At 39.9% G+C, this 144,179-nt stretch overlaps 3 protein-coding genes across 6 annotated transcripts; 1 reads left to right on the top strand and 2 right to left on the bottom strand.

Annotated features, from left to right (window-relative positions):
- Nucleotides 1–48,409: 48,409 nt before the first annotated feature.
- wdr3 (WD repeat domain 3) lies at nt 48,410–69,585 on the bottom strand. 2 transcript variants are annotated; one of them, XM_078262519.1, is made up of 27 exons: nt 69,502–69,585; nt 67,697–67,898; nt 67,392–67,601; nt 66,991–67,109; nt 66,160–66,238; nt 64,215–64,310; nt 63,465–63,566; nt 63,157–63,258; nt 60,967–61,067; nt 60,680–60,784; nt 59,540–59,770; nt 59,356–59,449; nt 59,091–59,192; nt 58,867–58,949; nt 57,905–58,043; nt 57,741–57,797; nt 56,574–56,674; nt 55,916–56,027; nt 54,493–54,627; nt 54,314–54,364; nt 53,764–53,829; nt 53,187–53,279; nt 52,941–52,991; nt 52,754–52,797; nt 52,513–52,641; nt 48,883–48,976; nt 48,410–48,746 (listed from the first exon to the last, which is right to left on the bottom strand). In XM_078262519.1, exons 2-27 carry the CDS (start codon nt 67,868–67,870, stop codon nt 48,591–48,593), a joined length of 2,826 nt encoding a protein of 941 aa, XP_078118645.1. In that variant the 5' UTR covers nt 67,871–67,898; nt 69,502–69,585; the 3' UTR covers nt 48,410–48,590. The 2 variants fall into 2 exon arrangements, with proteins under 2 accessions (XP_078118645.1, XP_078118646.1); XM_078262520.1 differs by having other exon boundaries at nt 67,697–67,938; nt 69,502–69,577.
- A 1,612-nt stretch (nt 69,586–71,197) lies between these two features.
- On the top strand, nt 71,198–109,343 carry gdap2 (ganglioside induced differentiation associated protein 2). Of its 2 annotated transcripts, XM_078262521.1 has the most exons (15): nt 71,198–71,436; nt 74,367–74,595; nt 80,782–80,921; nt 81,868–82,021; nt 82,881–82,969; nt 83,691–83,767; nt 84,502–84,661; nt 86,257–86,349; nt 86,875–87,025; nt 87,664–87,740; nt 89,242–89,318; nt 89,735–89,874; nt 100,509–100,563; nt 101,900–102,043; nt 106,834–109,343. In XM_078262521.1, the coding sequence occupies exons 2-15, from the start codon at nt 74,414–74,416 to the stop codon at nt 106,873–106,875; spliced, it is 1,581 nt and encodes a 526-aa protein (XP_078118647.1). In that variant the 5' UTR covers nt 71,198–71,436; nt 74,367–74,413; the 3' UTR covers nt 106,876–109,343. The 2 variants fall into 2 exon arrangements, with proteins under 2 accessions (XP_078118647.1, XP_078118649.1); XM_078262523.1 differs by lacking the exon at nt 86,257–86,349.
- Nucleotides 109,344–130,038: 20,695 nt separating this feature from the next.
- tent5c (terminal nucleotidyltransferase 5C) lies at nt 130,039–136,526 on the bottom strand. 2 transcript variants are annotated; one of them, XM_078262525.1, is made up of 3 exons: nt 136,369–136,526; nt 132,985–135,567; nt 130,039–131,418 (listed from the first exon to the last, which is right to left on the bottom strand). In XM_078262525.1, exon 2 carries the CDS (start codon nt 135,543–135,545, stop codon nt 134,394–134,396), a length of 1,152 nt encoding a protein of 383 aa, XP_078118651.1. In that variant the 5' UTR covers nt 135,546–135,567; nt 136,369–136,526; the 3' UTR covers nt 130,039–131,418; nt 132,985–134,393. The 2 variants fall into 2 exon arrangements, with proteins under 2 accessions (XP_078118651.1, XP_078118650.1); XM_078262524.1 differs by having other exon boundaries at nt 132,848–135,567.
- Between the last annotated feature and the right edge of the window lie 7,653 nt (nt 136,527–144,179).

The raw sequence follows: 144,179 nt of genomic DNA on the forward strand, positions 1-144,179 counted from the left end.
TTGCTCCTCACCTCTCTACTCCACTCATCTCCTTTCCTTTCCTCTGCTTTCCATACCTTGCCTCTTTTCTCCTGCTTTCTTTCGCTTTACTCCTTTATCTTTTTCTTTCCTTTACAACACTTTTTCCCCTCTCATCCTTTCCTTTCTTTCCCTCCCTTTCCGTTCTCTCTACTACACGTGTCCTTTCCTTACCTCTCCTCTTTTACTATATCTAGTTTCCTTTTATTTCCTCTCCTTCTCTTTGATTTCCTTTACACTATTTTTCTCCCCTCTCATTTTCACTACTTTCTTCCATCCTGCTCCACTCAGCTCTTTTCTGCTCCCCGTCTTCCCTTTCCTCTGATTTCCTCACTTTTCGTTCTTTTCCTTTTCCTCTCCTCCTGCCTCTCCTTTTTGGTTTCACTCTTTAGTGAAGTTTGCTGCTATCACCTGCAGAATCACCTCTCCTCCTCCGACCCCCACCCCACCCCTTTAGTTTTGAATTACACCAGATGTGGAGCCTCGCTGTTTGGAAGACTGATTGATTTTAGGCCTCACCGCAACCCAGCTGTTGTATTTGTAAGCCGCAAATGAGGCTCCCGTACTTACCTCTTGTAGTATCTAGCAAAGATTTCTGCCTCCACCCCAATACAATGATGGTGAGTGGACTTTCATTGGTGGTGCTCACGTCATTGTAAATGTGCAAAGTGACATTTTGAAAGTATTTTGACAAAAAGAAATAGTCCCTATGATACCACTACGGGTACAAATATTTCTTGTAACTTGGATGAACTGACCCTTTAAACTCAACCTATTGCGTAGAATGCAGTGGCCGCAGCAGAAACACATGGAACATTTTTCTTTGTCGACCAGAGCCCTTCACTGAGTTGCCTTCAAAAAAAAGAGGGGCTTCTGAGTGGAGCTGGGTCATAACTATGATGGATCACCCCCCTGTGTATGTGTGTGTCTACATGTAAAGTGTGTAGTGTTTGTGTCTCGTCTACTACTACGGAAGTATGTGTGTCACTCCTGTGTACTCCTGTCATACTTGTGTGCATATAATGCTGTGTTTGTGTGTGTGTGTGTGTGTGTGTGTGTGTGTGTGTGTGTGTGTGTGTGTGTGTGTATGTCAGTGTATCCCAGCCTGAATGTTTCACTGTGTTTTTTTGTCCGTGAAAGACACAAAGACTGCACGTAGACGAGTGTATAAGTGCATGTGTGCCCGTCATTTGTGTCTCCATCAGTGTGCGAGTACATGTGTTTCTATGCAGAAGCCTGTGTGTGTAAGCACAAACACGTGTGCCAATTCATATGTCTATGTGTGTGCACATGTGGAAAAGTGTTGGTGTGCCTGCCTGTTGGTGTGTTATAGTTCAAATCAGCATGTGTTTTTGCTGTGTGCTCTTTTATCTTCGTGAGGACCAGTTTGAGTTTTCATCCTGTGAGGACATTTCTAGAAAGTGAGGACATTTTGGTAAGAGTTGAGGTTAAGCATAGTTGTTATGGTTAAGGTAGAATAGTTAGAAGCTAGGTAATCCATAAAAAAACAAGGGTTCTCACAAGTAAAGAAACAACAACATGTGTGACTATACATAATATGTACTATTATGTGCAGGAATTCTTGTCAATGTGTTTCCACAACTCTGTATATGCATGTGCGTGTGCTCTGTGTTACACATTAACACACACACTTCAGCGTGCGTGAATGTGAGCGGCCGTCTCCAGGGCCGGGCCATAACAGTGATGGATTGGCCGTGTGTGGAGGCCGTTATTATTTGTTATGTGAGCGGGTGTGTGTGACTGGGTCGAGGGGGCCATACACCTGCTGCGCGTCCAGAGAGCCCCTGCAAGCTCGGAGAACAGCTGGACGCATTGATTTAGCTGCTCGCTCTGCAGCCTGCAGGAACAAATCAAGCAACAGCTAATAAAACCGACCTTTATGATGGCTGCTCCATTTGCCCTCCAAAACAACTGGCTACATCATGTGTTTTTCTAACGCCCGCCGCCACACAAAATTAAATCCCGGGCTAAGGTGTCGCTTCTGGATGCTGTGGAGCTCATGGCTTAATGTCTGGCTTTAATGCAGCGGGGGTAATCAATGTTGCATGGTGTATGTGTCTGTTTTCATGCACAACCTCTTGCTTTAATTGAAAGTCTATATATCTGTGTGTGAGTTGTTTAGTCAGTTTTTGATGTTTGCTCGAACATGTGTGTATGGTTTTAAGCATGTTTGCCTTCACACCTTGATTAGTTAATGCGATCAATACTTTTTGATTATACGTTAGCTCAGAGCGAAATACTGCAGCAGGGCAAATGAGATGTGTGTGTGTTTGTGTTTGTAAGATAGAGAAAGTGTGTGTGTGTGTGTGTGTGTGTGTGTGTGTGTGTGTGTATGCTTACATGTGTGTTTTTTGGTGGGTGCAGAGTGTATTTTGTATGAGTCAGCCCTGTTAAGGCCGTTCCATAAAGAGCGGTGGATTCAGCTGTGCTGTGTGTCTCTGTGCTGGCAGATGATACAGTGGCTCTATTGTATGAGTCTATTATGAAGCTTTTATCCCGCCCGCTGAGCCAGTGGATACAGAGAAACAGATTAACTAAGCTTCTGCACTATGTTTTCCACACATCCATACAACCAGATACATGTGTGACTGTAATTATGGTTCTCTGAAGATGCACATGCATGAACATCTCTGCGGGGCTATGCAGAGAAGGATGTTATTGGTAATCGAAAGTCACAGAGGATTACACGGTATTTTGCTGATTGGTTGATCCAACTGTTGGGTGGTGGGTTTGACAAGGAAAAGAATAATAACGTCTCAACATGCGTACATCTATAAAAGAAACACCCATGAGAACGTCTCATGACACCTGTTCAGATTTGCTTCCGTGCAGCCCAGAGAATTTTCCAGCCTTAAGTCTTATCTCGCAACTAGGGCTGGGTATCGTTTAAACATTTTTGGTACCGATACTAATACCAAGTTCCTAAACGATACTTTTTTCGATACCAATTTAATGAAACAAAAAGAAATTACGGCACAAATCTTTTTATTTGTTTTTCTGCTCCTACTACGTGAGCCCTGTCTCTGTGTAACGAGGCATTTTTCGATACTCGATACTTCAAAGGCAATTCGGTCTGTGTCTAAAAAGTATTGAATTTGGTACTCACAACTAATCAGTGAAGTGCTCCTCCCTCTTTACACACATGCATTTATCAGTCTTTATTGGGATAAAAAAATAATAATGTTAATGTACCTTGCTTACTTAAGTTTTATGTTAAGTTTAAGTTATTTATTTGTTTTCATATTTGACACAATTTGGCTTTTACAATTCCAGAGAAGAAGTTGTTGGCAGTGGAAATCTTAGATCTCAGGTTACCTCCAACAATGCTCATTTAAACGTTTATAATCACACAAGTAAAACATGAAAATCTAAGATATAGAATAGTGCAGAAGTAAAATATATAGGGATAAAATATAACATATAATATATTTGTGGTAGACAATAATGTATAAACTGTAATGGAAACCGGGATATAGTAAATGTGTATTCGCAATGAAAAGTAAAATATATATATATATATATATATATATATATACATAGATGTAAACATGTGTAAAACAGTAAGCAAAAGTATATAAAGGTAAAGTGACAGTATAAAGTATAAAGGTGAAAAATTAGGATAAGATTAAATGAAAGTAATGTGACAACATATGAATCCACTGCAAGTATCACAAACATCACGGGAAATAAAAAATGTACATCCCCCTGGGATTGTTACACATACACAATTTCCAAGGGTAACTTTTGCATGAAAAATACTCCCCACCCGCCAACATAGCAGTTCTGAATCTGTCTTTCAGGTTATAGTCAGTAATATGTGAATGTGAATCTGAATCTTGCGGCAGGTGACAGCCGCTGCAGTCTGTGAGCTGTGATGCTTTCAGGAGAGGGTATTGAGCAGACAGGGTGCTGCGTGGTCATCACTGCCGAAACACACATAAGAGGTGACACGGCGTCACCCCAGCAGCTGTAATAAACAACTACCGTGTGATGCCGTGATGCCTGTGACATTGTTAAATGGACAGAGCGTTGGTGAGTGACACCACTTAGTGTCACGCTGGGAAGCCGATAAAAACAGACAGGCTTTATTGTGCAGCGAGCTGAGCCCGTCAGCTTGTTGTTGATGTGAGAGTCTTATATCCTCCACTTCTGCTATAAATACATCCCAATAATAGATTTACAAGTCAACGAGAAGCAGTCAGAGATCAGAGGAAAGTTGAATCTCACATACAGGACAATGATCAGTTACAAAGGAAATATTTACTGCTGTTATTCAGCATCGTATGGCCTCGCTAACATTTGTAGTCAGCAGTAATAAAAATCTGATTTAATAATTGAAGCAAAATGGAGAAGCTGAAAGATTGTCTTTGACATGGTAGTTGCACCCACTTCTGAGCTCTGCGATATCTATTTCAGGAATCCTGCCGGCCAAGCCGAGACTGTAAAAAACCAAAGCTGGACTTCAGATGTTAAAGCCATCAGCTGCGTGTGTGTATGTGCATGTGAACATGCAGTAGATGAGCTTGTACCAGATGCCTGCAGTGCTTGCAGTCCATAGCTAAACCATGGAACTTCACCATTCCATCATCTTCATTCACCCGTGTGAAAAAAAAATCCCTGGCCGGTGTCAGAGATGGAAAAAGATGTGATGAGCCTCTCTGCTCACTGTGGCCCGTCCTTCACAAGGATGTGATTTCCTTGTTAAAAAAAAACACTGGCACTCTTTTATTCTTACAGAGGTCCTCAGGAACCTGGGATCTGTGTGGGACCAGAAGGAACTGCAGCCCCATCGGGGTTGTCTTTCCCTGTAGAAGCCATCCCCATCTTTAAAAACACGTTTTCTTACTTACCTCTGATCAGGCCAAGCAGATCAGAGGTTTTGAGATATCTGTCGCAGATTTCTGCTGCCCCTCCAATACACTGGAGGTAAAAGAAATTTAGTTTGTGGTGCTCACAGTATTGAAAAAAATTACTAGGGCTGCAACTAACGATTCTTTTCATAGTCGATTCATCTGGTGATTATTTTCTCCATTAATGGTTTAGTCGTTTGCTCTTTAAAATGTCAGAAAATGGTGAAAAATGTCGATCAGTTTTTTCCAAAGCCCAAGATATGATGTCCTCAATTGTCTTGTTTTGTCCACAACTCAAAAATAACCAGTTTCATTTCATAGAGAGTTTAATTTTCACTAGAAAATATTCAGATTTTAAAAGCTGCAATCTGAGAAATGTTTTTTTTTTTTTTTTATTTAAAAAATGACAAGCCGATTACAGTAACCGATTATCAAAATAGTTGCCGATTAATTTAATTGTTGACAACTAATCGATTAATCGATTAATCTTTGCAGCACTAACAATTACTATTAATATAAGGTAGCCATCCACGGATGAAGTTAAGCTTAAGGATTCACTGTGCCACATTTTAACATTAAAACATGATGTATACATATATGAATATGTCAACAATTATTATTTTAATAGCTTAGTATTGTATGCACCATAAAAAAGTATGTGTTAAGGCTCTAGGCCGCCCGCCACGTTATTGTAGGCCCAGTTTAATATGCAACTCAATTTTATACAACTTTATATTGGCCTAAAAAGCGTTGAAGACCCCTGTCCTAGTGTTTTGGGAGTTTAAAAATGTCTGAAGCCTCTTCCACGTTAAACGCAGGCTCTCCCTGCATGCAGCAGGTCAGGTCCGTTTGTCCTGTAGAGTCATTAACCGACAGGTCAAAGTCAGACATATAACCTCTCTGATATCCACGCTTTATGTTGTTCACCTTTGACCCCTGGGCCTCTGAGGTCAGATGGACCACACACCTCTTGCAGCAGGTGAGTATGAACTGTGGAATCTCATAATGTTTATAAGTCTGGAGGCAGGTGGCGCTAAAGAGAGCGATGGTCATCACTCTGCTATGTCAACCATTATTTTCTGCACCTGTTCGTCACCATATGATATAATAATGATAATATTACTTTATTTTTCTGGATTTCATGTTGATAAGGCGGCTTACCCTTACTGCACATATTATGACGACTTTTATGATGTGTTGTACAACTGGCAGTGTGCAATGTAGTTGCATGCAGTCTGTGTCTGTGTACTTTATGCATGTGTGTATGTATGTATGTATGCACTATGTTGTGTTGAGTTCTTTAAACAGCAGATATTGTTTGTTTGTCCAAGACGAATTTCCTTCGGGATAATAAAATCTATCTTATCTTATCTTATGATAAAAAAGAAACAGTTAGACATAGATATCAGAATCGTAATCAAAAGTCTCGCCAACAATCGAACAAATTCATTTTCTCTGGGAACTTTCCGTACATTTCGAGGCCATGTGGATTCTAAGTAGCTATCGAGTTAACACTGTTTCCATGAGAACACAGTGGTTATGTAGGTGCTATTTACACACACAGCGAGACGTCGCTGATAGTTGGACATTTACGCTCTTGAGCAAGGCTTCGGTGGACGGCGGGTGATTCATACCCAGTGCCCACTGCTCCCAGGGAACAGGACCTAAATTATGTGAAGGGGAAAAGAGCTGCCAGACTGAAAATTAAGGAGGAAAAAACTTTTCAACGTGAATTATTCACTGGACACGACTCGAGGGCCTCAGACGTCCCTTTACAGTCTGACTCCCAGCTTCAGAATGCATCTCCCTCGCTGCTCTGTTTTTTCGCCTGCGTCGCAGAACCGTCTACTAGCGCAATGCCGTTCGATCCTGTCACCTTACTTGTTTTATTATCACTCCTGAGATGTCAGCACAGACCTCTCTTTGTCACCTACCAAAGTTACTCTGAATTCTCATCATGGCTGTTTCTGTGGAGGCGTATACAAGCTGCCGGATGGTGGAAATGACATTTGCTCCTCGCAGAAGTCTGGCAGGGAAGGCGAGAGCTGCCATTTGGCAAAGCCATCAGGAGCACTTTACGCATCTGACCTTCACGTGTCTACATGCAGTAAATATAACCCCAGGCCTTTGTGGTTGATCGCTGAGAACTCTGACTTCCAGAGGGAGAAACCGGGAGAGGAGAGCGTGAGAGACAGCTGAGGAAAGAGAGAGGTTTAGCTGGGAAACATTTTGTGTAAAAAAAAAGAAAACGGTCATCTTAGCATTAATCACACAGCGGGGCTACAATGTTTGCGTCCACCTTTAGTGAAATTCACAATATTTTCCCAAACTAAATTCTGGTAATGGCTTTCATCACTTCTGTGTTCACAGAAAATGTCCTGGCCTGTATTGCAACTGGAATGTTTTCATGCAACCTACATTATATACAAATCAACAATATTCCAGGAGTTTAAACCACTCAGATACACTCATATTAAAGCTGGCACTGGATATAAATGCCCCGATAAGTAACAATTTAAAGACTTGGCTCACCCAAATAAAAAAAACGTATTTTCTCACTTCCTGATAGTTTTGGTTTCATTTGGATTAGAGGTATCTATATCTGAGATTTTTGCCTCCAGTACAGTAGAGGTGAATAGAATTTGGTCTGTGTTGCTCGCAGCATAGAAAAATTGCATTTACAAAATTAAACAGCAACATTTCTTTCCTCTGGATAACCCACTGACCTCACCATGAACGGCTTTTCCTCAAACTACTTTCTGATATAGTCTGTATAGAAACTGTAGATGTTGCTGCTGAACAGAGGGTTGCCCTCTCGTCAAAACAAAGAACTGTGTTTAACTTAACATACAATAGATAAAGTTACATTTTCATGCAAAGTGCATACAAATGTATGCATTACCTTGACATTCAGAAAGCCACATCCTGAATCAGTGATATTCCATTTTTGGTTAAATTCTCTTCCTGCATCCACACATACTCACTCCCTCTGCTGTAACTCTTTCTTGTTGCATCCATGTCTAGTCATTGCAATGCAATTTATTGAACTTGTCTCACATGCTGCATGAGTGCTGTTCTAATAAACCACATTTAATACCTCAGCCTGTTCATTCGTTCAAAAAGCTACGAAAAGTTAAGCACTGTAATTCGTAAGCATTCCACATATTTTTTGCTTAGGAGACCGTTTTGGGCTTTAGCGGAAAGGGGGGAGGGACTGAGAAGTTGTCGATGTTCAAATTTTTTGGCTAACTCCTAGATCTTCACAATCCTAGCTACAGCACCTTTAATGCAGTGTTTCTCTAATGGGGGTACTAGTGCCCCTAGGGTTACTTTGGAGAACTGCAGGGGGTATGTGAGATTCTTTTCTGCATAATTCCTAAAATAATTTTACTATATTAGCGAATTAAATTAGTGATGGATTCTAAACATTTGATTTGTAGGCTAGCATTTAAGGGTTTTTCAGTTAAAAGGTTGTTGTTTAATTGTTGGTAATTGTTGGGTCTCTGTAAATATAGTGTGGTCTAGACTTACTCTGTCTGTAAAGTGTCCTTCTCTTATGATTTGACACTATAAATACATTTGAATAGTTTAGCCTGAACAGGGTGTATTGTACCTCTTTATATAGGCTTTTTTTTCTTTACTACCAAAAATGTTTTGTTCGGGGGGGGGGGGTGCCTTAATGCATCATCACCAAGCCTTAAACAAAGCTGACCAATACAGTTGTTTCTTACGGACAGATAATGAAGTATTGCTTGACAAAACAATGTATATTTGCAGTGATGCAAGTAATGCAGTAGTGGTTTGGTAGTGCAGCAAATAAACAAAGCTAAATGCATGCAAGTTGTGAATTTATATATGTTACTCTTTAAACATGTATGTGTGCACATACATTTGTGTGTGTGTGTGTGTGTGTGTGTGTGCGTGCGTGTGTGCGTGCGTGCGTGCGTGCGTGCGTGCGTGCGTGTGTGGTGAGCCAAGTTCCTGTCCGGGTCCGTGTCACCCTCAGATTGAAGCTCCAGAGCTGAAACTTTCCCTCAACAGCACATCTGGAGTCCAGCAGCGACGCTCTGTCAGAGTCCAGCAGACCACCTCCTTTCCACAGCTCGCACTCTGCTGCTCCTCAGCTCACATCATCTAACTTCCAGCTACTCAGTCACAGTGTAGCTGTGTATTACAATTTGATTATAAACTTCTGCAGGCCCATTTAAGGGCTGTCATGGCCGAACCAAAGTTTGAGTTAAGGTGTATGGCATGGCTGAAAGGTTTGTCTTAATGGATAACGATTCATTAAAGAGGAACCTCTAAATCCCTTAATGATTAATTGAATTGATCCTTAAAGTCATACACTGTACCATTGTACCTTTAGTCATGCATTTGTATAGCTTTATCACACCTTAAATTATTAATTAGGTTATGTTTTTGAAAAAGGCTGCTTTCAGCTTTTCAAATTAAGGAACACATTTAGGAATCTATACCAAGATAGCATTCAGGGGTGATCTAAGGTTTGATTAATGGTATTTTAAGAGATTATTTCTTTTCACAATAAAGTAAATAATCGCTAAAGTGGCAACCCAATTAGATTTCTTTTTCTGGTGACATCTGGTGTTTCGGCACTCACGCACACCTCCCCTGGGTTATCAGTGCTCATGCTAATTACACAGTTCTTCCTCTGTTTATATCAGCTTTGAAAAACACATCACTTCCTGTGTTCCTGAGGAAGTGCAACAAGACACAGAACAGGAAATGTAAAAGCTTCCATTAGAGACAGAGAAGCAAATTGGAAAGTTATCCAGTCTATGGAGGGTAAAATAGTAAAAACATTGTTTTTTGTTTCTTGTCAGAATGTAAAAATGACTTCACGTCAACATGTTCTTTCTTTCTCTCTCGTGTTTGACGAGGCCCAGAGCTTCAGCTTGTAATGGGTTTCAAACTCTTTGACCTTTGCCCCAGGAAGCATGCGTTGGTGTCGCTCGCATTTAAACGCACAGACTGACAGAAAACAAACGTCAGTGTCAATGAAAATGTAAATCATTTGAACTTGGTGAAAGCTCTCGGTGCCCCGGGGAGCAGCAGGGGGATACACTGCAATAACAGCAGACAGAGAAAGCTGCCATTCACAACGATTTTCAAAACCCCACAAACGCTTGTCCCTTTGACCTTGTCGCTTCCGGCTTATCACTGCACTGTCAATGAACAGATGTAATTGGACAATACATTTCTCTTTAATATTGGCCCTATATATGCATAATTATACTGATAAAGGGCCAATATTTGATAAAAAAAAAAAACAGTGTTTCCTCCTTGTAGAGTAAATATTATTTCATAGACTTGATTCAGTTCTCCTTTCTCGTATAATTACTCCAGTTGTCAATTGAAACCTTTAACCTTAATTGAATTTGTAAGCATGAATACATAAGTATGCATCAGTAAATTGCTATTTTTATGAATATTTTGGAGAATTTAATGCATTTTTGGCATTTGTCTTAAAGACATTAAACATATTTGAGCTTGACATTTTTCACCTTGAAAACAGCAGCTGTCTCAAAAATCTCCACTCAAGTTCCACTTACTGTTCTGTAGTTTTTGACCGGGTAACACAGTCTTCATTGGCAAATGAGCTGTAATGAGACTAGATGTTCATCATTATTCTGAGCATTTTTAAGGCTTCTCTCAGCCTAAAAAGTTGAGCTTTAACCTGGACTTTCAAGTCAACCCAGATGACAAATACTAATAATTAGAACAATTGTTTTTTCATTGGTATAAACAAATATTACAGTGAAACAATATACCAGCCTCCATTGGTCTCCATCAGCGTGTATTTCTCACTTGACATTATGAGCTGCCATCATGTTGGATTTGTGGATTGAAAACATCTAGATTACACGTTTAGGATGCTTTAAAATAATTCATAGTGAGCAGGTTATTGATATTTAAAATGTAACCTGATTTATGTTTGTGCTTCTGTTACTTGAGAGCACTTTCAACATTTGTGGATCATAAGATTTTCTATTTATTTATTGCGAACCATATAAGATTTGGGTTTCAGTTACTTGAAATGTGTCCGTTGTGTCAAATAGAGTCCAGTGGCTTTTAAATCCTCCATAGAGAGTAAATTGTGTGTGTGTGTGTGTGTGTGTGTGTGTGTGTGTGTGTGTGTGTGTGTGTGTGTGTGTGTGTGTGTGTGTGTGTGTGTCTAGACTGAACAGATAGTGTTACACAGTGAATCTGTGGCTGAAGAGCTGGTGGACGGATTGCTATAAATTGACTTGCCATGCTGACATGCTGCTCTCTTTGAGGTCTCTTTTTACAGCATAAACGCTCCATCAGTCAGCACAGACAGTTCACCATAGATGGAGCAGATCCTAGTGTAATCTCTCCCCAGGCACAACGGTACTTACATCAGATCCTGTGCATGGGGAAATGCCACTGAACCTTTTGGTACAGGTTGTTGCTCATGTGTTTGCTGACTGCACATTGTTTGATCAGCACTTCACGGCCCTTCCTACTACACAAACTAACTGAGTTTAACTTCAGTGTGCAGACCCAGGCATGTGTTATTGGGTGTTATAGATGGATGTGACTTGGTCAATCTGGGCCTTCTGTGCCCCAGTTGTGCAAGTATCTCAGCATCCTCATTCATATTTTAAAGGTGCAGTAGGTAAGACTAAAACTAACTTTCTGTCATATTTGCTGAAACTGACCCTATGTTCCAGTAGAACTACATGAAGCAGGTACTTGAAAAAACCCTGGCTCCTCTGGCACCACCTACAGCCTGTAGTGTGATTTGCAAAATTCCACCGGTCCAGTGTTAATTTCGTTGACGAAGACTATGACGAAAAATATTCGTCAACGAACCTTTTTCCCGGACGAAAACTAAATAAAAACTAAATAAAAAGTCAGATATGATGACGAAGACTGTGACGAAATATAACAGACACTTTAGTCAACAAATAAAAATAGACGAAAATGTTAGGGAGGGACGAATGGAGAAGCGATCCAATCAGAACCGCTCTTTTTTGTGGGACAAGTTGGGAAGAAATCCAATCAGAGCGAATCTTTGAGGGTAGGTTGATTTATGCGGAAGCCTACATCACCTTTAAGACACTAAAAATCATATCCAGCATGAATAAACATCAAAAAACATGAAAAGTCAGACGTTAATACAGAAGTACAGAGTCATTACTATGGAGATGATACACTTTCTCGTCTAGTCACATTGGTGTAAACTGGCACGTTGCAGACCGGCACATGGCAATAGTTGCAAGTTTCAACTCATCTGGTCGCGGAGCTTTAGAGTCCACCACTGCTACGAGCCTTTAGTGGTTTTCATAGCAGAAACACCCCAGCTACTGAAGTCTATCAACTGGACTGTTTAGCCTGCCTCTGAGAGACATTTGTATAACTGCAACATCAGTTTATCCCTTGTAATCTGTAAAAGGAGACACATTTCAAATCATGCATCGACAGCATTCATCTGTAAAAGCCTTTTTCTTTGTTGTTGCTGCCAGTAAGAGATCAGATGGAGAGAAAGAGTCGAGAGAAATAAAGCCGAGAGCTCTGGGAGCTTACACGTAAACAAAATGGTCCAATGACCCTCTCCCCGTCACCCTTTGTCCCCCAACTCATCTCCCTTGCACCCTGTGTCATCCTAAATTTAGTTTGGGTATTTGGGGCAACCATCCCTACCCACTCCCCTCCCCCCCCCTCCCTCGACCTCCCTCTCTCCTGGCATTTAGGCTCAATTTATCTTTGTCAGGGATGGCGTGGTGATCCGTCTGGGCGCAGACATCTCATGGTGAGACGTAAATGTTCTGATAAGCTGTGAACAATGTCGTTTCACGTTAATGATCCCGGTCAGAAACATGATGTATAAACCCCAACAAACACACAGATATGCACATGCTTACACACACATTTGGCGTTGAACAAATGCTGCCATTGTCCCTGTTCTGGCACTATTAAACTATTAAAAATATTCCAACAACTAATTATTATTTTGAAACTGGATTTGGCAGAACTACAGCCATTTAATAAATGTGTTAAACAAGAGACTGGACTGTTGGTCAGTCAATAACAAATGTGTTCATAATATATAATCGCTAATAACGCTTTAGCACGCAGTTGCTAATATGAACTGGCAAGTTTACTTATGCTAAACAGTAACTCGTAACTTTCCAGAACTGATGGATGTGATTCAGAGTTGTCATTGTTCATTAATCTTATTCACACACAAGTTTTGAGACTAGTCACACTGTAGAGGGACTGAGCTATGTGGGCGTGAGGGAGCTGTGTACGCAGATCAATAAGGAGATAGAGAGAATGTCAGATAAAGCCAAGTGTTTTCAGAAGCAAAGTAATGAATTAGTTAATCTGCAAGTATCTTTAAAAGAAATCCATATAGTAACAATGTGTGATTATGTGATTTTGATGTTTTTATATGGAGCACATATTCTGCCATAATTAATCTTTTGGAACCCAAAACTATGCATGAAATGCATGATGGTTGCTTTTTGTTCTGTGCCTGAAAGGTGAACATTTGGGAGATGCAAGAGTGATGAATTCCCATTTATCATCTTCTACCCTTCTGGAAAGTTTTGGTGAGCAGTGACATGATTTTTGTGCAAGTACAGTGTGTTCACACTCTTTGTACACTTCCATGAGGATTTTGTGTGTGTGTGTGTGTGTGTGTGTGTGTGTGTGTGTGTGTGTGTGTGTGTGTGTGTGTGTGTGTGTGTGTGTGTGTGTGTGTGGCCAGGCTGGGTTTGTTTGGCCAGCTGTTTGGAGGGAAAGCCTGATCCCAAGTGACCTTGTGTTTCTCCAGCTGCTCTCGGATCAGAACAACCAGCTCTCTCTGCCAGGAGACCCGCAGGACGGGCCCAAACCCTGTTTACCCTGCTTTTTCTGGTTTTCTTTTTTAGGATTATTATTGTTGGTATCGGTAGTAGTTGGACTGGTACAAAGAATGACCCCTTTTAGAGAGAAATGTGGGAACATTGAACTCGATAGATGTAAAATGGGTGAAAAATGGCCCTACAAAACAGTCCCATAGTGATAGAAATCCTGCTTATCTGTCCATTGCATTTCATGGGAACCTGTTCCTGATTTGTGCTGCTACAAGCCACCTAACTAACTCTGGTAAATGTAACATAACTGAGTTGATCAGTGAGTCAGTGATGGGAATTAGATAGAAAACCTCCAATGATCTGACAGAACCATCATCTGCAGGCTTTAGCAGTTAGATTAGGAGTGTCAAACTCAATTTCACTAAGGGAAAATGCGAATCACATCAAGGGCCAGATGTGGAGTTTATTGACATGCTTTTATTTAATCGAAAAAGTCAAATATCTTTGACTGTATTATTGCATGTCTCATATAGTCTTCTCACTTAGAGTTTGGACCACATGAAGTCCCAAAAAAGTCAGCCATCATAGAAAAAAGCACCCAAAAGGTCAAATAAATTGAGAGAAACGTCGGAAAAAAGTGACAAAAATTTCGGAAAAAGCGACAAAAACTAGGTGGGCCAAAATGTATTGTGAACCTTAATTGATATGCAGGCCGGAACAAAATCTGCGAGGCCAGTTTGACACGTGAAATGTTAAATGATCCAGTATCTTTGCAGTATAAAACATGGCTTTGAAGTCGGCCAATCAGTCAATCAGCATGGTAAAGGTAAATTATATTTGACATTTAAATAAATAATGGCAGTATGAACTTCAGTACAAAATGGAAATATTGCTGAAATTAATCTTTTGTTGTATTGTAAAAAGCTGCGTCTAACAACAATTATTTTAACAGTGGACTTTGGTGCAGATGGAGATGCCTACAGTATTAAAGTAATGCTTGTCCTAATTTATTACTACAGTACACACTTTTTCAAACTGTTTCCAAGTGTCTGTAATCACAAAGGCAGATGAGCACAAATGACTTCACCTTGAATGTAAAAAAATAATAATAATAATAATGGAAAAAATATGGAAAACTTCCAAACAGACATTATTGCAAACAGACTTTCTATCAACTTCTGTCATTAGCCCACATAAAGAGTTTGTGTGACAGAAGTGCACCAGAGTCAACAGATGTGGCATTAGATGCTGGTTCTCCACTATAATTAGACTAAATTAAACTAGCAAGCAATACTCATATGAAAAGTACAGTTAAACTTAGGGACAGTTCATTTCACATAACTTCCTGAGACCAGACTGTGGTCAATCTTGATTAAACTTGCACCTTATGCAAGGTGCATATTATTTGTGCGATAAAAATACGGTACATATTCTCAGAAAAAAACATGTCTGTCTGAAACGATAGAAAAACATCACTAGGCAAAAATATTAAAGGTTAAATTGAGGAGTGTTTGTAGATGCAGTGTAAGTTCAGTGTAGTTTCAGATAAGCAGGTAATCCTTGTAGTGTGATAAACATCCTAAATGTTGTTAACCATCATCTTCGAGGCTACAGAGTTACAGGAAATGAAGACCAGAAACAGGATTCTCCAGGGGAGAGAAACGAGCCGAGACCGTGGATCAGCTAGGTGGTGAAACCTGTCGGCTTCACACTCGCACTGTCAAACGCACATGTGCGCACACACACACACACACAGAACTTAACACAGACACACACACATGCACATATGAACTCATACATACACACATGCACACACAAAACACTGTCAGGGTGTACTCACATTCTCATGCCGCATATAAGCACACACATTCTTGTAGACACATGCACACACACACACACACACACACACACACAAAGCCTGTTGTAATGAGAACATTATCATACATCCGCCATGTCTCATGCTGTTCACAGTAGGTATTTATAGTGTTGTTCACCGCTAGTTCACACAAGACTTTGATGTGTGTGTGTGTGTGTGTGTGTGTGTGTGTGTGTGTGTGTGTGTGTGTGTGTGTGTGTGTGTGCACCAATTAAAATGGCAGAAGAGCCATGACTGGATGTCAGGTGGAATTTGGCGCATGACCATGCTGAACCCCAGCAGGTTCCCCAAACACACCAGTTTGTGCTAAAGAGACAGATATAGAAAAATACGGGGTGTTGAATCAATTTTTCATTTAAAATTGTGTTTAACATTGATTTATTGTACATTTAAATCATGTGTTTTAAATCACAATAAACACATTTGTATTTGGGCTATTATCTAAATCTATACTAATATAAATTCCATTCATTACTTCATAAATTAATAAAAATAGTGGAGTTGTTAGTTGCATAGTTTCTGCTTTAGTCATTATGTTGTTATTTAACAGGGATAGTGTACATTTAAAAAAAATTTGAAAAAATCTAATTAACTAAATTAAATTAACCATAATCTGTTTTTTGTAAATGTGGGAGACAAATGTTTACCATATTCCCTAAATAAATATAACAAAGCCAATAACATGTTACTTGTTAAATGGCTTAATAACAATGTTAAATGAAAATAGAAAAATAAACACAAAGGAACTGTTATATTCAACAAAATGTTCATTTCTATTAATCTATTAATAAGATCTTTAAGAATCAACATATTTCCATGTGTTTTATAAATAACATAGCCCATATTTCACGATAATTTATTATAATATTTTACATTTACTCATCTATTTACCATAATCAGAAAAAGAAATTTCTTCAATGAAGTAATGATACAGTGCAGTTAATAAACAGGTCATTTGTCAGGCAGAAAGATAGATAGACAGCTAGTCCTCGACATTTCCAGTAATCCCTCGTCTGTTCCCGGCTCTTGTTTACAGATGTCTCTCTCTCTGCTGCTTTAAGTCGCTGATGTTTAAAAGTGTCCGGACGGCCTTTTCACAGCTTTCAACTGCCGCTGAGGCTTCCAGCTCAGCTGGTCGCACATGTCTGTCAGCACCGCTATTACCATCCTCTGTGCGTGTGTGTGCGTGTGTGTGGAGGGGGACCCGGGCCTGTAACCTTGAAACTAATGCTGAACATTATACTCAAGACCTTCCCACATGCACATACACACAAGCACAAAAGTTAGCTAACTCATATTCTCAGCCAGAGGCTATTGACCCTTTTACTGGTTTTACATTGCAAACACATGTTAAAATCTTTGCATTCAGTGTGTATATGTGACGTTTTTAAATGAGTTCTGTCTTAAAACTTCACTGAAGCCCAGTTGAGCTCAGCGTGCAGGACATTTGTCAGAACGAGGATAATTGACAAGCTCTTTAGAGTTTTGCAGTTCACATAAGAAAGTTTTCTGCCATCTCAAAGGATTACATTGGGAAGATTAAAACGTTTCTTTCGTATTTAAACCCTAATATTCTAGGCTAAAGTGGAAAATCATTTCTGCACTGGCCTCTATTGCTACTGCCCTTCTGACCCCACCGAGTAAGACAGTTCATGGGTGTTCTGTTGAACACTACAGTGCATTATGATGTGTTGTACTTCACACAGTGTGGACAGACCATGAAGAAACTGATAGACAGCAGCACAAGCTGGATACACTCTGGTTTTCATCCCGTGTGTAGTTTCCTGTACTCTTAAAGCTAGCTGCCTCTCTAAACTTTTGGTTTGGTCATGTCAGGTCAAGTAGCAGTAATAGAAGTACATTTTGGAGGAACACATTCAGTTAATAAAGTACATAAAGAGAAATATATTTAAATATGTAACTTCGTAAACATGGACAAAAAAAAAAATCACAAAATGTTTCTGCTTTTTAAAAAGACTATTGCATGAAACCCTATTTAACAGAACACACTGGTTGGTGAAATAGAGCATAACAGTGGCCGCCCCCTTTTTGAACGGCTGTGGTTCCAGAAGTGATTTTCCCCATTTAATATTTCCATTGATCTTTCAGAAAATGCTTATATAAAGAGTTTTAAGCCTGGGACCAAGCCAACCAGCTCCGAGATGAATCGTGACCATAAAACATTTGATTGGGCGCCAGAAAACCTTTTGAAAATGTAAAGAAATGCAAAGGTACAAGACATAAACGATCATAGACTTGAATTTTAGCAGCTCACTTGCTGTTCCCGGGTTAGCAGGTGCGGTAAACATTTCCATTGTGACAGCGCGCTCCACCAATCAGACACTCCGCCGTAGAGTAGTGTAGTACTTCTCCATGACATTGCAAATAAAACATGTTTTTCCTAAAACAAGGTTGATTTCATACAGACTTGTAGCTTCTGCAGGGGCATGAACCATCGTTTCACAATCTTGTAACTTATGGTAAGCCTACCTTGGATGGTTCAGCCATTATGGCGAATAATCAAAATCCTTATGGAGAAAATGAATGGGATTTTTATTTTCGGAACCACACTGTTAAGCTCTATGGACTAGCTACAAAAGCTCTCATAAGTATTGTATTTCACCGAAAGAGATGCCAATTAAAAAGGGTAGGGGGTACTGTCATTTGTCCTTTTTTGGATGCTCTGTTAATGCATTTTCTATAGGTAACACTCCTTAATAATATTCAGTTGATGACAGAGAGCAGAAGGTTACTTATTTAACAAAGAAGGTAACGATAATTCATCCTCCATTATGCTGTCTTCTTTTAGCGGTCTTACTTCCTGAAACATCGACATCCTGTGTGGAGAAATTCATACAGCCCTTTTATTTCGGAGATGCCAAAGATGTTTATATGCAAATCCGTATCCTCTCAAGGGAAAAGTGTTTGAGCTGAAGTGCCGCAGTGCTAAAGTGAAGAGGCTCAGTGGCCATGACAATGTGCTAATGCTACAATGGGTCTCTAACGAGTGAGAGCCAGCGCTAATTTCCCTGTTTGACAAAAGGACTCTGTGATCCTTGGCTGTCAGTGGTTTGCTGCACTAGCAGGTGTGTGTGTGTGTGTGTGTGTGTGTGTGTGTGTGTGTGTGTGTGTGTGTGTGTGTATGTGACAGAGAGACCAGACTCAAACACTGTTACTGAAACAGCAAAATGGGATTTTGTAGCATTCTGTGTGTGTGTGTGTGTGTGTGTGTGTGTGTGTGTGTTAAAATATGCAAGTTTGACTGAAAGTGTGTTGGTTCCCGTGCTGCATGTAAGCGATTGCTGAGGTTGTGGGGTCGGTGGTTGCGGCGGCGGCCTGCTGGGGGTTATTGGCCGCAGGTCACAGAGCAGACAGGTTGAGCGACAGATCATTTACATCTCCCAGCATGCTCGGTGTGTTCCTGTCACAGGAAGTGCCACTGGTGCTGACCGCTCACAGCGAAAAGCCCTGATGAAGACGAGCTGTCAGCGTCCACCTGACATGCAGGACACCCACAGCAGCAAAACATTGGCTGGCAATAGAACGCTGAAGTGGAAGCAGAACTTCCGGCCAAAGAAAACCTAATTCAAAATCACACTGACACCTGTAATAATGCAAATTACTAAAAGTCAAGCTCTACAACACAACCAGGCTCAAGACTAAGACAAGGATCATAATTAATTTGACAAGCATGTCTTTCCTTTCCTTTATTTCTTTTATTTATTATTCAAAGGGTTCAAATTCTAACAGCAAGTGCTGCAGTAATTTTATTTTGAAAGACAATAATATTTTAGTTTTTTTCTGAATGTTCTTCAGAGTTTTTATTTATTCATGGATGATTATAACAAAAGCAGGAATAGAAGAGAGCAGGTGAGACATGCTGAGGGTATAATGTCTCTGCTAATGTAAATCTCATTGGGGTAAAGTAGAGTGAGACACTAACCACAGGTTTAGAGTTTGGCTTGGGATTAGTAGGATGCTTGCATTGCACTCATGTTCCCACCGGTACCATTTCCTACTGAGGAAAACCACGCTAAAAATGTACGCAGCCATGATAATGCAAGGAACTCGGGATAAAAGTATTCACCAAATGCCACATGTGAGAAGAAGAGACAGGCGCTATGTGAGGAGATGCAGGAGGTTGATGAGTGATTGGACAAGTGGAAAAAGTGAGGAAGGGGAACGAAGAAGAGAGTGAAAAAAGGGAAGGAGGACGGTGACAACTCTGACAGCTTCAGGCCTCGTCCACTCCTTCAGCCTCCGGGATAAATTTAAATCTGATGATTGGATGTGCTGTTCCAGACCTGTCACTTCTATAGACTGCATTTTTTTTCTGTGTCTGTACATATATAACCATCCTTTCCCTGTCAGAGCGCATGCGTTCTGAAACCCCTTTCACACCAAAACAACTAAAGTACAGACGGTTGTTTGAATTGGCCGAGGCAGGTGATCCAACAAGCCATCCCAGATTACACCAGTCCACATCTTGAATTTCAATATGTTTAATGACAAACTTAAATTCCACTGTAGAGTACTACAGTTGGAGACCCAGATTTTAATGTATCCATCCAACTATTTTCTTAAACTCCTAAACACTTAATAGTACCTGGAGGAGACCCTCACAGACCACAGCAACAGTCCATTAACCACCTGGAATATTGGATATATTCAGGTATTCTTCGGTTCTGTTGACTTTATTTGATTTTATTCTTTTCTCACTTATTAAATAAAAAACTCCAGCCTAGGGTTCACCTACGCCTCCGGCCTGCCGAGCAAGCTCCTCCTCACCATCTCCTCCCCACATAGCTCTACATTTTGAATTGTTTCGTAAGCCTTGAGCTAGCTCCCATGTTCATGAACCAATTTAATGGAAATTGACATATTAACTGGGCAACTTTGGTTGGCTTGCTGTGCAGTCAAAATTTTGGGCGGACATCATCACGCGGACTAGACGCCAACATTTTCTTCGGGAGTCCTGTAAGTCACGGGATTTGAGTTCATCCAGGTCTGAAGTAGCATGGCGAACAGAGAGATAGGCATCCTTTAATGTTGTTTATACCATGGTCCAGTGTGTTTTTGTGGTTACACTTTACTTGAAGGTATCTACATAAGAGTGACATGACACTGTCATGAACGTGTCATAAACATTATAAACAAGTCATAAACGTTTATGACATAACGCTTTTGTCATGACATGTTAGGGTTAGAGTTAGGGTTCATGTGTCATGACAGTGTCATGGGTTCATGACAGTGTCATGTCACTCTTATGTATATACTTTCAAGTAAAGTGTTACCGTTTTTGTCCTTGGTGGGACACTTGATATGATGTCTGTATTTTGGAGTGCGATACGTTTGTAATCTGGTCAGCCAGGTGTTGTAACGCACTTGTTCTCTAAGAGATTTTGACTATACCTCTCCAAATCTCGATGATTTTGTCCTCTATTTGTCCACTATTGTGTCTTGTTTTCTTTTTTCCTAAGCAAAAATACCATTTGTATGATATTTAACTCTTACTAATGTTAATGTCAACACTGACAATACTGCAGTTAGTTTGAATACAAATTACATTTAATTTCAGAGTAAATATGACAGTAAACGTGCAGTAAAACACAAAGTGACAGTCTCATGGACTTTATCTTGACTCTGCCCTCTATGTCCCCCTCTGCTGTCGACATCTCAAGTCGTACATAAATCACACAGTGTATACAGCCACGCAAACTCCCTGGGGTGACAGGCTGGCATCGGTTTCTGTCTATCAACCCTTCTGTCTGTTCTCCATAGTTGTCTCTTTGCATTTCTCCCTCTGTCTCCTCTCACTCTCTCTGTCTGTCTTACTCCTGTTCACATGTACACAAATGCTAAGTGGGTGTTTGAGTGTCTTGAGGACTTGTGAGCTTAATGACTGGATCGCACACCTGCCTGCCAGTTCATTCATGATGAAGAAAATACAGGGAGAGATTTCAACATTTGCTTTGTTGGTTCTTAACCAATTGTTATACTGCTCTTAGCATGTGTCTAGTGTTAACGCCATCTGTTGTTGCAAGTTATTTCCCAGCCACCTTGCAAGACTAGAGCATGCTGGGATGGTAACACACGAGACGAGTAAAGATTTAGCTTGGCACAGGACTGGACAAGCTAATGAAGTGGGACACTTTGTTTCTCTGGGGAGGGATCATAGCTTCGTCTGCATCAAGTTCTGCTTCCTCTTGTTTCTCAAGTTAGTGCCTTCGGTTGCTTTCGGAGGCCATGCTTTAAATATCTTATATGCCACATTTGATAAAGCAATGAAATAAGAACTTTGAAATGCAGCTTACATTTCGTGGATGGTAATGTGAGCAGTGCCATAATTATTAGGCTAGATTACTGGACTGGATTAGGAGACTATAGTTAGATAGTTCATTATTGACCTTGAAAATAGTAGTTTGAATGATTTTGACTCAATGTCTACTTGCTGTATTTTTCCAGAGGCTTTTCGCCATATTTCATGGTCTTCATTAGTGAAATTTGCTCAAACTCCAACTATTGTTTTCCGGATATTTTACTAATAAGTTTCGTATATTTTCGTGAAATGCAGTTGACATCTCTCGGAGAAGTTAGTAAATAGACCTTGAGTCAAGATTATTCTTGTCAAACTAGTTTAGATTAGAATTATCTTTAAGCAACTAAACACAGTACTGTAGTTGTGTGTTGCACAGACTTAAAATCAGGTACGCAATTTAGGCACTTCATTACATTCAGTCAAATGTGAAAGAAAATGGTACTTTAGTTTGCGTTAGTAGTTTGTGTCTAACAGTATCCACATTTCATGGATAAGATGTATTCATTTTTGTGCATTGGAGATTGCATTTTAGGGATAGGTTTACATTGTTTCAAGTGGGATCTTCAAACAATACTTGTAGAGTTAATGGTGGCTGTTGTCATTCCTCCTGTCCTGAAGAGATGTGGTTATGAAGCAATTTCAATGCGTTGGGGGATACAATTCACATTTCTTTTGTGCATCCCAAAGTACAGAAAAAGCTAACGTTAAGCTTTGGCGGTCTGTGTTAGACCAAAATCAATTTAGTATCTTTAAATGATTTTAATACAAAATTCCTACTTTGACTGCATTTCCTTGCTGGGCTGCAGTGGAGGGACACTTGATTTGTAGACCTCAGACTGCTGAAGCCTCATATTATCTGAACTTTAGAATGTATTTTTGCACAGATAGACTGTAGATTTTGTCAACTATCACTTACATAGAAATGCTTGTAGTAAGGGATCTGTTCAGAGCCAGCGTGAACAATTACAGCCGGCAATAACTTTTATAGTGTTAGAGACAAACTTGAAAACTGTGAATCTATGTCTTTTTATCTTGTGAAAGAAACGAAGACACAGCCATAAAAAGAGATGAAATAAGGCGATACAACTTGTTTACGGAACCAGTAGTTTTTAGTTAGGAAAACACAATGCATACAATATGTCTGAGATTTGAACTTGTAATTGGCACCAGCAAGACTGGGTCTGTCAGGATGGCCTGGATGTTGTAATTCTGATACTGGCTCTTTTGGTGGTCAGTGTTACATTTTATCAGGAGGATCAAAATGCCTAGCAGTTCCCTGAATAATACCCTTTTTCCTCCTTTTTTATTTTCTGTAACTTCTGGGACAACTGTTTACACATGGATCCCATAAGTAGGTACTATCAGAGGAGGAGTGGAATAAAGGCATGCGATTATTCAGAGTTGTTTTTATCTAACTCAACTCTCTACACCACAATCCATACCACCACAGAACTGCAATGTAAAATGATGTCTCGGATCACAAACGTTCTTTGCATGATGACGACATTTCTTTTATGTTACACCAATGGAGAAAGAATTTGAGACAAAGATATAAAACGTGCACTTGTGTCTGATTTTGCAGCTGCTTAGCCATTCAATATGAAATCACCATCATTGCAAAGCCTGATAGATGTAATTAGGCACCACAAGTGCAAGCAAATCGATTTGTATGTATCTTAAAACGAATTGTCTCATTTTCACACTGCTATCAGATAACTGACTGTGATCTGCCAGCGCCGTGTAACGGCTGGTGTGGATTTGAAATTAGGCCACAGCTGTCATTGAGAACCTTATCGTGCCTCCACATTCGTGTTTTTTTTGCAGAACGGGATAACCTTTCCGTCCCTTGGGGGACCAAGACAGAATGGCTGGGACCATATGACACCAGATCAGCCGTGTGGAATTTGGGGAATGGCGCTGCCCCTTTGCTGTGCCCACCCCACGGGGGAGGTGTCATCTCTGAATTGTGTTTATTTGTTGGCACCCTGTCGTGCAAACCTTCCCATCAACTGCATGTTAATCTTGTCAGTAAATTACTCTATGACATTTTGTTTCAAACCCAAATTTCAACCACTTGACAATAACCTTCAATGCTCCACTCCTCATCATCCCATCCTTTCTTTCTGGCATTTTCTTCTGCTGGTACACACTGGTCTTCTTCGCTGCTGCCATGCACTTAGACCTCCGAAATACATACACATAAACATGTAGCCCAGCATTGGTTTTGGTGACATGTGGTGGTGGTGGCAGTGGACGGCACTAAAAAGGCTCCAGCTGTCCTGGGAAGCCATCTTCTGTTTCACACCGGGCGAAATTTATGAGCTCAGCACTCAGCATCTCTGCTCTCCTGTTAAGATGGAGAGAGTTTCAGAGAAAGATATTTAGAAAGAGAGAGAGAGAGAGAGAGAGAGAGAGAGAGAGAGAGAGAGAGAGAGAGATAGGAGTGGAGCGAGTAGAGGAGAGAGAGATGTAGAGGAGAAGTGGTCAAGAGAGAGATGGAGTGACAAGAGGAGAGAAGAATATGCAGATGACAGTTTAAGAGGCAAAATTAAATTGAATTGATTGACATTTGTCAAATGAACAGTAGTGCTAGTTGGTCAAAACAAGATTAGCATACAATTGATGTCAGCCCAATGTATCCCAGTTGTCTACAACTGGAATACAATCCTAAAAGGGAGTTTTTCCTCGCCACTGTCGCACTAAATGCTTGCTCTTTGGGGAATTACTAGAATTGTTGGAGCTTTGTAAACTATAGAGTGTGGTCTAGACCTACTCTATCTGTAAAGTGTCTCGAGATAACTCCTGTTATGATTTGATACTATAAATAAAATTGAATTGAATTGAATAAATGTCACAGACATACTTGAACTGATCAGATTTCTTTTTACAATTTTGAATTGGCATTTGCTAGACAGCTGCTAATTTATCAACTAACACAATAAAGTGATGTTATATTATGACAGAGCATACCAGACCAGAAACTAAATATTAAAGACAAATATAATTTCCTTATTCAAACTCATACTGCAGCCAAACACTCCTGTGGGGATGGTTAGACATCACTGACATTCTTTTCTGCTCGATACCAAAACATTTTTGTCATTCTTACTTAAAATTGGTAAATGTAGACATTAAATATGTTGTGTTTGCAATAATATATAAATAATATCAATAATTAGACATTTAGCTTTCTGTTAAAAAAAGTGAAGCTCTTTGAGAACGCTAGTCTAAATGTAAAAGTGGAAAGTAGCAAAATATATATTGAATAAAAGAAAAACCTGCAGTCTTCTCGTTGATTTGAATGAGGACAGCTGGTGGATGAAGCAGAGGTGTCGGACCACAACATGACATCATCCTACAAGACGCTAGGGAGGCCAATCAAATATGTGCAAACATACATTCCTGGTAAATATCTTTGTAACGTGAACAACCTATTACTACTGTTTAATTTGTGATCGTTGCGACTAGAGATAAAATAACATTTGAGAGTTAGAATCTGCAGTTTGCTAAACAGGAATGATTGAGTTTGTCAGTTACAAAGCTAGTTTTATGAAGCCAGTGAGGCAGGGGGAAATACTGCATGTTGGCGAGTAAACTACTGTATGTACTGTAAAGAGACACAAATATAAACAACAAAAACCTTTCTGTGTATCTTTTTCATCTACATTTTCCACTCATCTTAATAAACTTTATATCTATTATTAGCAGTCTTGTATAAAGTACTTGAAAGCAATACTTGAGTAAAAGTACAAGTATGTTACCAGAAAATGACTTTGGTAGAAGTTAAAGTCTCCTTTTAGAATATTACTTGAGTAAAAGTCTTAAAGTATCTGATATTTACTGTTCTTAAGTATCAAAAGTAATTGTTTGATATTAAATGTACTTAAGTGTTAGAAGTTAAAGTAAAAGTTAAAAAAAACTTTGATTATGAACTTTATGGCCAAAAGTGTGTAACGTTATCTTCATCACCACTGTTGTCGGGGTTGTCATCGTCTGTTACCATGGCGGCAGAGCCAGCGCCAGGTGCTTCCATGACACTATCAGTCATTATGTTTCTCCTCTTCTTCTTTAGTTTTTTTTGCCGCTTGGCAACAAACAGGCATTAGGTCACCAATCGGAATGGAGTGTGCATTATCTTGGCAATCTAGGAGCAATGATTCGCCAAACCTGCTTTCTTCCAGTGTAAGAAATTTCTTCTGATTTTATTTTGTAGTAACGAGTAACTAAGATGCTTAGGGGAAATGTAGTGGAGTAGAAGTATACATTTTAATTAGTAATGTAGTGTAAATATAAATAATGAAGGAAAGTACAGAAACGTGAATATTCTACTTAAGTACAGTAGTGAAGTATTTGTACTTTGTTACATTACAACACTAATCATTAGTACTCCTAAAGTATAAGATTTATGTCTAAATTCAACACAAATAAAAAGGTCAGTAAACAGAGTTACATCCCTGATCTCAACCACTCACACCATTTAATGGAAACACTGCTCGCCACATAAGCACAAATTATCTGAATCTCATGTTTTCCTACATATTTGAAAGGCTTGAAGTCGTGTTTTGCCCAAGCCTGTCAGACAGCCGCTACATAATGCCTTCAAAGAAAGATGGATTCACACAAAGTAGAGGGTCCAAGCAACAGAAAAAAATGACCTCCACCATCCATCACCAAGTTTATTTACTTGGTGATGAGATCAATATTTTGTAGGAGAGCGTGGTGGAAAGTTGGATGTACTGACTGAGTGTCGAGCCACATTGACAGCTCATGGAAAAAGTGTCGCTCAAGCAAATGGCTGAAGCTCAGCCAGGGCATGCGACTTACTCTATTTTGTGCCGGAGATGGATGAGGGAACTGAGAAAAAGAGCTTCACAAGCAACACATGAGCGTGTTATCAGTCAAATCAAAAACAAACCCAACTCCTCGGTTCACTGCGTCAAAGCGAAACCCACTCCTGCAGATGAGGGTTCAAGTGTCAAAGGGTCACCACTATGCTAATTAAAATCCTGAATGTCAGCCAAGGGGTCACTCCAGTTCTCACTCCCGCATCTCCTCCCCATCCTCTCTTATCCTGCCACCTAAACCTTTAGCCCGACACCAGAATACGTCAAGCAAAATCCGAGACTATCAAACTACAGACTAGCAAGGCAGAAATGCACAGTTTGGAGATGAGGTGGGAGGCCGGAACGCAGTAACGAGCACTTCAGAGGGCAAAAATAACAAAGACAATGATCATGGCCGTAAATTGTGCTGCAGACACATCAAGCTGTCTACGCACTCCTTAGGTCGAGTGTCAGCTGGTTTGGGAATGAAAACACTTAACCCCACCATGGCTTAAAAGGTCATAACTGTCTTTCACTGACATGAGTTACTGCGTCTCGTTAGGACTGGACATCCCCGTCTCTCACCTTCTGCCTCTCGCTCTCTCTTTCCTATCCCTCCCTCCTGTCCCATTTGTGTAACTAGTAGATGTATCCATTGCCTGAATCTCTGGGGGCACTGAACAAGATACTCTTACTCAACCTACCAAAAATGTGCCACAAGTGTGCAGCGAGAGGAAGTGAAAGCAGCGGTGGTGTCACACGCACTTTATTTTTACAATCACGACACACGACGCTCTCATGCGGCATGGGTGGTTAATCTCCCCGGGTGTACATTTATATTCTATTCAAGCAGGGAATAAGGCAGCTTCAGTACGAAGTCCCCCCCGGCAGTCGATGGCACTCTGCCCGGGAGACCCCCACCACCTCAAAAACCAGTGGATAGTGGTCCTTAACCCTCTCAACACCCCACGCTGCCAGAATTCAGGAGCAGCCTGATCTCAAATCGCTTCATTTCTAAGGCTTTGATTTATCTGAAGCTAAACATAACCCTCAACACAGCAGTTATATCATCTACTCTTTTTTGCTTTTTCAGCTAAGGCCGGGGATGAAATACAGAGGGCTTGAATCAACATGGACTTTCACTGGACTTTAACAGTAGTGTGATGAATGAAGGATTTATATAGCTTCATAGATTATTTTTTTTTGACACGGTAATTTGGGGATATGAAATAAATGTGCTGCCAAGGTGGTGTAATCGAACCGTGGGAGTCGCTGTGAGCACGGGGGAAGATTTATCGCCCGTACTGCAACATGTTAGCCAGATAAAATGTTACTTGAGAGACATTAAAACTGTTGTAGGTGTTTAAAAATGAACACAGGACTCACAGGCTGAGAGATGTTGACAGATAAAGAGGTATACAATGACAGAGAAAGGTAAGAATTGAGGTAAATTGAGAAAGTGGAACCAAAAGAATTCCCTAGCCTTCCTATCTAATGATCTCTCACACATGCAGCTTATCTTATCTCTGCGGCAGCTGAAAAGCCTTCTCCTCTCTTCTCCTGCGGCTGATAAAACAAGTGTGGAAGGGAGAGGATTTCTCAAAGAGGTTTCATATGTTTTTCTATCCCTCCCCGACATCCGATCGGAACCACAGCGGCAGCCTCTGGAGATGAGGCCCGGCCGTGTTTATTCGGTGCTAAAAAAAAAAGGTTATCTGCAATTTATGAAGGTGCTAAGCAGAGATCTGTCATTGTGGAGGAGGATGGGGAGGAAAGTGCTGATGAGCTGGGAGGAAGAGGGAGGGAGTTATGGTACAGAGAGGTGATGAAAAATACAGGATATATTGGAGGAAGTAGAAAAACAAGGGGGGAACGGAGTGAAAGGATGCAAGATTAGCAAACACCTTCAACTTGAAGAAGTTATATGATTTAAATAGTGTATCCCACCCTGAACTAGAGCTGGGTGATATGGAGAAAATCAAATCTCACGATATTTCTGACCAAATACATTGATATCGATGTTATGGCGATATTGTAGGATTGACTATTGGTGCTTTCACAAAATATTTACACAATGAGATTTTTGATAAATAATCATCAGTAATGTGGATATAATGACTAAGTGGGTAAAGGCAAACAATAGAGCAGCTATAATTATCACTTTACTGTAATGTAGACAACACTTATTGGGTGTCATATTACACTATTATGATATCCAAAATTTAAGACAATATCTAGCCTCATGTATCGATAAAATATTGATATATTGCCCAGCTCTTCTCCGACCACAGAGTAGCAGACTCTCAAAAAAAGAAAATGAGTGGCACGTAACTGACAGAGGCAGCCAATAGCATCGATAAACTACGTCTCTGTAGTTTGACAAAAAAGGAGCGTTTTTGGTCTGATATAGGCGTTAAAATCTTCCCACATATATTGTACATGACCAGACTGAGCAAACTCCATCTGCTGAGGAAGAAGAGAGATCAATTACAAATCTGTAGTCTTGCTAGGTAACTTGTATGTTAAACCTTGTACTCACAGAAACCAGTGCAAGAAGCAGAAGCAAACAAACTTTTTTGACACAGTCTTTAAACTTTAAACATTAGCAAACCGTGGAGCAATGCCGACACTGTCCTCGCCTTATATACAACTCTTTCTCCGTTGCTTAAAGTTCCCAGGCATTACTAGCACTTCCACATTACATGCATCAATCTACATACTGTGTATTCTGCGTGCGGCTGCATGCACTAGACCGTGATCCCCGTACCGTGACGGTTGGGCTTGGATACATAAACCGTTTTGTTTTGTTTTCTTCTGTAAAATCTCCCGTTGTCCCTTGTTTCTCTTACCTATACTTCAAAACACAATGAGAGCCAGCAGGAGAATACAGAACAGCTTCTGCCATATATTGTTTTAAGTGATGAACAGATCAGAGAGTAAAAAAAAACAGTATCATGCTAATTGGTATTATCTTGACATCTATCTTGAAAAAGTTTTTCATGTCAACCTCATTGTGTCATATGTACGATTTAACTGTCAGAAGATGGCTATGGCGTTTAAACAACTGCCAGATATTACACTGTATATTGTTCTGTATATTAAAATTTGGACAGTCAATGTTAAAGATTAGATCTGAAAAAACAAATCAGATTTTCTGGCTGCCTGCTTCCTCCTTCAATATTTAGGATAAAAGAGCCCTACCTGCTTGTCTTGGCAGCAGTGAGCCCCAACTTTTGGCCGGAGGGTAAAACCTGAACTTAAGAAAGTACAAGGTTGGACACTGTCAGGGCTGATCGGAGATGAGAAAGAGAGCAGGTAGTATGAAAAGAAAACAAAAAGAGGGGCACCAAAGACAAAGTGAGAGAAAGGTTTGTGGATAGATGGAGGTCTGTGTAATAGTTTTATTGAGTTAATCACACGAGTGAGACATCAGCTATGGCCGGAGGCGTCTGTCAGGGCTGCAGCGGTGATGCCACAATCTGCTTTTTATGGCCCGTGATCCCAGGCTGCAGGAACGCTGCAGCTCAGAGCCATGAAAGAATAGACAACTTCAATTGAGTTATTGGACTGTGGAGCAAGAGAGGTGGAGAGAGGCCTTTTAACTTAATTAAACACTAATATGAAGCAGTCAGTGCCTCTCCCCTTTTTTCTAGGGGGCTTTTATGTGTGTGTGTGTGTGTGTGTGTGTGTGTGTGTGTGTGTGTGTGTGTGTGTGTGTGTGTGTGTGTGTGTGTGACGTTTGTGAGCTTGGACCCCCCCAGGAGTCTCCAATACTGGCCAAGTCAGAGGTGTTATTAGATAAGGATAGAAAGATTAGTGTGTGTGTGTGTGTGTGTGTGTGTGTGTGTGTGTGTGTGTGTGTGTGTGTGTGTGTGTGTGTGTGTGTGTGTGTGTGTGCACGCTTGTGGCACTGTGTGGGAGCATGTGTTTTGATAGCATTAGTCTGATAGGATTAGTCAGAGGCCACTGGGTTGTGTGTGTGTGTGCGTGCGCGTGCGTGCGTGCGTGTGTGTGGCTGAGCCCTCAAGTCAAGAACGTTTGTTTTATGAGGAACATATTTTTGATATTTGACATTTTCACTCTGGCTTTTTACATTGACTGTGAAACAACTTGATTCATTAAGACATTTTAACAGCAGAGGGGTTGTTGTAACCACCCTGACTCTAGATGTCCAATATTATGTGGACGTGTGGTGGAAATCCTACCGTAACGCTGAACAAAACAAGGTCCAAGAAATGCCTCATCATAGTTTAAAATTGTTGCCAATTCTGAGCTTATTCTTTCAGTTAGTGTCAAGTGTTGATTCTGGGGACCAACCTAATTTCTGGTGCAGTGGAAAGTCACCATTATGCATTTACCTTTGTGTGACCATACCATATTTGACAAAAAAACGCCCAGTGAATAATTTCATAGTCAACAAGGGCTTTTTTTTTTTCAATGTGGAAAGGTGTATTTAGGTGTTTTGGTGCTCCATGTAAAGTTTGGTACAAATACATCTTTTCCTCAGTGCGTTAAAGCCATTTATTGGATATTGTCTTGGCTTTTTTTTAGTAGACAATGTGACAATCATACGTTTTTGTGCTGTCTTTACACATACACACAGACACACACACACACACACACACACACTCATGACTAGTGTAGCATCGATGCTACGCTGGACTTTTAAGGGTTAAAGAAATGTTGTTCACAGTTTTGACTGGCCATTTTTTGGGATTAATTGTAACCCTAACTGAGAGCCAGACCTTATCACCCAACATTGGTGCTGGACCTCAGTGATGCTCTTGTGGCTAGATGGGAGCAAATCCCTGAAACTATCTTGTCTCAAGCATTAAACCAGAAGAGTGGAGACTGTTATAGCAGCAGATTAATACTCATGCCTTTGGAATTCAACAATCACATATACAAGAAACATTCACATATCCACATACTTGTGTCCAAGTAGCAGAGTTACAGTGTTCTACAGGCCATCTATTACTGTGACCCTCTGTGTTTTGTTATGTACCCTGCTGAGTGCACCTCTGTATTATTGTGCCCTTGGCATGTTTTAGCTCTGTTTTCCGCTCTCTTGTGCATTTCTCAGTATCAAATTGCAGAATTCCAAGAATTTTATATACATATAGTCACACAATGTCTAACCATTAGACGTTGAGCTGTAAGGTCACATGTAACTGCCAGCACAGTCTGCTAACGTCTCTTTGAATTACCATACCAGTGGTTTTGAATGTTTTAACCCATTTGCTACAAACCATGCAGACTTTACGGCTGAACGTTTTGCTGACTGATAAATTTGGTTTTTTTACCTTCCAAGCAGCCACTGGTTTTAGTTCATGTCAGTACAGTATGCAAATCAACTTGCAGAAACGTTAATGTACTGTGTGGATAAATGGCAGATGATGTAAAGTGTATAGGATTTAGAGTTAATGGGCAAGTATGAAACCACTGGTATGATCCTTTATAAACTGGATGAGTTTGGATGTTTTGTATTCAGCACGAGAAGCGACAATAGGCAAGGCAAGGCAGCTTTATTTGTGTAGTACATTTCAGCAACAGGGCAATCCAAAGGGCTTTACATGAAACATTAAAGAGCAGTTAAAAAATGAAAATCTGATAAAATAAGAGAATAAAAGTTACAGTGCAGTATAAGAAATTAAACATTAAAAAGTTCAAATCAATGAAAAATATAAAAGCAGATAAAATACGAGATTTTAGGCTGCTAGTATGGGACAATGTATAAGCCGTTGCTCTATACAAGCAATCCACCCGCAATCCTTGCCGTTCCCAGAACGGGCCAGTCCCACCGGTCTTACCTTTTAATTCTCTTTATATGCTTATATAGATTATCATAACTATTATTTAAAGAAAGGCAACATGAAAAAGAAAGATATGTGGAGCATAAAAACTGAACGCTGCCTCTCCCTGTTTAGTTCTGACTCTGGGGACAGAAAACAGACCTGTCCCAGATGACCTGAGAAGTCTGGGTGGTTCATAGTGTAGTAGCAGATCAGTATTTCGGACCTAAACCGTATCGTGATTTATAAACCAGCAAAAGTATTTTGAAATCAATTCTTTGAGACACTGGAAGCCAGTGTAAAGCCTTCAGAACTGGAGTGATGTGAACCACTTTCTTGGTCTTAGTGAGGACTCGAGCAGCAGCGTTCTGAATCAGCTGCAGCTGTCTGATGGATTTTTTAGGAAGACCTGTAAAGACACCGTTACAGTAGTCAAGTCTACTGAAGATAAAAGCATGGACAAGTTTATCCAAATCCTGCTGAGACATAAGTCCTTTAACCCTTGATATATTCTTAAGTTGATAATAGGCTGACTTTGTAATTGTCTTAATGTGGCTGTTGAAATTCAAGTCTGAGTCCATGACTACACCAAGATTTCTGGCTTTGTCTGTTGTTTTTAACATTGTCGTTTGAAGCTGAGTGCTGACTTTTAATCACTCCTCTTTTGCTCCAAAAACAACCACCTCAGTTTTTTTCTTCATTTATTTTAAGAAAGTTCTGGCACATCCAGTCGTTAATTTGTTCAATGCACTTAGTCAGTTTTTGTATTGGAGTATAGTCCCCTGGCGATAAGGTTATGTAAATTTGTGTGTCGCCCGCATAACTATGGTAACCTATTTTGTTGTTTTCCATAATCTGAGCCAGTGGAAGTATGTAGATGTTAAACAGAAGAGGCCCCAAAACGGAGCCTTGGGGAACTCCGCACGTCATATTTGTATGCTCAGATGCATAATTACCTATAGATACAAAGTAATCCCTATTCTTTAAGTAGGATTCAAACCAGTTTAGTACTGAGCCAGAAAGGCCAACCCAGTTTTCCAATCGGTCTAGTAATATGTCATGGTCGACCGTGTCAAATGCAGCACTGAGATCAAGTAATACTAAGACTGAAATTTTGCCACTATCTGTGTTTAAGTTGATGTCATTAAAGACTTTAACAAGAGCCGTCTCAGTGCTGTGGTGTGGTCGAAAACCCGACTGGAAGGGATCAAAACTGTTGTTTAGTGACAAGAAAAGGTTGAGTTGTTTAAAAAAACTCTTTTTCAATGATTTTACCTAAAAATGGAAGGTTTGATATTGGCCTTGATATAGGTTTGATATAGGCCGTGTTTTCACTGCTGTGACTAATCAGACTATCGTGGTTTTCTGGTTTTCATTAACATAAAAATGAAAGCATAATTGGTCCATTCCGTGTTGAATTTGTTCAAATAACTGTTCAGAGTCGGTGCATGTCGGGGTTTCATCATCTGCTGCCATGTTGACAATAGCTCCTATCATCCCAACTCAATCATGAGTGGTCCGCAGTGTTTTTCAATATGTAATCGTATATCACTTTGTCTGTCATTACATGAAAGCAACGCCGTTTACATCAACTTCTCTTAAATCTCCCTAGATTAGCCAGATGCCAGAAGGCTGTGTGGTGGTCTGGACTGAGGCAGCAGGTTATGTTTGGACTGATGTTGGTCGTAAATTGGTTGGTCAGTGGTGTGTGTGTGTGTGTGTGTGTGTGTGTGTGTGTGTGTGTGTGTGTGTGTGTGTGTGTGTGTGTGTGTGTGTGTGTGTGTGTGTGTGTGTGTGTGTGTGTGTGTGTGTGTGTGTGTGTGTGTGTTACTGGCAGGAGGTCCAATTATTGACAGAGGGATTACAGCGAGCTTGGAGTTCAAGCCTCTGCGCTGACAGACAACTCGTCCCTGAGAGTCAACACACACTCTGGAGACACACTCCGCCTGCGCCCTCACCTGACCCTGATGTGTGTGTTTTTATCACGGTGATGATTGGGCAGCACTGCAGGGTTGTCTTTATCATGTTTATCAATCTCACTTTATTCTGAACTGTCTCTGTATTTCGGTGAGATCACCTACACAGCTGCAGCACTCTGAAGATGCACGCCATGTTTGTGAGTTTAAGATCAACATTTGCTTGTAACTCGAATGATATAGACACTTTTCCCATAAAGAGATATTTAGAAACAAATGTTGACAACCAAAAAAAAAAGAACCCCTGTACTCACAGACATATAACAAAAAATGTGTACACTACAGCAATATATGAGTCTCCCTTATATGAGTTAGAGAGAAATATGGAGCAATACTTCACTAAGAAACAAAATACTGCCATGTTTATCCCCTAAATGAAATGATTGACAGCTCACTATTCTTTCTGGGTGGTCTCCGGGTGGTGGTGGTGCTAGTAGTGGGGGTGAGGGAGTTGACAGGCTCTATGTTACCCTCTCAGCTATTTTTCATCCCTGGTTTTTTCCCCACAAAAACATTTTAAAGGGGAATAGCCACATTACTCAGGTCATTTGTCTGTTCCTCAGCCCAAAAGGCCATTCTGAAACATTAGACACAGAATCCCAGTCACTTTAAGAGTCACTCTGCCCTTTTTAAAGATCTCAGACTCTTGACTTTCTCTATTCTGGATATTGTGACAGATTTTAACATGGTTCACTCTGGAGTCACAGACGACCTGCATGCATTGCTGTGAGCGAGTAATATTTCAAACATATAGCCACTAAAATCACTGAAATATGGTTTAATATCACATTCATCTGGCTTTGTTACAGGTTTTATGTTGTAATTCCATATTCAGCTTTAGTATTTTAGTGATTATTTGGGATTCATGACTGTTGACCTGAAGTAGGTCATAGACTGATTTTCTTGTGGCTCACACTTTGGCAACCGCTAAGGTGTTTTATAAGCAGAACTCTTGCGAGATAGATGTGAATGGTGGAGCTGCACAGGAAAACTAGGGACTTGGAATAGTTCCAGTGAGTCAACTCCATTGTGCGAACCATAGACCATAGAGCCCCCCAACAAACCTACTCTATATTGAATGTAGTGTCAACAGCTTGTGCATCCACACAATGCATGTGGTAAATTACCCTTATGTTTATTACATCTGTCAGGGATACGTCAAATATAATGAAGAGAACTCATAACTCTATCAACTCACTATAAACTATTGAGTGTTTATCATGTAGGGAATTAGCTTCTTCCTCTCTTACCACTTGCCTATTTAAATGGGCTTTAATGTTATTTAACCACAGAAGCTGTAGTTTTTTTGTCCCTAATATATCCCCCTGGAGTTATTGTTTTATAGATTTAAAATCATTCCTGTTTAGCCTTTTTCACCAGCATAATGTAATCATGCTATTTCCCTGCCTTGTAGTCCTCAAGCTGTGTTCGAAACCGTTCCCCATCACGGAAATAGTGCACTATATAGCGGGTTTGCCATTTTGTAGTGGTGTTCGATTTCTCCACGGTTACTTTCATTCACTATATAGTCCACTATAAAATACCTACAATGCTAATTTGAGTTTACATGCGATGTACCCTACATTTTACTCCCGTATACCACAATGCAACGCGGCTGTGTTTTCCCAGAGGATGATGCAGGCCGCGCCCGCCTCTGTCATACAAATAACTGGCACATCTTCTGACCGAAACGATATTTTCAGTGTCCGAAATCTCGTTTGGTCGTTCCCTATGTTGTTCACTATTTAATAAACACTATATATTTATTGTGAACAGGGTGATTTTTTTGTTTAGTAAGATAAAAGCAGAGATTGATTTGGTAAATATGGATGATGCTCAAAGACTATCTTGAGAAGGCCTAGGAGAAGAGGAAAAAAGCTCATTATCGAGATGATATACTGTTGTGTGTGTGTGTGTGTGTGTGTGTGTGTGTGTGTGTGTGTGTGTGTGTGTGTGTGTGTAGATATATATATATATATATATATATATATATATATATATATATATATATATGTGTGTGTGTGTGTGTGTATGTATATATTTGTATTCATATATTTCTCTGAATGATTTGTATATGCGACCGGAAGACGTTTGCTAAATAAGTTTGTGGTGTCTTGTAATCCCATGTGAGATGGGCCAAAATGTTTGGCATGACAGAGATGAAATTAAACCAAAAACTAAAATATAGGGAATAGTGAGTGAATGAATGAGGGAACGGTTCAAACACAGCTTAAGTGTTTCCGGCCCTCATCCTCCTCCAACATCCACCTGCACACCTGTTCCCAATCCCCGAATCAGCTCCCCACCTGTTTCTGCCTGCCTTGCTGTTTTTTTGTTTGCCTGTCGGACCACCTGTTGAAAAAAAACAGTTTTGAACTACAGACCCAATGAACTTTGTTTTAAAGTCCAACTGTAATCACATTTAATCATTGTTCTTTGTAGTCAAAAATTATGTCAACATGTTTTTGTTTTTTTTATTCGTCTTTCAGTCTCACATTGCCAGACCTATCTCCAAAGTGCCGCGGAGGAAGCTCTGGCTAGTCCACACAGCAGTTTGGGATAGGAGAAAAATGTGGTGGAACGTTGTCTGGCTCAGTGTGACATTCTGCTCTGCCTGTGACAGGACGCTGACTCACTGCTTTATGCAGGATTTGATTGGCTGTATGAAAATAAAGTCTCCATTAGTGCTGCACAATCGTCATCGCAATATCACCTTGCGGAATAAACACTTCAAACCTCAGGTTTTTTTTTATTATTATATGAAAGAGAGAATTAGTAGAAATGTGAACTTTAGAATGTAGCTCATTCTTTTATTTTAATTGTGCCTTTTGTGTTAATTTTGTTTTGTTCAATAAAATAATGTTGGAAATAATTACTTTTTTTTTATTTAACAAAAAGTTTGTTGTAATTTAGCAGTGTACTAAAAGCAGTAGAAAGGCAGAACTGAGTGCATTTTAATATCTGTTTATTTATCGCAAGAAATCTCGTTATTGGGATATTCAACAATGGTATCTAGTCTCCTTCTACGTATGTTGACGGATGCCTAATGGTGTTGCGTCAAACTAATGCAAAACTAGGCGGTGCCATCATGAAACATGAAATATGAAATATAAAATATAAATTTCTCCTTTTTGGTTTCTGATTTTTGTTTTTCTCAAAGGAGAACAGAGGAAATATATCTATGCTGTAGCACCCAAATCATTTTTTGCAACACTCAGTCCTTACACAGAGGTTATGTTTTATCGCCGTGAAGGAGCCATAATGGTGTTCTCCTTCCTTGTGCTGTAAGTCCCTCTGGGCCCAAACGTCTCATCATTATCTCTGTGTGTGATTTCAATCATCTTGCTGATGTCTAGTTGAGGCATTTTTTTTTATTTATGCATTGCAGCTTTGCCTCAGTTTGTGTCGAATCTGAACCTTACAGTTCAACTTGGCTGTAGTCGCTAAGAGGAGACAGTTGAACTTCCATATTTTATAACTACTCCATCATCATGGCAACCGTCCCATCACAAGCTGTCTTCCTGCTCCAGTCTAATAACCATATCCTTGCTAAAGGCTTAAACAGTCGTTGACCTTCTCACCTTTAAGCGTCGTACCTCATCCAGATGGAGGGCTTTACCACCAACCAGACTTCACAGGCATTCTTCAAATTTTTTCTCATTTTGTCTGATTATTCCTTGTTTCCTCTCGCTGGGTCCACAGTAGTTTGAGACACCTTGATCCAATGCTAGACCAAACACCGGCTGCAGGGATGGACCACTGATCATGTCTGTCTTAATGCCCTGGAGGCTGTTGGGGTTAACAGAGTGAGTGGACCTCCCCACTGAAAGCAGTAATTGGCTGTGTGTTTGGGTTTGTGTTGAACTACCAAGGAACTACAACACTTAGTGCGGTCTGCAGAGAAACAAAGAGTGAAGCAGTGATTGGATTTTTGTAGACAGGTGGGTTTTTGAAAACACGTGTCTTTTTTGCATACAAAGGCAACTAACTATTCATGGTGATTTTTTCTGCCTACCATGATTTGCCCTTTCCTTTATTGTGTTATATATCTTTTTGTGCATGTTATAGGTTAACAAAGTGAAAAAGCCCAAAGTCCACCCCAAAGGGACTTACCATCTCCAACAGAAAACACTGTTCACAAACTGCTCCAAACAGCTCTATTGTAGTCCAGCCTTTACTTCCGTGACGAACGTGCGTCACTTTGTAACACACGTTATAATGCTCACCTAGCTGCTAGCGTGGCACGCCCTCATACTCTGCAACTAACAAGCTAGCAGTACTTACCTAGCTACTGCACATGTGCGACTCCCAACAAAGATGGAACAGAAGTGAGATGTCTCCCTCTGTAGCTAAAACGGAGAGCTCAACACAGGGTGAAAAGAGGAGCTGCAGCAGTGTGCAGTACAACAAAAATATGGTGTTTTTTTGAAAATTAAAACCATTTAACCATGTAAACCTATTCTGGTACAACCTCTAAATACAATTATGAACCTGAAAATGAGTATAATATGTGCACTTTAATTGTCTTTTATTTTAACCTACTCTGGCACATATAGGCCAATGATTTTTATCCATTTGACACTCATTTTAAACATTTTAAATTGTTTTGTAACTTTTTTATTATTTATTAAATCAATGCCTAACGTTTCCCTTATAACTTACAACCTAATGTTTTAGGGGAACAAGATTTGCAGTACCTCTTTTAGTCTTTGGATGTGACTTTAATGATTTGCATCTAATGCTAAAAAACGACAGATAAACCAGTTGTGAGCTGTGAGAGTTGAAGAAAAATAATAATTGAATTGCTAGTTTGTCCTAATGAAGACAACACTGTTGCCCATACTTGTTTAAGCATATTGTTTTTAAAATACTAATAATCCAAACTAGCATGCTTCCATCTTGACTCATACATGTTAAACTGCACTGCACTGAGTATTTTTTTTAAATAATTTACTGGAAGATTTACGATAATGTCAGAGCTTGGATGAAACATTTGACTCTGACGTAAACATGGCCGTGCGTTTTGATGTGTGTACAGAATATTTATGATGTGTGCCTCCCAGATTTGTGGAATTACATAAAGTAGGTAAACTTTGCAGGCCAATTGTGCTGTCAGTGTTTATGGATTTTCACAGCAAATACCGTAAAAGTAAATAGTCTGAGGTTTTTCATAGGAAAATATGAGTTGAAGCTCTCGAGCAGTGACAGTCTAACTGTTTCGTCTGCTAGTGGTTTGACTATTATTCATGAACAAATAGTTTCTGTCCGTGGCTTTCTTTGCTGTATGGATTAAGTTAGTGTTTTTTCACACAGGAAATTGCATGTCTGTCAGGAGGATTGTGGGTCAGCGTCCTGCTCGTAAATCACGGCTCTAACAGTGAGCACACGGTAACTGCATGTTACATAAAATGGATCTGCTCCCCGCAATGTGTTGTTATATAGCTTATACAGTTCAGGGCTCTAGAGTGCGACCAAAATTTGTAAGGGTGCGACTAAGATTTTTCCTAGGTCGCACCGGTGCACCTAACGTCCTCGCATCCGCTGCCTCTCTACGAACGAAGCGATGTCGTTTATATCGATATGGTTTAATGTTGCGTTACATGACCCATTCCTTCTGTAAAGCCGTGCCTGTGTTTGGATCTCTCCTCAGCGCAGCCCCCCCATTCACGCACACACGGCTCACCTGCACACGCACACACCTTCCGACCGGAGGAATTTTTGCAGTTCTTAGAACTAAATGTTCCTAGAACACTTTTTTCGTCGTGTTCCGACAGGAGAAATTTGGGGATTTTTAAGTTCCTCTGGCCACAGTAGCATACTTTTTTAGCTCCTACTCCAGAGCAGGGTCTTTTCCCTTTTCCCTTTTCCTAGGTGTACTTGATTGGTCGAACTTGGTTACGCCCACTGCCAACTCAGAACTTGCAGACAGAGCAACAACCAACAACGGGACATTTTTAACAATTTTCACCATCTTATTCATCATTAAATTCACTTCTGACAACGTTTTAGGCGAGAAATTAACTGTTTAGATTTCGAATATAGGCAGTCTTGCGAAAATTGATGCCGAATTGACAATTTGCTTCAAAGTTTTCGGAGTTGAGAACCTCCATGAAGTGAGGCGACAGCCAGCCGGCGACAGCCAGCCGGCGACAGCCAGCAGGCGCCTGCCCCGGCCTCTAGCTCGTCGCTCGGCTAGTCATGCTCAGACACCTCGCTGTGAGCTGGAGGTCTCTCAGACCGCTCTCGTAAATAAGAGGCTTTTATTTCGCCGTTGACGGTTCGTTTGTTTAAATATCACAACACATGTCCATCATAAGATTAACGGGAACCTGTGGTTAACTGTCTTTTCGGAGTTAAACTCCACAAGCGTGTCCTGCATCTCGCCGGCCGTCACACACGCACACACACACGCGCGTCCACAGCGCAGCAGCAGGCAGAGGCGGGGTCTGTTCCGAGTATAATAAAGCATCGTCTGTGTTGAGCAAAACAATACGTGAATTACTACGAGAATGGACAGAATGCGGAACTTGGAAAAGTGGACTGATGCGGAGGTGCAGGCACTGCTGGCCATGTCCTCCTCCATGCTGCTTTGTTGTTGTATGTGGCGCTAAGGTCTAGCGACGATGCTATAAAGACCGTTGCCGTGCTTGCGTCACTCCCTTACCCCTCCTACCAGTCCCTATGGCCACTTGGCCAGTGGGAATGCAAACGGAAAACAAGATTTTGGGGGAGAGTAGTTCTTAGAACTGCTTAGAAGTGTACTTTTCCTCTAAAAGGTACAAGTACTATCCGGTCGGAGAGACACAGCGCCGCCGGTCCACATGCTGACATTTGTCTACAGTTTTAATTGTTATTAACTCAGCTGTATATTGTTAAGTATGAGAGGGAAACCTGTATTGGTACCAGTGTTTCCGCTGGTAACTCTCTGTTATTGCGGCCGCCACGGCAAAAAAACACATTAGAAGTTATTAAATGCAACTAACTTCAGTTCGTTGAGTAGGCTAATAGCGTGTGAGACGGAGCCTGCTGGACCTGGGCGAGAGATGTGACCCGCCAGAATAACATAGTTCATAAAAATGCAGCGCAGTGACGATACAGACATTTCATAGCCTACACAAGGACGTGTGTAACGCCGCTGACCCGCCAAAGTGCATTCGACCAGTGCTGGACCCATTCATAATGAGTCAGCCGTCACTCTGTGAGTAACATACGCTTCAGTCCATCGCACTCCCCCTCTCTCCCTCTGTCTCCCTATGTCTTTCTGTCGGTCTGTTTTTTTGTTTGTTTTTTAAGATTTCAGCCTTTATTTTGATAGGACAGCTGAAGACATGAAAGGGGAGAGAGAGGGGGGAATGACATACAGGAAAGGGACGCAGGTCGGAGTAGAACCCGGGCGTCATCTCTTTCTTTTAATCAGTCTGTTATTCTTGTTGAAAACAAGTGAAGGAGCTTTCTCATATATATATATATATCCTAGGCTATTTATTTCAGATAACTTTCATTTACATGTATTGCAGCTGTATATTTTCAAACTGGTAAAGGAAACCATGTCTTTGCATTTTATTTGAATCATAATCTGTTTTAATAAAAGAGCTTGTGAAAAGTGGCTTTGACTTAAAACTGAACATTTAGCCCACTTTGTAAAAAATACAGAGCTATATATCGTGTATCACCATCCAGCGTTAATGGCGCCACAAGGAAAAATTTGGGTGCACCTACATATTGTGTTGGTGCACCTAAATAAAAAAGTTAGGCGCACCAGTGCAACCAAGGCAAAAAGTTAGTCTGGAGCCCTGCAGTTATTTTTCAGCAGATTGTTGATTTGATTTAAAAAGTCCCTGAACTAACAATCACATTACTCAAGGCTGACTTCAGTTTCTGCAAATTTACTCCCTTTATCCTTTTTAATGATCTCTCGTTAGACCCTCATTGGATTTTGTTCTTAATGCACAAACTTTTATTGCTCTTAACGTCCCATTGTTCCAAAAAAAACACAACATAATAACACAGATTAAGCCTTCAGCAAACATCCAGTCATTTCATCGTTCAGCCAACATCACCCTGTAATTCCAGCCGAGTGCCGTTGTGTTTTTGGAGCAAAATTGGGGCAGAAAAAATCGGCTTAATTTTTGTATTTATTTTCTGTGTTTAATTGGACAAATGAATAGCATTCCAGCCTGGGAGCATAGTGGCATTATTGTTCTCGGAGAATAAACACAGAAGGGTCCTGCGTGGACTATAAAACTCCAGAATAAACAGCTCTCTCAAAGCCCAGTATTGAATGTCTGTTTATGACTTGTAATATGAAGTGCAGAGCTCTAAAATCACTAATTACATCAGCTATGTGGATTTCTGGGGAGAGCTCTTAAAAGGGGTATTGGTGGTTGTAAGAGTGTGTGTGTGTGTGTGTGTGTGTGTGTGTGTGTGTGTGTGTGTGTGTGTGTGTGTGTGTGTGTGTGTGGGTGTGTGTGTGTGCGTGTGTGTGTGTGTGTGTGTGTGTGTGTAGTCTAATATGTCTAATGTGTGCAGTTTTTTGTAGCCTCATGCCTAAAGTGAATATTTTGGTATACTGTATTCTACATTTTTCTATAAATGTAGGTCCATTTCCTCAGTCTTAACTTAATGCCTGCGTGTGTGCTGCAGTGTTACGAGCCTATACGTGTGTTGCACATGTGCACGCGTATGTGTGTGTGTGTGTGTGTGTGTGTGTGTGTGTGTGTGTGTGTGTGTGTGGCTTCACAACAGCCCACAGAGGGCTGACCTCGGTGCAGCGCGGGAGGAAAAAAATAGTTTCCTCTCCCCTGATCTCTGCAGACTCTGGGTATTAAAACATGTTTCCCTCTTCCGCGCAGATGAGAGGAGGTGAGCTGCCGACCCCCTCAACACGTGCAGTGACGACTTTTTCAGCCACTATTAAAACCCTGACATGGAAAGGAACAGTTATACAGAAATAGATAAAATAGTTTTTATTGATGAACTTGATAGATTTACTTTTGGATTGATTGCACTTCTGGGATTTGATTGAGGCAGATTTTTCACTTAAGCAACCAAGACTTTCAGGTCTTACAGTTACACTCAGTGCATTTTCAGAAAAAATCTTGGCTTTGACTCAGAATTTTGACTTTATCACCAATGAAATAAAAAATATTTGTCAAGTTTGTGTTCATTTTCACCCCTGCACATTGAGCAACTTCAAGTCCACACATTTCAAGCCATGTGTTTACTTGGATGTTGATGATTTTTTTGGACTGCATCTGTCTTCATCTTTATGAAACTACCTGCGTATGAAGGAAATCAGCTGCAAGAGAAGAACGATCACCACAAACAAGCATCAAGGGATGAAGTGTGAAAGGCCTGAAGACAGCTGACGGGTGGGGGGAAAAAAGCAGCGCAAACACAGAGAAAGGAAACATTCATGGCCGTATGTGTGCAGCTATGCAGTTCAGTTAGTGGCCAGTTAGGTCTGTTGGCCGCTTCTGCATGCACCATCACCTCATCACTCAGCGACCTGCCTGGACGCCCAGCAGACACCGCCCACCCCTCCCGCTCGCTGCTGCTGCTGCTGCAGCCACATTACGACTGCGTCTCATCTGAATGACCTGCCACCTCATTTCTCAGCGCAGGTATGGGCTCATTCATGAGTGCTGGACACAGATTTAACACGAGGCCCGTCGGTGGGATGACTGGTGGCCTGTCAGGCTGATGGATGGCCTGCCTGTCAGTTGAAGCTGTCCTGCTGTCTGACTGGACGCCGTTTCGACGGTGCTGAGGTCATCGCAGACAGACGAAGCAAAATGTGCTGCTGGGAAGTATTCCTGGACATTAGAAGCTATTTTGATGAGCCAGTTGGCTTGGTAGATTAAATATATTTGAAGGGTTAGAAGAAATGTGTTGTTGTTGCCATATAGGAAGACGTATTACCTGAGATCAAGTGAAAATATGAAGATGAAATCGCATCACAAGGTTCTCAAACAGCGAAAGCAAAAATGCCAACTGATTTCAATGCAGAGCTAGAAATGTGATTTTGCATAAATTATAAGGAAATAATACCTAGTATTTATAGCCTAATGTTACTGTAGCTTTCAGTGGTGGAATAAGTACTTTGATATTTTACGTGAACATAGCAATACTAAAGCGTAAAAATACTCTGTTACAAGTAAAAGTCCTGCATGCTAAAATTCACTTAAATAAAAGTACAAGTATTGGCATCAAAATATACTTAAAGTACAAAGAGTACGCACCATGAAGAATGTCCCAGTTCAGAATAACATATATTATTGAATTAAAATTATCGATGCATTAATGTGTTCATCACTTTAATGTTGCAGCTGGTAAAGGTGGGGATTATTTTTTACTACTATACTGCCGGTTTGTGAATGTTAGACAGGGATTCAAGATTGTACAGTAGTAGATAGTACAGTACTTGAGTAAATGTACTTAATTACTCTCCACCACTGGTAGCTTTTTTTTAATTCATTGTAGTTTTGACAGGGTTTCATCCAGTTCAGGAGGTCAGAAAGGTATCTTAACTGAACAAGGAATTTAATTGAAGTGACAACTATTTTGGTCTAACTACTCTCATTTCTACCAAAGACTTACATTTAAAAAGAATATATATTACTGTAATTCATTTTTTTAATACATCTACACTCTATATTGTAAGATGGCATACCGTAAATGTAGTTTAACTTGAAAAAAAAACACAAAGTGAGATGCCAAGTTATGTATCTATGCCTTTTTTTAAAGTATAAATAAATGATAAACACATAAGTTCTCTAGGTAGTTAAATCACTATACTTCAGTCAGACTGTTAGTGAGTTGCAGTGCAAACTGTTCAACAGAGGAATAGTGCTGCTGTAACAGGAAGCCTGTCACTGCCAACAATATCTATCTACGGGTACGGGTCATACACATTTATAGCTCGTATCACATTCACCGGCCACCAAATCAACTCAGCAGCTACGAGTTGATCGTACCCTGCAGTATATAATATCATGCAGACCATATGATGACAGACTATAGCAGTGTGGACCACAAAGTAACACTATCTCCTGTCCATCAAAATGTAATGCAAATACGGGCTGTAAAATAACACGCTCGCCTGTCTAGTAGCTCCTTCCAAGGAAAAATCATCTGTCACACAGGAAGTGATGTGTTTTACTCTTTTTTTATTTGGATTGAAAAGTATAAGAACTAGATAATTATCATAAGCAGTAAAGGATAAACGTGAAGAAGAGAGCACCACCTACAAAAAAAAGCCAAACTTTATTGTCAATGCCAGACAATTAAAGTAAAATACAGGGTGCTCCTTAACAAACACACATGGTGGCTGTAGGAAAATGTGGTCTAAAGCTGATCAGCACTGAAAGTGCCAGTAATGCCATGTGTGGATATACAGTATGTGCAGAGATGACGACCCCTGCCCTCAGGATCTCTGACTTGTGGCCAGCCGCCAGCACCGGCCTCTCGACCATTATGGGCTGAGCACTGCAGCAGAAGGCGTGTAAGCTCCGAACATGGAGCAAGGATATGAGCCCAGATACCAATCGGGACAATCTGGAACCAGTTTAAGAAAAGGCAAGACTGCCATCTAGTGACTCAAAGGCAGACTGTTCAATGTCCTGACCTGGTTATTGTCATTTATGTCTCACCATTGAAATAAGTACAAATGGTTGCCTTACGACAGAAGATGCGGACTGGACTGATTTCTCATCTGAACAACAGCGTACTTGCAAAATAGGCATTTAATATACATATATATATTTTTGTCTGTAAGAAGGTATCATAATTTAAGTGAATTTAAGGCTTTTCAAATAAATTACATGTAACCTAAATAACAAGGCAAAGGAAGGAAAAGAAAAGGCTACACATAAACAACCAAACCCAGTAAATTCTTGATCCATGTCCATGACATGAAAGATTCCTCTGCCTATTCATTCCAGTTCAAGGTGATTGGCGGCTTAAACCTATCCCAGTAGGGACAGGCAGGTCAGCACCCTGGATCCACCACACAGCTGACAGACATAAGATGATCATATGGGCCTCATTTACATGCAAAGCTGAAGTTTATGAAAACAATTACTACTTAGTCTTTGGGATATTTACCACTTTGTATGACGCTGGTATTGTTTTCAGTTTGTGTGTGTGTGTGTGTGTGTGTGTGTGTGTGTGTGTGTGTGTGTTTGTGTGGTGTTGGAGACCTACTGCAGCGGGAACTACCACAGAAGAGGTTTTGAGTACAGGTGTTTGTCTGCAGACAGATTTTGTCCCCCCCGATATTGTCATAACTGTGCAAGATGCAGTCACAGAACTTTACAAGTGTGTAGTTGAGATTAAAATAAAAGCAGGAGTTCAAAGTTAAGGTGTGATCTGAGCAAGGGCGCCGGAAGTAGGGTGGTAAGAAGTACCCCCTCCCCAACTTTACGCCCCTGGCCCGATTTGGTGTGATCCCATCTCAAGACGGTCTCTAGTTTAAGTTTAAAGTAATTTGTCATAAATGAAGATGCTATATATAAGGCTTTAAGTTACTTGAGGTTGTTTTACTACACAAGCTCTCGCTCACAGCTGAAGCCTGACAAACTCTTGCTGTATACTAACTTTGTGGCCAAAAGTTAGAGAGCACGAGGCTGAAAATGTTCAAAGTCAGGATATGCAATGACTCGCTTACTATTTACACTGGTGACTGTGAAAATGGCTGTAATAAAGTTGTCTGGACACAGATGAGTGAAGTGAGAGAAATGCTGTCAATGTTTCATTTACGCTGCATGAGGTTCTGTTAAAAAGCATGACACACCCAGAAAATATTGCTGTGGTTGTTTTTTTTATATTCAGATTTGGCATGAGCCATTTGAAAATACTGAACTATATCTTGTGCTGTAACCTCACTTTAAGTTGAAATACATGTTGCAATTATGTACATGTTTGGTAGACACTCGTAGATTCAAGGCCTTCACTTCAACGTTGCATTGTTCCCCTTTAAATTTGTGATGATTAATCTAAACTGCTGATGGGTGCTAATACGGTGTAAGTGCTGTGCGAGTGTTTCTGGGATTTTCCTGAAGAATTTTTAATTTTGGTAGGTGTGACATTTACAGCCTCGAGACCAAATCCAGCCCCATAAAGAGCTGCTGGCCCCTTTTTTTTTTAACAACCCTGTAAATACAGAGTTAATTTGTTTTTTGTCCGCCGTGAGATTAAAACATGAACAGTGAGCGAGAGGTGTTTTAAAGGGTTCATTTCATTCCACAGTGCCCCACGGTCAGGAAATAAACACGCTTGTGGAAAATTAAGTGTCAGATGTGGGTGTGAAACTTTTGTAAAGGTCACAGGATTAGAGGCCTGGGCACCTCGAAAACACATGCTGTTCACATTTCTCCCTCGCTATGAAATATGTTTACCAGATCTACCCGGCCTTGGGACTATAAATTCAGCCAAAGTTACAAGGGCTGTAAAGTCAAGCTACATCTCCCCGATTTCAGTGGTGGACGGCTGCAGCGAGGCCAACAGGGATCGAGAGTAGGGTTTTTTTTCTCAGCGACTTGCTATTTGGGACAGTGTGGTAACACCCAGGTGGTCTGGAGCTCAGGTAGTCTGACCCCAGCCATGTCCAAACCATCTTTCGCCTGGTTTGGCTCAGGGCCTGAATCGCTCCCTGTAGGCCTGTAGGACAGAAACCAGCTTAAATCATACCTGTCCTCTGTGTGTGGTGATCATGAAGGGAGTACTAGTGCTGCCTTAAACATGAAATGTATCTATTGAAGGCTCAACCGTATATGGATATATTTTATAGAGACCTAAAGCTGCAGAGGGAACGGCTGTGTAGACACACTACATTTCTCTCTGCAGTGGAGGATTTATTTGTTTTGAAAGCCCCTTATAAAACCTCAATTACTGTGAGAAAAAGTCAGACAGTTTATTTGGGAAATGAAGCGTGCCACTGAATAACATTGTTAACTTCCTATCAGGATTTCATAACATAGAAAAAACCAACAGTGTAAGCCCACTGATCTACCCCTGCAATACAGCTGGGAGTGGATGTTTGTACACAAACAGTCAAAAATGTCCATTATGATTCAAGCGATGGTCAGGATGGCTCGCTCCCTCTTCCTCCTCTTCTTCTTCTTCTCCGCCAATTGGCCTGTGGCGTCAGCAAAGAACATCACGTCCTCTTTGCTCTCGATTTCCCGCTGGAGGAACTGGAGCGCCGCGCTGTTGAAGCCCATCACGTCCTGAGACACAAAGAAAGAAGAGTTGGTGAGGAAATGGAAAAGGAAAGGTGTGATGAGGAAAAGAATCTCTACATCGGTCAAGACGACAAAACGGCTTCTCTCTGTGAAAGAATTCTCTTCTCTGGATGTTACTTACCCTGATCTCGCGCACTTTTGAGACAGTATTGGTCCGTAGCTCGTCTATGACAGACAGCAGCATCTGGTTACTGGAGATCTGACCAAAATGGATCCTTAGAAGGAAACAGACAACAGTGTCAGCCCGATACTGTATCACCAGAACAATTGACAGCAGCGTGTGCAGATCTACATTTACAATTAGATCTGCCCTACCACAATATTTCTAATTACCCTTAATACTGAATGCTGTCAAACACTTTTTATGGTTGTCAACAAGGTGTTCTTCTTATTATAATTAGTTAAAGCTTTAGTGTGTAACTTTTTGATATTAATGAACGTCCGTTACATTCAAGCCATTGCCAAATGAGTTGCTACAAAGCTAATTAAGACTATCAGCTCCACACAACTCTCTCTGTATTTCTCAGTATGGCTATGTTCAGAAGATTGTGTCGTCCGGTGACTTTCCCGCGCAGAAACTCGAGTGAAGATAATTACGGAAGGCTTGTATCACGTGGACGCGCCCGACAGTTTTGTTGTCATTACTTAGAATTCCTCATGGGGGAGACAGAAACTACGCACTATAGCTTTAAGGTAAAAACTAAAAAAAAGCTGGGGGCATTGAACCCGAGTGGACAATGTTCAAAGTTTCCATTGCTGAAGCTGCGGTGAGGAGCTGTGGTCTTAGGGTCTTAGGTGCCTCAAGGGGCGGTAACCCACCCCGTGGTGGACACCGGTGGTCAGGGAAGCCGTCCGACTGAAGAAGGAGTCTTTCCGGGATATATTATCCCAGACGACTCCGGAGGCAGTTGCAAGGTACCGAAGGGCTGCAGCCTCTGCCGTGAAAGAGGCAAAGCAGAGTGTGTGGGAGAAGTTCAGAGAAGACATGGAGAAGGACTTTCGGTCGGCACCAAGTTACTTCTGGAAAAGGGGGGGATTGGCATCAATTTCCCTGGTGGAGGTTGCTGAGGTAGTTAAACAACTCCACAGTGGCAAAGCCCCAGGAATTGATGAGATCCGTCCAGAAATGCTTAAAGCTCCGGGTGTGGAGGGGTTGTCTTGGTTGACACGCCTCTTCAACATTGCGTGGAAGTCTGGGACGGTGCCTAAGGAGTGGTAGACCGGGGTGGTGGTTCCCCTTTTTAAAAAGGGGGACCAGAGGGTGTGTGCCAATTACAGGGGTATCACACTTCTCAGCCTCCCTGGTAAAGTCTACTCCAAGGTGCTGGAAAGGAGGGTTCGGTCGATAGTCGAATCTCAGGTTGAAGAGGAACAATGCGGATTCCGTCCTGGTCGTGGAACAACGGACCAAATCTTTACTCTCGCAAGGATCCTGGAGGGAGCCTGGGAGTATGCCCAACCAGTCTACATGTGTTTTGTGGATCTGGAGAAGGCGTATGACCGGGTGCCCCCGGGAGATACTGTGGGAGGTGCTGCCGGAGTACGGGGTGAGGGGGTCCCTTCTCAGGGCCATCCACCTCTGTACGACCAAAGCGAGAGCTGTGTCCGGGTTCTCGGCAGTAAGTCGGACTCGTTTCAGGTGAGAGTTGGCCTCCGCCAGGGCTGCGCTTGTCACCAATCCTGTTTGTAGTATTTATGGACAGGATATCGAGGCGTAGTCGGGGTGGAGAGGGGTTGCAGTTCGGTGGGCTGGGGATCTCATCGCTGCTTTTTGCAGATGATGTGGTCCTGATGGCATCATCGGCCTGTGACCTTCAGCACTCACTGGATCGGTTCGCAGCCGAGTGTGAAGCGGCTGGGATGAGGATCAGCACCTCTAAATCGGAGGCCATGGTTCTCAGCAGGAAACCGATGGAGTGCCTTCTCCAGGTAGGGAATGAGTCCTTACCCCAAGTGAAGGAGTTCAAGTACCTTGGGGTCTTGTTCACGAGTGAGGGGACAATGGAGCGGGAGATTGGTCGGAGAATCGGCACAGCAGGTGCGGTATTACATTCAATTTATCGCACCGTTAGACGAAAAAGAGAGCTGAGCCAGAAGGCAAAGCTCTCAATCTACCGGTCAGTTTTTTGTTCCTACCTCACCTATGGTCATGAAGGCTGGGTCATGACCGAAAGAACAAGATCCAGGGTACAAGCGGCCGAAATGGGTTTCCTCAGGAGGGTAGCTGGCGCCTCCCTTAGAGATAGGGTGAGAAGCTCAGTTATCCGTGAGGAGCTCGGAGTAGAGCCGCTGCTCCTTTGCGCCGAAAGGAGCCAGTTGAGGTGGTTCGGCATCTGGTAAGGATGCCCCCTGGGCGCTCCCTAGGGAGGTGTTCCAGGCACGTCCCAGCTGGGAGGAGGCCTCGGGGAGACCCAGGACTAGGTGGTGGGATTATATCTCTAACCTGGCCTGGGAACGCCTCGGGATCCCCCAGTCGGAGCTGGTTAATGTGGCCCGGGAAAGGGAAGTTTGGGGTCCCCTGCTGGAGCTGCTACCCCCGCGACCCGACCCCGGATAAGCGGATGAAGATGGATGGACCTTCACCAAAATGATTTAATTTACCCATTAAAGGTCCTATGACATGCTGCTTTTTGGATGCTTTTATATAGGCCTTAGTGGTCCCCTAATACTGTATCTGAAGTCTCTTTTATATAGGCCTTAGTGGTCCCCTAATACTGTATCTGAAGTCTCTTTTATATAGACCTTAGTGGTCCCCTAATACTGTATCTGAAGTCTCTTTTATATAGACCTTAGTGGTCCCCTAATACTGTATCTGAAGTCTCTTTTATAGGTCTTAGTGGTCCCCTAATACTGTATATGAAGTCTCTTTTATATAGGCCTTAGTGGTCCCCTAATACTGTATCTGAGGTCTCTTTTATATAGACCTTAGTGGTCCCCTAATACTGTATCTGAAGTCTCTTTTATATAGACCTTAGTGGTCCCCTAATATTGTATCTGAAGTCTCTTTCCCGATATTCAGCCTTGGTGCAGAATTACAGCCACTAGAGCCAGTCCTACAATGAGCTTTCCTTAGGATGTGCCATTTCTGTGTCTGTAGCTTTACATGCCATTGAGGAGAAGAGAGGGGGGGCAAGATGGAGGGTGGGGGTGTGGCCTTGACCAACTGCCATGCTTCGCTTGTTTTCAAGCCATGATGTCTCTCTCTTTCTCATGGGTGGGCCAAATTCTCTGGGCGGGCAAAGCAGAGAAAGGGGAGGTAACCTTTCCCCTTATGAAGTCATAAGGAGGAGATTCCAGATCGTCTCATCTGAGCTTTCATTTTCTCAAAGGCAGAGCAGGATACTCAGGGGTCGGTTTACACCTATCGCCATTTCTAGCCACTGGGGGACCATAGGCAGGCTGGGGGAACTCACATTAAAAAAAAAACTCATAAAGTGACATTTTCATGCCATGGGACCTTTAAAGAATTTAATCTTTACAGATTTGTTTTATGTTTCAATTTGCATACTGTGAGATTTTATTTTCTTCCTTTTTCAACAATGATTTATTAGTTTTTAATTCACATATTTTGCAGATCATGGCCAACAGAAGATTTGCTCAGCTCATCCTGTTCTTGTTTTGTCTGACAAACTGCCAGATCTCTGAACCCTTGACTCTGAATTTCATTTAACAACCAAATACAAAACCTCTTCTTTTTCACACACACACACACACACACACACACACACACACACACACACACACAACTTACTTGAGAAGGAAGAAAAGGCAGCGGCAGACCAGCTCCACCTCCAGGCCCTGCTTGATGTAACTGTTGAACAGCGTCAGCAGCTCGGGGATGTAAGGGAATGGTAACACCAGCAGAGAAACCTCCAGCTCACTGGGGAACACAAAAACTTGGCTTTATATGCACACAAAGATCAGCTTTATGGGTAAAGTCAGAGTGAAACATCATGTTTGTTTGGTCTCGTCACCCTGAGCTTACGTCTTACCTCGATCTGACCTTCTTCACGACGTCTAAAACATAGCGGGACGGCTGAAAGAGGGACAAAGACAGACTTAGTTACAAGCAGCTAAAAACAGCCTAAATACAATACACTTAGGTGTATTATTGATAATGTTCAGTTACTGGAGGCGAAGTTGGCTACATATTTTTTCCTTCACCATTGTTCTACTTACTGAAACATTTCCAAAAGCCACGAGGATAGGGTTGGGTTTGGGTGGAGGAACCTGAAAAACAACATCAGCTGTTTGTCCAACTTTATTTGACAAATCATAATACTGATGTCATAAAAATGAAGCTAAAAGAACGTTTCCCATTGCATCCAAAAACAACACAACAACAGGATGTTTTATGGCCCATTCTCCTAAGAAGGGGCAACAACAGAGGGAATAAAACCTAGGATTACTGCATCATGTCTGTACCTCGTTGCCTGCTGTCTGACAAGCATATTTATACACTTCCATCTTCCTGTTTTCCTCTTTGTAAAGTTCCAGAGCCTCCATGATTCGCTCTGCCTGCAGAAAGAAATCACACGACAGCAAGAACATCATAAAATGAACAACACTTGCTTATTCATACTTTTAGTCGTTTATGAAGACTTGGGTCAAATTGAATTTAAAATAATCCTGTTTTTCCCGAGCACCCTATAGCGATGCAGAAAAAAGATGAATGCAGTTAGCTTTAGCCAACACAGATTATTTTTAAAGATTAGTTTTGGGTTTTTCCGCCTTTAATAGACAGGACAGCTAGGTGAGAAAGGGGAGAGAGGGGGGGGAAGACGTGCAGGAAATCGTCACAGGTCGGACTCGAACCCTGGACCTCTGCGTCGAGGCATAAGCCTCTCAGTATATGTGCGCCTGCTCTACCCACTGAGCCAACCTGGCCACAACACAAAAGTATTTTAATGTCAATGACATCAAACAAACTAACAAACTATCTAAATAATTGCATCCAATTGGTGCTCCAAATGAAATCCAACAGGAAGGGAAGTCAACTCACAGCTTTGACTGTCTCAACGGTCTTCTTGCTGGCTGGTGCTGCCTCTCCTTCAGTCTCTCCGGGTACCTGAAGATAAAACAAGTCAACGCATCTCTTACATCCATCTTACACAAAAACAGAACAGAGTTTTCTTCCATTTAAACTGGCAGGGCAATTTAACATTTGGTGGTGGTATAATTAATGATAGTGTTCTTCAATTCAGCTAACTGACCGGACGTTTCCATTCAAACTGTTATTTGAGATGTTTGTAAAAGTGTCAAACATCTTCCAAGTGAACTGTAGTGTTTTAGGACTGATAATGCACTCTGAACCAATGACAGGACATAGAGCTAAAATGCTCCTTGTGCTTTGAAATTAAGTTTCAAGTTTTGACTGATGCAGCCTTGGTTATGGTAGGTAATGACAGCTAGATTGCTGCTCATATTACTGTACAGGGACTGGAATCTGTTTTTGAAACAGGCCAGTGTGAAGCTAATATTCAAGTATAGGTAATGTCTGGTGAAAAGTATAAATGTTGATGATGCCTGGAAGTCGAAAACTGAGTGCTCACCACAGGCACATCTCCTTTGGCCATGCTCTCCTCAAACTCTGCTTCCCGTTCCTGTGAATATGAAAAGAGGGTCATTTAGAAGAAGAAGAAGAAGAAGAAGAAGAAGAAGAAGAAGAAGCTGTTTACGTGTCTGAATAACTAGTCAAATCTGTCTGTGTCCACGCCGCCCTCCACCTCACCATCTCCCGTTCCTCATCCAGGATGATGGGCTCCCTGGTCCTCTCCCACAGTCGCAGGGATTTGTCGTGGGATGACGACACAATGTGGTCCCCGCTTGGGCTGATGGTCAGACACCAAACCTCCCGATGATGGCCCTGTAAGGCCGACAGAAAAGCCAAATGTCACACACGGCGATACACTGCTGAGAGCAACTTACAATTAACCATGTAATCCAGCTAACTTAAATAGCTCACGTTACTGTGCTGTGTCAACCGTTAACTTCATTTAATATTTTGTGTGTCGCTTTCTTCTGCGGGGTGCAAATGTTCCACCAAAACAAGTTCCTTCTCGAGACTACTTTGCAGAGCCACCGTCGCTGCGACCGGAACTTAGCGGCTCCAAGACAAGCTTGACAGCTTTGCAAACAACCCAGAGCGGTGTTTTCTGCCTATCCAAGAATGTATCTGTGGCCTACCAGATAGGTCTTGCAATGCGAGACTAAGGTGGAGCTAATTTTATTGAATTTATATATCTTAATATCTTAATCTATAATAATCATTATATTATAATAATGAAGTAGTTGATTTATATTTTGTATTAGTAATCTAAATCTGTTAAAGATGCAGTAGGTAAGACTTATAAAACTAACTTTCTGTCATATTTGCTGAAACTGACCCTATGTTCCAGTAGAACTACATGAAGCTGGTAATAAAAAAAAGAAATCTGGCTCCTCTGGCACCACCTACAGCCTGTAGTGTGATTTGCAAAATCCACCGCTCCCCCTGTTCAGATGCACCAATCAGGGCCAGGGGGGTGTCTAACTGTGTGTCAATCACTGCTCAGGCACACTCATTCATTCTCCCTTATGGTGGGGAGGGGCTTAGGAGACCGTTTTGGGCTTTAGCAGAAGGGGGGGGAAGAGGACTGAGAACTTGTTGATGTTCAAATTTTTTGGCTAAGTCCTGGATCTTCCCAGTCCTACCTACGGCACCTTTAAGTCAACTAAAGTGATCCAACTGAAGGTAGTGAAGAAAAAAGTACAATATTGGCTTCCAACATGTAGAAGTATAAATTAGCATACAATGGAAATACTCAAGTAAAGAACAAGTACCTCATCTCATCATACTAGTAATAGATAAGTACAGTAGTTGAGTAAATGTACTAAGTTACATTCCACCACTGCTTTTAACTGCCTATCAAAGCAAATGATCGTGCAGAATCCACCTACTAACAACCGGACAACACAAGTGATCCAGAAATCATTTATGAAAAAGCACATAATCTAGTTTTTGACTCTCTCTTTGGCAGATCTGTTTTACAGCTGACCAATGAGGTGTGGTCAGTATTTCATTTCAGCATTTCAGATGTGAAGGAAGCCTGCCAGAGGACGCTTGATCTAAGCCACCGGATCGCAAATATCAAGGGTATGAAGCCGAGCGTCACCTCTAGTGTCTGGATGTGCTCAAACTTGTCGGCGTCCCACTGTTTGATCTTCTTGTCCTTCCCTGCTGTGAAGAACAGATGAGTCTTGGGGACAAACTGGAGGAACATCACGCTGTGGAGAAGAAACAGAGTGAGGGAAGAGAAAGTCAGCCAAGTGAATGGGTAAAATAGAAAATAAGTAAATCTAGAGCTAGAAAGGAGGGAAGGCAAAAAGAAAGAAAGCAGGCACCTCAGCAGGAACTCAGAAGAAACTAAGAAAAGAGAGACATAATCATAAGGTAGTACAAGAGAGAAAGACAAAAAGAGAGACAACAAAAAAGATCAAAGAACAGACAGAAAACTAAGTGAACACAGAAGGGCTGAAAATAAATAAAATGAAAAAAAAATAAGAAGAAGAGAACAGAACAAAAAGTGAGATGATCCGAGAGAAAACAGATGAGCGGTGAGATGAAGGAGCAGCTGGTGTGAAGTCACAGGGCAGTCGGAGTTAACAGGACACGGATCAGAGTCCCTGACCACAACAGATGAAATCACAGCTGGAAACTCAACAGCCTAGAAAATGATTTCATCATTTAATTAAAAAAAAGAAAAAGTGTTTTTTTCGTTTCAATGAACCCATGACAAACATTTGGTTTGGGTTGGTGTTGTTGGGCGTTACCTGTCGTCATGAGCAAACATGGAGCGGTGACAGTCGCCGAAATCCAAACCCCAGATCTTCACGTTTCTGTCAGCGGAGCCGGTGGCGATAAGTGTGTTATCCTAGTTAACAGAAACACGAGGTCAGTCAGAGTCCTGGGAGGCAGAACTGAGGGTCAAGATGACCCCAAGTCGATTCCAAACAAACTGATGCAATGACAGCCATGATCAAGCCGAAAAACAGGGTTAGTGAACAGTAAACATTAGAAAGCAGCATGGAGGCCAGTAAAAATGTTATGGTGTTAGGTTATTATTCTTACTCAGTCCCAGTGATGACTAAATTGGAACGATGTCCGAGCGCTGCTTGCATCCAGGAATTTGTGGCTGAGGTGACAAAGTTGCTGAAGTTACCGACGGAGGCGACAAGCGTCATAGCCAGTCCTGCCAGTTTAAGCTACTTCCCTCAGGCCGTAGTAACTCCATGCCCAGGTGCAGGTCCAATAGACTCAGAAACTCTTCTATCCTGACTTCCATTTTAAACAATTTGCCAGAACTTTTTTAAATTTTATTTATTTACTATTGTGTTTTAGATACTGCGGGTATTTCATGTTTTGCTGTATTGTTGCGTGTCTTGTCCTTATGTCTGTCTGCTGGCTGTACAAACAATTGCCCCTCGGGGACAATAAAGTTACCATGACCTTGACCTAGCATTGCGCCTGAAAATGGGCGAAGATTAGCGTGTCCACCCGTGTGTCGTGTTTCCATCGCTGCCGAAACGGAGCTGGAGCCGATAAATACCTACTGCAGTCATTTGGCCTGGGAATAAAGGCCCTTTTCCACTGACTTAGTGGGTTTCTTGTCCAGTGGAAAAGGGGATATGGATGTAAACAAGGCTGGAATTTATTTATTTATCGGCTTCGAGGTGTTGGAATGAAGTGTTGAGAAAACTCCACATGGCCCCTTCAAGGGCGAACAGACATGTAGATTTATTCATCTAATTGATCTCATCAAGTTAAGAACTTTTTTTTTTATATATATTAAATTGAAAGTTCATCTTTTTTGTTTTTGGTACTACTGAGACAAATTTTCTGAGTTGTTAGCTGCGATCCTCTTGCAAAATAAATCACATGTATCACTGAGGCCTAAACGCAGCAGATAGTTAGCAGATAGACAGCTTCAGAGTACTCACATGTGAGATGTCCAGACAAAGTACAGGCAGCTTGTGTCCATACAGCGACAAGAAGAACTGAAGCAGCGAGAGGGAGAAATGTTCAGTTATAATAACAGACACTTTGACACTAATAATGAAGCAATTACACAGAATACGCCATGCTTATTTCATGCGGTGTGTACCTTAAGTGTGTCTGTGTAGAAGACCTTGACAGTGCAGTCTAACAGAGAGACGGCCAGCAGTCTGTGGTCAGGAGAAAACTTCACGCACAAAATGTCTTCCTCCAATTTCAGAGTGCGTGTGTGTTTCACCGTCAGCCTCCTATATCACACATACACACACAAAGTATTAAATATGAGTCATGTCTCGAAGTCTTGTTACTGAGCATTTATGTGCTTTATTAAGCAATTCACGATTGAAAATTGTGGCACACATTCAATGTAAGATGTAACATCAATGGTAGAGACTAGTTTATATTTAGTATAGAGAATATGCTTACTACTGTTGCATAGGGGTGGGAATCACCAGAGGCCCTACGATCCGATATCATCACGATACTTATGTCACGATACGATATTATTGCGATTTTAAACATATTGCAATATTCTGCGATATATTGCAATTCATTACCTTTTTCCCAAACTTCAAATGATGTCCCCAAAAGGAAACTTTGTCAACATCTGTTTTACCTTTGTAAAACAGTTTGTTCATCTCACTTCAATTGTATTGTTGCAAAATGGGTTTGTCAAGCTGACAAACTGACCAACACATATATAATAAAAGATCGATACTTGGCGTCTGTGTATCGATACAGTATTGCCACGGAAAATATTGCGATACTATGCTGTATCGATTTTTTCCCGCACCCCTACTGTTGCATATTCCACACGGTGTGAGTAAAAAGCCAAATATAGTAGAAATAATCTGTAAAAATACATAAGTATTTTGATGTGACTTTAGACCAACTACTTATTTATTAAAGCTTTACTAAACATTTGTTAGAATAAAAACAAACACATGTTTTGTCCCAGGAGACAATATCTTAAGATCTCCGTTGTAGTGGATTACTTTGAGGTGCAAGGAAATATGAGATTGATCGTCCCAAATGAACCGTACAAGTAATTTGAACAAGGTGATGACTTACTTCTGGCCAGTCCCTTCGTCCTTTATCAGCTCAAACTCCCAGAACTTCACCGTCTTATCTGCACTTCCTGTGACAATCCCCCTCTGCAGGAGTGACACGCACAGCAAATAAGAAAGCACAGAAAAGCCAGCTATTTTTCTGAGGAGTGTAAAGGTTTGACATGGTGCGAGAGATATTTAGAAAAAAGGGGTAAGACAGGTGTGACTGCAGGTAGTCAGGTTTACCTGGTCTGGGGCCAGGCACAGGGACCACAGAGCTCCATTATGGGCATCCACAGTCTCCAGTAGGCTTCCTGAAGCCAACTCAAAGATCTGCAGCTTCCCGCTCTGACAGGAAAAACAGCACAAAATATGAACTAGAAAAGATGTTTCTTAACAGCTAGCAACCCTGTCCTCCTGTCCCATAGAAGTTCTTAACTGAAAGGTCAGAACGGAACACAAAAGTCCCTCTCAAACAGCAGCAAATGCATACAAAGATGGCATCTAATACCTTAGTTCCCAGGATGATCTGTCTGTCTCCAGGCACGAAGAGGGAGCAGAGGGCGTATTCACAGGCCATGGTGCGAATCACCTGCAGAGTTGACCTGTAACGGGGGACAGGAGATCTTGTGAGACCACCTCCCAGCTTTCTATCGGTTTTGTCACATTTATATAAAAGCTGTAAGACTTTTCACCTGTTCCAAACTTTGACTGTGTCCCCAGAGGCGGAGAGGACGGCCAGGTTGTCCGAGCTGAAGGCCAGCGTGCGGACATCGGTGCGGTGGCCGCCGAGCGTGAGGCGAGCCGTCTTGTTGGCTGTGGGGGTCTTGTCTGAAGTCCTCAGGCTGTAGGTCTCGATGGTGTTGTTCTGCAGCAGCAGCGCCACCTTCAGCTCACCACCTGCACACGACAGGCAGTCCACCCACCTGAGAGGGGATGCAGGAGACGTGTGTGAGAGAGAGGGAATTAAATACGCCTGTTGGTCGCGAGCTCACCTCTCTAGCCTCTGAGCTGCTGTTGTGTTTGGCTCCATACTAGTCTGCAGTATATCGACGACGTTTCATTTCCGGGATTGTTCAGGTGCCGCCGGAAATTCCCCCGGATGTCCCTTATTTCGGCCGGATGTCCGTCACCTTCCGCTTTCTTTGTGTTGGCATTTTAAACTCCGGTAGATTTATGAGGACTATGGTTAAAGGAGAACTCTGGGCAATTTTTACGTTAATCTTGATCGCTATACATATGGGAGTACTGTCGATAGCAAAAAAAACGAGCCGAATCGGTGGTAGCTACATGGAGCTGCTGCAGCTAATGCCGAGAGCTCCCACTTAGCTAAAACGGCAGTTTTGGGGTCATAAGATAAAGAGTGCCTTTGTGCCTCTTAATAGACACAAAATGCAATTAAAATGTCTGTGCAACATGAACAGGGCCCTTACATCAAGATGCATTTTCAACTCAGACATCGTTTAAACTCACCTACCCTGTTAGCTGCTAGCGGCCGTCTGGCAGTTCTCCTTTAACTGCTCCTCAGATCTCTGCAGGGTAAATCCAGACAGCTAGCTAGACTATCTGTCCAATCTGAGTTTTCTGTTGCACGACTAAAACAACTTTTACACACGTTTCACCAAAACAAGTTCCTTCCCGAGGCTATTTTGCCGAGGCACCGGTGCTCCGTCCGGCGCTTAGCGCCGCCCAAGACGATTGTGATTGGTTTAAAGAAATGCCAATTAACCAAAGCACGTTCTCTCCCATCCCAGAATGCTGTGTGGACTCACAAGACCCTCCATCGCAGCGCTGTGGAGGAAGGTCTGGCAATGCGAGACTAGCGCCACACTGACCTGATCTTGGAGGAGGCCTTGATGTTGGTCAGTCTGAGGATCTCGTCCTTCAGCGTCCTCTCCACCACCGGCTCTGCTGCCTCCTCGCATGCATCTTCCTGAGATCTACAGCAAGGGGGCAGCCACACAACAAGCTCCAGCTTCAGCATGCTACTGAGTAACTACTGCACACTACAGTGTAGCAATATCAGTATAAGTTGGTGCAAAGATAAACATACTTATAATACTATAATAAGAAGTAACATGTAAACATTTCAAATGAACTAAAGAGAAATAACTGTCTTTACTTTGCTGCCTTCTTTTTGGCTTTCTTCAGCTTCTTTGTCATTTTCTTCTGCACTTCCTCCTCTGACAGCACAGTGAAGAGCTCCAGGACTGAATCATTGCCCTGACGAAGGATGAAAAGAGATATTTATAGCATTAATTTCCTACAGAATATCAATATCGATACATTTGAATGTTACAGATTCTGATGAAAACAAAGCACATTAATTGCATAAAATACTAGCCATGTAAAAATCCCTCTGTAATTCCAGCTTTAGGGTCCTGACACATCAGGCCAACTTTATAAAACTAACACGGACAGTAACCAACTGCTGCCTTATTTTGACTCATGTTAATTGAACACACTGTAAAAACTACATCTGACAGCCAGCTGAATGCCGACAAGCATGTTTATTCTGCCTGAGCCTTGATGGGAGAAAATAACGTCAGTAAACAGTGTCCCTTTCTAATCCCCAAAACATGAAGGAAAGACAAACAAAACAAACTTAGCAACAAACTAATTTCACGCCATTGTGAATCATTTCAAACAGTATCATCATGTGGTCAGGAAACAAATTGATTAAAAGGACAAAAATGTGCAGCTGGGTCTGTAAAGCCTTTCTTTGATTTTGCACTGTGGTCTCATGCTTGTGGACAAAGAAGATCTAGAAACCGCACTTAATGAGCAAAATCACTAATTCTGTGGCTGAACAGGACAGACAAAAAATGAATCAATGTGCTAAATCAGCCAAACAGCCACTGATGACAGCCTATCAGAGCCAACAGTGCCGGGGAAAAAAACCCAAACTATGGACAATGGTAAGCTTCAGATGTCAACTTAAGTCTCACATCTGAGCTCCAACATGAGATAGTAAGATGGTTCTTAATAGAGAGCAGAAAATAAGTGAGTGTTATCTGTTCTTTATTGTGGCTATGATAACATTTCACTTTCATAAACTACAAATGTTTGATATGGGCAGAAAATCTTCCTTAAATTCCCAGATCTTTCTCAGATGATTCCTGAAGGAACTAGAGATGGCCCGTACCATGTTTTGCTTCCTGATACTGATTCCCATACCTGAAGTTGTGTATCGGCCAATACCGAGTACCGATTCGATACCGGTGTGTTGAAAACATACATATTTTTTATTATGTTTTAACAGCAGTATATTACGTTCCCTGTAAGGATGTGATATGATTTCTATCTTTGTTGTCGGCTCAGGTTAAACTCTTTGTGAAACATGAACAAACTCAAACAATGAACGCCATAGAACTTTATTGTCATAACAGTAAAAGAACATAAATAAAACTAGAGCTGGGCAATATATCGATATCGTGATATGAGACTAGATATCGTCTTAGATTTTGGTTATCGTAATATGGCACAAGTGTTGTCTTTTCCTGGTTTTAAAGGCTGCATTACAGTAAAGTGATGTCATTTTCTGAACCAGTTTTGTTAAATGGGTTAATGCAGGATCAATTGATCGGCACATCTTCCTGACATCTGTACTACGTATAACAGATGTCAGGAAGATGTGCCTGAGACTGCATCTGTAAGATGTATAACAGATGTTGGGACGATGTACATGAGCCCGCATCTGTACGATGTATGACATACGTTAGAACGATGCACATGAGCCTGCATCTGTACGATGTATGAAATACGTTGGAACGATGTGTGTGTGTGTGTGTGTGTGTGTGTGTATATATATATATATACACATACATACATCGCGGAGAGAGTGCCTATATGTCGTGGACGTCGTGCCAGTGAGCAAACGAGCAATATGCTACATATTCCCTCCGCATTCTGATTACATCGCCAATACATCGCGGCGACGTATGTGTGCTTACTGGGAGATAGATAGATAGGTAGGTAGATGGACTTTATTAATCCCAAATTGGGAAATTACTCAAGCAGCAAGAAGCAATTTACCAAGGACTCACACACAAACCAAAAATACAACAAATATACTAGAAATAATAAATAAGATAAAAGATTAAATAAAATAATCAAAGATAAAAAAAAAAATGCCAGAACAACTACTGAAAAATATACTTAGATGAATGAACAAGAATGTACATGTACTGTATATACAAGTGTATACACAGGTGTGAACATCTCTAGAAGGAACCCGGACATCGTCTGCATCTGGTATTCCAGACTTTTTATGATCTTTCAAAAGGAAACCGGAGGACGATTCAACACTTACATGACAGGCGATGACTCTGGCCTTGGCGTCTGCTGCCAGCGAAACGACTCGGTCTCGGGCCTCTCTCAGGATTGATCCGGCTTTCCTACAACTCAGGATCCGCTGAGAGAGGAAAATAGGGAGAGAGAGGACATATATGAATGTATGTAACGTATATATGAATCAGGTTTTGCGGCCTCAAATTATGCAGATATATATTCACCTTTTTCCCTCTGAATACATTACTTGTGTTAAAAACTATATATGTCCATGTAGTCTTCATCATTTTGTTGCAGTATTTTCTCACAGGAATACATTAACTCTGGTACCTCTTCAAGACTTTCATCCACCCCGTCCTCGTTGTCCTCATCATCGTCATCATCCAGCAGAGTTTTCCCCTTCTTTACCTTGGGCTCACCTTCAGCTTTCTCCTGAGCAGACAGGCAGACGGACAGACCTTTAACAACAACTGAGGCAACATCAGTTTCAATTTTACATCTCTTTTGGTTAAGTGTCCGTAGGTGAGGCTTTATTCGGCCATGGTGGCTGTGTATTAGGGCTGCACAATATATGTTTTTTTGTTTTTTTAAAATCGGCATCGCAATATCAACTTGCGCAATATACACATCGCGAAAGGCTGCAACATAGTGCGATAGACACTCAGATATTTAAGTTAGTTGAAAGAAAATATCAGTAGAAAACTTCACTTTAAAACATAAATGTCATTCTTTTTTTAGTGGCGTCTTTAATATTCAAGTCAATGTTCAATTTGTTCAATAAAGTAATGTTGGAAATGATTTCCTTTCATTTGTTTTAAATTTAACATAAAATCTGTTGCATTTTAGCAGAATACTGAAAGCAGAAATGCAGAACTGAGTACACTTTAATATCGGTTTATTTATCGCAAGTAATAGCATCGCAATATTCAACGTTATAACCTATTGCATATTTTCCTCCTATCGTGCAGCCCTATGTATCAGCACTTCAGCTAACTTCCCAGTTATTCTCTACGTGTATCGATAAGTTATACAGGGAGCAGAACAACTGGCATGTACTGTGTCGAGCCCGATCTTTCCCACCTCCTGCAGGTAGTTGATGTCCCAGGCTCGGAGCTCACTGTCTGCTGAGCCTGTTAACAGCCTGTTCTCCTGGTTCAGCAGCACCATGCCCCAAACCTAACACACACAGAAAAATAAACACCGTCACAAAGACTCCTCTTATTCATCCAGGTACAAAAATATCATGCAGCCTCTTAAAAGACCAAAAACGAGCGGAGAGATGTTAAAGATATATTTGACATCGTCCAAAATGTAATATCTTCCCTTTCTCATAACAAACTTAAAACAAACAAACAGTGAAAGTGCATGGACATACAGTATACCATGTTAGAAATGTCATGTAAAATAAAAAAACACATCTGGACCTTCACAGGCTCTTAGCTTATTTTTGTCTGGACCGCAGCAAACCGCTCATTCCCATTCTATCGCACGCTAAGAAGTCTTAGATATTACTGTCTGTAGACTGAAGACTTCTCAATTCAACAATGTGGCCACAATCAGCACACTGATCAAAGACTGTCCACCCATATACAAAGTTTTGATTTGCAAAAACAGATATCTTTGTTTTATTTATCTTCCTAAATCATGGTTTTTTTGTGCAAGTCATGGAATATTAGTCAAACTGGTGTTGGTTTATTACCTCCGTCAAGGAGGTTATGTTTTCGGATTGTTTTTTATTTTATTTGTCTGTCAACAGGATTACGCAAAAACTACTGCCCCAATGTTCATGAAACTAAGTGGAAGGGTGTAGCATGGAAGAACACATTCAATTTTGGAGCGGGTCCGAATCCACAAAATATTCTTCACTTTCGTTAGCATTGGATGATTGGGCATTTGTGCTGCATTCGTGTGGTGTTGAAATAATCGGAAAGAAATAAGTTTAAGACCATTAACATTGTGAAGTAAGGCATGCCTTGGTGGAGGTCTGCGCTCTCTGAGTGTCCTTCTAGGTCATAAAATTGGCTTGTATCTGTTTTTGCAAATGTACTCTTCTCTTGTTTCTTTGAGATTGAGTACAAGGTCTTGCTTACAACAATGAGAATATTGTCTCAGTGATCTAATTATGAGCCTCCACTCAGTTAAATGAATCAATCCTGTCTCCCTTGCCTAATGTCAACATTAGTTGTAATACAATCAAATAAACTTTTTACACAAAACTCAGGAGACTGAAACAACATTAGCTCTGCTTTAGAAAACAGCCAGAGCCATGAAAATCAAATTGAGTATGAGAAGTGAGACAACACTGGTTACGTTAACCTGTGTTTAGTAAACTGCACTGGGTTGCACCAGCTTTGTGTAAGTTCTCTCCTCAGTCAGGGTGTAAAGTGGACACTAGAGGCTTAGTAACTGCTAGTTAGTTTGTAACTAAATCAGCTACTAAAATTGGTTGCATAACCACTTGGGTCATAGTTTTACTGACTAACTTTTTCTTTAAAGGTCCCATTTTATGCTCATTCTCATGTTCATACTTGTGTTTTGGGTTTCTACTAGAACGTGTTTACATGCTTTAATGTTCAAAAAACACATTATTTCAGACTCAAACTGTCTGTCTGAATATACCTGTATTCACCCTCTGTCTGAAACACTCCGTTTTAGCGCTTGTCTCTTTAAGCCCCCCCTCCCGAAAAAGCCCAGTCTGCTCTGATTGGTCAGTGTTTCCGGGTTTCCAGTCATTCCGCGGCTGCAATGATTGCAGCCGGGGAGTGACTGTAACAGCACTGTAGTCGCACTTTCTACCTATATATAGTATAGTTGTGACATTACAACCGTACAGACATCCTGACAGCCCGTTTAAAGGCACAGTTTCTAAATACGGGCTGTGTGCATTTCTCTGTGGATTGAGTGTTTCGATACTTTCGCGGTATTTAAATATCGCACCTCGAACAGCTTTGTAATAAAAAAAAAATAAAAAATAAAAAAAAAGACATGGTTTATGTTAATAAGTATAGAGTCTGAAGCCCCTCACCTCACTGCGATGGCCCACCATGGTCTTGAAGCAGTGCTGTGTGTCCAGGTCCCACCACTTCACAAAACTGTCCTTGGAGCTGTACAGCAGCAGAGCACACAGACGCACATAATGTGTTAGCAACACGGCACTTCTTGTTTTGAACAGTGTTAAGCGTAGGAGGGTGTTTTTATTGTTATTAAAGGCTAAAGGCTTAAAAAGCACAATTCAAATGTCACATTAAACTTTATATTACCTTTAAGATTATATTGTTTAGTGAGGACTACTCAAACCCACATGCAAGTTCATATGGTTGCATCAAAGGCAGTGTGAAGTCCTGTAGCCACCACATTATTTAATGTTACTGTTTGTTGAATGATAGCATAGAGGGAATCACATTATCCCAAATGTGTATACTATTAAAATATTAAAGTCTGAGTAGAAATATGCTAATTAAAAAAAGAATGAGGCAAAAAACATGGATGGTATTTCAACAAATCAGAGCCCAGAAACTCTACTGGGGAAAATGCCCTAAAGCTCTCGTTATTATCTGTAAATATGAAGCTATTCAATATGGGATAACTTCTCGCAACAGTTGCTCAAAGTGACAAAAAGCTGCGATTCTAGTTGTTTTTTATTTAGATGCATAACATGACATTCTTTTCCTTTTTCAAAGTTGCATGTCATCAAACAATGTTAGTGTCCGAGGAACTGCAAAATAAACGAGTGTCTGGCACCAGGTTAATAATAAGAAGCTTCATAAAACTCTGACTTATATTTTAGTCTTTCATTATTAAGCAATTGTCATAATTGTGATAATGTCAAAAGGCATCAGGTAGAAGGGTTGGTTACCTTGTGACCAGGAGGTTTTTGTCTTTGAGGAACAAGGCTTGTGTGATGACGTCTTTATGGCCTCTCAGCCTGTACAGCCCACACTCATTGATGATGTCCCACACGATCACATCTGTGTCCTGAAGGGGGAGGAAGGGGTTATAACATGCTCAACACATGCTTTAACAAATAGTAAGCTCAGACTGGAATTAGATTAATTTGATCAAACCTGCGCGCCCGCACACACACACACACACACACACACACACACACACAGGGAGGGAGGAACCACGTGAAACTCAATTTATCTTCTGATTGTACCTTAATACCTGTCTCAGGTGTAACTGCATATATGTAATTGACATTCTCATCTTGATCTCAAAGGCGCCTGTCTCCTCAACCCTTCATCCTGCTCGACTTACCTTGGAACCAGTGACGAGCCGAGCTCCGAGCGTGTCATATTGCATGACGCTGACGGAAGTTTTGTGTCCATTGAAGGAGACGTTGCTCTCGCCGTTCAGCAAGCTGAAGATCCGCACAGCACCGTCCTCGTAACCCACGGCGATGTGGACGCCATCGGGTGAGGGGCAAAGGAAGGTCACCTCGTGTTTCTGGCCCTGCAGGATCAGGACCTAGACAGAAAGACAAGACACCGGGTTTGAATTCTGGAAAGCTTGAAGAAGACTGGAGACCTGAACCTGCTGTCATAACCACGTCAAAATCTCACCTTCTCTCCTTTTCGGGCATCCCAGATGAACACATGTTCACATGCAGCCACGGCGACGTAGCGCCCCCTCTCTCCCCCTCGGAGGGTCACATATGCAATGTTGGCTTTTTGGCTTCCGATTACTCCAAACACTGCACTGGCAGCGTAGCGCAGGTACTGCTTGGTCAACCCCATGACCGGCAGCCTCAGGTGATTCTGAATCCTGTTTCACAAGAACATGAGAGCGACTTCGTCTGATCACACTATAAAAAAAAAAAAAAATAAATACTGCAGTATTCATAAACTACTCCCACAGGAATCTACTGTATGGTGAGTCTGAGGCATTTTAGTTCTTAGTGACCTTATCCTACTTTACTGAGTGTTTCTTCTCCATAATATGACAACAGCCTTGTATGTGTCCTTACAAAACAAACACATTCTATAATATTTCTTTTATTTTATAATTATCTTTTCTACGGCCAGGCCAGTCAAGTTCTTCCACATCAAACTGGAAAAAAGCAGGGTTATTGTCATGTTGAAACAGAGATGGGTCTCCCCCAAATGTTTGCCACAAAATTGGAATCACACTTTTGTGTAAAATATAATTGTAAGCTGTAGAATGAAGATTTTGCTTAATTGGAGCTAAGGGGTCTAGACCAAACCATGAAACACAGCCGTCCACATATTGTTGGCCAAAAAGTCTATATGGTAATTATAATGTTACAATACATTTGTAGAGAACTTAATTGACACAAATAATTAAACACCTCACAGCAATACACCCGAGGTACTAAAGATTAAATGTATTTCTAACCTTTGTGTGCTATGTTACATTATTAATGTGTTAAAAGTATGACCATAACCAGTGGTGGAATGTAACGAAGTACATTTACTGAAGTACTGCACTTTACAGCATTTCTATTTTATACTACTTTATCCTTCTATTCCATTTTAGAGGCAGATAGTGCACTTTTTACTCCACTACATTTCTTTTAAAGCTTCAGTTACTTTGCAGAGTACGATTCGTTATACAAAATATAAATCAACTATGAATAATTAGAGAGATGAACACATTAATGCATAAATAACTATAATTCAGTATTATAATATACATAAACTATATATACTTTTGGTACTTTAAGTATATTTTGATGCTAATACTTTTGTACTTTTACTTAAGTACGATTATGATTGCAGGACTTATACTTGTAACAGTATTTTTTAACCAGTACTATTGTTACTTTTACAGTCAAATATTTGAGTACTGTATACTTCCACAACTGATCATAATGTATAACGTTCCACCACAACAAGTTGTAAGTCTGTGGTGGTCCAGAGTGAGAATATGAGTGTTTCGTACTATTTCATCTCCGGTGGTATCACTTTAATGTACATACATACATACATACATACGGTTTTCTGTACCTAAATATTTGTATCTTCTGCTTTTACATAAGCGACAATGAACCTAAAGGCTTACTTTTAGTCCATTTCTAGCTTGGTAAAGCACGCTAGTCTACTAGTCAAAGGAGCGTTTGTTTTGGTATTACAAACTTCCCACGTGGTCGGGGTTTAGAGCCTCTGACCCATGAATTATCTACATACGCGGCAAACCCTGTCCGCCCAGCCAACGCTGTACAATGAATCGAGTGCACCTAACCAGGACAGACCGCTTGTTCCTGAACACACGTGGTGAAGTTCCTGCGTAAACGTAGCTCTTAAAATCTGATATACCGTAGATTTATGTCTGTATATGTTTTACATCAAGATAACATTTCTTTCTTTAACGCAACACATTTTAATGTTTGGTTAGTTTCTCCTCTTACCTCTGAAATGCAGCTGCTGCTAGCTAAACTTGTGTTGTGTTCACTGCGCTGCTGTTTTAGACCTAACCAGTAGATCACACATCGATACAGTAGGGAAAAAAAGAGTATTGTCGTCACCATGCAATCATGGTGGTGGAAGTATTCAGACCCATTTTTAATGGCTTAATAATGACTTAAGTAGAAGTCGTAACAGTCCTTGGTAGAAATACAAATACTACACTGTAAAAAAACAAAACATTACAAGTCAAAGTCATTGGAAATGTCACTTAAGTAAAAGTATGTAAGCTAAGTATAAGTAAAAATGTTCTTAAGGTATTAAATGTTGGGTAGTTTAATGTATTACAAAATATTTCATAAGCTCCAGATATGTTTTGTATGCAAACATTTGAATTTGTAAAATAACTGGTAACTAAAGCTGTCAGATACATGTAGTGGAGTAAAAAGTACAGTATTTCCATCTGAAATGTAACGTTAGTGGAGTAGCATGAAAAGATAAGACTCCGGTAAAGTCAAGTACTTTAAAGTAAATGTACATAGTTACGCTCTACCACTGCTGTGCAACACTTCAATATATGTAACATTATAATATACCGTTACAACAAGTACCCAGTACTAGTGATGGAACACACTGTGAGAGAATAAAATCCCTGTTTTCTTTTTGCTCGATCGTTTTCTTTCTGTTGCTTTTGTCTGCGCTGCCAAGAAGCCCAACACACTTGACAAGAGACTTGCCAACGCTTTTAATTCTTGGAAAACAAATCCCGAAATTACGCTTTTGTTATGATTTTGTTGTAGATAACCATTTTGTTTATTTTATCAGTGGTCAGACATGTTTGGCGCACAGAAAAATGCACCGACTTCTCACAAGACCCTTAACAGTCACAGCGGAAGTGTTTTCGCTTATTAGTCAGCTGATTGAAACTGAAGAACAGATACGTCAAGTTAAATAGTAATAACAGTAATAACAGAACCAGATGTGTACTTGTATGGTCCCTAAAGAATAAAAGCATGTGTGGTTTCGATATCAGGACATGAATTCACAAAAAAGGCATATTAAACATACTACTCAAAAAGCAGTGCACCTACATGTTTCAGGGTTAGAAGAAGCAGAAGAAAAAGAAGCCCTTTACCAGCTCTAATTTGGCCATACTATATTATTTAACACATGATCAAAATATGGAATTATTACAGAATCTTTTACAGATAGGTCAGGCAGATGGATAGACCTGATGTGTTACGTACATGCACGGGAAAATGAATTATACAGTAAAATAAAAATGTTCTTGTGTTTCTAATGTCATTTTAAGAGTTGTTTTAGGCGTACGAGCCCCTCTCCAAACCTGTAAAAAAAAAGTGCACACAATTTGAAATTACTTAAAATAAATAAATAAATGAAAGAGGCCTCAACTGGACTTGCTGATGATAACATATATAACCATATTTTAAATAATAATTCTGCACTATATATATTTTTTATTTTGCATCTTTGTTTGTATGTATTTTCTCTGTTGTATATATTTTATTGTTGTATATATTGTATGCTTACTTTTTTTTTAATTTTTATTCCAAGGACAGGACTGTAGGAGGCAAACAAGCATTTCATTGCACAATGTAGAGCTATGTTGAGAATTGGAAAAAAATAAAAACCTTGAACCTTGGACATTTATTCTGAAATTCACAACCGGATGTTATTTACTCAAGCTAACTTGATGTTGCAGCAAGAAGCACCTAGCAAGCATACTGGCTAAATGTGTAAACCTGGTTAACTGGCACTTTTAAACTAAATTTATGACCGCTTTTGTGATTACTTTGCTCGCTAGTATGAGGAATCAGTGGAACGACAATGCTTCCTGAGTCTAAAAATTGTCGTGTCAAGATTTATTAATTATTTCTTTGAATTTTGGACAACTGCCTGGAGGAAATACAACTGCCGAGGTGGGTTAACTGCTGATGTTGTGGTCGTGAGGCCAAAATACAGTCTGATACAATCTAACCGGGTTGTTAAGCAAATATAGCTATTGAGGACTGTCGTAAATATGTTTAGAAAGACAGAGGAGTTCAGTTATTGGGGTTGAAATTCTTTTTTTGACAGCACGACTGTTCCCTTCTTACTTTCTCATTATGCTGCTGTGTTTTGGTTAATTAAAGGGGAGACACTTCAGGTGAATAGGGGAAATATCTCAACTGATATATATCACAATGAAACGTCCCCAGTTGATTACTTACATTAGATCTTTTTTTGTATTACACGTTTTCTGAAATTCAATGTTTAAATATGCAAATGAGGCATCATCTAATATGTGCTAACTTGCATAGCTAGCTACATTTCCAGAACACAAATCTGAACATTGGATGAAGCTAGTCATTTTGTTGACAGAGTCAAATTTCTTTTCCAAAATACTGACAACTGCCATAAAAAATACATTTTCACCAAGTTTTTAGGAATAAAATGTTACAAAAATCAGGCTATGAATTATAAATGACCAAACCCCTGTGTAAAAACCTTCATAATATAGATAGGAATTAAACTGCAAAGTCTGGTGTATGTAAGTGCTACTGAAGTGGAGAGTTCTAGCTCAGGGTATGAGAAAAACTCATTCTGAGAAAACGGCCTTTAAAGATATGGATTGTAATCAAAACTATTTGTTTATAAATAAGGTTTGGTATCTGGAGTTTAGATTAGGGCATCACTACGTCACTGAACAAAGAGACTGCTGTCATGCTTGTAGTTAATGAAGCATGCAGACAGTTCAACCTTCTCTAATCTGCTGATAATGTTATTACATGCAGGGTTCTCAGTAAGTTTGCTGCCTAAAATCAGTAGTTTATGTGACTGCAGTTAGACTAATAGTAGCCCTGCAAGTAGTTTTATCAGAGTTTTTTGAAGACTGGCAGTATTGTGTGCTGATGTGTGCTGATCAGCACACAATACTGCCAGTCTTCAAAAAACTCTGATAAAACTACTTGCAGGGCTACTATTAGTCTAACTGCAGTCACATAAACTACTGATTTTAGGCAGCAAACTTACTGGGAACCCTGCATGTAATAACATTATCAGCAGATTTGAAAGATGTCATGCTAACAATGTCAAGTATTCCCTTTTATTCAGGGAGTTTTCTTCTTGTCAAGGCAGACAAGGCTTTGAAAAAGGCTATTTTTAACTCATTTATTTGGGCGATATGGAGAAAATCAAATATCACGATATTTTTGACCAAATACCTCGATATTGATACCGCAACGATATTGTAGTGTTGACTATTGGTGCTTTCACAACATATTTACACAATGAGATTTTTGATAAATAATCATCAGTAATGTGGATATAATGACTAAGTGGGTAAAGCCAAATAACAGAACAGCTAGAACAGTCTGGTAAGCTCAGAAAAGTACATCACTTTACTGTAACGCAGCCTTTAAAACCAGGAAAAGACAACACTTATGTCATGTTGCGATATTTTTTAGTTTTAGTGTCCTGCAGTATCGGATAGGAAGGTCTTATTTCCAGAGCTGCTATTTTACACCAACCTGCAACAATCCATCCATAGAAGAAGCAGCAGGAAATGGACCATAATGCAATATGAGTAAGGGACAACAGGCAGTCTGGAAACGTGGGAAATCGTGAAGTGAAGTAGAATTAGACTCTTCACTACATGTATCTGAAATAACTGAACATTTGGATGAAGTAGGTGTAGTTTCAGTTTGGCTTGAAGCTCACAACTATTTTTATGATTGATTTTAATCTGCAAAAAAAAAAGAAATCGAATATTTGAGAAACTGGAACCAGCAAAAGGTTTTGCACTCTGGCTTCATGAATGACTTCAAAGATTAATAGATGAAATTATAGCACTAAAACTATTAGTTGTTTGATTAGTCAATCAACTACTCATCTTATCAATTACTTGATAAATGGAGAAAACAATCTGCAGATTCATTGATAATGAAAATATGATAGAAGGTAAGGCGCGGCCCTAATCAGTTATCCAATTGAAGTTTTTATTTTTTTTATTATAAATCTTTTTATTAGATTTTCCGTTCACATACAACAACATTTGACACATACAATGCATCCAGGTAGTCTTGTTGGAAGGTAGGAAAAAACCCTATCCTACACAGTGTATGTTGAAAACAACAACCAACTTAACCTAAGCCAGAACGGCTTCTATGACTGAACCGTAGTTACCCATTATCCCTTCCCAACCACTGCTAGAGGGGAAAAAAAAAGAAAATAAACCACAGGAATAAAATAAAATAACAGAATTAAATAAATAAGTAATTAAATAAAAATCAACCAATAAAACAAACTAGAGGAGAGAAGGGGGAGGGGGAGGGGCATCTAGTCACTCTCTGGGTGAATAGTAGTTCTGTCTAAGTATTCTATGAAGGGCTGCCAGGCTTTGTTGAAAGCATTACTAGAACCCGCAAGCGAGAATCTAACCTTCTCAAGATTGATATGAGTTAGGACCTCCAGCTATTGTGTGAAGGGGAGAGAGCATGTTTCCATTTAAACAAGATAAGGCGTCTGGCCAATAGAGTCGTAAAGGCCAATACCCAACGTATAGTCATAGGAAGACTGGGTATTGTAAGAGGGGGGGAACCAAACAGGGCCATGCAAGGCTCAGGACTAAGATCCATACCAAGCACTATTGCAAGTGTGTTAAAAATTTGGCGCCAGAGAGGTTCGGGACCAATTGACGTTTTTGTTTAATTGATTAGTGCTTCTCCGTCACTATATTAACACTATTAAAGCCCTTTTGAGGCAGCTTTCTGATTTTTTTTATTTTTTTTTATTTTAGTCTCAATAAAATTGATTTGACTCTATATCTAATGTTGTAATCCAAGTTTTTCTCTTTCTCCCCTGCTTGCAGCGTAACTGCTTGGAGTTCCAGCGTCAGCCTGTAGTGCCAGAGGTGGGATGGATCCTCTGGGTGCTCGCTCCCAGTTCGTGGACATCCAGAATCTCCCCACGTGGCAGCAGCAGCTGGATGAGGATGGCGAGGAGACACCGCTGGAGCAGAGCGACAGCCTGCTCAGCCAGGAGGCCTTCCCCTCGCCCTTCCCCTTCAGACCAGACATCAACCGCAAGATCATCCTCTTGTGAGTCACTCATGTGTTTCTTCACATTGTTGCTGTTGGGTGAAAAGATGCATTTTACCAGTCTGGGTTATTGTGGATCGCTTTGCCAGACCTTCCTCTACAGCGCTGCAGAGGAGGGTCTGGCTAGTCCACACAGCATTCCTGGATTGGAGAAAAACGTGCTCTGGTTTATTGGCATTTCTTTAAACCGATCATAATTGTCTTGGGCGGGGCTAAGCCACGGTGCCGCTGCAAAATAGCCTCGGGAAGGAACTTGTTTTGGTGAACGTGTACGTTTAAAAGTTGTTTTAGTCGTGCAACAGAAAACTCAGATTGGACAGATAGTCTAGCTAGCTGTCTGGATTTACCCTGCAGAGATCTGAGGAGCAGTTAACCATGGTCCTCAGAAATCCACCGGAGTTTAGAATGCCAACACAAAGAAAGCGGAAGGTGACGGACATCAAGAGCAGCCCCATGATGAACCCGGTCAAATATCACATTTGATCTGACTACGACACTATATGTTTTCATTTGGGTTTCTGGGCATCTTCAAGCAATAGGGCTTCACAATGAATTGCAATGGACTAATGCAATATCCAAATCCCAGAAGCAGGGCGCAGTATTTGTTAAAGGCAAAATATGTGTCAAACCATTCTGAGTTAAGTATTGTGGGGCTGCAGAGACGTCCCGGCCTAATGAAGGATAAGGTAGGATAAGATGCCTAACAAATCCTACAGACTAAAGAAAAAAATCTTTGTTTGGTACAGATCCTCGCAAAAATCACACTTATGGTCATTTCGATTTTTTATTTTTTATTTTAATATTTTTCAATGAAAATGAAAATAATGAAACAAAAATGATCATTCCCTCCAATATCGTGAATCATATCGCAATGGCAATATCAGTCAAAATAATCGCAATTGGATATCCTCCTCATATCGTGCAGCTCTAGTTCAGAGTCCAGACCACCTCATGAAATCCTCTTTGTGGAGGAACACATGACCGTCCGGAGTCTGACTTGGCAGCGGCTTCTCTGTAAGAGTCTTGTTGTTGCGGCCCCTCCCCTGCTCAGTCATCAGAAGCAAGCACATTCCTGTAGCAATGTGACCAGAGCTCCTCAAGCATTGGTAGCTTTCTTTAGGTTTTTTTGATCACTTTGTCACAGTTCATGAGTGGTGAACAGTCCCACCATAGATGTATTTTCTCTTATAACTTTGTTAGATTGTTGCATTTTAAACAAGATAACGTTGTCAGTATTTGTCATGTAAAAAAAGACAATTTAAGAAAAAATATACAATGTAGTTTCATGAAACTATATATTTCCTATCTTGGTAATCATTTCAACGCTCCTCAGATTTAACTGGAGGGTTCCTGACCTCCCAGGTTGAGGATGATGGTAGAACCCTGAAACAGGCTTGCGATCCCACAAAAATGTTACAAGCACGCATTTACTTAAATGCCAGTCTGCATCATCATTATAGAAGGACATTAATCACATGAAAATATGAGAGGCTGTTATTGTCTTCCAGCAGGGTTCCCGCGGGGTCTTAAAAAGTCTAAACTTCTGAACTTTAAATTTGAATGCCTTAAAACGTCTTAAAAACGGCCCGATTTTCATCTGAGGTCTTAAATTTCAGTTAGTCAGGTCTAAAAAAAGGTTTTACCCTCGTTCATTTCCAGAAACGCTGGCTGCAGAAAGTCGTAGCCTACAAAGTGGAGCTCTAGAGTCTTTGCTCAGTAACAAAACCAGCAGAACGCTGCCCTCAGAACGTTGGTTCAGTGTGTTGTAGTTCTTTCTGGGGGATATTGGTGTTGTGTGTTCCGTGATAAATGCAATACCTGCCCGCGAAATACGTCTGCGTCTCCTCAGAGTGTGTTAAAGTTCGGCTAGGGGCTCAACTGCAACCAAGAAAATGATAGCTCAACGCTGGCTCCCCTCGTGGTTGGCGTATTTTCTAGACATAGTTATGCTTGAGCTCTCTACAGCAAGGATTAGCAAAGCCAAATCATCAACTGTCAGCCTATGGGAAAGCGCAACAGTACAAGTATCAGACTTAATGACCTCAGCCCCACAAGAATTAGAGAAGAGTGATTAGGCAAGGTGTTATTTCTGTTTGTTTGTTTGTTTTTGTTTTCCTTGAGACCGCAGAGGGTAGGGGGGTGGGAGAGGGTCTTTGTTCTGGTTCAATTTGTGTTTCTCTGTTCTGTTCTGATATTACCTGTCACACATTGTGGAATTTGTTTTGTAGGTCTGAAGGTGCTAATAAAAAAGTAGATTAAAAAAAATAGTTTGGCTAAGCCTACGTGTGGAAAATGGGAAAGTGTACTTCTTAACGAGACATGGCTAGATCACAAGTGGTACCCAGCTCCAGGTACGAGGCTCGCTGCAAACTTTGAAAAAAAAATATTCAAAGAGGGACTCTGGGTGTGAAGACGCTGGAGTCACACAGAAAATGATTTTATTCAGAATTTCTTTGATTTGAATATTTTTTTTTGGTAATCTTTATGGTTCTAATAATGTTAGCCTGGCTCCGCCCTCCTACGTACTTTCGCTCAATTTTCATTTTCCGTCAGTACTCCGTCTGGGTTTGCGGTATATTCTTGGGTTTTCTCTGGCCAAATATTTGCCAGTCCAATCAGCGAACAGAGGGAGTGGCTGAGAACGATGACGTTGAGGACGTGCGCGAGAAAGATGCGAGCGAAGCCGTTCGGTTCGTTGTGGCAACGCTGCCGAATATCCAGAAGTTAAAGTCCGAGCAAGAACAATCTTTGCTGAGTTGTGTTGGTGGCCATGATGTTGTGGCCCTCCTCCCCACGGGGTTCGGGAAAAGTTAGATTTTCCAGCTCGCTCCGTTAGTAGTGAAGGAGTTGGCTAAGGCTAACGCTAGCGATGCTAATGCTAAATATAAGCCGATAGTTGTCGGTCTCCCCTCTTGTTGCACATGCGCATGGCATACATCACGACCAAACGTTAGCGATTGGTTATGGCAGATCCAGAGTGGCTCTGGGCAGATCCAATAGTTTTAAACTTCAACAGAGTACCCGCCTTCAAGGAAGTTAACACTTGTCAATGGAGAGAGGCCAGACTCTCTGTACACATGAAATGTACCAGAGTGAGTCTGGTAGGACCAGGCTATTAAAATGTCTTAAAAAGGTCTTCAATTTGAGTTACTAAAGCCTGCAAGAACCCTGTCCAGGTAAACCTCCCAAATAATAGTCATACAGTTGGTTACATACATTTATTTTAAAAAGAACTGTTCACCTCTGATTCAAATCTGATGTAAACATAATTCACTGAAGCCTCATAAAGACATTTTTATTATAGTAAAAAAAAGTATTTTTTTATTTGTTTCAAAAGCAAACAAAAAAATAGTATTTTTCATCATAAGTTTGAGGCATTTACAAAGTTTTTTCAGTTCACAACTTGTACAGTAAACATGGCTCATTAAACGGATGAGTAAATGTCTTTACACTTAAAGACATCTTTTAAGTGTCTTATTTTTCCTGTGGGATGGGCAGACAAATATTAATATAATTGATAATAAAGATCTTTGAAGAAACGGGTGAGAAGAGTCCGAAATCCTGTGGGAGTGGGATTGAAAACACAAAATAATTAATAACAATCATCATCCAAAGACCTGGACAGACCACTAGATAAAGGCTGCTGGGTCTTAAAAACTCTTAAATCTTGCTGAAGTGTTCTATGTCTTATTTTAAACAGGTCTTCATTTTCCTATGTCCATGTAACACTACCTCTAATGCTCATTGAAATGTCCCCGCAGCGCTAGAATGTTATTTATTTATTTTATATTCTGTGTGTTCTGTTATAGTTCTTTCTGTCGCTAGTCCAAATATAATTTGCTGTATCACGACTACAGATGAGACCAACATGCAACTTACTGTATATTGCAGCCAAATGTAACACCAGGCCTATAATGCCAATGAGGAAATCGGGGAATTGTTTCAGACAATGTTTCCGGACTCTGACATCTTACTTTGTTTTTGTTGTCGTGATACAGGTCTTAAATTTCATTCATAATGGTATTTTAATTTTATTTTATTTTGGTCTTAAAACGTCTTATATTCGACTTGGTGAAACCTGTATCAACCCTGATTAATGTATGGCGATTTATTTAATGCAAATTATTAATTGTATTATTGATTTACTATATTATTAAAACATCTTGCCAAGGATTAGGCTATCAAAGTCTGTGAAATACATTGTCTGTGTTGTTACCATATTCTTAAATCTTCTTACTGCTTACATTTATTTGACCATGGTTTGATCTGACCATTCATAACCAAACCACTGCCAAACGACCAAAGTCAACTCCCTTTTTTGGAAACAACTGCTTCACAGCAGAGCTGGCAGCAACATTACTTTCACTTTCAGACATGCTTGTTGCTGCTGTAGTCATGTCAAATATGTGAACGTGTCCCAATTCTTACCAGATTAAAAAAAATCTGCCAATATTATCATGAACAGTTTGATGTGGCACACCCCTGATTATGACTCGTACACAAGCTGCATGCAAATAATTCTGTTCCACTGATAAATGGGTCGAGGGGTGAGACTGGAATGTTGTTGATGTAGCTCAGTGTATATAAAGCTGCTTGTCTGGCCAATTACATACTCTCACATTGACAGAACCTTGATGACCCTATTATATCGTGCTTTCATTAAAACCATTTTGTCTTTTTGCCTGGTGTTACGGTTTGGGAACCTGTCTCTTAAAAATAGGAACCATCTAAACCAAATTATTAAGTGCTCCAGTAGGCTGATGGGAGAGCCACAGCTCAACCCAGAATCCCTGTATTCCAAACAGTTACAGTTAGAGGATAGCTGGATCTATTTTGAAAGGCCACTCCCACCCTCCACACAGTGAATTTCAGCTCCTACCATCCGGACGCAGGTACAAAGTACCAGCCTGTAGAACTAAGCAATACACAAACAGCTTAGTCCCAGTGGCTATCAGTACAATCAATAAGTAATGGCGATACAGCTCCGCCACCTTATTTTAACTTTTTTTTAATTTTTTTTTTAATCGGTCTGTTGATTTATTTATTTGTTGTATTTTTTTTATTATTAATACTGAGCACTGTTGTCACTTTGTCACGTTACAGCCTACCATGTGCTGCTGATTGTGTGTTTAAAAGGAGGCTGAGCCACTCAAAACCAAATCTACCTACGGGTATAAATAAAGTTATCTTGACCTTGATGTGTAAGACTCCGTAAAACAGCATCTTAAAGGCTGTGACTGCCAACAAGGTCTGTTTTTCATTCAGAGTTAGTGTCTGGCAGCATTGTGACTCATTTTTAGCAACCTAAAAGGGGCTAATGTAGAAAAAAAAACAAACCTCTTCCTTCTCGATCCTGGAGGCTAAACTCGTCTTGTGACCAAATGCTTTCAACACATGCTCGAGTAGTTCCTCATTGTTCTTTCCAAACAAACCCTGAAGGGCTTCAGAGTGAAGAAATTACTTTACTGAATCATTCAAATAAGCTTTTTACTTTGGCTAAATGTCTTTAAGGTTCTTTTGATAAATGTGTGCAGAGTTATGATATGTGTGTGATCAACCAGTCACTGCTCCAGTGTTTTGAGATAAACTGGATACAACTGGAGTGACCCATGTGCTGATATTTGGAGATTGAATGCAACTACTGTAGTAGGTATTAAACATTAATAAGCATTTTGGCAAATGGAGAGTGTCTCTAATGATGAATACCAGAGAAATGTTAAATAAAGCAATTTGAGAGTGCACACCAGCAGCAATATAATATGAGGACCCTCATTTTATTGTACCCAAAATGGTACAATAAAAACATTAAAAAAAAATGGTGTGTATATAAAAAAAAAAAAAAAAAAACATTTAGTGTCTTTTGGGGTTTGTGCAAGATTTTAAGTGAAATAAAATCTTACGAAACAGTTAGCCAGATAACACAAATAAATTCATGGTCATCAAATTCATCAATAAAAAAATTATTAATTATTAATCCCACAGTGGGGAAGTTCACACAGTTGCAGCAGCAAGGGATACGAGGAAAAGTACAAGACACAGATAAGCAAACAATAAATAAATAAAGAGAATAAATAGTAAAATGTATTTACGGTATTGCACAGTCACATTTTGTGCCTACATGTTTATTTGTATATGTGTCATGTATTTAAAATTAAATAGAATTTTTTTTTTTGTCTTCCACAACAGCTGTGGTGACATCGCCCTGCTGAACTGCACCGCCATCTTGAACACCAGCAACGAGTCGCTAAACGACAAGAACCCGGTGTCTGACAGCGTCCATCAGCTGGCAGGGCCCGAGCTGCGAGACGAGCTGCTCAAACTCAAAGGTAGAGTTGAGGGGGGGAAAAACCGGAAAGATGAGCTCCAACTCCAAATAAATGTTTGATTTTAGCTTGGCTGCTCAGTGATGATGTGGAGTCTGGAAGCAGAGGTTCATAAATGTTAGCGGGAGTCCAGCAAATATGAATGTGACTTCACTGGAGACATAATCAGGCACATGATGCTCAGCTGAACTTTAATAAAAAAAAGGATTGTATAGTAACTGCTATAGCTACTCTGATATATATTATAATGCTCCACAGCTGCTCTCGTGGAGAAATACAAACTTAGAATTTCCTTTAAACTCCGCCAGTATGACATATTATCCTTGGGAGAGTGTACATCATACCGTACCCAAGAGGAATTCAATTAACAAATACATTTTTTCAAGCTTTCAAACACACCTCGAGGACTTACTTAGTGGATGGAGTTGCTCAGTTGTCACATACACAAATGTACTGTATATTTTTCCACTTACTTTTAGTGGCATCAAGGCAGATCATTTTGGTTTTTGTCTGTTGAGGTTCTGCTGTCACCTAAATACAAAGAGGTGTAAGCGATGTTTGTTTTTAGGTGTTCGCATTCATAATCCCAGCAGCCAATATCTATTTCCAGAAACAATGTTTACTCCTTTCATAAGAGCTACGCTCTACCGAATAAAAATATTTCCTGTAAATATGATTTTCATGACTTTTTATTAACCAGGACATTGTTCTGGAAAGAGCTGCTGCTGTTGTAAGCTTTACATGTGAGCACCACAAATATGACATTCATCGTAATTATGTTTGGGGTGGTGGCATGCTGCAAGTTGTAAAGGCAGATATCTTAAAAGCTTGGCACTCAAAAATATCTGCATTGCTATACCAAAGAAAAATGAATACAGTTTTAATTGTAAGCCTTTTTTTAGCTACTTGCTGAATGTTAAATCGGTTTTATTTGCATGTTTGTGTGCAGGATGTCGGACAGGTGAGGCGAAGCTGACCAAAGGCTTCAACCTGGCAGCGAGGTTCATCGTCCACACAGTGGGACCAAAGTACAAAGCCAAATACAGGACGGCGGCGGAGAGCTCGCTCTACAGCTGCTACCGAAACACACTGCAGCTGGCCGTGTAAGAACCATCAATCAAACAGTTAATCAGTCAAGGTTAAAGCAGGCAGACTTGTAAAGACTTGTATAAACACACATCACTTCTCACCACTTGCAACATGTTACATAAGTGATTTGAAATCCATTCATTTCTTGTAGAGTTGAACTTTCATGACAGTTATTTAGATTTGTCTTCATTTCCCTCATGTGATTTCATTTTATAAACAATATTTGTGCCTGACTGGTGCAAATAAACAATGGTTTGACGAAAGCCACTCGGATTCCCCAGTTTTTCTCCAAAAAGTACGTTGGAAAGACTGCAGGAATAAACATTTCAGTAACACAGTTTGAGAAAAGTTGCATCTGTCTTTGGGGTTCATGGTGAAACCTAGCTAAATATATTAATTTAAATCATTAAAGTTGTAACAATGTAAAAGGCAGTTATTCAGAAATGAAAAATACAGGATGTGCACATTCAAAACACTACAGCATCGGGCCGCAACTTCAAAGCTGCATCATTCAGGCTTTCTGTTGATTATGCCACTGTTTAATACAACAGCTCTGAATGTGGTTTACCAATTGGCCACAGTGGGTTTTAATAGCCGATCACATTATATTTTTACATATATAAATGTAAATAAAGGAGCGTGTAAAATACATTGATATGAAAATATATAAAGTTCTGATAATGGTCTCTTATTAACTCATTACTTTTAAAATGAGAAGTATCATTTTAAAAGTATTTGATTAGCGCGTGTGTGTGTGTGTGTGTGTGTGTGTGTGTGTGTGAGAGACCACCTGGGGTGTGTGTGTGTGAGACCACCTGGTGTGTATTGTAAATGTGGTGTGCAGTATGTGAGATTGTTTTTTTGTCGCCTCAGAGAGCAGTCAATGGCGTCTGTTGGCCTCTGTGTGGTGAACACGGCCAAAAGAGGTTACCCACTGGAGGACGCTACACACATGGCTTTCAGTAAGACACACACACACACACACACACACACACACACACACACACACACACACACACGCGCACAAACACAGATACACAGCCTTTTTATCAGTGAGGTACAGAGATACACAACTTGTGGTAATAAAAACCTTTATCATGTCATATATCACACTTTCTTTTTCTGTCCCACATACAGATAATGGCCTTGGAAACCTTAATCTCAGTCCCACAAAGACACACACACACACACATATGACTCGTTTTTACTGTAATTATAACACACTGCAAACCTTTACTGTATGGCTGGCTACCATTCAAATTAAATGACATGTTCAATATAAGCACACATGATGGCCTGATGATAACATCATGATCTTATAATGGAAACAATTACAAGCATATAAACACATTACAGATCCAAAGACTTAAAACTGAATATTATCACCTTCATGTAGGTAGGATTTATTGCAGAACTGTTGTATTAGAATGCATTAGGTAGTTTAGCACAAATAAATACATACAGTATGTGTTATTATATACCTAGTATTTCTCCAGGTAATGCTGACGACATTAGTCAATAACTTCATCCACACAAAAACAAAGATTTTGATGATTAATTATTGTTTAAGCCACTTTAAAAATGCCAACATTCAGTGGCTCCTTTTCTTGAATGTGCAGATTTACTGAAAATCTTTGGTCTTTGGTAATAAGGTAACACAAGTGTGTGCTTATGTGTTTAAAGGAACAGTGCGCAGGTTCCTGGAGAATCATGGAAACATCCTGGAGACGGTGGTGTTCGCAGTGTCGGACACAGAGGAGGTTTGTGTGACTTAACTCTGTGCTAATTCCCTAAAAAAAAAAAAAAAAGTTTTTAAAGGACTTGAAAGGAATTTCTTATTCATGTCCAGATTGATCTTGCATTGAGTGAAAGCTGAACCTGCTGCGAAAATATCGTTTCCTCACCCCACACTAAGAATTAAGGTCACTTTCTCATGATTAAAATTACATTAATTAAAATGTAAATAAAAAAAGCACACCCACTATGTAGGGCTGGGACGGTTACCACAATACCGCAGTCACATGACGCCTACCGCGGATCTGAGCCATGGATTTTTGGACACTTCCTGTAATTTTCTCTAGCCTGTCTCTTCTCTTCGCCCCTCGCTATTTTCTCTCTCTTCCTCCAATTTTGCAATCCCTGCCGTCTTTTTCACGTCGCCTGTAGGCCTACACGGCCCGTAAGAGCATTGTTGAACAGCAATAATCATTCGTGCAAAACACAGTGGGCTGTATATAGTTATATGGGTTAAACAAAGCTTTGATGCAAAGAAAGTCAAGAGTGCCGGGTTTTGGAAAGTTACAGAAATTATATCGAATACAGTTTTGACCATCCGACAAGTATTTAGGTTGAACCATACTGACACCTTTTTAATGTCTTGCAGAAAGGCAGATTCAGAAAGTTAGATTATGGGTGTCAAGAAAGACTGAACCTATTCTGTCTAATTTGCCACAACGTATATTTTTGACTGAGGTGTGTATGTGTGTTCCTTAAGCGGCTGTACAGGAAGTTACTGCCTCTGTATTTCCCTCGCTCTGAGCAAGAGGAGAGGGCCTGCTTGCCTCTCATCCCAGCTGACATTGGCAACTCTGAGGGTGAACCCGTTGTCCCAGAGAGACAGATCCGCATCGCAGAGAAACCAGGCACCCTGGAAGGTACACAAATCTATTTCTACACACAATGTGATGAGATGTTTCCCGGCATTAAAAAGGACACGTAATGTATTCACTTTCATGTCAGCAATCTATTTTTAAGAGTAGGCATCTTTCTTTTCAAGTTCATTTGATTTTGGAATCAGACTCTTTTCTTGTGTCAATACAAAACAGTCCAAGATCAGTTGCCTTCATGGCTTTAAGCATCACACAGGCTTAATTTAATATTGTGTTCCTCTCCATTTCTGTCTCCAGTCATCTCACACTGAGGAAAAAGGAACTGTTTGTTGTTTTTCCACCTAGTTTAATTTTGAATTCAAACAGATGACAGCTTTTATTTCAGCTTGAGGCACAAAATTAAAAGAGAAAGTGTCAAGTGCACAATAAAGACCCATTTTGAATAGTTTAATGTGCAGGTTTTCATGTTTACAGTGTTTCTGTTTTTAATTTTGAAACAATAAAACACAAAATCAACTTCAATTTTGTTCAGTCAGGGTGGGCAGTCTGTTCTGCCTCTTTGGGTTGAGAGTTAACCAGTTCAATCAGTCTGTCAGTTGACCAATGAATCAGTCAACGAACCACGCAGTCAGTCGGCCATTTGGGCTACTAGCCAGTGGACATTGGACGGGTGCCGTGGCACAGCCGATTAGTTAACAACTCAGCACGTTGAAACATCAAATATAGCCCAAAGATGAAGGTCTGGATGAGGATTCAGTTATGATGAGGACAAAGTGTTTGATGTCGATGTGGAACAGCAGGGCATAAAAATATTTTGCAACCGGGACAGTGAGCGGTCACATCTGGCTGCCTGGAACCTTCACACACTCTCACTCATTCAGCGAGCCACGCCTTTCTGGAGGACTTCATTTTTGTGTCATCTGCATATTACAAAGAGTTTCAGTTGACGACCTGCCGGCCTGACTGATTGGGGATGTGACAATGTCACGGTCAGCTTCTTTAAACCCTTCGGGCAGTATACTCCTAAATCAGAATCAGAATCTGCTTTATTGGCCAGGTTTGCATAGACAAACAAGGAATTGGACTCCGGCTAATCATTGCTCTCAAGTACAACACTCACTTAACCTATAAAGAATAAAAAACAGAAATGACAGTAAGAAATATTTAAAAAAAAGACTGTTAAGTACATGGTATAACACTGCACTAGAATTTAGATAGACAGGTAAAACACCATGCCAGTACCAAATGAGGGACGATCTATTCTAGTTCCAGAAACTTGTAGAATCTATATCAAGTCACATTGAAGCTGTTCTGGAGGCTCAGTGTGACCCAACAATACATTTTTATGTTATGTTTTTTCTTCTTTTATTTATATCTTTTAATACTTTTTGCCGTAGCCATGAAGGAACTGAGAAAGGGCCAACACTTATATGACTGCATGCACAGTGTTTGGCTCTGTTGCAGATACAATAAAACGGGCAAAAATGTTAAAATAAGATTTTTAAAGCATTTTGACTATTGGCAGCTTCAGTTCAAACTCTCTTTAAAGCTTTAAACCCTCATATAAACTGTAATTTGTATGACCTCTTTAGATTACCAACTGAAGCTTTTGCTTGCACTTTGTCTCCGTGTTTGCAAAGGATTGCAAAGATGTGTTTGTGGTTACTGCGTTGAGCCTGTTGACTTCATTGACCTCCAGTTGGAATATCTGCTGGCATGGCGCTTCAAAAGTGGTGAGATGTGGCTTTGGTGTGTTGATCCAAAGCAAGCAGGCCGCCTGTGAGTGAAACCCAATAACAACAGGCTGATGTATACACACTGACAGATACACATGCCCATTTGGATGTAGATAATATGGTCATTTGCATGTCCATGCATGTGGTTTCTAGAAAAACATGCAGAGAAACCAACCTAAACCTGAGCCTGGATTCTGTCTTCTGAGTTGATGACCTCTGTGGCAGCTTTTTCACAAACATACACACACATAATGTCATCCTTGCGGATAAATTACAGGCAAGCAAGCACACCCATACAAATGTAGTAAATCAACTTTACAACTTGAAAGATTCAAGCATACAGTTGATCTTTTCAGGGAAAAATGTGTTATATCAAAATGAAGCATAGTATACTTGGGTGCTGCAATATCTGTCCTATCTAATTTTACCACAACTCTTGTGCGTGCTACCACTACCATCATGAATCCATTAAAGCTAGTAAAATAAATTAAACGTCCAGTTGTCATTTGTTTGTTTGTGAAGATGATTCTGAAGAGGAGAGTCTGGAGTCAGATCTGGGTCAGGTGGGGAATCACGCATTCGCCCGGATGGAGGGTGATGTGGACAAACAGAGGAAACAGATCCTGCAGGGCCAGATGTCAGAGGCGGCGATCCACAAACAACACCAGAGAAAGTAAGAGTCCAAAACCAAACTAAAATAACTGGAACATAGTGGAAAAAACCCAACATTTCATATGATAAAAATCCAAGTTTCAGCTGTGATCAGTTGAGTTGTGTCCCATGAACACTAGCATTAGCATTGGCATTTCTGGCTTTATTCAATAGTTGACAGTAGGTAAAGATGTTGTGTGTACATGTATGTCATAAGGATGCCTGCATTGAAGTTTTCCCTCACAAGACCAAGACCATAAACGGTAGAAAACAAGAACGGCTGCAAAATAATCACAGGTGCAACACCAGAGTATGCAGAGCAATATGCCTGTATGAAAAGGTTTTAACTGAAACTTGAATTTCTAAATAAATAGGTTTGATTTATTTCTTGATTATACTTGAAATGATCTTGTTTAGGCATTTGACCAACAAAATGATTTTACTGCCTCAATGAACTGTGCTACCCCACAAGTCATAGTAGAGACTACTTTAGATGAACGTCCAATCTGTATTGTATGCTGTATTGTATGCTGCGTTTTGCAGCGATGTAACTGTCTGTCTGTCTCTCTGTCTGTCTCTGTCTCTCTGTCTGTCTCTCTCTCTCTTTCTCTCTGTCTCTCTTTTTTTTTGTCTCTCTCTGTCTGTCTGTCTGTCTTGCAGTTACAATCGCTGGCTTTGTCGTGCGAGAGCAGAGGATCTGTCAGACATCGCTGCACTGAAAGCCTTATATCAAACTGGTATGTGTTTGTCTCAAAAAATGAAATCCAACTTCCCCATCTCCTTTCTCAGCTGTCACAAGGTGCAAATGTATGTCATTACCAGTAGGTGGCAGTGTTGTTATACAGTTTAGCCCCAGTGTTACCTTATTTGGTTATCAGAATACTTTATTGATCTCCTCAGGGAAATTGTTTAGTTGAAGTTGCTCACAGTCAAATTCAAGGTAAAAAAGAGTATTGGGGGTAAAAAGCCAATGTGCCCATGATCTCAGAATTAAAATGATATTTGAAAACTTCCATGGCCAGCTTTCTCAAACCAGGGAAATGATTAAACCCACTTTGTTCTGATTTAAATAGTAATGCTATTTAATTGTTATCAAACACAATAAATTGCATAAATCTAATGTTGTGGTTAATTGTCTTATGAGGATGATCATGACTAGAGGCCTCTGTTTTTATTTACCAGTATATGACTATGTCCTCTCATAACAAAAAATTAATATATAAATATGTATTTCAGACAGAAGGAGGGCAGAAGATTAGTTATCTATTTTGATATCGGGTGATGTTTGATTGGATTTCCACTTTATGTTCAAAATAGGCTCTTTATTTCAAAGTGTATGTGTTTGCAGACAATATCAAGGTTGAGTTTATCTTTCATTTTAGATGTAAGAAATACAGTTGAAATGAAATGTTTCTTTAGAACCAGAGTATAAAACTGACAAATGTTAGACAAAACAAAAAAACGTCAAGACAAAACCAAAACATCTTAAGTGCAACGGTGCAGGAAGATCTGAGTGCAATAAAAGACCTGAGTATGTTTAAGAGGAGTGCATATATTAGGGGAAAAAAATGATAAATGATGGCTCTAAATACACAAACATACTTTAGGTTTTTACATGAAGAACCTTTATTTTTCATGGTCGTGCTACAGGAATGAAAGGATTCTATTCCATTCAGAAGAAGAACGAATAAATAATAAAATAAAGTAACTTGGGTACATTGGACACAGTCCTCAGAAGACACACCACATCTAAACTTCTGTTATGCAGACCACTTCTCAGTCTTTTCCAAAGAAATGTTGGCACTTTCTTCGTGGGGACAGGTTTTCTTTTGCAGGAGGAGGCAGAATGAGCTCCAAGCAGAGCTTTTCACAGAAGGGGTTCTATAGGCCATCAAATTTGCACAACCATTACTAATATTTTGGAATACACCAGTGATAACTGTGATAAGGAGAGACTGTATCTTTACATCATTGCAAATAAAAGTAAGCCGGCAGCTAATGGTTATTTTTACTTTTCGTTTAGTCTTTAAACTATCAGAAAATAGTGAAAAATGTGCATCACAAGATCCCAGAGCCCAGGATTATGTTTTCAAATTACTTGGGTTTTTTTCCTGACCAGAAAAAGCTCAATTTAGAATCCTATAAAACAGTGAAAAACAGCAAATTCTAACATGTGAGAGGCGTGAACCAGCGTGCGTTCGTGCATGCGTGACCTGTTAATAATGTGTATGTCCACAGGTGTGGATATGTGTGGCAGGACAGTGATGATTTTGGTTGGACGAAACATCCCAGTGACCCTTATCGACATCGAAAAGGTAACAAAATAAAATAATTATTTCAAAATAAAATGCTGTTATTGATGTTACAGTCGGTCAATCTTTCAGCACACTCTGTATTCACATATGCTTATTATGGCTGTGTGCAAACTGTGCAAATGTATTTCATTTAATAATTTATGTTTTATTCCATAATACCTGTTGGAAACAAATACTGTATAGACCTATTCAAAACTTCTGTTAACATTAACACTTGAACCAAAAGAAACTAAAACTTCTTTATAAAACAATCACAAGAGTGATCGAAAAGTGAAAATCTGCCATTAAACCAAATGATATCAAACTTAGAATTCAAATAAAAATGAAAAACTGTAAAAGAATATATAGAAAATTGTGGAAAATCCAGGACTATAAAAGTGTATGCACATTGATTTGGTCTGTGTTTGCATGCGCAGGCCCTTCTGTACTTCATCCATGTGATGGACCACATCACAGTGAAGGAGTATGTGATGGTTTACTTCCACACGCTGACCGGCGAACACAACCACCTGGACTCCAACTTCCTCAAGAACCTCTACGACATCGTGGACACCAAGTCAGTCTGACTATTTTACTCTACTTAGTGTTAAACTGAGCTAATAACCGCTATTCAGAGTAACATCCTCTGGGAGGGGTGCATAGATGGGACAAAAAGTAAAAATGAACATAATCTAAACCTAATAATATTGGACATTCAGTTCCCATTGCTTTAATCTTTCTCTTGTTAGTTTTGTCTCATCCCTCAGACACACACAATGATTGAATAAGAAAACTCTGTAGCTCTTATTGCTTTAACCTCCCACCCGCAAAAGGGCACAATTTTAATGTTCTGTGCTGTATGTTCTGGGTTTGCAGTCATTTGGCTAACTCACGCTGGCTAGTCATGTCTGCGGTCTTTCATAGCCAGAACTGCATATAAAAAAATGGTACGAAGATTCTTAGAAACATCTTCCAGATGGAACATAGGTCTGACGGGCAGCTCCCTGCCGTTTTTTGTTGTTTCTTTGTTTATAGAAATAAGATATTAAGTCAAGCCAGGTGCAATATCTTAATGAAATTGCAAAAAAGTGCAAAATAAAAAAATTCTCTCTTACATCCTGAGAGTCAAATCTATAGCTGGATATGATACATGCAGCATCTTCTTTGAGGCTTGGGTGTTATTTGACCCTCTTTTGCCCTTCATTTGGCCGTCACTCAGTCCTTCTTTTGCAGCTGCATTGAAGTTCAGATACATTGTTCATGCTACAGTATGACACCGCCAAGGTTACAGTGTTTATACTTTTGGAAAAGCAAAACTAGCTTTGAAACGCTTTTGTTTCGCTGTGGGTTTTGGAAATCTGGCAGCCATATTTGGAACAGGAAACCCAAACTTGGAACGTGTTGTCAGGGTGATGTATTTGGTTTTGACTCAGCCTTAATCACGGGATTCAAAGTTTTAAATGCAGATTCTTGTTCTGAACTATCTCTGGATAGGCTGGTTATATGAATCACTTACAAAACTAATTCTTAAACATTATATTTGTTTGAAGTTGAAGAATGGGCCTTCAGTGGCTTATCACAATAAAGAACTGCTGGCGATTATTTTAATTCAATTTCAAAGTTTATTGTCATATCCACAGTAAGGAAACATTTTTCCCTGTACAATGAAATTCTTCCTTTGCTGTACACAGAATGCTTTAGAGAAAAGATAGAATGAATAAAGTTCTATCTTGAGGGAAATAGTTGTCTAGAGGTTGCAGTAAAAGTGCAAATATAAAGAATGCATAAAAAAAATATATATATAGCCTACCGCTAGCTAGTAGCTGGATTAAACACGGTTAAAATGCTGACAGCTAACGCTAAACGGTGTAAAGGTTGACTGTGTTTTACTGTAGAGGATTCAACACCGGTATGTAACAATCTGCAGCTGCCGTCGGAGAAACAACACAGCCGGTGCGTTCAATGAAACTGGTAAACTACAGCCTCGTGGTGCATTTGAAGTTATTGTAAATGTCCTTTTCCCATTTTCCCATTTCATTTCTTTTTTTTTACTTTCTTAAAAAGTATCGGTTCAGGCACCGTTAATTATGTATGCAATTAATTAATCACAGAGTATGTAATTAATTAGATTAAATGTTTTAATCAATTGACAGCCCTAATAAATAGTCTTTTGTAAAAAGCCATCACAATTTACAGACCAACTGGCTGGTTAAACTTTCATTTTATTTATTTATTTTATTTAATCTTTATTTAACCGTTGAGAATTAGTGAGGTAGTGAGGTAGATCAGAAATAACACGATATGCATGAATAGACAGTCTATAAAATGCTGAGATGTAGTAAAGAGTCAATATACAGTTTGTGGTGTACAAAATTGTGCGACAGCAAAGGTTGGAGGAATGACAGTTGAGCATACCAGGGCGGATGAATAGTACAAGAGGAAGTAAACACAATGTGATAGCAATGCAGGTGCTGCTGCTGGTCTTGCCGTGGGATTAACTGTACTAATAAAACCGTTGACACAACGCGGCCACGCTGCTGTGAAAGCTCCCAGAACATCATTTATCAGTCTGGTTGTTACCCCTCTCAGTGGCAGTCTCCTCCACTCCATATCTTTATAACGGAGCTAGCTAACTGGAGCTAACCGCTAATCAGAGCTAATCGTTGCTAACCGAGCCTTCAGTTCTGCGTGCCTGTATCCATTAACTGCATGTATGGATTCAAGCCCGAATAAAACCCTTCATTTTATTAAAATGGCTGTAAAAGTTTTAAACTAGAACTCAGAGTTGTTTGAATGACAGAAATCTGCTCAAGGTACGGCGTAGCGTTAGCGTGCTAAGTTGATGCTTTCTCTGCAGGTGCAGACTGATTTGCTCTTGCGAGTTACGTGACCAAATCGCAGCCTTTGCGATTAGGAAATTGCGTCTTAACATATCGCGATATTATCGCAAATGCAATTAATCGTTCAGCCCTACTGTAAGCATACTGTTCTGTAGCTTTAATAAAGCATGTGAAGCAGGTTTTTTTTTGTATAGCACCCTTCAACATCAACACAAAGACATTAAGGCACAAAACAGAAAATAAAAATGGACTATACTGTCATAGCTTTGAATTTATTTATTTTCTTGCTAGAGAGAAACTCCAGGCCTTCATGGGTTAATTACACATTTCTAGTTCTAGTGTCTTTCTAGTTCCTAGTAACCACAACCAAACAGGCTTCCTGTGTCAGTGGGAAACTCCGTGCAGTCATTATGCACCTTTTAACTGCTGTGTTTTTCTATTCATTACTCTCTGAGACTAGTCATTCAGTTGGTTTCGCCACACCTTAATAACCTTCTTCTGTCTGGAAAATTCAGTCAATTAAGCACTTAAGAATTTGTAATGTATGAACATATTCCTGATTTACTTCACATGATATATATGTCACGCAAAACCTGTAAAAGTCATCTGCTGGTTATTTCAGTCACACGGTGGAGAATTAAGAGAGCTAACCAAAAGAGTGCTACACAAAATGCTAAAATATGAATGAAGACACTTTCATTCAGCTTCCCCTGTCATTGGAACAGGGAAACCCCATTCAGCTATAAAGAACAACCAGACTGCTTCAGTACATGTTGCTGATTCATCACAGAGAGTTGCAGCTCAGGGTGTAATGCTAATAACCTTTAAATGACAAGGTTGTTTAAAGTTCCCCAAACTTTTAGCTCTGGCTCATGGAACCTTATTATGAGCAGATGGACTGTCACTGCCACTAACCAGCTAATTTTAATGTTTTAAAGCTGACGATGTTTTTGATTATTTGTGAAACTTAGATATTAGACTTTAGCCGTCTGTTTGGAACAATCTGAGTAGAAAAACACAGAACCTGTTTCTTCTAAACATTTTTGTTTGGCATAGCAGTGACCTCGGCTTAGTAGCTCTCTATGATTTGGTGAACAGCAACAAAACACTGTACAATGGTTCAACCAGACTGACAATTGAAAGAGAAACAGTTGAATAAGAGCAGATAAAAATCAATAGTCATTGGTAAAAGAAACTGGAAGCTTGGCATAAAAATGTGTGTAGATAGGAACGGTTTCCTTTTTCATTGTCAAGTGCACAATAACGCAGCCTATAACAAGCTGGAATTAAACTTACTTAGCCAAAGAATTTGATTATCGACAACTTCTCAGTCCCTCCCCCCCTTTCTGCTAAAGCCCGTCTCCTAAGCCCCTCCCCCCACAAGGGAGAATGAATGTGTGTGCATGAGCAGTGATTGGCACGCAGTTAGACACCCCCCTGGCCATGATTGGAGCATCTGAACAAAGGAGCTGTGGATTTTTCCAAATTGCACTACAGGCTGTAGGTGGTGCCAGAGGAGCTGGATTTTTATTTTTTTATTACCAGCTTCATGTAGTTCTACTTGAACATAGGGTCAGTTTCAGCAAATATGACAGAAAGTTAGTTAGTTTTATAAGTCTTACCTACTGCATCTTTAACAGGCAACATGTTGCTTTTGCAAAGCTCTTCTTCAAACTTTACAATATAAGTAGAAGGTTAGTCTAGGGTTAGCACTAATAGTTCAGGAAATATTAGCTGAACATACAGTACATATGGACTGACAAATCATAGTTCACACCTGTTCAATCTAACCACTGAGTAGACTTCAGAGGGCACAAAGAAAAACAGCTTCCCAACATGTTTACAGCCACCATTGTGGTTCAGTAATGATCAAGAGTCACTTACACTGTTTTGGACTGGAAAACAAATTCAAAATGGAAGTTTTTTGGGGTGTATAATATAATATACACGTTTTAATTATTTAATTCTTCGTTTGGGGCCAAACCTTTTTCAAATTTAAATAATACATTTGGTGTCTAATACATTTGGTGTCTAAATTATACTGTTTTTATATCTGTTAAAATAGCCATTATTGATGGAAAGAAGAAAAACAATACCAATCAATATAATATCAATATAACAGGTGATTCAAAGCTTTTGAATGGTAGTATATGAACCTTACAGCATTGTGGGGCCAGGTAGTCCCAGTGGGAATCAATCCCTTTTTTTGTATTCTACTCTGCAAGCGGCACAAAGGTATTTGTGTTTCAGATCATGTTTAGGGATCACATTTCATATAAACACAAATTTCATCTGTAAATGTAATTAAAGGCTTTACAGTTTCTACGTATGCCTCAACTTGTAAGTCAATTCTCCAGCTCTTTTTGCTTGGTGAGGCATTGGTGAGCTACTCTTCCAGTGAAACCACTAACCCTGGCCTGGCATGTCCAGCATGTTCAACCCATTAAGCTATTGATTTGCTGCAGATGCATTTTGGCTCCAGACAACCTAACGAGCAGACAAAAGCCAAACATGAACACAAAAGTTTCCAAAACTGTCTGGCTAAGTGGCGAGACATTGATTACTTTCTCCAGGAGACAGATGAGGTTGATCATTATTTTTGTTCCCTTAGGGTCCTGTGCTGTACTTCTGATTCCCCTCTGAGGTAGTTTAACTAAAATATTGAGTTCCTCCCTCTCTTGGCCGACTGTTTTGTGTTATATGAGCAGATGCAGCTTCCCCCAGCCAGACCACCACTGTGCAAACTGTCGCAAATGTGGCGTATTATGGTCAGAGTACTGCCATGAAATGAACTGCCAAGTCTTCACTACCAGTGCTGAGTAGATTATAGATGACCTGTCAGTCTATAACAACTGCTGATATTTGGTTTGTAATTACATTTAAGGTTACTTCAGGTTTGTTGGTTTCAGAGATTCACCCTGATGGTCTGGGTATTGTGGAGCTGCCAAACACGGGACAGTGACTCTTAACTGGCAGACTGTGGCTCCCATTTTTTAAACAAGGAAGCTGAGAGTATGTTCCCAATTATTAGGGACTCACTAGTTTAACTGGCTTTTACTAGTTGGGTGACCTCAGGATTGCATCTCTGCTTTCTGCCAATGATTGGTTTCTTGCTTCATTGGACCGAGACCTCCAGCACGCACTGTGGCAGTTTGCAGCCGAGGGTGAAGTGGCTGGGATGGGGGTCAGCACCTCCGTTCTGAGTTCATGGTACTTTCCCAAATAATGGTGGATTGCTCCCTGCTGGTTAAGACTGAGTTGCTGCCACAAGTGAAGTAGTTCAAGTGTCTTAGGTGGTAGTGAGGTGTGTGAGATTGACAGGCCGGATTGGTGCACCATCTGTGGTTTTGGCTGTGTTGAACCAGACTGTCCTGGTAAAAAGAGCTTTGTCTGAAGGTAAATCTCTCCATTTACCAGTTTATTCCAATCCACATCTCTGGTCAGTAGCTCAGGGAATGAGATCATGGACACAAGTGGCTAAAATGTTTTCTTTGCCGGCTGTTTTGACTCCCCCTTAGGGACAAGTTTACCTTCAGTTAGGTGATTCTGACATCTTATTAGTTAAGATCAGTGCAGCAAAGTAAAAAATCTGTACTGTGGCAGCTGTATTGGCAATTTGAAAAAAAGGAAAATTTGAAATGAAGAGTGGATATTTTGAGATATCTTGTGTACAAATTGACAACCTGATTGGTTGCTGGAGGAACAGCCAATTCAATTTTATTTATAGTGTAAAATCATATCACAAGTTATCTCAGGACACCTTATAGATAGAGTAGGTCTAGACCACATTCTATAATTTACAGAGACCCAACAGGGCCAGGAGGGGATCCATGGAAATCCTACTATTATAATACATTGTCAACAACCAAAAGGTCGAAAGGAAAATGAATGCTGCCAAGCTTGAATGTTGGCAAATCGTGACGTCATGGCAGCACCGGAGGAAAAGTAAGGTAACCTCAAAACCTTGAATGATTTAGGAACTTAGGACATGAATGCCTTTACCAATTTTAATGACAATCCATCCAATAGTTGTTGACATTTAACTTTGGATGCACCACTGCTAGCATGGTTAAAAATGGCCCATCCAGCTGACAAAATCATTAATCATCAGTTGTTGCAATACACACTGTGCACTGTCAACTGGTTGTTGGATTCACTGACATGTGTTGCATTGAAAGTGCAGTGTGCCTATTTATTAACTTAACATACAAAATGGATAGTCTGATGAAATTAAGTGATCATTTAATGGAAGCTGCACCTGTGAGGTTGATCGGGATCAATTGGCATTGGGGCTTAAACCACGTTTATCTGGTTATGGGTCTAACTTCTTACTTTGTGTGCCACCTTTATGCACAAAATACGTTTCATTTTCATGTCTAAGCTCTCCCTAAAATATGTCAAAATTCCCAAATAGGGCCACGAATTTGTCATCCATCATCTCTCTAATAAATCATACAATTTTCATAGAAATAAAGTTCAGTTTTGCGCTTCTCTAACTGAAAGATGTGACATAGCCATGATTCAATTTATATCCTCTTCATGGATATTTAAAAACACATCAGAAAAAGATTGTTATACATGTATTTTATTAGAGGGCTGAGAACTGTAGTTTTTTAGCAAATGTTACTCAAACAGGAGGAATGTTTGCATTTGTTGGGGACTATATACATTTGTTGCTCTAGTCAGTATTTAGTGTAGCAGGACAGTGTATGTGGGATTAACTCAAAATGAACCACCCAGTGCCCATCTACATGGTAATGAAGGATCATGTCCCCCAGTGCAACGATGTGCCTCATTGATTGATTTGATGTTTTTGACATTGACGTTTTTAATAGCTTTTGGACAATAATGGAGCTCAATGGCACAGTGGAATGCAATACTGTACATGTGATCAATAATTGTTGGTTTTGGTCTTTTCATTTGATTTGTTGACAAGAAAATATAGGATTTTCTCAGAATATTATTACATACCATTACATTACATAACATTCAGGGTCTGGTAGCTCTCACCCAGGAATTGATGTGCTGCTATAATTTTTATTTATTTTGGAACGAACTGGATGATTAGCACAAGCAGTGTCTTCATTGTTGTATGTATGTACTAACTAAAGTCAAACTTTGCAGAGTAGCTACGCTTGTCTTTGTATACATTCTCCAGGCTATTAAATAATGATCTACTGTACAAAGACAATGAGTTGTTAATTGACAAGTACACTGGCCTTAAGCAGCCTCCACACACTGCACATGTACCATGCATAAAACCCATCATACTCTATCAAAATCATTACCTTTTGTCACATTACACCCTGGAAATTAAAACAAATTAAATATAACTTTTTTTCCTGCTGTATTTACAGATTATAACCCTCAACATCAAAGTGAAAATAATTTTTTTTTATTCTTAACAATTTCATTAAATGAAATTATTGAACTGCCTGGTTTGGATAGGTGATCAGCCCCTTAGACTAACCATTATAAACTAATAAAGAGCCAGGAGGATATTGATCAAGGAAGCTACCAAGAGGTCAATGTCAACTAAGGTTTGTTTGCACTTTGCAAAAAAAAAAACATTTGGAAGATTCTGATGCCATGTGGTAAAATGCTTTTTGGTCAGATGACACTTAGATTGAACTTTTTGGACTTTATGTTTGGCGGGGGGGAAAAAAAAAACAGTACACCACCCTAAAACACAGGATACCGAGAGTGAAGCATGGTGGTGGCGGCAATATTATGTTGTGGGGTGAACTCGAACAATTCTGGTAGAGACATTTACAAAAAGACTGCTGGCTGTCATTAAAGCAAAAGGTGGCTCTACAAAATATCAAATAAGGGGACTGATCGCTTTTCCGAGCCTGTTGTTCTACTTAAAAAAATAAATAATCAGAACTGTTGCCTTTTTTCATTAGTTGAATGTTGGAAGGCAATATGTGTAAATAAAGCTTGAAAAATAAGTTTTTATGAGTTTTAACCTTTTCAATTTCAAAGGGGTATAATGATTTTCTATAGGCACTGTTTAAAGGTCGGTGTGCTGCAGATGTTTGTGAATATCTACAAGTATGTGGTAAATGTTTCCTTGCTTATGGATAGGCTGAAACTGACTGTCTTTGAAGTTGTGTTTTTTGAGATCTCGCACCTTTGGACACAACTAGGGATGCACCGAACCCAGATATTTTGGGTTTCGCCGAACCCCGAACTGAACTCTATTCCCATCCTCTACTCCCATCTTTTATCTTTTATTTTATTTTTTATATTTTATTTTTAATTTAATACATACTGTATACATATACTTATATTGTTTATATTCTATTTAGAGAATGTGTGACATGCACCAACAACACCAAAACAAATTCCTTGTATTTGTTAAAAACGTACTTGGCAATAAAGCTTTTCTGATTCTGATCCTCAGTCCATTAACACAGTAAACACATTAATTAAGTAAACAACGTCCACATCCTCTAAAATAGTTAAATGTAACAACTTCATGTTGAATTCACACTCTTTTCACATCGTAGGAAAGCACATCGCTATCGCCAGCTGAGTGACAATTTTGTTTGGCAAATTTTCGCTAACCAGTGTAAGATGAAGGCATGTTGTGTGGGTGAAATTAGAAAGCTAGCGTTAGCTAATGAGCAGCAGTTGCTCTGCTCTGCTCCCACTGTAGGGAGACTCATTTGCCAAGAGAACAGCTGACAGCCCAGGAGAGGCACTGTCTGGTTAACACAGGTTTTTAGCTATGACTGTCCTTCCTAACCTGAAGTTGCTGCATTTTGGCTGCTGTCTGTAGATTCCTTCATGCACGACTCATACGCAAATGTCTTAACAGCGGCGATGTTGTGTATTGTTTAGGGCCCTTGCCCCCACGAGACAAATCGGCATTGCAAATTGAACATTTAGCTCTACTTGAATCGCCTTCTTTTGACTGAAAGTACTGCCAAACACTTTTTCTGCTCACAAGTTCCATTTTCGCTTTCTCACAGCCTACTGCATTGAACGCTCCACCTAACGCGCCATCATTACGTCGACCAGCGTAGTGCGCAAAGTGCAAGCGTAACTCTACAAAGAGTATAGCAGTAACAAGAGCGTTCAGTCCAAGATGGCGGAGCTGCAGCTCGGTCATGGGTGCGTTCAAAGAATTTCTAATAAGGGAAGAAGTTCCACTCTCTCGTTACTTCCGGCTTCTGAACTGGTTGCAGTTCCACCAGAGTTCCATATAGGGGGCGCTCACTGGTCAGTGCAGAATGAATGGGACTCTATGGAGCTATACCCCTCAAAATCCAGGATAGAATTTTAATTTATATATAATATAATTTTTTGTCTAGTAATTTGAATGTTGCATTCGAAAGGGGAGGCTAAGAAAATACACACTGCTGGGTGTTAGATTTTTTTAAAGTGGCTTTTTTGTTCTAAAAAGCCTTTTAAAATGTCAATGACGTCATACACATATACGGCCTCAGATGCTGCTTTACGGCAAGCTCTGAGTCACTTCCTTTGTTCTCTCGAGGCATCGCCAACACAGCTGACAGGTTAGGCTCTCCCTGTTAATACACGTGCTAGAAAGAGGTTTGCTAATGTTTTAAAGACCACGCCGAAATATTCACTCTGACATTCTGGTTGTGCTTTGGATGCCGTCAAGTGGGATCTCCGATCGTAATCAGTCCTTCACTGACCAATCAGCATTCATTAGCAGAATGCTAGCATGTTATGGGCAACAACGACTCAACCTGTAAGAAATCGAAAGGACACAAGTACTCATTCATTCAACTTTTGACCTATAATCCATGTTGAACTTGCAAAAACTACAATCAAATCTGAAATTTCTCAACGACAATCAGGCGAAAGAGACAAATTTAGCCATCTAGCTCCATAGGGTCCCATTCATTTAGCACTGGACCGCGATCACCCCCAGTGGAACTCTGGTGGAACTGCAACCAAATTCGGTACAATGGGGCTTAATAGGGAGTGGAACGGCTTTCCGTAGATGGGCTTTGGTGCGTTTGTTGCAATGGAACGTTCTATTGAGTTCCGCCTCTTGTTACTTCTATACCCTTTGACAAGAGCAGAAACTCAACACAACGTTCGCCTCTTTTTCTCAAGTTCGCCTATTGTTACTTCTCTTTGGTAGTGTTCGGTTCGGTGGGAAAAAAAAGTTCGACAGTACCCGAACTCCGTCAAAAAGCCCAAAGTTTGGCCGAACCCGAACTCTGGGTTCGGTGCATCCCTAGACACAACTACAGTGACTTTACACACACCTGCTCTTTCAGAGGATTAATCCTTTTCACTTAATCTGTCAATGTCTGTGTTTTGCTTCTGTTGTATTTTAGGAGTAGTGAATCATTACTTACTGTAAAGTATTCTGTTTTATGTATTTCAGGTTTAAAAATAATTTAAAGGCCTTCTACTTTGTACATCCAACATTTCGCTCTAAGGTAAGAGTATGTCTTGTCATGTATTGATATTTGCAGTGTCAACAGGGTTTACTGTATATTCAGGCCTAGATGATCGTATCAGTGTTTACATTCCTGTTAGAATTACTGGTCATAGGAGTTAAAGAATATGTTTATTGCATTGTCATTCTTATATTTCAACTGAATAAATCCCTGTATGTTTTGGCTTATAAAGGCAACATCATTTATTATATTCCTTTTTTTCCTTTTCATTCCTATTGAGAGAAATTTTCCACCATTAAAAACCAAATTTGGTTAGTTTAGTCAACCTTAAAACAAATTAAATGTGTTCGTTTTTTAACATGTAATATTATTTTACTATACTTGCTTGGCAATGTTTTACTAATTGTGTACTACATAACCTGCCACGATGCATTACAGTTAATGTATTATGCAATCGCAATCATCCCTGCAAAATTACTACAGCAACACGATCATTTTAAATGGCTTGGTGGTTGTGGTGGAATTTCCGGAAACACATTGTTGTGGTATGATGGGACTAAGGGAAAGCTTAGACAACATCAGGTCTTTATCTCTGATAACCAAACCTGTTCATGTATAATTATGTTTCTCTACAGATTCAGGGATTCTAGACAGCTGTATGATAAGGGAAAGTTTTGTTTTCAGGACTGTCTCCTTTTGGAAGTCGGTGGGCCTGCCACACTTTAGCCTACTTCCGGAGAGAGAGATAGGCTGAACTAGGCTTTAGCATCAGTGTTTAGGCAACTGCAATATCTTTGTTTACCTTAAAGGTTCAGCTAAACGTAACGCCTCCAGCATGAATTTAAATACACCTTCAGGAGGACAGGAACTTCAGAGAGTTAGGACGGCACTGCACAATAACACACCATGGTTAAACTCTACTGCCTGCTTAATTGTCTCCTCAATTGAGTGTTCATTAAATGCTCCTGTGTAAGTCATAAGTCTCCCGAACCTTCTTCACACATGTGAAATGAGTTGTGCTGCTCCTGAATTTTTGTCAGAATTTTTGTCTGCCTTGCTTGAAATTTGAAATTGCAGCCTTGGCGGAGATATACGCTCTCTGAGTGCTTTCTGGCTTATATCTATTTCTTTGCTGTTTACTGGAATTTCAATACTTTTTGTTCCATTTACCAAACATCTCCTTCGGGATCATTAAAGGTTCATTAGACTTAATCTAGGTCTGTTGTTTGCTTTAGAAAGTTGTGTTGAGTTTTGTCTTTGTTGGTTTTGGCAAGATTATTATCGTGGTAAATCGAGATCAAAGGCCATCTCTAACCAATGAAGTGTCCTTTTCTTATTTCCTCTCTCTTTCTTCTTTTTCCCCGGCTCATTTCAGGTCTCAACCTGGTTCTTCACCACCTTCAGTGTGTCTGGGATGAAGGACAAGGTTCGCTACCTGGACAACCTGCAGCAGCTCTTCACCTGCATTAAACCTGAGCAGATCGACATCCCTCCGTTTGTTCTGGAGTATGACGCACGGGTAAGCAGCAGAACACACACAAATAAACTTGTGTTTGTGTGTGTATATATATATATATATATATATATATTATAGAGATTAATCTACAATGCACACAGAGATGTCATTGGCATGTCATCTATAACCACCTCACTCTATTCTGAGACTGTATAGTCTATAAAACTTCATGAAATCATTGCAAACTCCATCTAGTAATTCTCGAAATCCTTAAAGGTCCCATGGCATGAACATTACACTTTATGAGGTTTTTTAACATTAATAAGAGTCCCCCCAGCCTGCCTATGGTCCCCCAGTGGCTAGAAATGGCGATAGGTGTAAACCAAGCTCTTGGTATCCTGCTCCACCTTTAAGAAAATGAAATCTCAGATGGGCCAATCTGAGATCTTCCCTATATGTCGTCATAAGGGGAAAGGTTACCTCCCCTTTCTCTGCTTTTCCCACGCAGAGAATTTGGCACGCCCATGAGAAAGAGAGAGACATCATGGCTTGCAAATGAGTGAAGCATGGCAGCTGGTGAAGGCCACACCCTCACCCTCCATCTTGCCCCCCCTCTCTCCTCCTCAATAGCATTTAAAGCTACAGACACAGAAATGGCACATCCTAAGGAAAGCTTATTGTGGGACTGGCTCTAGTGGCTGTAATTCTGCACCAAGGCTGAGCTACAGTATTAGGGGACCACTAAGGTCTATATAAAAGAGACTTCAGATACAGTATTAGGGGACCACTAAGGCCTATATAAAAGAGACTTCAGATACAGTATTAGGGGACCACTAAGGCCTATATAAAAGAGACTTCAGATACAGTATTAGGGGACCACTAAGGCCTATATAAAAGAGACTTCAGATACAGTATTAGGGGACCACTAAGACCTATAAAAGCATCCAAAAAGCAGCATGTCATAGGACCTTTAAAGTTCTCATTTTGGACATGCAAGTTGCTACCTGACAGCAACAATACATTGGTATCACATTACCTGGAAGAAGGAGTTGGACTGGGTTTCCAGTTCTTAGTTTACCCTATAGCCCAGCATCCCCACAGCTTATTGTGTTTTCAATGGAAACCTAACCCCTCGCAGATTTCCACGTTCTCACATGCTTACACCAGTGTGTGTTTTATTCCGAGCACTATTCATTAGCTGTTTTTGACGGTAGAAAAGCAAAGCAGGGAGGGAATGAGAAAACAAATGCCTGAAGTCTTTTCGTTTACAGGGTTACACGGGGTAACAATCAGCTAATGACTTGTTTATTGTGTGTATGTGTGTTCGTGCGCATTATCAGAAATGACAGTTAGCCGACAAACTCAATTAAAGTGAGATTGTCCAGGGTGCTCTGTGTTGATTTCCCTTTGAAATTTGGGCTCTAATGTGAAGACAATTGGATGAAGTCATTGGTATCAATAGCTTTAATCTAACAAGGCTCTAGTGCTGTAAGAAGACTGATGGAACTCCCACTTACTCACAAAAGATTTTATTTTAAGTTTTATTCTTGTCCTCTGACCCATGTGAAAGAGTTGCAGTGTGACTGTTTTGAATTTAAGACAGCTGTTTAAAAGGATATGTGTCACATTGGGATGTCAGAAAGGTTTTCATGTCCACATACACTGACTACGGACAAGCACCTCATACAACCCCACTTCAAAATATCCAAACTATCCCTTTAATATATAAATTGTTGACATACCAGTATATGGGAACTCAAAATAGGCACGTTTCATTTCATGGTACCCATATTTTAGGCTCATTATGAACTTTACATAAACAAGAGCCAGCGCAAGTACAAGACTGATTATTACTTTGGTTATATTATTATTTTTGCAATACATTTTGAAATCACTTTTGCCTGGTAAGGGCAGTGGCACAACGGCCGGCTACACACTGGCTGCATTGCGTGAGCGTGGCGTTTCTGTTGCGTGTCGATGGGACTGCACTCAAGCAGTAGTATACTTCATGTTAAACATAAATATATACTGATTTGATTACAGCAAAGACAACGTCTGCAGTATTGACGGCAAAATAGGCTACAGAATATTTCGTTCTGTATTGTGTATGTATGTGTATTCGTGTCAAAATGACATATAAACATCTTTTCCTATTCTATTTTGCCTGGAAACACTTCCAACACGCTTGCGTGTCACGTGAAAAATAGGCATTGGGCATCTCAGGCGCAGCTCGAGCCGCAGGCAGTGTGTAAGCTCTAACCTGTTAACATGCCGAAATAAAAACGGACACGCCACGCAGCTGACACGCTCACGCCACGCAGCTAGTGTGTAGCCGGCCTAAGTGTTGTAGTCAGATGCTATGCTAGGCTGGCCTCCTCTTAAGGCTGTATTACGGTGCATTTCGTCCTTTCAGTGTTACGGCCAGCGAACTGGGCAATAACATTCATATGAACACCTGTGTGTTGCTGTTACCCAGAAATAGTTTGCTCTGCTGGGCTGAATTACGGTGCTGGTGCTGGAGTCCAGGAAATAATGATTCCTTTTGTTTACTAAAAATGAAGCCTTTTAGGAGAGACACACCACATCACAGACAAACTCATCAGATTATTGGATTATTGGAACACAAATTATTGGTTACCTGAGAAAATTTCAAATACATTATATGATGATTTTAACAACCTTAAAGGCTATAGTCGATATTTTTATTATGTCACCTTCAATGAGTTTCAGCTCATTGTTTAACTGTCCAACTTTTAATGTTTTGGTTCACTCTAACCACTTTGGTTTTTGGCCGAAAAAGCTGTAAGAACCCACTCTACACTACCTGCTCAGCACTAAATTGCAGACAGACACAGTTAGAGATTAGCTGGTGGACATAGTGAAGCATTTAGCAGCTAAAGAGACAGATATTTCCCATAGGAGTTGATAGAGACTTAACCCAGAGCTAAAAGAGAAAGAATATAGGACTTACGATCACACAATTTGTGATAATGTTGCTCCATACCTGATGGATGTGTAAATAAGTTAAATAAACTTAAAAGCTGATGATATAACAACGCTGTGTCCACAGCTTGTTTCAGCTTCCCCCAAGTAGCCAAAAAATCTGTTATTTGATAGTTAGGGTAAAGCTTCTTTTTAAGGACTTAGTTTAAGAGCTTACACCAGCCCTTCATTACAAACACACATGCACACTCAGCCCCAAGGTATTTCACAATGATATAATACACCACCTGTAACTCTGATAAGCAGCATGAGAGAATAACAGGTGAGTTTGAGTTACCTCTGACTTCAGCTAATTGTAGCTTTCCTGGAAAGTTGCCTAGGAAAGATAAAGACCACATTCAGCTCTACTTGACTGAAGGCCTCCCATTCAAAAAGGTACAAAACCTCCGAAGATGATGTTTCATCAGAAGGAAAAAAAACATGCCCCATTTCCACCTCTTGTTTTGTCAGTTGAATAATTTGTAACACGTTTTGTCTGGAGTCAATCTGGTTGTCACAGTGCCACAGTTATAACAGTAAAGGAGAAGAAATCGAGGAAGGGGAAGTAATTATGCAGACAGGTCCAGCGGAAATGAACAGGGTTGACCTGTGATCCTTTTCAGATCTACAGTGTATCACAGATGACCAAAGGGGACATTATTGTGTCCTTTCTTATGATATATTGCAGGCATTTCTTTTTTTCTTGGATTTTGAGAACGGCAACACACACAGAGTGGAAGCAGGGGGGCCAAGGTTGACATTAGGTCAGGCTTTATCCTAGAAATGTATTCCAGTGATCCAGACTACCCAGGGAGCCACTTGCCACTGTTGCAACTATCACTGCAAGCCAGAATAGGGAGAGGTGTTTCTCATATTTAGAACGTGTTTGACTTGACCCACCCAAATGTATATTCTCCAGTTCTTAGATGAGTGCAGCTGATTCACAATGCTGATCCTGTCACCTCCTTCAGAGTCGACCACAAAAAAAAAAAAAGATCAACCTATTAGGACTTATTATGTCATGCTGTGACATTTTTGTTACCAATTGGCCCAGAGAGGGGCTGTGTCCTTTCGCTAAGGACATATTTGCTGTTCATTTTTCTTAAACAGTTGATTCTGTTACCCAGTGGTGGAAGGAATATTCAGATCTTTTACTTAAGAAAAAGTAGCAATACTGCAAAAATTTCTGGATTAATATTCCTTCTGCATTAATGTTGCATCTTACTGCTGTAGATGTTTAACGTTGTGCTAACTTTAACTCCTTTATATACTGTTGGGTAGTTTAATCTACAGCAATGCATCATATACTATTACGTGACGATGCATTTTCCAGCTGATCCAAGACGCTTTTTAAATACTTTATTCAGCTTAAGAAGTAGGAGAATTTTCTCAACACATAAAGGAACACTTCATACTTCAGATTATTACAAACATTCGACATCAACCCATCGGGAGATACATGATTTTCACTGGACTGGAAGGGGATGAAAAAGTTATCTGAAAAGTAACTGAAAGCTTTAACTAAAACAAATGTAGTTACCTCTGAGATGGAGTGGAGTAGAAGTATAAGAATAAGTAATGATCTTTATTTGTCTTTATTAATATGGAAATCTGATACACTATATGTTTTTTTTGTTTTTTTTATCTACGGTAGTAACAACTATTCTTCCTGAGGTCCACAATTATAGTATATAATGCAATACAACAGTAGGACATATTAACATAATCTAGTATAATATATAAGATAGAGAATATAAGATATAGTACAAGGTGAAATGCAGTATAGTATAACAAATCAAACTTAATATGATGTACCACTTCTGGCTCATGTGATCTGTGTTAACCTCAACTTTTCGTCTCCTCCATCCCAGGTGAATGGACCGTACCATCCCTCCCAGTCCTCCAGTCTGTGACAGGAGACCAATCGGACCTCCCAGCCGGGGCGACGAGGTGGTGTCAGCCTGTCAAGTGGAAGCCATTTATGGACTTTGTGTTGCCCGTGCGGTCTGAACTCCTAACCTCCTCTTAAGGCTCTGAAACATCGTCGTGGGGAAACTCTCCTTTTTGTTCTGTCCTGGCCAAAAGGACAAAATTAACAGTCGCAGGCCACATTTAGCAGCATGTGGCCTGCTGAGCGGTCGTTCTCTCTCACCACAGACTATTTGTGGATTTGGTAATGGTTTCTGGATTATGCCTTACACCAACATTTCTTATGCAGCAGTTTCCTCAAACATCCCTAAATATGAACTTTCATGTCGAGCCTGACAGTTTGCTCAAACGTTGTCCATCTTGTGGTCGTATGGGACGCCCTCGCCCATGTCTCAGAATATTGTCAGACTTTTCAAATGCTGGAGAAAAATGACGTCTGTCTGGATTTCCACAGCGTCTCATTCTGTACCGTACCATGCTATACAGGAGTAAAGACTGAGCTGGAAATTCCCACCCAGTACCTTGTAATAACAACCTCTTGCAGTCACAATCTGGACACCCCAGGGGAGAAAAAAACATTTAGTCTATCTTAGCTAAGCTAGGTATCATATAGCATTTACTTTATCACAAAGTTACGTTTATCTATTAAGCAACTTAAAGGAATATTTCTACATTTTGAAAAATATGCTTATTTGCTTTCTTTGGCAAGGGCTTGAATGTAACGCACGTTCATTTATATGTAAAAGTCCCGCATTCTAGCTTTAATTTAAAAAACTTAAAACATTAATCGATAGTGAAAATAGTCATTAGTTTCGGCCCTCATCACAAGGCTGTCAGTCAAAAAGTTCTCTTCTTCTATGGCAGTGCCTGTGTAAGAATACCTAGCTGTTTTTAAATCAGCCAACTTGTCAAGCTGAAGGTCCTTCTTGTCTGCAGTGGTATTTTACAGCTTTACGACAGCGTTTCTCCACATGGATGTCAGGAGATGATTTATAGGATTACACACAATATTCTCCCACTGCACCTAATTATTGTCTCATGTATTTGCTTCCAAAGTGTTCTACAGTGATACATTTTGTCTTGTGAATTGCTGTCTTATTTTCAGCTGCTCTGCTTCCTCCAGTATTCTCTCTTTGGTTGAATTGTTGCTGTCTCACTCACAGAAAGGATTCACTTTGTTACAAGGGTACACAAGCCAAAAACGATGAAAACCATTCTCGCCCTCGCATGATGAAAGAAGGTAAAGTTAGCTGATTTTTCTCGTCCCCTTGTCAATGGAGCTTGACATTTGTTTGTTAATTAATGAGCGTTTTTCCTTTTTTTTATTTGCACAGTTATGCTCTCCTTCACTTGGTGTTTTCACAATGCACAAGTAGTTTGATTTAACTTGGACTACCAGACTGGAGGGTTTACCTTATCAGGGCAATTGCAAATGAAATGCACTGAACTAAACTTTAAAAACATTCCTGTGATTGTCTAAACACAGTCATCATGTAGCAAACCCCCCATCTGTCTGGTAACCCAAGAGGTAACACTATAACAATAAATGTAGACTCTGTTTGACTAACGTATGTCACTGTTGGGAGGGATTTCACACGCATGTACTCATGCGTGTGAAATCGTTGTGTACAACGATTGACAATCGTACACAACGTCAAAAATCTTTAAATCATTTCAGGTCTGTTGGCAAGAAAAAACCTTTCTCAGCTCTTAATGGGAAAGCTCTTTTCTTAAAATGTTCTGAATCCTGTCACAGACGCATGTCTGCACAGTCAGAAAAGTCATGACAGATTATCATCACGGAGTTCAGCTTTAAAGATGAGGCTTCTTAAATTGTAATTTACATGTCGGATTTTGTGGACTCATCATTGTTCAGCGGGGTAAAATACTAGTCAGTTGCTTGAGGACATTTCATTTGATTGCTGTACTGTTTTAAATCAATAAACATTCAATCACCTTGTAAGGAAATGCAAGGAGCCAATAACTTTAATCAACATTTTGTCTTTAAATCTTGTTTTTCTAAAAAACGATTGGGGTTTGAGATGATTCAGAGTAGTGCTGCATTGAAAACTAGTGAATTCCTTCACCTCTTGCTTTTACAAAAATAAAGATTTAAAGACTGATATGATATATCTGATATATGACGATGAGGTGTTAAAAATTGTATATGTACGACTGGATTGTTTTCAGTTGTCTCCATTGTGAAGAAACAACCAGATTAGCTTCAGATAACAGAAACTATATTGTCAGAACTGTGATCATGTCAGAATGTAAATGATGAGCCAAACTTTGACTTCCAGGAAATGTATATTATCTTCTTTTTTATGATTTCAAAGTGATGAATAGGGGTTGGTTGTCCACAATGTCTGAGATTTACAGTACAGTACTGGTACTGTTTTTTTTTTTTAATATATACACACTGATTAAAATGATTTTCCTCTGTAAAACTGTTTTTCAGTTTGATAATTGATTGTCCTTTTAGAAAAGAGTTGGTTTTGTTATGGGACGTCTTTCATTTAGGGTGAAGAATGTAAATTCCATTCAAATTACTTCTTCGTTCCTCATGGGGCTCTTTAAGGCAAGCAACGGGCAAACAGAAATACACAGAAAATGTACAGGCATACAAAACAACAAAAACTACAAGTATGACAAATATGTTAGAATGACATACACAAGGACTAATAGCATATACATTGTAAAAGGTCAAGTGCATTTATCGGTCTATACTCAAGGTAAACTTCCTCCTATTGGTTATACATACAGGCAATTTCTCCTGCAGTAGCTTGAAGTAGCCATGTCATGTCTGGGATCGTCGTCAAAGCTTTTTTAAGGAGTTGCTCAGTATTAAGCTGTACTAGGGATCTTTTTGTTTGCCAATCATTTTAAAATTAAGGTTAAAGGGATAGTTAAGATTGTTTGAAGTGGGGTTTGAGGTATAGACAAAATCCCAAGCTTGTTTACATAAACTAGGACTAAAGTAAGGTGTGGGTGTTCCTCGTTTCACAAAGCCTTAAAATACAAAAATTCTAGTAAAAGAAGTACTATATCATGAAATATTTTGTGACATACTATACTATAACTTTTTTATGACTTACTATAATTTGACCTTTTGTCTTTTTATGACATACTATACTATGACTTTTTGTATGGCTTTTTATGACCTACTATATTATGACCTTTTATGACTTTTTTTTTAGGACATACTATAACTTTTTTATGACATACTATACTAGGAACTTTTCTGACATACTAAACTTTAATGACTTTTTATGACATACTTGTGTGTATGCTTCTTCCACATGCTACTGACGCTCCTGTTTGTTAAATGAATAAATTGGGAAATTGCCAATATGTCTTGTTACTTCAGACTTCAATCACCCAATCTACCAAACACCACCAAACAAGAGTCAACTAAGAAAAGCTGTTTGGCATTGTCAGAGAAGATTTGGCAAATTTTTCATGGGCGCGACCCACATACTCAGCTCTGTTGCTCATCCCACAAATGCATGTTCCTTACAAATGTCGCACCATTTGAAAGGGAAATAATCAGACTTTCCAACGGTATAAGACTGATTGCCAAGAAGCATTGTTACAACAAAGAAATAATCTACCAAACACAGATTTCCTTATTTTTTGTGCGTAGTTTATAATATCACTTTTTCTACATACTATACTATGACTTTTATTTCGACAAACTATACTATGACTTTTATTTCGACAAACTATACTATGACTTTTTGGACACATTATACTGAGACTTTTTTGTGATTTTTTTTTTTTTTTTTTTCTCAACATACTATACTATGACTTTTTCGACATACTATATTATAACAATTTTATGACTTTTTTGACATACTCTACTAGGACTTTTTTATGACTTGACATACTACACTATGATTTTCTTATGACTTTTAACATACTATACTATGACTTTTTATGACTTTTTCGACATACTATGACTTTTTTTTATGACTTTTTAGACATACTATACTATGACTTTTTTTGATATACTATTACTTTTTATAACTGTTTTCGACATACTATACTAGGACTTTTTATCACTTTGTTCGACGTACTAAACTATGACTTTTTATAACATACTATACTATGACTTTTTTATAACATACTATACTATGACTCTTTTATGACATGTTATACCGTGACTTATTAAGGACATACTAGACTTTTTAATAACATACTATATACTATTACTTTTTTCAACATACTATGAAATGACTTTTTTTGTGATTTTTTGCAACATACCATACTAAGACTTTTTATGACTTTTTTTTTTACATACTACATTATGACTTTTTTGGCATACTTTAATATAACTTTTTTATGACTTTTTTGACATACTATGCTATGACTTTTTTGTGACTTTTTCGACATACTACACTATAACTTTTTTTACATATAATATGACTTTTTATAACTTTTTTTTAGACATTACTACACTATGAAGTTTTTTAATTTTCGACTTCCTATTCTATGACATTTTTATGACATTTTCTTCTTACAGTACTATGACTTTATTATGACTTTTTTGACATACTATACTAGAACTTTATGACTTTTTTGACAAACTATATTATGACATTTTTGTGACTTTTTTCCAACATATTATACCTTGACTTTTTTTATGAATTTTTTTTCGATATACTATATTTTGACTTTTTATGACTTTACAACACACTATTTTATAAGAATTTTGTGACTTTTTTTCCGACATACTACACTATGACATTTTTATGACTATTTTCGACTTCCTATTCTGTGACTTTTTTATTACTTATTCGACATACTATGCTATAACTTTTTTCAACATAAAATACTATGATTTTTTTCGACACACTACACTGACATTTTTATGACTATTTTCAACTTCCTATTCTATGACTTTTCTATGACTTTTTTTTAACTTTTTTTGACATACTATACTATGAATTTTTATGATTATTTTTCACATACTATAAGACTTTTATGACTTTTTTGTTTTTTTCAACATACTATATTATGACTTTTTTATGACTTTTTTTTTACTTTTTTCAACATACTATGATTATTTATTTTTATTTTCTCTTTTTTTTTTGGGGGGGGGGCTTTTCCCTTTATTTGATAGTGACAGTGGATAGACAGGAAAGGTGGGAAAGAGATGGGGGATGACACGCAGCAAAGGGCCGCAGGTCCGACTCAAACCCGGGCCGCTGCAAAGGACTTAGCCTACATGGGGCGCACGCTCTTACTGTGTGAGCTAGAGGTCGCTCCATACTATGACTTTTTTTGTGATGTTTTTCGACATACTAAGACTTTGTTGACTTTTTCTACAGAATATACTATGATTTTATTTGACTATTTTCGACATATTATACTATGACTTTTCTTTTTAAATTTGACATACTATACAATGACATTTTTATGACATACTTTACTATGCCATTTGTATAACATACTACACTATGCCTTATTTATGACATTTTTATGACATACTATACTATGACTTTTTACATGACTTATGTATACCATTCTATACTATGCTATTTTTTACCAGCTGCAATATTAAAGTGATACATTAATCATAATTATTCAATTATATAATATACTGTATATTATTCTGAAGTTGTTCTGCATAATGGATATATGTTTACTTTTGGTACTTTGGTCGTATATTTTGATGCTACTTTTGTACTTTTACTTAAGTAACATTTTAGTAATTAATACATGGCTTTAACTTCTAACAGATTGTGGTATTACTACTTTCAGTAAAAGATCTGCGTACTTCTTACACAAACACTTTTTACAGATAGAATTTTAAGTAATCTTTCTAAATGTATGCCTCATGTGTAAACTATTGTGAGCGACTTTCTTGCAAACCTATGCGGAGATCACATCCAGAGCCCCTGGGTGTGTTTCTCTTTTAAGAACACAGGAAAGACGCGTAAGTGGCTGAATAAAAAGGATAAACAGCAGGTGTTGCACTCAGTGTTTTTTTCCCTACCAATCTCACCTTCCCTCCGCAGAAAACGGCATCATGTTCCGGGAAGTGAAGAAGTGGCCCTGTGCTAATTAAAAACCTCCAACCTGCACGCCTGCCCTCCGCTGTCCTCAACACCTTCCGTCTCTCCACCTGCCCACATCCTGCTAACCGCTGTGACCCTCTTTCATTATGTCTCATCTTCATCTTTTTAATCTCTCTATTCGTTCTACCTGGATTAAAGTGCTGAGCAGGGGAAGGATGCTGCTGTGTGTTCTGTAAATGAAAACCTGTGGTGGTGAGTGGGGGAGCAAATCTATCTTTTCTGGACCTCCCTCCGTGACAGGCAGGGATTAGCTGGTCAAAACATGGAAGCAGACAGAGCAGGAAAACAGGAAATTATCAGTCGCCTTTGGCCACTGTTTAAATTACACTCTGAGGGTAAATGTGTTATTTACTTATATAAAACATACAGATAACGGATATATATAACATATGATCTACACTTCTACATCTACATGAAGTTGTTACCTACATATCAATGATGAACACTCAAGTTCACATATGCATTCACCTACACCAAACGGAGCCTGTTGTGGTCAATTCATATCAGCCTCACACATGAATCAAAAGCACTGATACAGAGCTTAAGACTTGATATGGACTTGAGACAGTTTAAGTCTTAGTGGTTTTAGTGTTTTTTTTATGTCTGTGATCCACTTGTATTCTGCTGTGACAGTATTATTGTAAAAGTACTTCTGGTATACATTTACATAGTGTGTAAAATGTAAAGGCCAATATGTACATGCAAGATTTCAAGCTTGAACCTTGTAAGAGGCAGGCCTTGTTTAATATTTAATGATTAGGCCTATTTATGTAACATTTCTAGGCCAGCATGAAAAAATGCAGCTTTGAAAGGAGTCATTTCAACAGTCACAATGCAGAGACCTGAAAGACTTGTAATTTGCTTGTAGACTTGACTTGGACTTGTCTTTGAATAATTTGACATTTTGGGAACATTTTGTGAGACCGTGTTGCAGAGTAAGATGAGAAGATTTATACCACTTTCCACATGGAGAGTGGTATTGATCTTCTCATATAAAGTGCATTGCCCAAAATGTTGAACTAGAGTTTAAAATGCATTATCTGCTCTCACCTAGTCAAACAAACTCAACTGATGAGGTTAAAACAAACCCCTCCATGCATTCTTGGTCTGCATGAATCTGCAGAGCCCTTATGACTCATCTCCGCTTTTAGGCCGACTGTAACACAGACTGCTGTGCAGGTGTTTTACATAATCATGTTTCCCATTATCCACTTTGTCTTCAGACCAGCATGGAAACCTGTAGAGAGTATGACAGAAAGGGAAAGGCTGTGAATCAGAATGACTTGGTCTCTGCAGGTTTCTTGTACAACAGAAGGTTAACACATTCGCACATACAAACAATGACAAGTTAGCTAAACAGCGAACATCAAATGGAATGCAGACTTCAACAGTGCAATGAATGTTAAAAAAATAAACTTTAGAGCACACAATCAGCACCAATGTGTGGATGCAATGACAGTTTCAATGACAGATTGACATGAGCTCATAGCTATTAGGTCTCAGCATTTCCTTTGAAGCGCATTTAAACAGTATTGTGTGAGTCATTGATCAAGTACACCAAGTCTGATCTCCAGATGATATAAAATTAAAAACTGTCTAAGTAGCAGTACACAAAACAAGAGAGGAATGTTGAAGAAGAAGTGTGTGGACACACTAATGAGACCTCCACGGGGATGTTAAGTGGTTGAGTAGTTTCCAGAGTCATTGCCTCTTCTGCTGTTTATATTTCCCCTTGCTTTCTACCAAGAAGACACCAATACTGCTGTGGAGAATGAGTCACTTTCTTTGGTTGTGCATTTTATCTACTGTGGCCCATCCAATGTGGTGGTTTGTCCGTTTTAGCGACCAAACTCCAAACGTTTGTGAACCCAAGTCTGGATTGGTTTAAGAATGTCTGGTCTAGAAAAAAATGGAAAATCTGCAGAGGCAAATAGCTTAAAAACCAGAGGAAAATCTGATGTGGAACACACTGAGCTGACACAAAAGTGCAAGAACAAAAAAGACTAAGAGACAACAGCTAAGCTATCAGCTATGTGAGGCTATAGGCCTACTGACTGATAAATGCTCACATCTGCATTCTAACATGGTCACAATGCTAATATGTTGATGTTTAACAGATATAATGTTTCTATGTACTTTCTTATTTTTAGCATGCTAACATTTGCTAATTAGCACCAAACACAGAGTACAGCTGAAGTTGATGGGAATGTCATTAGTTTTGCAAGTACTAGTGCAGTGCCCGTTGAAAATGTGCCTGTTTGGAATGGGCCGATTGCTTGGCCTGTGGTATTGCTGCTTGTAGAATTCATTAAAACCAAATTGTACCCCAAAATGACTTACAGAAGGACCCCAAACCACTTCATATGCAACTCCCCTGTATACCCTACTACTAACTTACTGATTACCTGACAGAGAATGTAATCACAAAATATCACAATGAAAATGTGGAGTAATGTGGCCGGGTTGGGTCAGTGGATAGAGTAGGCGCACTAGAGTTGGCGGTTAACGGTGAAGTAGGGGATTTGATTCGCGGGGGTATTTTGGCGACGGTAATGTTATTAGTTAGCAGTAGACTTAATTAACCCTGGTTGGGTCTGATGAAAAGTGCTGTGTCTGCCTGGTTCAGCTCTGAGATTTTCTCACATTGCACAGCGCTGTGAAGGAGTAATCTGAAGCGCCTTTTTTTCCACCAACCTTATTCCACACAACAGTCGCGATGAGGTGTATTTCACATTTTAGCTGCCAAAACTCTGCTGCTTTCTTCAACCCTCTCCGTCTCTGGTCCTGCGCTCTGCTCGGTCAGTGTGCAGTGCAAGAGGGGGAGTGGCCAGCGGTTAGGGCAAAAGCCAATGTGTGCTTCTTTTACCAATATATATTTAACGATATCTTTTGCATTTCTAATCCAAACAATGTCGAACTTGGCAGCGCATTTACTCGTGCCCGTAGCAAGACACCTGTCAAGTTTGAAATCCATCGGACTAACGGTTCGAGAGATATGCGCATAACACACAGACATACAGACAGACACAGACGTTCCTGCAATTTATAGATAGATGTAGACTAAACCCAAACCCATAAACTGAAATTTTGACCTGATGATGGCACTCATCATTAGGAAAAGTCAGGGGATCAAAGTCAATACAATTCATCCTCAAATTTCACAGCAATCCATCCAGCATTTGTCGAGATCTTTCAATGAAAACCAATCATGTTAACGTCGTGGTGGCGTTAGAGTAAAAGTCAGGGGATCACCGAAGTCAGCAGGGTTAATCCTCTAGGGAACATGAATGTCTGTACCAAATTACATGACAATCCATCCAATAGTTGTCAAAATATTTCAGAGACCAAAAGTGGTGGACCAATATATAAGCTGGCTGCATTCCCAAGACAGGAGAAAGGTAATGTTGCAACTAATACCCCCACAATCAACCCGTAAAACCTAACCTCAACCGTGAAGACTACAATCCAACTCAGCATATCATCAAACACAGATTAAATATGGAAAATAAACAAAAACAGATCGTCTTTAAGCTGCATCTGGAGGCAATATCTTATCACTGAAAAACATTTCATGGAACACGTGAGTAACTGTGTGCATGTGCCTTGGTGAACTGAGTTGACCAGTCTGTCTTATATCACAGTGGCAGGGTTTTCAAAGCGAGCATGTGATGGCTTGATCAAAACTGCCCGCCGTGCTGGGTCTGCCTCTGTGAATAGTGTGTAATGTCGAGGGGGCAGGACGGGGTCAGAGCGCAGTGAAGAGAGCTGGCCACTAGGGGTACGAGCTGGGCTAAATTAGTACAGAGTGGAGTGATGGTTTGTATCTGCAGGGGTCAAACTGAAACATAGAAATACTTCAGAAGAGGGAAAAGGATGCTCATTGTCCCCTTTCTTATTTTATATAGTTTATTTTACTCTGATCTATGCTTTTTCTTGGTTGTATATATTTTTGTAAAGTATTTGATAACTTGTTCTTTGAAAAGTGCTACATAAAAGCCCTAATATCGTCAGTGATGGAATGTAAACAAGTATGGCACATTTACTTACTTGAGTATTTTCATTTTGTGCTACTTTGTACTTCAACTCCACTACATCAGACAGCTTTAGTTACTTTACAAATTAAGATTTTTGAAAACAAAACACACAAATATATAGAATGTGATGCTCTGTTATAAATCATATACCCAACAGTTAAAACAAGTACAGCTGAATATATTAGTCGACTGACACACAATGTGAAGATTTGCTGCTTTTCCTTTTAATTATTTAAATGTAAATAATGTTGAGGTTTGGACTGTTGGTTGGCTAACACAAACATTGTGAAGGTGTCACTGGACTCTTGGTAATTGTGACATAATTTCTTACTATTTTTAAAAAATATTTTCAGACCAAACAATCACCTGAACCAATTACAAATCTAACAGTAAAATCCTGCTTTTATATTAATGTAATAATAATAACTAAATATTTAAAATATAATAGTGTTACAGTCACATAGGACATTTTTCTGCATTGAATACTTTCACTTTCAATACTTTAAGTACCTTTTCCCAATTATACTTACATTTTCATTGCAGGACTTTTACTTGTGATAGATTATTTTTACAGTGTAGTATTAGTACTTTTACTTCTGAATACTTCCTCCACCCCTGATTATCAGATCAAGAAGTGTTAACATGTTTACTTTGAACACATGCTAAGAAGATATCACTCTGGAGGCATGTTGTTTATGAATAAAGCACGCATGCAGTAACAGTTTAAACAGTGCTGATAAGCTGCTGTACTGATACTGTACTGAAACTCCAGTGCATCTGTGGCATGTTGATACTAGCTGAGACACTAAGGCATGTCTAAGGACATTAACCTTGTTAATGTCTGTTTTTAAGGAATGTGACTCTTTGCTTATATTTGGAATATGTATATGTCCTATTTGTTTACAGTGCATATATATTGTAGAGAGGGTCAATAGCTTTTCCCTAATAACAATCACAACACCTACAGATAAACTGAATATTTATATTTTTTTATTAACATGGGGACTCAGCAGCTACTGCATACAACACCACAATTATAAATAACCAACTTTTTCTATGCATTATTATTATTATTATTATTATTATTTCATATGAGTGATCTGAATTTCCAAAGGAACTATTAACTAAAGCTGTCACACAAATGTAGTGGAGTAAAAAGTACAATATTTGCCTACAAAGTGAAGTGGAGTAAAAGTATAACGTAGCTTTAAATGGAAATACTCAAGTAAAGTACAAGTAGTTGAAATTTGTACTTAAGTGCTGTACTTGAGTACATGCACTTAGTTACTTTAGGGTTAAAAGAAGACACTAGTTGCATCATGGTTAATATAGGAGCTTGACCCATATCAGGGATTTTAGTTAGACAAGGTTTTTTATGGCTGTCTGATTTTTTTTTTTCCCCATTGTATTCTTATGTCTATTATTTATTGAATTTCGTTTCATTGTAGAGCACTTTGTGATTTTTATCTGTAAAATGTGCGTTACTTATTTATTAGGGACTAAAAGTCAAGATATCTCGACCTCTGCTGCTTCTGTTTTGAAATTCTGTTTTTCTCAAGTCTCCCAACGTCATTGTAATGTATATAAACATTGAGGTACTTTAGTTACTGCAAATATTTTGAAATTTTCAGTATTGCTTGTATATTCTAATGAGTGTATTTTCCATGCACAGCCCCGGTGGCTGCCCTCAACTGAAAGGTCACAGCTTTAATGGCACTAACAAAGTGTATGTGAGGAGCAAAACGGAACCTTCACACGCAGCTACATGCCTAAAAATATTAAACAAATTCAACTTCAAACTATTTGGTGAGATGGAGGATGGAATGTAGTAAGTTTACACTCACGCAAACAATAGTTTATTCTCATTTTTTCCCAAATAAAAGTTTTTTCAGGTTTCACTTGACTGTAATTTCACATGCAGTTGTTAAAAAACTGCAAAAGAGCACAAAAAATAAAAAGAAACTCACAAACAGAGAAACATGTTCTTCCTCGTGGTTTATTTTTGAGTTTAGTGTTAGAAGCAGCTGAAACCCAAGCTCTTTCATATTTTCTATCTGTTCTTGATATTGAACCTGAATGCAAATATATAAATATTGTACTTTTTACTTCACTACATCTGACAGCTATACCTGTAGTTACTTTTTAGTTTTAGATGTTACATAAAAGAAAAATACTATATTTAGAAAATGCAACACACTCTTAAATAAGTGGTTCCCAATTTTTTGGGGCTTTTCAAATAAATCAATAAAAACATTTTCTGGGCCTTTTTGACATGTTTCAGATGAGTCTATGAGTTGTTAGCTGTTCCATCAAAGAAGGACTTCTTAACTAAAGTTCTCATATGGTTTCTTTTCAATAATAAAAAAAATCAAATAATCCCAAAAAAATAAAAATAAATAATTTATTTATTAAAAAAATAGAAAATTATTTATATTTGCATATCGGAACTTCATTTTTTTCTTCTTTCCTTTCTTGTTACTCATATCCTGACCCCTCAGACATCTCTTGTGACCCTTTGCAAGGGCCCGACTCCAAGTTTGGGAAAACTACTGGACAAAATTACCAGACTGTATTTAAAGAAGTTAAAACTAGCTCCACCTCGACAAGTTACAACAGAAAAATGCAACTTATAGTATGCATTGAGCATCAGTATTAACAATCTAATAATGTCTTACAGTAATATATCAGTCACAGTGGACTTTTTACAGCAGAAAGAGTACTTTTTACTTTTGATACTTCTGTATTTTTACTTAAATAGGATTTTGAAAGCAGGACTTGTACTTCAGCGAGTACATATTGTTTAGTGTATTAGAGTACTTCATCCCCCAGTGAAGATGCAATTGTCTTCTTCACTGTGATCCAACTTTATGAGTTAGACCGGTGATGCGAGTGATGGAAACACATATTCAAAACACAGTTTAAGAAAAGTCAGTTGTCGAAATTGAAGGTAAAAAGTCGTTCGTATTTTTTTTAAACACTCTCTTTGTCCTGGTTATGTAGGGATAGCCTGACACTTTAAAGGCATTACCTCATCTGACCTCTGTTCTTCACTCTGCAGTCCAGACACAGTGTGAGTGACATGCTGTTCGACAGAGAGCACAGAAGAAGACCCATTTTCTTATTCGCTTGGAAGTGAATCATACACCCTGAAAGAAGAGGGCTCCATCTAAGAGGAATATAATGGGAACAGCATGTCATTAAAAGTACAGAAACAAACTCTCGGCCAACAAACGTTGACAGAGTTTACGGGAGACGGACACAAACACAGTCGCAGGGATGCTGAGGTTCTTCAGCATTTACGACCAAACACATTCTTCGCTGGCCTCGCTCTGCTGGAAATATGTAAGATGCAAAGCACACACGTTATGTCACATAAATCTGATGGTAAGATATGCACAAGTCCTCAGGAGACAGACATGCTTGCACAGGATCTGTGGGGCTGTGGGTGTACGTTTTACATAGATTTATGGCTCTGTGTGTGTGTGTGTGGAAGGGGTTTATTGCAAGTCTTTCTGGGAAACAAATCACCAGTGCGTAGAAAGGGACATGAAAACATGCTGATTCTTCTCTCTCTCTTTTTTTCTTTCTCTGTTTCAGCCACAGGTCGGTCGCTCGCCATCCACACACCCCCCATCACCTGTTTTTCAGGACCTTGATGTCCTCCTATATATGGCCCTCCTCTGGGGCTCTGCGCGGTTGGGGAAGTGGCTGTTGATGTTTGTGCAGCTTGCTTAAATCCTGAGATACATGGACAGTTTACATAAGCTGCTCAACTTCTCACACTTTCTTTTTTTAATGTTCATTTGTTTCCTTCACAGATCGAAGTCCAGGCAGTAACCACATGGAGAGGAAGTTTATTTGGACCTACAGGCAGGGGTGTAAATATAGACAGTGCAGTGCACTGGGGCCCGTGGGGTAGGGGGGGCCCATAGACAGAGCAGACCCCCCAACAAATTGTTGGGCAGTGAGTGAGAGTGGCTTGCGAGTGATTCAGATTGCCACCTCGAAAATACACCTGTGTTCAAAGATTCATATTTTTAGACAATAGTGTGCTTCCAACGTTTTGGCGACGTGGTGGAGTTTGTGTAAGCTTCGTTTTCCCCTCCCAGTAGAGTGGAGGCTGTTATAGCAGCATATTAATGCTCATGCTTTTGGAATGAGTTGCTCAACAATCACATATTTTTGGGCGTCCAGATACTTTTGTCAATGTAGTCTAATAGTAAGTTGAGTAACTGTATAATCTTGTAAAGTACATCATACCTTCACTCGATACAAAGATTAGTTTAGACTAAAAAAATTTTATGATTCCAATTAAATCTACACCAAGCAACTTTTCATGTGAGCAGTGGCAATAGACATTTTGCCTCATCTTACCAGCCCAGCTGTTCTGTGAGTTTTTCTATCACAGACACCAAAGGCAGGTTTCATACTTGTGCTCTTACGTTTTTATTTGTCATGTTGTGTGGGCACATATCTCAAGACCTCACCTTATTTGACGCTCTTCTCTTTGCAGCAGATTAGAATTGGCATAGACAATTGTGATCAGTGCAACTTTAAAAGGATGACACTAAAAACCCCAACTTTTTAGCGTAGGTTTAAAATTAAGATTTGATTGACTGTCCCTAATATCCATTAAATAAAGTTTACATTTAGCAGCATGTCATCCTGCAGAGAAACTCAGACTCCTCTCTGGGACTAGAGTCAGAGTCTACAGGTGGATGCTGGTGTGGTGGAGTGGTGAGTCTGAGTAAAGCTAAGCAAGCGGCAGCTATGATGGTTGTGGAAATATTCACAGAGCAGTGAAGCAGAGGAGAAGGAGAGCTAGGCAGTTTTACAGCTCACAGGACAGAACTTCCAAACTGTAAAGATGTTTTGAATATGTGTTTCAGACAGTGGGGCATGTCATGCATGACTGTAGCAGTGAAACTTGACTTGATTGCCTGAACTATCTTGAAGGCTTTGCTTAATCACATGACATACTTATGAGTAGAAAAACCCCCAACATAATATACATTTATAATCAAAAATGCTATAAACACAAGGTTTAAATAGAAGCCAATGGGTGTCTGGGTAGTGGTGACTCAATGTTAAAGTAATGCAGCATTTATATGTAATTTGTAGTCAATGGGCCACACATACTGTAAGTAGGGTCATTTGAAGGATTTTTGCTCTGTGGAGAGAAACAACATGACATAATGTAACAGTTACGAGGTGAGCTTGAGCCATTTTTAGGTGACCTGTGACGATACAAGCTGGAGGGGAGCCAAAGAAGTAGTAAATCTTCAGATACTACACCACTGTTCTCTCTCTGCTGTAATGCTATTTGCTCTTTATTTTTAATTTAATACATACTGTGTACATATACTTATATTGTTTATACCTATACTTATATTGTTTAATATTCCATCTAGAGAATGTGTGACGTGCACCAACAACACCAAAACAAATTCCTTGTATGTGTTAAAAAAACGTACATGGCAATAATACCCTTTCTGATTTAGATTCTAAACAAGGAAATAGTGCACATGTATACCATTACTGATGGATGGGCAACATGTTGATGGTATGAGATAAAAGACGAGGACATCTGGCCCTGGCAATGGTGGAAGAAGTACTTAAAGCCAGGGTTGGTAATGTTGAAAAGCTAGCATCTCCTCGGGGCTCCGTCTAACCCCTCTAAGCTCTTTTTTCAGAGACCATGAGTTATTTATTGCTGTCGGGGTGTAAAGATCATTTCAAACTATATATATAAAAAAAAGTTTATATTGTAAATAGTTACCAACCCTGCCTTTAAGTAAAAGCAGCAATACTACAGGGCAAAATCAAACACAAGTAAAAGTACAAAAGTATTTGCATCAAAATATACTAAAAGTAAAACTAAAAGTACTCATTATACAGAATGGCCTATTTCAGATTAACACATATTATATTGCTGTATTATAATTAGTGATACAGGTGGGAATCATTTTAATCACTATATATACTTACAATAACATTTCAAAATGTTTTGGTTTATTTACATTTTGTATTATTCTAAATCTGCAAAGTACCTAGGAGCTAAAGCTGTCAAATACAGTAAATGTGGTGGAGTGGAAAGTGTAAAGTAGCATAAAATGGAAATACTCAAACAAATTACACATACATCAAAATTGTACTTATGTACAGTACTTGAGTAGATTTACTTAGTTATATTCCATCACTGGGCTCAATGCATCAACACGGGCAGACAACAGCCTGGGTTCAGCCTGGTGTTGCAGCACTTTATCCTCGACCAAGAGAACCAGACATGAGTTGGCAGGTTTGTCAACATTCTCCCACATCTGCCCTGTAATTGAACAACTCGCAAACATAAATGAATAAAACACACACTTAAATGAATAAAAAACACACCACACATAATCGGCAAAATCATCATCCCAGAAAACAGATACTATCGCTGCCACAGCTCATTAGTACTCTTGGATCGTTCGCATGGCTGCTGATGAGGTTTCTCAGGGATCTACTGTACTGTACATCAGCCTTAATCAAGCCAAGTGCTAATTAATTTGCCCTGACCCCGAGGACCCACCACAGTCACACTGAAAACAGAAAAGAACAGAAAGCATCGTTCAACATTAATTGCCGCACAAATAAGTGCCATTGAACTTGTGGTAACAAACGTCTCGGCTGTGAGGCCAACGTGAATGAGCAGCAGCTGCAGAACAATTGGTGCCTGTTTGAGTGTTTCTAAACCCAACAGCGTGCTGAAACAGTCCACTTCTTCTCACAAGTTGGAGAGAACACTGGCTCACAATAGCATCACGGTTAAAATGATGGTTACAGACAATCGGTTTTGGTAATGACTAATCATGCTAACTTTACTCTGTCCCACACAGTCAAACAGCTGTGGGTGTTAAATAAATCAACCCTGCTGCAAACATTGCTGCTACACAATCAGATAGCGAAGTCATAGTCATGGCCTTACCTTTGAGGGAGACAAGAAATAAGCTTTTTCTGTTGGATTTTGCAGAGCAAAGTTATCAATAAAAGTATAAGTTCCCTCAGTAGCTGCAGATGCACTCAAAGAATTTTAGTTTTGGGATGACAAACCTTTCTCCTTCACCTGTTTGTGAGGAACTGCTGTCCATTTATCTTTGTGAACCAATATTTATTGGTAAACTTCAGTGGGAGTCAAACATCCTACTGAAGTACCAGAATGAAACATCAGTCAAGCAGAAGTAAGTTTAACTGTGCTGGAAAATAAAAGTAAAGTGTTTTTTTTTGCAAAAACATGTTTTTGCTCCTCTTATTTTCAGCTACAAGCCTGTTTCCTTGAAACGGTTTACAGTATATGCTACCAATTCATTTAGCCAAATGTCAGGAACGCCGTGTAAGGAGGCAGGTTGGGGTGGTGGATGGGTCAAACAAACTTTCACCCAGGAGACCGTGTCCCGTTTGAAATTAAAAGTAAACAGCAAGTTTTTTTTTAACTTTACAGACCAAACAGAGCTACGTCATGTTCTGCTTCATGTGCGTAACGTAACAGATGATTTTTAACACAAACCACTATCTTTTCGAAGTCGTTTTGGTGCCTAAACCGAAACGAAACTGTGACCGTTTCACAACGTTAAGGACATGTTTAAAACTGCAACCTTTAGTTTCTCTGGTTTAGATTTGAGGACAGAAACCGCTAGCCTGGTCCTACCAGACTCTCGTACATTTAATTTGTACACAGAGTCTGGCCTCTCTCCATTGACAAGTGTTAACTCCCTTGAAGGCGGGTAGGCTACTTTGTTGAAGTTTAAAACTATTGGATCTGCCCAGAGCCACTCTGGATCTGCCATAACCAATCGCACGTTTGGTCGTGACGTCGGCTTAGCATTGCTAGCGTTCGCATTAGCCAACTCATCCACCACTAAATCAAACTTTTCCCAAACCCCGTGGGGAGGAGGGCCACAACATCATGGCCACCAACAAAAATCAGCAAAGATTGTTCTTGCTCGGGCTTTAACTTCTGGATATCCGGCAGCGTCGCCACAACGGACCGAATGGCTTCGCTCGCATCTTTCAATAGATATATATATACTGACTCCGCCGCCATTACGGAACTAGCGCACAACTTCAACGTCATCGTTCTCAGCTACTCCCTCTGTTCGCTGATTGGACCACCAAATATTTGTCTGGAGAAAACCCAAGAATATACCGCAAACCCAGACGATGTACTGAAGGAAAATGAAAATTGAGCAAAAGTACGTAGGAGGGTGGAGCCAGGCTAGGAAACCTCTCCTGTGGGTCGTATTTCCTGCCACTGCTAGGGGCGCTAATTTATGAAACGCTCCTGTGGGTCGTATGAGAGGGTAGGAATAAACAACTTATATTGTCGTATGGTTTGGAGGACTTGTTGGTTTAGAGAAGAAGACAAGGATAGCTAAGAAGAGCCCTACACGTCGCTCTGTTTTTATAGATATATCTAGGCTAGTGGAAACGGGAGAGGGCAAGCTGACACTATACTGTATTTGATGTGTGTGGAATCGGCTTCCTTGTACTGTGATAAAATACATAATGTGTACAACGTAAGACAACAGACTAATTATCCTCTGTGGAAAACAGTTGAAAGGACTGTAAACATTTTAAATAATTCATCTGCATTTCTTCTTTTTCAGGAAGGTTTGTTAAAGCAAAATGAAATAGAAATTCTTTCTGTTTACAGACCACTCTGGACACCCCCCCCAAAAAAAAAAAAAAATCATGGTACTTCTTAGAAACTAAAAAAACTAAACAAAGAACAAATCCAGCTGCTATACAGTAGAGACCAGTGGCAGGTGTGTGTGTGTGTGTGTGTGTGTGAACCATAGAAAGATTGATGGTGACTCCACCGACCCACCCCCACATGCTCTCTGCTCTGTGTTAACTGTCCATTGTCCCTCTCTCCCCTGCATACTTGTATCAGTATTTTTCCAGAAATCGTGCATTGTTTGACCTGGCCGAACACTGCTGGAGGGGTATTTGTGTGTTTGTGCGTGTGTGTGTGGAGTTGTGTTTGCATGTACGGGGTAGGGGGGGAGGGGTTGTGGTTGTTGAGGCCCTGAAACTCCCACATAGAGGCCAGTTGTGACTTCACTCTGTGTTTCCGCCTCTGAAACTCAGGAAACGAGACGCTTAACTGTGACTAAGAAAAGGTGACAACTGAAGAAAAAGAAAATGAGTTGAGGACAAAATATATTTTATATATACAAACTGCTGTGTATTGTTGTTTTTTGTGTTTATAGGAATAACAACAGCAGCTTGGTCCCTCTTGTGAACTCCACTGCAGATATATAGAAACTATAATGAACACAGACTATGAATTGTATGTTACAGCGATATTAACAAAATAATATTTATACGGCAATTACCGTCACACATAAGGAGGGAGGAGATAGTCTGAACTGAAAAATGACATGCCATGCAAAAAAAAGAATCACCCTGCCTCTAAAAAGCATCCTGTCTACCAGGAATAAAAATAACCTCCAAGCCGGAAAGGCTGTCCTGGATGTGAGAAATTGACCTGTCGACCAGAAAAAATCGGCCCTCAGGCCAGAAATTTTACCCAAATCAAACTACCGAACTGGAAGAACTGACCTGTTTACAAGCCATGTATCCTGATGGTGAAAAATGGACCTGCTGAAAAGGTTTTTGCCCAGCCATGCAGGTATCCAGAGCTACTTTAATATTCAAACACACAAGAAAGCTTCAATACGTATAACAGGGGGATGGGATAGACTGGGTTTCAGTGTTTCAAGTAGTCCAACAGGCTTTTTTTGCAATCTTGGACTGATCGTAAAAACACTGAATATATTTGTGAGGGAGCAAGTCCGGCATTATTTAACAGTGCACAGTACAGTGATGGAAAGTGTACTCAAAGTGTAAGTCATGCAATCAATATTTTATTTCGAGTATTTATGAAGATAGTTTTGGTAAATTGATCCAGAGTTTTTAGATAACATGAGGGGTAAGTTACTCCTTTTTTTCTTTACTTAAATATATTTCCAATGAAACCTGTTGGCAGCGTGTTCTGTGGATTATCCAGAATAAAAGGGATGATGCTGTCAGCATCACAAACCTAAATTCCCTTACTTCCCTTTGTATTTGTGTGGAGGCAGAAATATCAGAGACTAACCCAAAACGTGGGCAAATAAAAACAAAACTATTTTCATAGATATCACTATATAAACAAATATACAAAATATGTGTTTGGGTGACAAAATGTTAAGATCAGTTGGAGAAGGGACAGAGGGAACGAAAAAAACATGAAGGTTGGAGACAAAAAGGGGAAAACATGAAGAAGGAAGAAAAACCAAGCGGTCCGTCTGTCATGTGATCTCTCAGTACACAAAGTCATCAAATCTCCCAGTAAAACAATGGATTCCACGAACATGAACAGCTTTACAGTTCGGGCAGATTGGATTTTAAAGTTGTATCTCATATAAATTATATTGTCATTATCAAATGAAAATGGGAAACATTTCAATATTACAAGGCCCGCAACCTTTGATCATGCACCAGACAGAGAGCGTTGAAGGGATTCAGACTCGATGCTATGGGTCTGAAATTTCACCTGCTGGTGTTTGGGTGGCGTCGGAGCCAAAGGTCCCTTTCACTTCATGTGAGTTGTTGTGACAAAGAAAACAGTCACACGTTCCGGTTCTGAAGGCCATAGGTCATAAAAAAAAAGACTGAAGCTGAAACACTGCTGCTTTGCACTGAAGGGCCAGGTGCTGCTTTGCAAGTTATAAAAGAACTGCTGGTTGGGAAAAAAAAGAAGAGTGTTTTCAGGTAACAACAACAAAGCAGTTATTTACTGCATTTCACAATAACGAGGGAGCTCTGTAGAGGATGGAAGATAAGAGTTTGTATGATTTTTGCAGTATTCATATGAAACCTCAAACCACAGGGGAGGACGAGGATGAGGAGGAATAAAGTAAGGCTAGATGTAAAAAATTAAAGGTTAATGTGATCTGTAAAGAGGGGACGTAGATGGAATGGAAAGAGGTTGATGAGGGAACATTGCCGCGTCACCTAAGTTAACAACAGGGTGAGTCATTCCTTGCAGATAAGGCAATATGTTTTACGAATGGCAGCTAGTGACTCAGGGCTGGAGAAGGGGGGGGGTTCCTGTGTAAGCAGGAATTGACATGCCAGATAACAAGCATTGATGGCCTGCGTCCGAGAAGGGATAAGCATACTAGGAGCACACAACAGAAGTGTTTGATAAGGGAAAACATCAATTTTCATCCACACACAGACTCTCACTTTTACAGCAAGCAATAGGGGAAATTAATAATAACACACATGACAAGTTGCAACTAAAACATGACTTTGCAGCAGAGTGTGTGGATGTAAATGTGTGGTGAGGCTGAAAGGCCATGTACTGAAATGCTTTGAAGTACTCTTGTTCACAAAAGCAATGCCGAGGCTTTTAATAGCCAGTAAAAACTCTGGCAGAGGGAGTACTCAGATCAGCAAGAACAGGATTTAAAGTTCTGAATGCTGAGCTGACTGATCTCCCCACTAACCGCTTCCCCAGTGATGGAGATGGAAAACATCTCTGGTTAAAGTCATCATCGGGATGCCCACAAGTCAAAAATATGTTAATACCACTTTCTGTAAGTGTATTCAAAGATTAAATAGTTATTTGAAGAAAAAAAAACTGTAGCATTACTGTAGCATACATGTATGTATCTACTGATTACTAATTTTATCAAGCATGCCTGAGGGTTATTTATTAAAGTGTCAGTTCCTGATCAGCTTCTGCAAACTATGGCGCCATATTCTTGAGGAAATTCCTGCTGCTCTGTGTATTTAGTTTGTTTTATTGAATCTGTATTGTATTAGTCTTTATTCTTCCTCCTGATTTCTTGCTGCACTGTTTCATACTTGTTTCACATTGTAATGTGCAACATGCTGTGCTCCTTGTTGTGGTTGTTGCAGTCCTGGAGGAACTTAATTTTAGAGAGTTAAATAATTATTTGATACTGTTTGAATTGAGCCATGAATTACACGTTTTTCACTTTAAAAGATATTTTTGCAAGTCCAGAAAGTCTGTTTGTCATAATACTATTGAAGTAGGACACTGTGAAAATCCATAATTAGAAAAACTACTCACCCCAAAGTGGCATAGGTGACGTCTCGCTGAAGCTACGATGACTGTGTTTTGTAACAGGATGTAAAGTTAACTTGCACAAACAGGTCTTGCTCGTGCTTTTGCTTCCTGGCTGATGAAAAGACACAGGATAAAACACATCAGATAAGATAACATTACGTGTTGTGAAACAGATAAGCTAGCTAGCGAGCAAACCGAGCATCGAGCAAATTGTGCGAGACAAGATATGTAGCTAGTTCACCGAGCAGTTTTACACAAAACTAAGTGGTACGACGAGATAAAAAACTGGTAAAATTCTTTTAAATTGACAAACGTGTAATTCATAAGTCAAATGTTCAAATGGGATCAAAAAAATGATTGGTCTCTCCCAGTGACAGTAAAAAGGTTTCTCCCCATACCACACTTTTTTTTTTACAAATGAGGTCCCATCATGGATGTATTAAGGGTCCCATGGGGTCCACTGGAAGTGGAGGGAATTCACCTATTTGAATAGTCCTAAAAAAAAAAAACTTGACTTACACCAAACAGACAAGTTTTGTTTAGCGTTTTTTCAATAATCAAGATATAAAACACTTCTATTGTCCACCTTTCTAATTCTGCTTTTAAAAATATCTTCTGGGCTGTAGTTGAACGGCCTCACTTTAAAAAAGGCATGAAGTAGTTGATTTTTTTTTTTTATTCTGTGGACAAAATAAAATAAACTAGAAGGTGGACCAGGATTTATTTATTTTTTTCCCCAAAATGTTTTAAAACGCACCTATTTTAGAATGACAGGTATGGCAGTTAAATGCTGAATATGAAGCTTGTGAGTTTAAACAAACAAATGAAAATCCTTGAAATGCTAGTTTGGCAGAAATCTGTAAAACACAGCTTGACATGTGAGATTTCACTCAGAAACAGCTGAGGCAGAAATTGAATTTAATACTCTTTATTCATTATTTCCTCTTCAAACATTTTCCTGATGTACATATACAATTCCATTCAAAAGGAAAAACTCAAGTGAGGTAAAAGTCTTGAAAAATGAAATAGTATAATGGTTGTAACCATCAAACTCATCGTCACATTCACAAAGCTGACAAAAAGCTCTTGTATTTACTATTTCAAAAAAATAGACAATTTTCATATTTTCCCCCACTTTTTAAACTTGTATGGCAACAGGCATCCCTTCATACACACATGCAAACAAGCACACACACCTCCACGCATTAACAAACACAACTCTGCTGCAATTTCTTTTTACAACTCCCGATATAGAAAGTGTCGGAGAGCCTCCAGCACATTCCTATGTTAAGACTTGTACTTTAGACAACCACAAAATATTGAATCCACAGCTCGCTCTGCACCCCCTCCAGCAAAGAATATTTACTACAGGTGTCAAATTAAAAATAAAAAAAAACACACTGCACTAATAAACAAAGGCCCAAACAAGTGGGACAACCAAAGGCAAGGTAAGTGAGAGAAGCAACAGGATCAATAAGTAGTTTACAGCAGAAAAAAAAAAAAGTGGGGGCTAGAAAAGAAAAAAAAGGCAAAATACACTTCATCCTTATTATTATTTTTTTTATATATAAACACGTCCTTCAAAGACTAAATGATGATCGACATACATACATCAACCCTGGCGAAGAAAGTGATTTAGCACGAGCTTTGCTGCACCCCACTCTCATCTAATGGGGGAAGGTAAAGCTTTCATTAACAGGCACACATGCGTCGTCAGAAAAAAGTCATAATAACCGTAAACATGTTAAAGGTTGGGTGGACACAAAAAAAAAAGTAGAGGATTTACAATCCAGGCTGCGTTCACTACCGACTGTCTAGAAAATGCAAGTTTTTTTGTATGTTGCATTTTCTTTTGAACTCGCTCAAAACTACTTTTAGTGAGCGATGTCAACAAAAAGCCCAAGAAGGGGACTAGTCCTCATCAAGCTCAGCAGTCTTCAACCTGCGACTGAGCAGCAGCATCCTCACCGGGCTGCTGGTTTTGAATGTAGCTCCAAGCTTTAATAAACCAATGTATCATCACTCAGAGGTGATACACAAACTGGGGAATGATTGAGATTATGTGCTGCTATTCCCTGAAGGTTTTTTTTAGCACTATCAGATCGTATGAGGGTAAGGAGTTTGATGACAAATCCAGCTGTTGGCACTAAACTATGACGGGACTACCCACTGAATGATAAGGTTTCAAAACAAATGGATGCACAGATAAAACCAAGTGCTGCTGCCAGGCTGTAGCAAGCTGAAGTTTGCTGGCTACCTCCACCTTCAGGCATGATCTACTCCAATAACAACCTGTAGTTTGGGTAAGAAGAGGAGAGTCAAAGTTACAATTAATACAGATACAAAACACAAAATGAAGGTGAGTATTAGGAGGGAATTTCTCCATGTCAAGGGCAGATTAAACCAATTTACCCTCCCAAAATAAATTAAAAAAAAAAGGGACGAAACAAAGCACTCACAAACACATTATGATTATGTCCCTGAGAACCAGCTCAACTCCCTCCAGCAATAGACCACATGAGCTTATTTGCATTCCTATCAGGTGGCTGGGTTTGGACTAAAACAAGGCCTCTTTAAAGTGCTTCTGTTAGTATGGGGTCTCTGCTGGGTGACCTCCAGCTACTGTGCGAAAGTATGGCTCGTCAGTGCACTTCAGGTAATGCTTTGGTTTGGATGGGGACAAAAGGTCGGCAAAATAAATTTGGCCAGGCTGCTTTGGAGCAGGTGGAGCTACGATGCTAGGCAGCCCATTAAATGAAGGGTGTAAATATATAAATGAAGGGTGTAAATATATTATGTCTAACCATAAAATCAGAATGAATCAAAAGTTGGATTTCAAAAAGGCATTCAGGCATGACTGACGTCAACATGGCTGCCAGTGAAAACAAGACCCAAACTTGTAAGAGATGGGAGTAAAACAAAATGGCTGAGAAGACTAAGACTGGGGCAGGAATGACTAGACAAGTGAGTTTCAAGGAAAAGTATGGTTTGGGACTGAAACAAAGAGGCAACAACTAAGGGGAAAACAAAATATGGTAAAATAACAAAAACTCAAATTCAAAAAATGTTTGCTCCCCATCCAGAAAAGTTTGCATTCGCCCATAAACTATGAGGAAAGTCTTGTATCACCTAAGTTTCAAAGGGGCTGAAAAAAGTGCTTTCACTCCTGATCACCATTTAAAACAAAAACAAAAAAAACCTTTAAAAAGCTAAATCACTCTCCAAAACGTCAAAAAGGCACTTAGGTGCTTCAGTTGCTGGTTGTAACTTTGGTCCAGAGCGAGACCGTGTGTGGCACCTCACGTTAAAAAGACTTTTGCATTTCCCGTACCAAAGGTCAGCAGCAGTAAGCCAGCAGAGCATACCCCTGTGACCTGCAAAAGAGCTGACTGTCCCCCTAACAAAATATTTGAACAAGTTGGGAGTTGTGGGCCATCCAGATAAGAGATGTTTCTGGTTATCTGGTATAAGCATGAGCCGCACTGAGCAAGATTAAGTTAGAGCTTCAGAGAAACTGAGGGGTGAGAGGAATAGAGAGACAGCAGTTGTCAATTACATAAGTTCAGCAACTATTTTCCTCTCAAACTTGGATGCTTAAGAGAGATGGCAGGTTAAAGTCACAGCTTAGGACATCTGATAGTAATGCCACACTGCAAGTGTTCAAAATGAACAGCTAATAATAGGCTTAGCTACTTATAGTAATTTATAGGGTTTTTTTTACCTTTGGGTGTAAGGGGGAGGGGGGGGACGACAACTTGTGGCTCAAGTCAGTTGTAGCTTCCAGGATACATCAAACGCCAAGTCAGGAAGGGGCGTGGCATCCAACTGGCATACATCATAGCATTTCTATTAACATACCAGTTGCACTCCCTGCTGTCTGTGCTCCCATGACCACAAAAGGGGTTCAAACGCAGCATCCTTCCAGCAGGCACTGGATAGGCTAGGAAGTGACTCAGCTCCCCACACATGTAAGGTGGCAGGGCTGCTGCTTGCACACCCATCCCCAGTTCCCTGCTCCAAAGATGCCTCCCCCAGGAAAAAAGAAAAAAAAAAGGATAATTATAGACGGCCTGTAGTTTGAGAGCCAGTCGCTGCGTCAGAAGAGGATCCCATTTCAGCGCTGCTGTCGAGCCTGCAATGGTTGTGAGGGACGAGACTGGGGCACACCATGTGCAGCTCCTTTTAAGGGAAGGGACAGCCAGTCAGCCTGTCACTCCAGGACTCCTAGCCAGCTCTCGCTGCAGGAAACGAAGCCAGCCGCATGCTCTCAACGTGCCCCATGTCCGCTTTCTTCCATCAGTCAGCTTCCCACAATAGCCAGAGGATTGTGACATCTTGAGGTCAGTGGTGTGAGGCTTTGGAAGTGACTTAAAACACAGAGAAACGTAAACTCCTCAGACACACAGGAGCCCGTCTATCTGAGGCCTAAACTGTCTCTCTGCAGATTTCCGCTCAAAGCCAGTCTCGACTGAAAAGTACAGGGCTGAGTAAACTGGATAAAGGGGAAGGAGGGGAGCTCGTCCTACACTGAAATTCACAGTGGAAAATAAAAATGGACACATTTTCTCTTGCATTGATTTCAAATCACAGGCACTGCTGGCATAGTAGGGAAACCACAAATGTCTGTGAGAGATATTTACATGTCAAAATGAATTAAAACAAATTGACTCCTCTCGCTTCCCTTCATTTCTGATGCGAACTAAGTTATTAGTGTACCACCTTTCTAACCTCCCCAGTGAACAACATTTTAACACTGATGCTCTGATTTTTTTTGTTTGGGTCATCACCTATTACCACTTTCCCCAATAACACCGTTTTTCAATAATTTTTTTTTTTTAACTTTTACTAATCACAGGAGAAAACCAAATTCAAGGCTACATTTTCTTCTTCCCCTTCTTCAAAAAAATAGCCCATACTTAAATTACTGGGGGGTCAACTGGGAGGTTAAGGCACAAAACAACTCTGATAAACAGGGAAACAACCAAACATGAGGGAAAAAAAAAGAAAAAAGAAAAATCTAAACACTTAAAAATATCACTTTCTATTCAATGACCTAGACATCTCTGTAGATAAGGAATGAGAAAGGATTCCAAAAAAACAAAGCAAAACACTTGTCCACTTAAATATAATTGTGCCTTGAGAGGAACATAGCATTTATTGCCTCAATAATCTTTTTTTTGGGGGAGTTTTATTTTATTCTGTCTCTTTTCTCAAAAGCAGCAGCAGTGGTGGTGCCCTCTTGTACATCCGTCCACTTGTTTTTTCTGTCAGTTACATGGCAGCCATGTTGGAATGTTCTGGTTAGCCACATAGTAGTTGCTGAAGTTGTGGTCTCGGACATAGGGCGCTGGCTGATAGTAGCAGGTGACACAGGATGCATCAGGGATAGCGTTCTGCTCCGCCAGCACTCGGAAGGCCATCAGCGAGATGAGGTGGAGGGTCTGCCGTCGCTCATGGCCCATGAGGCACACTGTGCTCTCGTTGACCACTCGCCGCAGGATCATGAGGTAGTCGTACTTGCTCTTCTCCTCACCTATAAAGTGGCTCTGGAGGTAGGCCTCCACCTTGCGCTGCTGCTCACCGATGTCAGGGAAGTCGATGAAGAAGCGGGAACACATGTACCGCTCGAGGGCCTTGAACTCCTCCTCGCTGGCAGGCCGAAAGTCCCGCACCAGCAGATTGCAGTACTTCAGCAAGCCGCCACCTCGGATCTCCTCAGGCCGCTTGGTGGCGATGAGCTTGTTCCGTAGGTGGCTCAGCGCCATGCTGAAGTCCCCGTACACGCTCTCCCCACTCACAGTAGGGTGAAAGGCCTGTGACATGGGCGTCTGTGCCAGCTCGTAGTAAGCAAGCATGGAGTCCAGCACAATCTGAAAGGAGTCCACGCTGAACTCAAACTGCCGCCGTATTGAGTCCACAAACTTCAGCTCCACATTGCGGCCGTTGTTGTTGGAGAGGGAGATGAGGCTCCAGCGGTCCTGCTCCGTGTTGACCTTCACCAGCTTCTGGACGTAAGCCTCTTTGAGAGTCATGGGTGTAATTTTCTCTTTGTTCACGCCTTCAGGTAGAAAGTCCAGCAGGGTACCTAGCACCACGTCCTTGATTAGCCTGAACTCCGCCTCGTGTGGCAGGTCCACCCTGAAGATGACGTCCAGATCCTTGTAGCTCCAGCCAATATCCTGCACCAGTACATGGCTGGCCGTGGAGCCATTGAGCCGTACGTCCTTTACTCTGATGCCCCTCAGCTCTAGGCGGGAGCGCACCCGGGCCACAATGTCTTTCAGCCGAACCTCTAAGGTAGGGAAGTTGCCCCGTCCATGAACAGGCACAACCTCCGTCAGAACTTCATTCAGCCGGGTCACCTGGTCCCAGGTCAGGACACTCACTGAACAACTCTGTGATTCCTCCTTGTTATCCATCTTCTCAACAAGTTTAGATTAACTAAGATGCCAGGAGAGAAAAAGATGTTCGTTAAGATGTTTACAAATAAGAGTCTACAAATCAGAATATTTTCATCCCATTTCCTTTGACATAAATATAAAATACTAGAGCAGATGTATCTCATTTGTAACAATGAATGCCGAAGAAAATATCAATACCATCAGAAATAAATGTAATAAATGAGAACTATTGGCTTGCCAGCGTTAAAACATCTCATGCAACAGTAACAGCACCCATTATGCACGAGCACAGCAGAATGCGAGCACGAGACAACCTGCTCGCTCGCACACACACACGCGAAAAGGACAGAGCCCGTGAGGCTTCTAGAACAGCTCACCGCGCGAGCATGGTTTTTATTCCAGAACCGCTGAGAGACAAACAAGATAGCTTAAAAGTACACGAAAGACACAATAAAAATGGCCACATCCTAAATTAACTGTGGCCAGACAAGTTACCGATACACACATTTCGTCAAAACATCACCAGTAACGTTAACGGTAATCATTTGCTCCAGCTGACTTATCAATTTAGCCGTGACTAACGCAACACAAGTTTCATCAATATTAATCCATATGGCAACGAATCCCTCTGTAAATTGAGCAAAGTCACGTAGCATACGTTTGGAATAATCATGAAATATACTAGCTACATAATTATCGTAACTCATGTCACGTTTTTGACTCATGGCTATGACTGAGTAAAGTTTAATTTAGCGAGTCTAACTTAACATTACTTTCCTAACGTACGCAGTTAAAAACACGGTTTTACTTGACAGAAATTAGCGATGAAAGCAGTACATACATTTCCAAAAGCGTGGTCTGAAAGCATTCAAAGTCCGAAAAAGAAGATGTTAACTTGAAATCCGTGCAGACACCTCCACATAATCCACTGGCAGGGAGACAATCACATGAAACGCTACAGCTGCAAAGTCAGTATTTGAATCACTCTACTCGCTTAAGACACGCCTGTTTTATAAAGCCGAAGTACGACCCACTAACACAGATGCACAGCCGTGGCACGACACAGTCCCCTTGTCTATGTAGCGTGGCTTTTACAATTTAAAAGTACAATATTAACAATATATAGCACTGTTTGATCAAAATAAAACACAAAGTTCGTATATCTACCAAAAAATCCAACTTTCATCGTCAGCAGATCACATTAGTGTAAAATCTTCGAATGTGATTGTACCAATGCGCCGAGCGAAGCATCTGATTGGTCGACGAGGTTTTTGCGTTGCCAAGTAACCAGGGTCGTCTCCTAGCAGGCGGCATTCTCTGACCGTATCTATGACAGTTCATTTGAAAGTCAGCAGTTATATTCTTTGATATTATTAATGCTCATTTGAGATTATACTGGATTAATTTAACTTTAAAATGTTCTTGTTAAAATAATAATCATATTTGTGTTGCCCCAAAATTGTACAAATATGTATAAATAAAGATTTGTTTAAAAATCTTTATTTAACACACACACACACACACACACACACACACACACACACACACACACACACACACACACACACACAGAGGAGACGTTAAAGTCATAGGCTATGTGTATATCTATGCGTTAAAGTGAACAAAAAAATTGCAAGTTACCACCAGGCCCTCAAATGGCCGACAAAGTGAAGTTAATCGAAGATCAATTTAGACTTTTTAAATTTGTTTAAAGTAGCCTATTACCAGTGATGTTTATCTTCTAGTATTTAACATGGTGGGTAATACCAGATTAATGGTAAATAGCCTATTGATTTTATTATCAACATTAAATTCAACACTATTATCAAAACTTACAACACTCAGAAAGTAGTCACAAAGTACAAAGTAGTAGTTTATTGTATTGAGAGGCATTTCTAATATTTAGTCTACCCACACTGATGTCACACAGTGACACCTTAAAACACTTTTAACTGAAACATAACATAACATTAACAGACAGCATTCGTTTTTGCTTGATGTACCTAATAAACTAGATCAGAACAACATATCTGGGCTAATAGGCTTTATTGCAGGACTGTCACACAATATCTCACAATTTCTCTCTTAACTGTTCTATTTAGATTATTTCTTTGTATAAAATAGTTCAAATGAAAGCAATGAGTGTGGTTTCAGTGCACACTGACCTGTGCAAACCAAGGCAAAGGTCACCAGACATTATCTTGTACCAGAACCATCAACACTATAAGCATTACATGTCTGAGTTTATCAAAATATATCTGAACCTCCTGTTTAAGTTGTCATCAAACAACAGTGTGTTATGTTTACAACTGTAATCAGTTGTTATATAATAATATAACACTGCATAGTGTATAATGCAGAGTCATTTGCACAGGGTTAGGGCTGTAAAAATCTCATGGTGTTTTGGAAATGGAAGAACAGGCTGTTGTTTAATAGCAGAGGAAGCAAGAGACTCAGGCCCTCTGCTGATGGCCTTAACAGGACTTTCTACTACACAGGAAACGTTGCAGGCAGATACTGTATGCTCTGGGTGAATGCCGCTAACACAGCATGGGGAACCCTCCCTTGCATTTCCATGGAAGTTATTTCACTAGAACTCAAAAACACATTCCACCATAAATCTCTTTCTGTTACATAATCAACATTGACAAACAGCACAGCTGCATTGTAGAACCCCCCTTTGAGACACGCTGGAAGTGAGTTCTTCTCTCACTAAGCCAGAGTTGTGAATGATGCAGGAAACCACAAAAATGTACGCAAGTGTGATGTTTCTTTGGAAAGTAAAACACAGACATAGACCACAGAATGCCCCTGCAACAATATGAGCGTGTTGCTTTGATGATTTTATTTCGAAACAGAACATTTGATGATTAACAATAGTTGAACAGCTTAACATGCAGTACAAACACAAAGCAGGTATTGAAGAATTAAAGCACTAACCATGTACTGAAGGCTCAGTCCTTAACGCAGCGGACGGGGTTGGATTCCTACCTGCGGCCCTTCTCTCCCACTTTCCTGTCTTCAGCTGTCCAAGCCACACACAAAAAAATAGGACAAACCTTATTATATATTATTATTATAAATATTAGATATGTCTAGTCCACTCAGCACATACAACCGTTCAGCTCAGACAGCTACTAGCCAGAAAGCTAACGTTATGCTAGCAAGTTTCAAATTCAATAACATTGTGTATCTATCCAGCCATGTCATTGTCCCCAAATCAATATCAAGACTTTCACAAACAAGTAGCAAGTTGATCAGCGAATGTGAGATGATCGCTGTGATACAAAATAACTTCAGAATTTCATGGAAACTACTTAGTAGGTGTCAAATATCAGGTTTTAATGTACACCCCGCAGCCAATCAGAACCGAGTATTCACCCAGACCATGGTATAACAATAAACAAATCCTAATTATTAATAATGTCTCATTTAAATTTAAGGTGTATTCATATCATTTGTCACACTGCAAATTTGTAGTGGCCTCCTGCGGTCTCAACCAGGTGCCCAATCACTGCGATGGACGTGCTGTGAAATATAAAAGATTTGGGTGTAACAACTTTTTACCCGTTTTCCAAATGTGCCCCCCTTCTTTGAGTGTGTGAACCAGGGACAGTTCACATACTCACATGTCTACACCTGTCCCTGCTCCTACTGGTTGAAAATATCACATATAGTCATGGACAAGTCAGGTCAATGAAGAAAACGTCTGTCGGCTGCACATCTGTCCTGATAATCTATTCTGCAAGTGACTATCATCAAACTCCATGATCAGTAATATGCTGAATAACACAAGTCATAAAACAGGACCTATGACATTTTGAAAAAGATTTTATTTCTGTTTTTTGGCAAAAATTCTCCTCTTATTGTTTTCAGGAAAAGATAACATAAATGCAAAACATTTTCATTTTTCAATGAAACAGTAAGCCAGCTTTGTGTCAACTGGTCCTTTCCTGTAGTGATACATTTGTCAAATGTGCCACTTAATAAAGTTAAAAGTAGAGCCAAATAGTACAGCATAATCTCAGTTTAGTTTAGTTAGTGTCAGTATCTTTTCTAAAGCTGTGTAACTGGCTGTGAATGTTGAAGTGTGTTTTCTGCTTGACTGGAAAATGTGATATGTTTCGAAAGCAGCAGGAAACATGCACACGCACACGCACACCCTCAATAGATAAAGACTTTTGGGGTTACAGGGAACAGATCTGACTCAAGATGCAGATTCTCACAAAAGATATTTGTTCTTTTCTCTGCGGCATCACTAATGGGAAAACGAGAAGGTGAGATGAAACCACCGATCGACAGTGTGGAGCTTTAGCCATGTCAGCTGTACGGATGTGGTTGTGTATGTGTGTTGGGGGGGAGCCCCTAAGGTAGTGGGACTCAGTGTCTCAGGAGTCAGTGACTCAGCAGAAACCCTGATAGGAAACTAGTAGAGTAGTAGAGAGGAGTCCCTCTGCATGACTTGGCAGGTGATGACGGATGTGTGTGTGTGTCATACTTTCATTAAAATGAATATTAAACTGAAATGTAGGGAGGGGACATGTACAGCTTTTATTTGGTCATCATAAACTGATGTAGAAACACCTATGAAGGACTCCTTTAGAACCTTTATGAAAACGTTTCAGCTGGTGGGGGGGTTGCTTTACTTTATGGCAGCACATCTACAGTATGTGATGAAGGCTGATAAGAAAGGAGGATTTTTATAGCTTTCATAAATGTCTCTCAGCAGAGCTCTGAGATCAAGTCTTGATCATCTTTGTAGCTGAAAAGGCTCATGTGCAGTGAAGTCAACTTGTGCTGCAAATAGGAATTATACAGAGATATTTTCTCAAGAAGTAGAGTATAACATGTCAGAAAATACACATCACAATTTCCCAGAGCCCAGGGTCCAATTTTTAACAGTCTAACAGTCCAAATCTTAATGATATTCAATTTACAGTTATTTTAAACAGAGAAAAGCAGCAAATCCTCACATCTGAGAATCTGGGCTGATAGTAGACCTATTGTCCAACTTGATCTATAATATATCATATTGCCACGTGTTGGCGGATAACTGAAACAATACGTTTGAGGTCATTTAGAAACAGTGTCACTATCACAAACTTTTTAAGTTAACGGTAAAATGAGCCGCTCACATCTTGGTCACAGCCCTAGTTACCAAATGTAAGGGATCCTTATCAAATATGTTGTATATATGTATCTTTAAACCCACAAATATCAATGTTAGTATCAGCCTCAAAATCCCAGTATGGTTCAGACTACTGTTTCAGAACTAAAGTAAACAGACTCAAAGAAGAAGACATGGCTTGCATGTAACTATAAATATTTGTTCTGTAGCTATATAGGGCCTAACTGAAGTAGAAAGGTACAAAAACATCAAGGTAAAATGTGGCCTCACAGTAGGGTGACCAGATTTCCCGGAACTAAAACCGGGACACTTTGCGCGTGACCGTAGTGCTCGTGCACGCACACACTTTTTAACGTGAACATATGCCAGCCCAGGTCAGACATAGACACAGACAGTAACTTCATTATTTTTGATCGTAGGCTCCTCATCTAATAATAACAGTGTTTTTATCTGTAAAATTAACAAAATTGCAGCAACAGCCTTTTTCAGTTTAGTGCGAGATCTATGTTGAGACTTTCTCTAAAAAAGATTTTTTTAAGTGTTATTTATTCCAATGACACCAAAATAATTCAAATGATTTATTGAAAATGTTGAGCATTAAAAACTTCATTTCCTGCATTCAGGTGAATTTGTATGCACATATTACTACCTTTTTCTGAATCAATGTATGCTGCAAATATCTTTATGTAAAGAGAAACATAGATTACAATCCAAATATAAAAACATAATGGGATATATTGCAGTAAGGCTCTCAGGCATTCTGTATTGCTTTCAATTATATATTCTCCTTTGGATCGACTTTTCTAATTATCTGAGTCAGCACACATGTAGCCTAGCATCATTTACTCTTCCCTGCTGTTTTGCGTCTTTTGTTTGGGAAGTAACCTCTTTAAATGTGCATATGACAATTATTCACCTCAATGATACATGAATTCGTATTTAATTTATTAATAAACCCCTGGACTGTAATATTTCAGATGTGTTTGAGCAAGATTTCTGCTCATATCCAAAACTTTGTGCACATATACAAAATACAATATATCTGTGTTCTCTGTGATTTGGAGGAGTCGTGATATATTTTGAGAAAAGTTTTGAGAAAAATAAAGTTATAATAGGCTATTACAAGAATAAAGTCACTATATTTCAGAAAATAATCTATACCTGCACTGCTGTGCATTACGTGATTGCTCTGCTGATACGGTAGATCTCAGACCTTCTGACAGACACAGAGCCCCGTTTGGGTCTCTGAATGAGACAAATAGTTTACCTAGGGAAGTGGCTGTACGCTGCTACATCGGAGGTGGAAAACCGAAACTACTGCTGCAGAAATACACGGAGCAGCATGTCGACAGCTGAGCTAAACCTGAAGCTGTCCTGCATTTTACAGCGAGAGTGGACACTAAGCGACGCACAGGTCTGCTTCAGAGCTCCGTGTGTTTGAGTCTGACCCATAGACTTGAAACGTCACGTCACAGGAACTTCAAACTAAATCATTAGTATTGCGCTCCTAAACTTTGTGTTAATGGCATCAATATATTAACATTTGGCTATTATTCCTCCGAAAACTTAACCTTTCACAGCTTTCCTCACGTAAATACGATTGCTAGGTGATAGCAAAAAATACAGCATGGTCGGACCCCGCACGTAGCTGCCCGTTCTATTCGCCTCTGAAAAATAAACTGGACAAAGTTACATTCGGCGCTACTATTTGGGGCTGAAGCCCCGGCAAAATCGGCTCACGCCGCTCGTGGCGTAAACCGGGACATTTTAGCGTCCCGACGGGCTTTTGTCGGGACTCGGGACACGCAATTCAAAATCGGGACTGTCTGGTCACCCTACCTCACAGGCCAATTTAGACAGAATCAAGCTGCGTTGTTATGTCATGTCATAAAAATACTGCGGTGAAAATCCGCCATCATAATAGCAATGCGCCAAGGTACAAACGCACCTGGCTTTTGGCTTTTAAAGAGAATGGGAGATGACACTGTGATTGGTTTATTGCATGTTACGCCCAAAACACACCTATGAATTAATGAAGACACTAAGTACAACTCTTTTGAACCATGTGCCCGGCGCACAGACAATTTTTTCCACCGTCAAACTAGCAAAAGTGGATTTGGACACGCCCTAAACGCACCTGCGCCATGAGCTTCACACCATGTGCTTAGATCATTAAAATAGGGCCACACGTATGTGACTCCCCCATCAACACACTGAAACACATCTGCTCTGCTTTCATTACACAATTATCAAAAGAATTTCTTTTAACTAGTGCTGTCAGTTAAACGCATTATTAACTGCGTTAACCCATTTTAACGGCGTCAATTTTTTTTTTGGCATAGCCAACTTTGTAGTTTTTTTCACATGCTGTTACAACAACTAGTAACGTTAGAAAAACTACAACACCACACCGGATCTAGCTAGACCGGAAACAAAACAACAGGCAGACCGCACACACTTGTTTGGCCTTGCGAGTCGAAAGAGTAATAGGCTAATGTTACGTTTTGAGTGGATGGCGAGCGCGAGACGCCGAAATGGATGCCAATAATAATAAATAATAAGAAAGTTTACTTTTAAAAAGTTGCCAAATGTTTTCACTGACAAGACCAAAGTGATCTGTGTGTTTTGTCGTTGTGAACTGAGCTATCATCGCAGCACGTCCAGTCTGAAATACCACTTGATGGCCAAGCACACAGCTGATGCCAATTCTCCGCCCCTTCGTCAAAGCCAGGCGACAAAAGCACAAAGCAAGCTTTTCCATGTTGATAAGAGCATTAAAATGAGAAAAAATAATTGGACAAAAAGAAATCTAGGCACATTTAGAATCACTGTGTTTCTATGATGCAGGAGCATTATAAATATTGCACCGTATAAATGTAATAAACAAGACGCTGCCTTGAGAGTCACAGCTGAGGCACTTCAAGTGAAATAACACTCAAAAGACTTCTGAATCCAGGGCAGCAGTCCATATACTATGTATAGTCACTTACAAAGAGGCCCATTAAGTAACTAGCTTGGAGATTTATATTATATTACCTGATCTTCATCAGCAGTTCATAGCACTTTGAGGATTTCTCGTCCATCTTAGCTTAAAAGTCGTGGATAAGAATCTACAGTTACAATGACAACTGGTAAATGCTAAATCAAAGCATTTTTGTTAGCTGCAGTTAGTGTAGTATACATACCTGCAAACTCAGAAGGGCTAAAATAGGTGACACATTTTATACACTTCCATATATATATATATATATATATATATATATATATATATATATATATATATATATATATATATATATATTTAAAAGGAGCACAAGTCGGCGACATTAAAGAACAGCTTGTTTATTGCTAAGGCCACAGGGTCAAAATGAAATGACTTATTAAAAATGTAATAACAATAATTTATAAGAATAAGTTATTTCACTAGTAAATTCCTGTTAAACGACAAAAACAACCACTGGATGGGAAAAGGGTATTTTACAATAACTATGAATGCAGCATGAGGCTAGCGAGGCGAGTTTCAA

This window comes from Sander vitreus, chromosome 11 (assembly GCF_031162955.1).
Source record: "Sander vitreus isolate 19-12246 chromosome 11, sanVit1, whole genome shotgun sequence".
NCBI lineage: Eukaryota > Metazoa > Chordata > Actinopteri > Perciformes > Percidae > Sander > Sander vitreus.

Coding starts and splice junctions, on each gene's coding strand:
- gdap2 (XM_078262521.1), top strand. CDS start 74,414: ATGGATCCTCTGGGTGCTCGCTCCCAGTTCGTGGACATCCAGAATCTC. Junction 87,026..87,663: donor CACAAACAACACCAGAGAAA/GTAAGAGTCCAA, acceptor TCTGTCTTGCAG/TTACAATCGCTGGCTTTGTC. Junction 89,875..100,508: donor TACGACATCGTGGACACCAA/GTCAGTCTGACT, acceptor TATGTATTTCAG/GTTTAAAAATAATTTAAAGG.
- wdr3 (XM_078262519.1), bottom strand. CDS start 67,870: ATGGGGTTGACCAAGCAGTACCTGCGCTACGCTGCCAGTGCAGTGTTT. Junction 59,193..59,355: donor AGATCATCCTGGGAACTAAG/GTATTAGATGCC, acceptor TTTTCCTGTCAG/AGCGGGAAGCTGCAGATCTT. Junction 54,365..54,492: donor TGGATGAGGAACGGGAGATG/GTGAGGTGGAGG, acceptor TCATATTCACAG/GAACGGGAAGCAGAGTTTGA.
- tent5c (XM_078262525.1), bottom strand. CDS start 135,545: ATGGATAACAAGGAGGAATCACAGAGTTGTTCAGTGAGTGTCCTGACC.